The sequence below is a fragment of the Crocuta crocuta genome, unplaced genomic scaffold (genome assembly GCF_008692635.1).
Source record: "Crocuta crocuta isolate KB4526 unplaced genomic scaffold, BGI_CrCroc_1.0 scaffold6, whole genome shotgun sequence".
NCBI classification, from domain to species: Eukaryota; Metazoa; Chordata; class Mammalia; order Carnivora; family Hyaenidae; genus Crocuta; species Crocuta crocuta.
In genome coordinates, this window is record NW_027531917.1 from 9,645,455 (window position 1) to 9,789,633 (window position 144,179).

Here is a 144,179-nt window from a genome sequence, read left to right on the forward strand (position 1 = left end):
TCATGAATGTATTATTTTTTTTATTTCTTTGCATATATGTATTATATTTCTTTCAAAATCTCCTTTTTGTGTTATGGTAGCTGTATGTTTAAGATTCTAATTCTTGGGGTTTTTTTGTATCTCTCATTCATTGTGTTGGTTTTCCTCAAATGTTTGAAATGATATAATAAAAAAAGGGAACCCAAATAAACAAAATCATTACTAAAAGAGGAAAAATGACAATGCCACATAAATATAAACAATTATAACAGAATAATATTAAAAGCCCATATGTGTACAAATTGCACAATTTAGAAGAAATGGATAAATTTGCTACAAACATCTAACCTACCAAAACTAAAGCAGAAAGAAATGGAAATTTTGAGCAGAAAAATCACCAGGAATGAAGTTGAATCAGTAATTTTAAAAACTCCCAAAAACCAAAAGTTCAGGACCAGACAGCTTCACAGACAAATTATACAAGGCATTTAAAAATAGTTTGTTTGGAGTATTTTTTTTCAAACTATTTCAAAAAACACAAAAGGGAGGAAAACTCAAATTCATTCTATGAGGCCAATATCACCCTGATACCAAAGATAAAGGTACCACCAAAACAAAACAAAACAAAACAAAACCCACAAAAAAAAAACAACAAACAAAAAAGCAAACACACACACACACACAAAAGAAAACAAAACAAAAAAGAACTACAGGTTAATATCTCTTATGACTATAGATGTAAAAAACCTTAACAAAACAATCAACATGATACATCATATGAAGAAGAGAAAGGATAAAAACCATGTGATCAGGTAAGTGCAGAAAAAGCATTTGACAAAGTACAACATCCATTCATGATAAAAACCCTCTGCAAAGAAGGTTTAGAGGGAACATCCTTAAACATAATAAAGGCCTTATATGAAAAATCCACAGCTAACATCATAGTCAATGGCAAAAAACTGAGAGCTTTCCCTCCTAAGGTCAAGAACAAGGTAAGGATGTCCACTCTCATTACTTTTATTTAACATAGTACTGGAAGTCCTAGCCACAGTAATTAGATGACATAAAGAAATGAAAGGCATCCAAATAAGGAAGAAGTAAAACTCTCACTATTTGCCAATGACATGATACTATATAGAGAACCCTCCCCCAAAAAAACCTACTAGAACTGATAAAATGAATTCAGTAAAGTCACATTGATTTAATAATCAATGTACAGAAATATGTTGCATTCATATACAATAAAAATGAAGCATCAGAATGTGAAATTAAGAAAACAATCCCATTTACAATTGTACCAAAAAACAATAAAATACCTCAGAATAAACTTAACCAAAGAGTTGAAAGGTCTGTATTCTGAAAACCATTTCACTGATGAAAGAAATTTAAAATGACACAAAGAAATGGAAAGTCATCCCATGCTCATCAGTTGGAAGAACAAATACTGTTTAAATGTCTATACTAACCAAAGCAATCTACATATTTAATGCAATCCCTGTCAAAATACCAATAGCATTTTTCACAGAACTAGAACAAGTAATCCTAAAATTTATATGGAACAACCAAAGACCCTGAAGAGCAAAAACAATCTAAGAGAAAAACAAAACTCTAGGTATCATAATTCCAGATCTCAAGTTATATTACAAAATAGTAAGAAATAAAACACTATGGTACTGACATAAAAATAGACACATGGCTCAATAGAATAGAAGAAGAAGAACAACAACAATAAAACAGAAATAAACCCACAATTATATGGTCAATTAATATTTGACAAAGGAGGAGTGAATATATGAGAAAAAAGCTATGCTTTAACAAATGATGTTAGGAAAACTGGACAGTGATATGCAAAAGAATGAAACTAGACAACTTCTTCCACCATAGACAAAAATATATCCAAATGGGGTGCTTGAGTGTCTCAGTCAGTTAAGTGGCCAACTCTGGGCTTCAGCTCAGGTCATGATCTCATGGTTCATGAGTTCAAACCCCACATCAGGTTCTTCACACTGATGGTGCAGAGCTTGCTTGAGATTCTTTCTCTTTCCTTCTCTCTCTGTCCCACTCATGTTGTCTCTGTCTCCCCAAAAAATTAATTAATTGAAACTACATCCAAAATGGATTAAAGACCTAAATGTGAGCCCTGACCATAAAAATCCTTGGGGAGTGCACAGGCAGTCATTCTCTCTGACATCAGCCAAGCAACATTTTTCTAGACATTTCTCCTGAGGCAAGGGAAATAAAAAAAAAATTTACTATTGGGACTAAATCAAAATAAAAAGTTCTGCACAGCAAAAGAAACAATCAACAAAACTAAAAGGCCAGCTATAGAATAGGAGAGGATATTTGCTTTTGAGATATCCAATAAAGGGTTAGTATCCAAAATATATAAAGAAACGATGCAGCTCAATACCCAAAAAACATATAATCCAATTAAAAAATGAGCAGAGGAGATGAACAGACATTTCCGCAAAGACATCCAGATAGACAACAGATACATGAAAAGATGCTCAACATCATTCATCATCAGAGAAACACAAGTCAAAACTACAATGAGATATCACCTCACACCTGTCAGAATGGCTAATGTCAAAAACACAAGAAACAAGTGTTGGCAAGGATGTGGAGAAAAAAGAACCCTCTTGCATTGCTGGTGGAAATGAAAACTGGTGCAGCCACAATGGAAAACAGTATGAGGTTCCCCAAAAAACTAAAAATAGAACTATCTTATGATCCAGTAATCACACTACAAGATATTTATCCAAAAAATACAAACATACTAATTCGAAGAGATATATGCACCCCTATATTTAAAATACAAACATACTAATTCGAAGAGATATATGCACCCCTATATTTATTGGAGCATTGTTTATAATAGCCAAACTATGGGAGTAGCTCAAGTTTTGTCAAAAGATGAATGGATAGGGGCGCCTGGGTGGCTTAGTCGGTTAAGCGTCCGACTTTCGCTTAGGTCATGATCTCGTGGTTCGTGGGTTCGAGCCCCGCGTCGGGCCCTGTGCTGACTGCCAGCTCGGAGCCTGGAGCCTGTTTCAGTCTGTGACTCCCTCTCTCTCTGACCCTCCCCTGCTCACGCTGTCTCTCTCTCTCTCTCTCCTAGAAATAAATAAAACATTAAAAAAAAAAAAGATGAATGGATAAAGAAGATGTAGTATATAAATTTTTATATATATATATACATACACACATATATATAATGTTATATTCTCTCTCTCCCTCTGCCCCTTCCCCACTCACATTTCTCTCCCTCTCTCTCTAATAAACTTTAAATAAAGAGTACACTTATGAATAAAACAAAATAATAAAAAAGAAAATTTTGATTAAAAAATAATAACAAGAATAAGTTTTGCTGTAATGACAAATGAAAAGAGCTGGTAAAAAAAATTGCGTGTACACTATAACCTTGACCCTGGAAAACAAGCTATGTTCATTTCAATCTCTTTGTTAATTCAACTTTTAATTTGTAGGAATAAGTGAGAAATTGATTATGTATTACCTAGTGAGACTAAAAAATAATAATAATGTTTGAGATGATTTGGGCTTATCATTCATTCCTTCTGTAATCTGGGGAAGTAAGATGGACCTGAGAGAAGTTTGCCAGTACATTATGTTCCAGATACTGGAAATGTTCATTTCTCCCATCAGTCACCACCATGAAGGAGGGCACTTTCTTTCCTTCCCCATTCAAAGTCCTAATCAAAGCCTCAGACTGAAAACAATGCCTAGTGCTGGGCGCAAATGGATTTAAGGGAGGGAAATAAATGAAACAGATTTCTCAGGATGACTATTCTGAGTTTAGTTTCTGAAACAATTCCTCTGTGTCATTGTCCCTGACTAGTAAGCACTCACAAAATTACTCCCACCTTCATAAAAGTTTTCCTTACTACGTATTTTAGATGATCTTTTCCTACTTCAGTTCAATCAGATCTACTTTCAGTTTGTTTAGTCATGTCTCAAAATTTCTGGTTTATTAATTGATGTCTTTCTGATTTTCCATTATTTTTAAGCATTAATTTTTTTCCTATAGTACAATAAATAAGAAAATACTTTTAGAAAAGACAGACAACTGTGTATGTTCTTATTTCATCCCATCTTACTTAGCTGCTTACTTGTATAAAAATAGATAATTTACATGTGGTTGTTCAATGCCCCTACTTAGAAAGCTGGAAAATTGTAGAGGCAAGAAGCCAAAGAGCTTGTGTGTGTGTGTGTGTGTGTGTGTGTGTGTGCATGCTCGTGCACATGCCTCACAAGGGCTGACTGTGCTTGGCTCTCACTCCACTAATGTGTGGACTAGAAGGCCTGTTTAATTACTCTTTGCATCTAAACATCTGTCACTATAAGCAATGCTAAGCATTCTACTGCTCTTTCTGAGGCTATACATCTCTATAGAGGAATGCACCAGGTTTTTGCTAACACTGAGAATTGAATGTTAGGTCTAGAAGGAAAACTTCCTAATTATATAGTTAAATATTTAATTTTCTAGTAAGGAAGATTACTTTCAGCTATGAATTGTGGTTTACTTACGGCCAAATGAGTGAGGCAGAACCAAGTTCCATCAGATGGTTTCTTTTTCTATTACACCATGCCTGTCCCTGGTAATTGGCACTTCTTTTTATGAATAAAGGAATGCAAGACTTAGTTGAGTGGTATGATCTATGGATTTATCAGCTACCTGTTTCTCAAACTACAATTCTTAGGTTAGGCTTCTTTCTTTTTCCTTATTTCTCCTCCATCTCTTCCTCTTTCTTTCTTTTCTTCCTTCCTTCCATTCTTCCTTTCTTTCTTTTTTTTCCTTCCTTCCTTCCTTCCCTTGTTTCTTTCTCTCTCTCTCTCTCTTTCTTTCTCCATAGAATTTTTAAGTTGATTGGTTGGTTTGTTCTACATTTACTTATTCATTTACCAGATATTTTTGACTTCTTGTTATATGCTGAGTTTCTTGATAGGAATTTAGGAATGAAATGTGTAGAGAGGCATATAAAGATGATTATGACCTAGTCATTTATTAGATGTGCTTATACTTCTATTTTTATGTAGACTTATATATCCCCTATAAGAACTACAAACAAATATAACATGCAGTATATTATTCTGTAGTATAAATGATGAAATCTTTCTCTCCTGCTGAAGAGGCTTCTCTCTTTATTCTTGATTTCTCTTCATAATCAGTGAAAGAACTAGTAAAGAGCTCTACTTCAAATTTGAAGTATAAGAGCTCTACTTCAAATTTGAATCAATCTTGAATCAATTTGAAATACTTTTTGCTCTATTGCTTATGTTTTCAATTAAGGATGACAAGAATATATATAAATTAGTTTTATAGATATTATGGATTTTCTTTTAAAAAAAAAATAAGGAAACCTGAAAAAGGAAGTTGGCTAAATCTCCTTTTCTGGAAAAAAAGAAAGAGGAAACTCAGGTAAGAAAAGTGAGAGGAAGGTTAATAAACATAATGAATGACAATAGGGTAAAAGTCATTCTGAACCAAAGCAAAATTAGGTAATTTTTATTTTTGTCCCATATATGTTTAACATTTATTTTTTCAACTTTCCTATAAACCCTCAAAGGCAGTGATACTTAAAAATTTACTGAAAAAAATTGTAACAAAAATGTATATATAAAATGCTGTCTGAAAATTCTTCTCTCATTTGTTCTGCTCCAGTCCCTTTCATTCCCTTGACTCTCTTACCCTGTTCTACTCAACACCGTGGATCTTTATTTAAAGCACTGGGGACACTAGAACAATAAAGTACGGTCTTGGAAATGATATGCATGAAAATTATTCCTAATGAAACCCTGCAATAGAACAGAACACATAGGTATAAATGAATGAAATATGCTCAGAGCTGCAGTTCTGCCTATCCTTAGAGGACATAGTATTGTCATGCCATTATCTGAAAAGAGTTTAATTATATTCACATTATATCCATCCCCCTTAAAACCCTTATCATGCCAGAACATGCTGAGAAATCTACTTTCTAAACACTCACCCTGCAGAATCCCTTGTGTAAATCTGCACCTTTCAACGGCTTTATGAAACCCAACAGTGCCTCTAGAGGCTTTCCTTTGATTTTTCTGGGCCCTGCCTACACTGAGTAAACAGAGAGGCCATTAACTCTCAGTTATCTGGAAACCCATTTTACACTTTATGATTTTCTGCAGAAAGGTTTTTAAATCCCTAGTGACACTCCATCTGCCTCTGGGCTATTGCTTCTCACTTAGATATGTTAACAGTGGTACAATCTAAACACTTTTTTAAGGAAAAACCAGCTTCTTTCCAAATCATGATAAGAAATCCAAAACACAGAATATTTTAAAATAAAGCAGCATTGGTTTTAGATGATATGTCTTTTCAGAGAGTGTGTGGCTGATAACGGCAGAATTTATTTAACTAAAATAAAATGGTCCAGGGCATATTTTTAACAGGGAAGATGATGAACATTGATGCCACATGTACAACATGACTATTTTTTTTTAACTTCAAGTGGGCATTGTGAATGGAATGAAAAGTGCACTCCACATTACAAAATTCTTAAGATACACATTTTAAACATATGAATTAATATATTGTAAATCTTTTTTTTTAAAAAAAGCTTTCTCTTAGTATCAAGAGGGTTTTCTTCTTTTTCTCAAACACATGTCATATTACATATGAAATGGTTTTGGAGATTAACAAAAAAAATGATACACATTAAACATTTCAAGAATATCTATTAAGTTAGACATACATATGTAGGTCCTACATTTCCAAATTTCCAAATAGAAAAATGTTTTCAATCAATTTTCTTAGTTTGTTCTCTATATTCTCACTTTTTTTTATATACTACATATAATATACAACATTTGACTTTTAAATAGGTTCTCAAGTATCAAGTAGTAAGAAATGCTAAAAAAAAAAAATCAAGTTTTCCTCATTTTCCTCTATCTTTATTCTATACTATTCTGTTTCTTGATTCTTATCTGGCCGTACGAGTGGTTTAAAGTTTTATTTTGTTAAAAAGTTTTCTGGATATTTCTTTTTCCTTAAAATCCATTCCTAATCATTCTCCACCCCGTTCTTCATCCTAGGAGGTTAACTTTGTTAGAGTACATCAATGAGCTCCCTTAAACCTTCCTGGCTTCCTATTGCTTTAGGTCAATAGGATATGATACAGTTGATCAAAGCGAGCAAGAAGGATGAGGGCCTGGAGTTTACTCCTCCAGTTGCATCTCTGCAGGGTTGCACGCTGTCCAGGGGCTGACCCTCAACCTTCTCTAAGGAAGCCCTTTCTACAGTATTCTCTTTCTAGGTTCCTGTAACAGGTAGCTCCCCACACCCTACTCTCCTGGTTTAGAAGTAGTGCTAATCTGATAATAGCCCCCAGGTATGGCCTTACCCTTTGTGGTTTCTTTGCATTCTGCCCATATCTTTGTAAGCCCTCCTTAAAAAGAATACACAATTTTGTGTGTGTCATTTATTTTCTGCTTGGAACCTGACTTACACAAGGTTTTTTTGTTTTGTTTTGTTTCGTTTTGTTTCGTTTTGTTTTGTTTTGAATCTTGGCTTTATGGGTTAGAGTATCTGCTCCCACTCCCAACCCCAATTTTTGCTAATAAATTTAAGTTACTCACGTGCGTTTCCTTTTTGTTTGAGATATGCTTCAGCAATTCCTACTATCTATAACTTTTATCTTTTTCCACAAATTTCCTATTTTACTATCCAAATATAAATTTATGCAACAGTAAAATAAAGTGTACTTGAAGTGTTGTTTTGAAATTTATTAAGAAAAGATCTGTGAATGAAACCTTCATGAAGTGAGCAGTTTGCAGTTGAAAAGCAATTCCAATTACCAGGAGCCAAGTTCGAAGTCTTCTTTGAGGCGGTATTTGTAGCCAATTATATGTATGTAATTATAGGGATAATTACGTGTATAAGCATGCAACATGAAAATTAAAAGAAATATATTACCTCTTTGGGGAAAAAAACAGTTTATTCCTGAAATAGCATTCTGAATATTACATTCTCCTCCAAATAAATAAAATCACAGTTAGCATTTTGTGTTTAGAATAAATGAATTCCTATTAGGTTTATATAAAACAATATGTGGAAAATTAATTGTAATATAATAGGGTAATTCCGTTTAGCCATCCCTAAGAAAACTAGAATAAAATATCTGAATTTCTTAACATCATCCACTTCCCTTATTTTTATTCAATTTGGCTAAAAAAATAAAACCCATTTTTAAAAGAACATTTTCCTAAGGTAGAATGTTAGACATAGATATTTTGAAGGCATTTCAAAAAAAATTAGAAAATCTTTCTTATTAGGCTCATATTAGATAATAATCTAGTCGAGGCAAATGAAGAAAATGTAGATGATGTCTATGCAATTGTTTTTTTTAATAGACTTTATTTTTAGAGCATTTTTAGATTCACAGCAATATCATACAAAAGGTATAGAGATTTCCCAAATACCTCACATATATAGCCTACCTCATTATCAACATTTGTTAGACACATTTGTTAGAAGTATTGAACACATTATTATCATCCAGTATGTGTAGTTCACATTATGATTCACTCTTGGTATTGTACATTCTATATAGTTTGGACAGATGTATAATGACATGTATGCATTAAAATAGTATCATACAGAGTAATGTCACTACAAATCTTTTTCACTCTACCTATTCTGTCCTCCCTCTTGCCTAGCCTCTGGCCACCACTGATCTTTGTACTGCCTCTGTAGTTTTTGATTTTTCCAGAATGTCACATAATTGGAATCATATAGTATGTAGGCTTTTCAGATTGGCTTATTTTGCTCAGTAACTGTCACTTAAATTTACTGTATGTCTTCTCGTGACTCAATTCCTCCTTTTGGTATTCCATTTTCTGGATGTACCAGTTTATCCATTCGCCTACTGAAGGATAGATATCTTGGCTGTTTTCAAGTTTTGACAGTTATAAATAAGGCTGCTGTAACCATGGGAGTGCTGGTTTTTGTGTAGACATAAATTTCAGTTCCTTTGTGAAAATTCCAAGGAGCATGATTGCTGAAATGTATAGTAAGAAAACATTTTATTAAAAATAACCACAACTATCTAACAAAGTGGCTGTATAATTCTATACTCTCTCCAGCAACGAATGGGAGTTCTCGTTATCCCACATCTTTACCAGTGTTTAGTATTATCCGTGTTCTGGATTTTGGCCATTCTTGTTGTGTATAGTGGTATCTCACTGCTGTTTTCTATGTAATTTTATCATCAAAGTTGCACACCGTGCCCTGGTCTGTCAACAGTGTAGATGGTTATATAACTACACACTTAAAACACATCACCTTGCCAGACAATCTAATACTGTATCTGAAAGAAACTTTCATTTCTTAGAATTTACTACAACTTACTTTAATGACCATTCCATAATAATTATAGCTAGTATTTACTGAAAATTTCATCTATTGTTTTATTTAAACCTCCCAATAACCCCTCAGAGGGGGATATTTTTGTTATCCCACTATATTGGTCAGAATCCAGTCAGAAAACCGAAAGCTTATATTAGTAACTAAAGCAGGAAAGTTGAATATAAAGAAGTATCAATTAGAAAAACCGGGTTCATTACAATGAGAGGCAACATAAAACTTAAAAAAACAGAGGAGTAGCAAAAGCAGAGAGCAGCTGCTACTTTTGAAAGGGCAAATATGGAAAGTGCCAAGGCTAAGATTCAGACTTTATTGAAGAGGCTGTCACTTCAGGCTCTGGGACAGCAGAGAACCTCCCTGGCTGGAAAACATCAGAGGTGGCCTACAGCTGCCAGGCCTGGATTGGTGACCAGGAAGCTGACCACTAGATTTCCAGAAGCAGGAGCGGGTAAACAGAAAGCTACTTTCTGTGATGCTGGCAACCTCATAAGAACATGAGTGCCATTGGGTTTCCACATAGCATAGGCACCCATGACCTAGGTGTAAGAAAGCATACCAGAACCAGGAAGAGAAGCCCCAGGAAGAGTGTCTTGCCATGTCCTTCCAATGCCTTCTCCTGGCACCGCCCACTAGTTCTCCAACTAGACAAGAGAAATGTATACAGGGTCAGCTCCAGAATCAGGAAACTGAGCAATGTTGGGCAGATTTAGAGCTGAGAGACAATAAATTGATAACTGTCACCTCCTCTTATGAATGACAGAAATGAAGCTTAGTGGATCCTTATGAATAGTACATACAAAGGCAAGAGTCAAATCTGTTCTGAATAAAAAACCCCTCTTAGGCCTAACCACTGTGTTACTTGAGTCACAAGACACCCAGCCAAGGGATCTCTACTCCTTGTGAAATCATGAATATTTCCAGTTTTTGCAAATTTGAGAAAATTTTCTTCAATTCTAATTGTAGCTGTGTTTCTTAGCTTTTACAAGATTTCAACCTTGAAGTAGTTTGCAGAAGGAATTCAAAATGCACAAATGAAAGCAGAAGTTACCATAGACAACAGAAAAGATACCCATTCTATGAAAATCTATGGGCTACCTTAAAACCATTAGAAGGTATCCCTCTCTGGTCTCTTGGGCTGTTTTCTGCCACTGGACATAAATGTCCCATGGATGAAATTCTACTGTTGGTAACTAGAACTTCCAAATGCCAATTATTCAGATTTTCCCTAATTAACTCTACTGGGACCTGTATTAAGTCTATGCCTTACTTCTGTTTGGCTTGACATTGAATTTACAATCCATTCTTTCCTAGATCATTAGGTTTTTTTGATATATTTTAATTTAATACTTTAAAAAATTTTCCTGTTGTTTAAAATAATATTTGTTCAATGTGGTCATTTTAAATATGCAGGAAAATCTAAATTAAAAATAATGGACTCCTTCTACTTTTATTTACAAGATGTAAAATGCCTATGATGTAAATACTAGGGTTGCTACATCTGGCTTATAATGCAGTCAGTATAGATCATGGTACATCAAAGAGAGGGTGTTTGGTGGTTAATTTTATGTGTTATCCTGACTGATTTAAGGGATGCCCAGATGGCCAGTAAAGTGTTATTTCTGGGTGTACCTGTGAGGGTGTTTCCAAAAGAGATTAGTATTTGAATCACTAGACTGAGCAAATGAGATCACCCTAACCAACTCGAGTAGGCACTGTTAAATCTGTTGAGACCCAAACACAATATATATAGAACAATATATATCTAGATGGATAGATATAGATATAGATATAGATATAGACATAGTTAGATATATTCAAATGTGCAGCCTCACAAAGCTAGAAGTAACCACAGACAACTAAGGAGATCACACACACACACACACACACACACACACACACACTCCTATTGACATTTATATCTGGATCAGGCTGTACCTAAGACCCTCCACATTTGAGATTCATAGTTTCTCTTTAGAATTTATCCACCTTGAAATTAAGTGTCCTGTCCTTTGCTGTTAAATAAATCCTAAGTAAGTAAAAAGTTGGATCTTTGGTATATTCTTCTCATTTCTTCCTCATGATATGCATCATTCAGGAGTTTTTCTTGTGTTTAAAATAAAGATTAATACATGTATAAAGGCTTTCTATATTTTTATTTCTGTTGGGAAAAATAGATCAAATTCTTCATGCGATCTGTATTTTACTTTTTCTCACTTAATATTTCTTGGGAAGACTTCCACATATTATTAAATGGTTGGATCATATTCTCTAGTATTTATGCACAAAAATTTAGTGCCCATATTTTTCTGAATGTTTTTTTCTTTTGTTATTTTTTATTTGTTTCCTTATTTGTTTTTGTATTTTTAGTAAAATTGTAATAAATGCCTTTGTTCTTCCATTTTTAATTATTGATATCTAAGCACTGACAAATAGTCTGAATGTCTAGTTGTACATACAAATAAAGGGTATGGAGATGTATCTTTTTCAGAAAATTATCATTTATCCATTTGATAACCATATCTCAGTTTCTTTCTGAGGAACCTTTTCTTGCAGACTTTATATGATTCTAGGGGAGTTGATTCTACTCAGATTTAAATATACCATATATTCAAAAATCTTTGATCAAATGTTATTCTCATCCTAATCACAGAAGACAGTTTAAATATGAATGTGGAAACATTAAAGTAATGAGATCTTATGAGACTTACTTAGACCTCTGGGACCAGATACTGGAAGTCCTTCTTCTACATTATGAAGCTTCCAGCTTATAATTTCCAGAGATGCTACACCATCTGACAATTGAATTAGCATGAAAGACAGAGATAAAAGTAAAAGAAAGAGGAAGAGAGAGATCACTATTAGGTCCTGGATCAAGCTGCATCTGAAATCCTTGACTTTTCATCTCAGGCACCAATAAATTTCCTTTAGGAGTTCATCCAATTTGAATTGATTTTTCTTACTCACTGGCAAAGGAACCCTATGTGCTAAAGTGAGCGCAACTATTTTTTAGAATAAAAAGTAACAGATTAACTTACCAACAAGTTTAGTAATTTACTTGCCAAAAAGTTTAGTAATTTATAGATGCATAAATTAAGTAGTATTCATTTCTTCACATATTTGCTAGCCCAAAATGCTATTAATCATTTCAATTTTTGTCAATACTCTGGGCAGAAAATGATATTTAATTCTTTTTTTTCAATTTATATTTTCTCTTTTGTTAATGACTTTGAGCAGTTTTCCCTATACTGATCATTATGATTTCATATTCTTACTTAAACTGTCTGTTCATACACATCTCTCTCCTGTTGCTTCTACATCACCCTGATTGATACACTCAGGACCTTAAATATAATTCAATCTATTCAGCAAGCCAGTCAGATACCTTTCCCAAGAATTTTTCTCAGGAATATCTTCACATTCACTGTCTAAGACCTATAGTTTCTACTTTCATCTTTCTGCTTCTTTTTCCTATGAAATAATTTATAAAATGTTTGCCTAACTGGGCTCTGTCCAACATCCTATGAAAAAACATATAAATGATATATATTACATGCAAATTTATATATAATATGTAAATGAGAGAAACATACAACCTCTTTTCACATTTTTATAATCTGGAGATCTCAAATGCTGCTCTAAATGAGAAATGAAAAGCAAATGACTAAAAGCCATGTTTTGTAGGACTAAAGAAATTGTATATTTATTTAACAACATCTATTATATCATTTTCCAAAAAGTCATTTGGAAACTTTTAAAGATTATGAGTGTGCCAAAGGAAATGTACTCTTACAAAATCTATTTTACTTTTTAACTTCAAATCAGTAAGCAGAAAAATATTGGTCATTTTCTATGAAATAGAAATACCAGTCTGAGTCTCATTATATATTATACATCTTTCAACAGAAATATAATATCATATAATAGGTTCACAGCATATTATACTATGTCAACAATGTTAGTATAGCGTGATAAGCATTCTTCAGAATAAATCACTCAGCGTATTTGTCCCCCAGCTGAACATCAGTAATCACTGTTCAATTTCACCATTTCACATGTTTAACATTTCTCTGTTACATTTAGTCACATGCTATTTAGTTCCATATTTCCATCATATGAGTCACTTCCATACTGCTTTTGTGGCTCTTGCCTGAAGCTGAGGAGAAAGCCAGGGTGAACATAAGGAGACAGAGCTGGAAACATTGGGTTGGGTACGAGCCCTGAGGCTAGATCGGGAAACCATAGGACCCCAGGGTGGACTGGAGAAGATGACAAGAGATACATGTCCGCTCTGCACACAGCTGCACAGTTGGTCTTCCTGAGACTCCATGGTAAGCAGTTATTCTTACTAATAACTAAAACATTAAGTGTCATCAGAGCCCATATGTGTTCTAAATATACCAGATTTGTCCCATCACTTATTTTATGTGAAGAATACTTTTTATATTTATAGTTACCTTATGAAAGGATGTAAAAGTACCAATATTCTATTCTCTATTGTATTTCTTTCCCCCTAAAAAGATTTATTGTTTGGTCCTTTATAAAAAGTTTGTTAACCACTGGAGTGAAGCATGGATGCTACAAAACATTTCTATAATTTTACTCAAGGTCCAATGAAAATGGTTTCTCTATGCTATGGTGTTGTAGTCACACATTCAAGATAATCCAGGCCGACCTAAACACTATAAATATGCCATTTACTTTGCAAAAAATCATGTGATTTCAAATAGCAGGGAGTAATTAATGGACATGAGCAATAGTACTGAAAATATTCACACAAATGGGGCTTTTGTGACCTATGTTCTCTGAAGCACAGTGCTTTATCTTAAGTTTTGTGTTCAATGCACACACAAAAATGCTTTTATTGATTCCTTTACTTGGAGCGTAAGAGTAGGGAAGGGCATTTTATTGTAATGACAATATCAAGCTGAAAAAGAGAAGGTCAGGTTTAAGGAATATAGCAAATGCTTATGAAAGCAGGTTATAAGTCAGTTAATAAATTAGAGGTGGCAGACGACATCTATAGGTGCTGTCCTCTGGAGACTCCTGGAAGAATAAGTTCCTACCATGACTGTCGAAGATTATGCATCACTGGAAGAAGTTCATGCTAATCAGTCTATGACTGACATTCTCCTTGGACCTCTTTAAGTCCTTCAAGTGGGGCTAAGTCACCACTGAAGAAACATAAATGGAAATAAATTAAATTGATTCTTTCAGCAAATTACTTTGCAAAGAGCACTTTAGCAAAGCATCCTTTAGAAAAGTGAACAAAAAAGGGAAACGTTTTGAGCATATTTGAATTAATTCACCAAAATACAAAAATAGAAACATTAGAGAAGTAAACAAAAATGCAAAGAAATTTCTCTCAAACTATATTTTATTGTTAGTGGTGAGTGGACCACAACTTCACCAACCATTGTCTCAACAAAATACACATGCTCTGAATTTTATGGTAAAATATTTCAGACACTCAAAGAGTGATCTAAGAATAATAAAGCAAACACTCATACACCCATAAATTAGCTTAATAAAAACGATTACAAAAAATGTGTAGATCTCCAGTAATGATTACCTTAACCACTCTCAGTTGAAACTACAGTCTTGAAGGTTTGTTTTTGGTCCATTTTCAAGCATGTCTTCATATTAAATTTATCTATGTTCCAAATAATATATATTTATGTTATTAGAGTAATGTAATATATGGTATAGTTTAACTTACTTTAGATTTTAAATTAATGATATCATAAGGATATTTTCTTCTGCAACTTATTTTCATTTACTATTATATTTGGGAAATATTAACACAAATAGCTGTAGTTCATTAACTTTTACTGCTAAATAATATATATATAATGGCATAAATAAAAAGTTGTTTCTATTAACATCTGGGTACGTATATTCCTATGCACATGTATGAGACATTCTCTGAGGTTTTTATAGGGATTTAAATTTCAGACTCTATGATTATGAAAATCTCATTTAAAATATTTCCTGTTAAATTCCCTTCAATATAGTTGTTCTAATTAACTTTTCCCCACTGCTCTTCAAAAAAAGAGTTTTCATTTTTCCATATCACAGTTAACATGTGATATTATTGCACTTTTTAATATTCACCAGCATATCTGTGATTAGAATTCTCTATGTGTATACATGTGTGTGCATGTGTGTGTTTGTGGTGTTTATCAGACATTGATAAATGTCAGTTGTGCTTTTGGATTAATTACCTTTTTCTTACCAATATGTTCAGTAACTTATTTGTACTAAGTACTAAATTTTGAGTTCTATGACTAACCATATCTCTTCCCAGACTTTCCGTGTTATTTCTCCATTTATTCATGTCATTTTAGAACTAGAAAGTTGTAATTTTAGTGTACTCAAATTTATCTTAATTTTCCTTCCCATCCATATTTTTTGGAGTTAAGAAATTTTTTCCTACCCTGAGTACAAAAATATCCTTCAATATGTTCTTGTAAAAGTTTTAAAGTTGTGCTTTTCACATTTAGATCTATATTCCACTTAGATTTTCTATATATAGGAAGGGCTATAAATTTTATTTCATTTTTTTCCCACTGAGATATCCATGTTATTTACGGATGCACAAAAGATGACATTTTCAAAACATTTTATCTAGCATGTTTAGTTGATTTAGTGATTACATTAGTCCAGGTATACAGTATACCTTACAACCAGAAATGATAGCTAGCCAAAAATTATTTGTCAAATCCTAAAACAGTAGTACTCTTATACTTTCAACTATTTATTCTATGTAAACTGTTTCTTTTTCTAGTGTCTGAGTGGTTTCTTAAAAATGATTGCCAATACTTTGTAATTTTCTATCACTATTAGATCTCAAAATGTCTATGACATTTATACAAGTAAAACCTTGGATTGTGAGTAACTTGTTCAGCAAGTGTTCTGCAAAACAAGCAAACATTTCTAATAGATTTTAACTTGATAAACGAGCAATGTATTGCAATATGAGTAGTATGTGATACGGAACATCAGATGATCACAACTGAGCCAATGGTTCTTGATATTCACTTTGGTATACAAGTGCCTTGGATTACAAGCATGTTTCTGGAATGAATTGTGCTCACAAACCAAGGTTTTACGTATCTTGATGAGGGTTATAATTATGGATAAGATGGTTGATTAAGTAGAACTTATAAAGTTAAGAAATTTTGGCACCAAGGTAACACCTGATGTGGGTTTTGAAACATGAGTGCACAGAGTGAAGGACCATCACAGACAGAAGCAACAACAGCAGAGGAAGCGCTGTGGCATATAGCAGCTCTAAGTGAAGAGGGGAGGAGGCAGAAAGTAAGGCTGGGTCAGATCCATCTTGCTGAGAAACCTGGATGTTAGGTAATGACAACACAGAGAACTATAGATGTGGTTTAAGAAGAAACTTCTACGTTAAGTTTTATATATTAAAAAGAAAAGTCTGGTAGGTGTGTGTGTGTGTGCGCGCGCGCGCACGTGCACACGCGTGCGTGCGTGCCCGCTGCCTGGGGTGTGGGAAGGTTGGGGAAAGCTGAAGGATGACAGCCTAGAGATAGGAAAAGCATTTGTTTTACTATACAGCAATTCCAGGTAAGGTTTTCCAAGGCCAACATTAAGGTAGTGCTACAGTCAAGAACTATTTGGAGGAGAGAAACACCTGCATTCGGTGAAAATTAAATGGAATGAGTGAAGAAAAAAGAATATTCAAGGAAATCACTTTTATTCTTCGGGATAGATGGTTGATAGTTGATAGTTATTGACAGAGTGGCAAACACCAGGCCTTGTAGCATTAGTAAAAGGTAAGATCTGATAAATGAGTTCAGTAATTAATTACTGAGTGCCTGTTATTCCTCTAATAATTGATAGAATTCACCTCAGAAAATATAAAGCGAAAATATACGTAAACAATGTTGCTCACCTGCATGGAAATATATTGCCCTAAGGTTGTTGGATAACTCTTATTTTTTGCTACCAAAGTTCAGAAAAGTGAAAGTGGACTTTCATTATACCTTACATATAGTATTAAATTCAGGGTATAGTGCTGTGAATGTTTTGAATTATTTTCATTTATAAAGTTATGGATTCCCATAAAAATCAGTATAGATTAATTGATGTTAAAAAATTAAATCTGAAGGGAATTTACAAAGGGTGGTCACATGTGAGTGATTTGATCAGGGTGATAATTAATTTTCCAGTATACTTTACTCATCTTTCCAAATGTTCTAATTGTTAATATATACAAATTTTATATTCACATAAGAGTTAATAAATTTCTTTAAAAATATGACTGTCCCTAGGGGACTAGTCCCTCTTAAATTTTCATTCCAGGCCTTTGTGTTTGAATTAAAAATAGTTTAACTGTGTAATACATGTCTGACTTTTCTGTAAAGATACACTTATTTTTCTTTAGGTTAAATTCAAAGCCCAATACTTCTCTTTAATTTGCCTCTGTGTTTCTTGACCTGGGCTTTTTATTGTAAACTTTCTATTGTTATTTTTAGCAGCTATTGTTGTAAGAAATACCTACCGAAGAGACATTCTTTGGGTCAACAATTGGCTTGCCAATTCACCTATTTCTTTATGAAGATCTATTGAACAGTTCTCTTTGAATTTTTTTTTTACAAATCCTCATTCATAAAATGCTGCAGACTTGAATATCTTGAAACAACCTGTTAATCTCCATTTATGAAAAATGCTAGTTCTATCCTGGGAGCCTGCCATCTGTCAACACCTGAACTCAGATTGGTCCCACTGAGAAATAGATGATACTGCATTTTTGTCCAGTAGTGTTCATACCTTCTCCACCTTGCTAGTGCCCGAAATCGACAGACATGACTGGACTTTGCTCATGCTAACATCCCATTAGCCATTCACTACCCTCTTTAATTTGCTCTGCTTGATGGAGAAGTGGCCACTTAAAAGCCCCTCAACACAAGCTTTGTAGCCACAGGCACAGAGCCAAAAATAACCCTCGTTCCTACCTACTGTGCAAGTAATATTGAAGGTATACTGTCTCATGACTTTATTGAAGACAGTCCTGCTGGAGCTGGGAGCAGCATACTCTCCTTAATCAAGGGCCCACTGTGAGCTGGGCTATAAAGTCATTGGGCAGCCCCTGCCAGCAATTAACACACGGCATGCTGACCATTGTTGGCAAACCTGAAGTAAGAGCCTGGAGCCAAAAAAGCAAGATCAATCTTGAAAAAAGTGTGGCCATCTGTTGGCACTGCCCATTCTTCTTCCCACAGGGCTCAGAGGTGGCACTAACACCCATGGTGCCTGCTTGAATGGACAGTTATACTTCAATTCTTGACCATAAAGAAAAGTTTTCTCTATCTTGAGGTTTTGCTCCTCTCTAATTCTGTAAGATGAAACGTTTGGAATTAATGAATTAGCCTGCACAAAAGGAAAGCCTTCTTACTTAATATTAGCAGGAAATTTTTTATTTGGCTTGTAAGAAATCAGTCCATCAGGGTTTACCTGGCAATGACAGTGGAAGTCAAAGCAATGCACAGCCAGTGTAGTATTTCTTGACCCGAGGCTTCATCTCAGGTCAAAGCTGCCAGACTTAGCAAATGAAAATATAGGATTCCCAGTTAAATTTGAATTTCAGATAAACAACAATGGTAAGGTGAGGAATTGCTCATGCTAAATTTTTTTCTTACCAGAACTTTGAAGTTAATTAAGAATCTTGTATCTAAAACTCTATTCTATGCTGACCTCCTAAGTGCTATTTAATGGTCCTTAGTACCCTATTATTGTCCTGTCTCACTGTACTCGAAAACTCTTCAGGGGACTCCTGAGTGACTCAGTTGGTTAAGTATCCAACTCTTGGTTTCAGCTCAGTTCATGATCTCGCAGATGGTGAGTTCAAGTCCTGTGTCAGGCTCTAGGCTGACAAGTGCCTGGAGCCTGCTTCGGATTCTGTGTCTCCCACTCTCTCTCTGCCCCTCCCCCACTCATGCTCTGTCTCTCTCTTTCTCTCTGGCAAAAATAAATAAACATTCATTAAAAAAAAATTTAAAATAACTATTCAAGAAAATTCTTCAAAATTATATGCAAACACACACACATCATATAGTAAAGTGCATAAAGAGCATGAATTTTACATATATAGCCTGATGATTTTTTATGTTTGCACCTATATGACCACCATGCAGATTAATATAAAGAAGAGCTCTATCATTTCTTGAGGTTCCCCAGTTTTCCTTCCTAGTCCATAACCACTGTATTTTTCCACTGAGGTCATCACTATTCTTTATTCCCAAAGATTAGTCTTCCATTCTTTTCATGAACTTCATATAGATGGAACCCATCTACTATGGACTCTCTTGTGTTTGTATAACAAAATAGTTCTGAAATTCTGCCATGCTATTGTGTGTAATGATATTTTGTTCTTTTAAAAATTATTTAATTTTCTGAATATTCTACAATTTACTTGTTGATGAGCATTTGCATTGTTTCTAGTTTGGGACTAGACTCTAATGCATGTCTTTTTGAACATGTATGTATATAAATGTAGGTATATATACATATGTGTGTACATATTTTTAAATATACTTAATGTATAGAATATCATAGTTTTTTTAATGTTAAAATCTCTATAGCTGGCTACTTTATATATTCATTTTATAAGAAATAATAAATTATGTTTCATCTTAGAAATATCAAGAGATAGTCTTAGTCCTCTGTTTAGTATTTCTTCCAAATATTTTATTTCAGAAGGTGAACTTTTTAAAAAAATTTTTTTATGTTTTATTATTTTTGGAAGAGAGAGAGAGCACGAGATGGGAAGAGGCAGAGAGGGGGGAGTCACAGAATCTGAAGCAGGCTCTAGGCTCAGCACTGTTAGCATAGAACCCCTAGTGAGGCTTGAACTCACAAACCTTGAGATCATGACCTGAGCTGAAGTCAGATGCTTAACTGACTGAACCACTCAGGCGCCCCCAGAAGGTGAACTGTTTTAAAGGAAAACCTCAACTATTTTACTTTAATCATTCTAAAATTGTATTAATGACAGTAGAGATCAAAAACATTAGAGGTTCAGAAATTGTGCATTACTACCGCCTTGGCCCCAAGGACCCAACATTTGAAAGTATCGTTCTTGGGTTTTGAGTCACTTGAGAAAGAAAAATTCAAGTCACCGACCAAGGGTGGTCAAGAAACGGCCACATGCTCTGCCCTGGGAGCACTGCCAGGATTCCAAGCTTGACCTAACCAACCTCACTGCTGCCAGCGCCACTGCCCCTCCACAGCCACTCTCTAGTTCCTTCCTTCACAATCTCCCTCGTGGATTTTCAGTCATCTATACTAAAGAACATCCTCTTTCTCACAGCCCAAAGTTCAAAAGTAGTTTCCTCTGGTGTTAACAATGAAATAACTTACTGTAAAATAGAAACAAATTTTTCATCCCCCTTTCACACAAATGAATTCTTATATTTCATATTTCTCTGTTTATGCTTTGGCATTTCCTATATATTTCATTGCAATGACAATTTTAAAAAGAAAGTTTTTTTTAATTCTCAAATAATTATAATGGAATAAAAAACACTGCTGTAACTATTATGCTATTCCAGAAGCTAATTCTAATGTGTTGAATCATGTTATGAGGATTACAAACCAAAAATAGGAGGTTGCTATTGTTATTGTTATTAGTATTATTATTATTCACACTTGTCTGATTAGGAAACTAATCAGAAAAGTTACCTAGTTAAGTTACTCTGGCCAAGGTCATTTAACGAGTCAGTGGCAGATTCGAGTTTATGAACCCATAACTATTTAATACTATATTTCCTGCTTTTATGGTGATTTTATTCTGGGTGGCATTAGAAAATATATAAAGAAGAAAGACTTTCATCACAAAGGCAAATTTTGTAGGTATAACCTAGACATTACAAATAAGGGTGTTTCCTTCAGTCACTGCAGGTATAATATAAGAGCAAATCAATTTCTCTTAAGTTTTAAATCTCATTCCCTAGATATTAACTAAATTGACAATTATAATAATGTATATGGAATCACAAGTATCTTTTCCTACTGATTTGACTGAAATGGCCAATTATTTCTCGCTCATCAACCTAATATTAATTGTACTGACAGAGCCTTTCCCGTCCTTGAGTTTTAATATACATTTTAATGTATTTTTTAAGATAATAGGTTTTCCAAGAAAGTCTATGATTCATGCACTTTTCTAGAGAGCAGAATGAAACCCTATAACAATGTACTAATGTGCCCAGATAAACATAGTCAGCATGCCCTCCAATCTTGAGTACTTTTTCAGAACACTGTAAACTAAAAATTTACACACACACACACACACACACACAGTCACAAATAAATTCAAAAGAAGACTGGCAGATGTCATTCATTTTACTATTTATCTGATTGATATTATTGATAAAACACCATTTTAATGTCCTTCCTCTGATGTATTTACATTTCCTAGCTTATCATCCATCTGAGTCCCAAATAGTGCCACTGTATCTCCAGCAAAGATTTACACATTCACCCCATCCAATGGACCAATGGTCAACAGGACTGTAATTTGGCTCTATCTTTCCATTACTCAGGGATAAGAATTATTCTGAGAATACAAAAAATACTTCAAAATACTTTGCTTTTCCACAGTGAGAATATTTGACGTTTACACTGTGCAAATGTAGGTTTTGTAATGTTATGACATAATGCCTAGCAACCATATGTCATTTGGTTCTTGTTTACATAGTTTTTGTGTTTTTTTTCTTATGTGGGTTGGGCAGCAGTGGTCTAAGGAAGGTGACTCCCTCCCTGAACTCCAAGAAATAAATCATGATGGGTTTCTAAACAAGTAGTGTTGATCCCATCCCCCTTTGCCACTGATGGTTTCTGGGTTAGTGAACACTATTCTGCCCAGGGAGACATCAGGAAAAGTCAGTGACTTCTGGAAAAGATTCTCTTTCCTGATAAAAGGCAAAAAATGCCCAAGGAGAAATATATCTTTCTTCATGCTTTTAGAGACAGTTATTTGAGGATATGTGGTTTGGATCTGCATCAGACATTTTGCAACCATGAAGGGCAGCCAAGGGATTTACAATGAAGCCAACCAGAACCTTCATGTCGCCCAGCTGCCAAAATTAACCAGTCCTCTACTACTCATAGTACAAGATAGTAACATTATAATTTTATTCAGTAAATCTGTTCCTTGAAGTTGGAAGCACCCAAACTGTTAAAATATCACTTCCCACTAATGTTTTATCATTATAAACTTATGACTTTTCTATATTATGAGAGATAAAAATAGGAATTTTCAGTGATTTTAAAGCAATATGCCTTTGTTTCAGTTACTCATTGTGATGAGGCAAGTAGAAGGAGAAACACTTAGAATAGGTAGATTTTCTTTCACCATAGCAATAAAGTTAGTGCTAGTAGCATTTATTGAAAGAGAAATGTGTTAAACTACAAAAACAAATCATGATCCGCCCAGCATCCAAATCTGGATTTTGAAATATCATTTTCTAGTAAAAGCTATCAGGGCTTCTTAAGGAAATAGCTAATTCTAGGGTGGAGTCAGGGAAAATACAAATACTGAAGCATTTGGCAGTGCTAGAAAGCAAAGGAAGTACTCAAAAATCAAAAGGATAAGGTCATGCCAGACACTATAAAGTCAATCTGAAAGAACCCCCGATGGCCAAAGTGGGAACAATTTGATCAACAAAATAAATAATATGGTGTTGGATTACAATACGTATGAATCTATGCTGATATCTATAAATGATTGAATAAATAAATAAGTAAATAGTAGAGAAAGGATTTCCAAATAATAAAGATACCTATTTAAGATATTTTTTTCTTCTCAAGGTAAATTTAAACTTCACTCACTTGGGTAGAATGGGCTAGGCTTCGTGAATTGCATCCAAAGAACAAAAAAGTAACTTTACAGAAGAGAAAGCTGACACACACTACCTTCACTAAATGACCAAGTTAACATCAACAGTGCTCAGTCATATTCATACCATGAGCCACCTGATATGATGTGGTAAAAAGAACCCTGCTTCTGTGGTATTCATCCCCAAATGCATGACCCTGTCATGAGAAAGCTCCAGCCACTGCCAGACTGAGAAGCATTCTCTGCAATCATCCTTAAGACTAAAAATCAAGAAAAGACACAAATTGTCATGGACTCAAAGAGACAAAAGAGACATGAAAAATATCCTGGATTAGATACAGGAACATGAAAAGTAGAATAACTGGTGAACTCCAAATAAAATCTGGAGTCAATAGTAACAACCAAAGTTTCCTCAGTTTTGACAAATATGTGTAATACTATAATGTAAGATGAAAACATTAAGGGAAACTGAAACTAAGTAAGAGATATATAGAAATTACCTGTCTTCAGTTTGGAAGTTTTGCATAAATTTGAAATTACCCCAAAATATTTTTTATTAGAAAATAAAAGGAATAAAAAGCAGACCATGACCTATTTACTGTAAGAGAGAAACTGGGGAAGGCGATCCTGACAGATTTTCATTTAAGATAATTAGAATACAATATACTAACGCTGCTGAGGGAGAGTTAACCTGGGAAGCCAAATATCTGCTGCTCTTCCAAAGAAGATAACCCGAGTTACCAATTCTTCAAAAGTGAAGACTGTATCCACAAAACCAGATCATCTATGATCTTATCTGTGGGTCTGACAGAATCCCCATTGATTTTGAATATATTAAACAATTTTAACTTTAATTTTAATAATGTTCACCCAAGCAAAATAATTGCAAAGACATCACCAAAAATTAAGATGTTTGTGAAATGGAGACAACTTCTTTAATGTACTTTAATAGCATTTTTACTATTTTCACATTCTAGACATAGAAGGCATACAGTAATAACTATTTCTGTGACTTAAGTTGGTTGCTATGGTTACTCTGCAGCTGTGATGTAACAAAGGAAATTATTAAGATTTTTTTATGAGGAGGCAAATAAAGCTTAGCTTTGCAAAAGTGTCATTAATAATTCCAGGGGGGGAAGAGGAGCAAGTATTTATACTGGAAATTCAAAAACATATATGAAGGGGCAAAACTGCGCCCTTAATAAATAGGATTTCCTTTCTGAAATGAACACTTTCAGAATCATTATGGTAATCCTTTTGCATTCAGTGGGTGAATATATTTGCATAGGATGCCACTTATTAATATACATACAAAAAGAATAGGGCAGAAGCAGCAGATGTGTTAAATGTGATGAACAAAGAAAAAAGATTACCCAAACATTTCCTCCAAGGTTAATGAACAAACCAAATCCTTCTACATACTTGCCAGTATATATTCAGAAACTTCATCCCAGGACCAAAAAATGTGATGTTTTGAGCCACCATTCTTGCTACCCTCAGAGTTCTTAGGTAAATTCCCTTTGGAAGGGCAGGTAACAACATCTGAAAAGCTTGAGTCATAATAAGCCTTTCCTTTTGCCCTCTTCGAACTTGAATGAAGAGCCCTTTGACATGTGATATGCTGGTATACTAATCGCAATAAGCTACTGCACACTAGATACCAAATGTCAGGACCTGAGTATGCAAAATATATTCTTCCTGCTTAAATGGGAACTTGACTCTGTTTGTCTTTAAGTTCCTCTTTGTCTCAAGTTCCTTGAGAGGGCTGATGTCATAATTTGGCTCTAAAGAAAAATAGTGCAAATGCAGCTATTTATTTAATTAGTAACAAGGGTAAAATCCTCCTAATACAACTTGATCTGAGGTCAATTTGGGGTCCCTCTCATAGATCAGGCAGATTTTAGAGAACGGCTTAATACTGATCTCAGGACTTGAATTTTCCACTAATAAAGGTTAATATAATGTAGTGCAAGACTCTGTATTTGTTCGGATCCTTTAACTCCTGAAGAACTAATATGCAACAACTGAATAAATAAATTCACATTCTGTGTTAGCTGCACAAATGACCTCTGATGGAGAAAAGGATCAATCATGTCCAGAATGAAAGGTAGAAATGGGCCATTAGCATCCAGAGAAGCAAAAGTAGATGCTGTTTTCCACTTGATTATTGGTTAATTTACATATGTGTCAAACACATAAGCATCATGTGTGACGAATTTTTCATCTTCACCTTGAAGGAATATATTCTGTGCAAAACTAAGTAAATAAATGAAGAAAATGAATAGTGCATGAAAGGAAGCCAAGTATTTGAAAGTTCTATCTCTCAAAAATAATTTATGTTACCAATTCTATTTTTTGAAGTGAGTGTACATTCTGCCATATTTCCACAATTTTCTTTTGGCATTAGTACAGGTCAGCTTTTATTTTCAGTTTCCCTCGTGCCCTTATAGATAGACTGAAAACCCTTGCAATCCGAATCAGTCTTGTTCCCCCCCATGCTGAGCAAATTATCAGGTGTTAAGAGAACACTTGAGTTTATGACTTATAAAGTGGAGCCAGGTTGAGCTCATATAAATCCTTTTGGCGTCTATGTAACGGTCAGTGATTTGGAGAGCTAACTCTTTTAGCATTAGTGTTGTTTTCTTCATTCCAAGGAGCCCAGGAGGTGTTACTACACCTGATATGTGCTGGCCTTTAGAACTTTTTCAGCTCCTTTCTCAAATGTTCATATCCTGGAAAGTTTGGCCTCTGACTTCTTATTTCCCTGAATAAACATCATAATGACAACTTCCTTTTTCAAATTTAAACCCTCTCTGACAGAATTTTAAGCCAGTTAGTCCTTTCCTAACTGTGTGTAATCAATACTCAGGGCTTATTCTGTCTTTTTTGAAGAGTTTTCATTATAAAAGTTAGTGGCTTTGTTGTCTCCCTCCAAGCTCTACAGCCAGGACAACAGATGAAAAAACTTCTTTGATTATTGCCCAATCAATTGGCATTTCCTCCTAGGCTTTGATTGATTTCAGGTGATGATTAAATATTTAGCCAATTAGCTTGAAGCAATACAAAATGTGCCAGAGTTAGAAATTAGGTAAAAGAATCTAACTTTTAATTTTTGGAGGAGGAATTGAATTGTGCAAATATACAGTTAAAGGGGGGAAATATCATCATACGCTGGAGAAGTATTTGAATGAAATTTAGGATGCAACTTATACCAAGATAGTTTTGGCATATGTATCTATTGGTATGATGTATCTGTTACTCCCATATGCAAGACTTTTCCTGCACAATCAGTCAGTCTTTTTTTAGGACTTTTCAACTCTACGTTATCAAAGTAAAAACCTCATTTGTAATGGGTGAAACTTGAAGATTCTTGTGTGACATTGACTCAATGGACTAGAGATGCATGGTGTTATTGACTGGTGACTTCACTTTCTCACACTTCACCTACAAGTTCTGATATCCTTTTGCTGTCATAAATGGATACCGACCTTATGATGCATAGATGTCAGCATTCAGCAGGACAACAGATCACCTTTTGTGGAGTGCCCATTTCTGGGTCATGAACAATTTTTGGTCATGTTTGCGCTTCAGTTAAAATGCCCTCTTAATGCCATGTACCTTCTCCAGTATGATCATTTAGGAGGAAAAAAAAATGAATCAAAAGTATTGACTAGACATTCCTGTCCCATGGGAAATCTGAGACTTCTCTTTAAGGTCTTACACAGGGGAATCACCTTTTATTTACTGACCTCTTAGTACTTAAATAGGCAATTGATTTACTTAATTAGTATTTTATAATTTCTCGTGGCAAACAGGTATTTATAAAACTATCATGTACCTGGTTCAATATTTACTGTTAAGATTTATACACAGAAAGCTTTGTCTAGCTGAGCATACTTATATAAAAAAGTTTGATGTAAGAAAAACTAATGAAGAAAACAGGATTTCATTGAAAACGTGGATTGTTGTTGTAGAACAAACATTTTAATTAACTTTACCTTCCCATGGTTAACAAAACCTACATTCAACTTGAAGAAAAAATAGGTCAGAAAGAGAAGGTAAAGGTAGTTTATACAGAAGCCTGGTCTCTTCAACTCATTTGTTAAGAAAAAAAAAATCTCTTTGAACATAAAAGTCTACCGAGTAATCCATTCAAAATTTTTAATAAGAACAAATTTTTAAATTTATAACAGGAAATAGAATTGCTTGAGGAAGTCAAGGAATTCAAGACTGTGCCCCTTCACACCAACAGAAGAAGCACCGTCAGCAGCCCGATATTTAAAAATTAAAATCTGCGCCGGAGCCAGGGGCTATGCTCCCCAAATAACCAATAAAAGGCGGTTGTAGCTGCTGAGAAAATAAATTGCTTAGGGAAGCATGTGATAAAGGCAATTAAAAACATTTCTTTTTCCAACCATGAAATGTCCTGCCCCAGAAAAATGTGGACACTGATTTCCTTAGCTTTTAGAGAACGCCGTAGAAAAAGATTGTGCTAGAAAAGAGCGTGTCTTCCCCTGACATCAGCCATAAAATGTTTTCTCTTTTTCCTACGTATGCACTTGTGTGATGTTTTCTTGTGCTCTAAAGCTTGACTCAGATGTAGCTGCTAACAAGCCTATCTTTGCCTCTCGAAGCTCTCATGGACTCTATCCTCTTCTAATTGCCCAGTAAAGTGCAGCATCAAGATCCTTGGACAACAGCTAATCGCTCATAAGTGCTGGAAGCAAGAGAGCTCTCACAGAATAAATAGCAATCAGATATGGTGAGCAGATGGCCGTTACACATTGTAAGGGCTACTACCAAAGACATCCTTCATTTAAGATGTGCCAAAAAGCCAAGGATGGCTCTATTAACACAGTGTGGGATTTTTTTTTGTTTTTTGGGTTTTTTTTAAATGACTTGATATTTAACTGAAATTTTAGAGAACTTGCACGGGGGGCGCCTGGGTGGCTTAGTCGGTTAAGCGTCCGACTTTCGCTTAGGTCATGATCTCGCGGTTTGTGGGTTCGAGCCCCGCGTCGGGCTCTGTGCTGACTGCCAGCTCAGAGCCTGGAGCCTGTTTCAGTCTGTGACTCCCTCTCTCTCTGACCCTCCCCTGCTCATGCTGTCTCTCTCTCTCCTAGAAATAAATAAAAAAACATTAAAAAAAAAAATTAGAGAGCTTGCACGGGCATATTTGGTCCTGTTAGCAATCAATCTTCTCAATATAAGATCCTTGATCCTGACTGCATCTCAAATTCCTTTTGTATCTTCAGCAATTCACTGTATGACTTTTTGAGTTTTAGCTGATTATTAGAAGTAAATGAGTACGCGTCATCAGGGAGAGCCTCGCTCAGTGAGGTTATTGCTGTTTTGAAAGTATTTCTTATGGGGGCACCTGAGTGGCTCAATTGGTTAAGCACTAGACTTCCGCTCAGGACATGGTCTCACAGTTCTTGAGTTAAAGCCCCACTCAGGGGCTCTGTGCTGACAGTTGAGAGCCTGGACCCTACTTCAGATTCTGCCTCTCTCTGCCCCTCCCCTGCTTGCTCTCTTTCACTCTCTCAAAAATAAATAAATGTTATAAAGAAAGTATTTCATATTGTAAAAATTTGAATTGCCCTATAAAGTCAAAAAGCCACATAGGTATGCTGCACAAGTGGTGGGGGAGCATCATTTAATTGTCTTAGTTTTAATAAAGTAAGCTTTTTAAATTTCAGTGCTATTTATTTAAATCATAAGGCTTTAATTTTTTTCTACTTCTTTTCATAGCAATTTACATATCCATTGTAATTGAAAGTGATTCGTTGGTAGGTAGCTTGAAACCTGAAGCAAAGTGCACCTTTGGATATTTTTGACTGAGGGGGTAAGAAGTAGAACCTTTGAGTAAGACTAAAACAAGGGAGTACTCTATTGTAGTCTGATGGGTTATCATGAAGAGTGGAGGCAGGAACTTGGATAAGATTAGCCTGGGGTAAGTCACTCTTTGGGCCCAGGATTTATCTTTATAAAAATATATTTGTTATTTCTGGTAAAAGCCTTTTGGATTATTAGATTCACAGTGCCATTTGTTTTGCTTTTACTATAATTCATAAGAAGAAATCGTCTGGCTATGTGACTGACTCTTTGCAAGACTCTTAAAGAAAAATAGAGACCTCATGAGTTGAATGTATGCTTTTGTTGCTAGAGCTTCCAGCATCCTACCAGTTCAAGGAAATAGATTGTTAAAAAATAAAGCGTAGTATGATCAGTAGGCATTCTTTTGCATTTCTCTTTTTTCTCTCAAGAAGAAATTCAATAATTTCCAGAATAGAGAGAAATCTGTTTCATTCAGCCTTCCTCTTATGAATCCCAGAGTTTGAACATAAATCTTCAAGAACACAAGCCTATTCTTTTCAGGTAGACATCTGCATAACACCTTTCTTTGAACTTCCCAATCCCAGTCTTCAAACAGGTCATCCGTTTGTTAATTGCTCACCACAACCTAGGTTTTAATCACCTGATCCTTCAACAGGCCTCTTCACACTTTATTTATCTTGGCAGTAAGTGACATTCTTGGTAATGAAAACAACACATCTATTGATAGTGTCCCTCAATGGAGTGGAAGGCATCCTACATTAGCTCTGTCTTGGAAAGCAGTCTATTCTATTACAATTGACCTTCTCTTGCTGATTACCACACAAATCATAGTCCTTTACCCACCTCCCCATCTATTAGAGTATTTCTCCTGCAGCCTTTCAATTGCCTGACTGCAGCTGGTAATTGGATTCATGTTTGAAGCACAGCACTATAAGGAAAAGCCTGGAATAATTCAAATGGAACACCCTGGCCTAAGGCTGAGACCATATGTTATGCTCAGATTTGTATCAGTGAAGCTTATTGCTTTAGTAACAAGGAAACCCATTCAAATGTCATAAAATTGTTTTATTTTAGAAGTTAATTTATCTAGAGCTGTCAATATTGTGCCCGCAAAATTGTAATGTTAAAGGGATGGGGAAATTACTTGACTTTGTAAAATATTTAAAGAAAAAAAATATACTTGGTAAATTGTCCTGTCTCTCCTCCTGAATCTCATATTCTGCACAAGTAGCTTTGAATTATGTAATATAAAAATTAGAGACCACCAAAAAGCCAATGATTTGGCAGCTCTCCTTTCTTCAGCACTTACGTGCTCAATGTATGCCTGCAAGCATTCCAATTTTGTATTAATCTCAAACCGATGAGTTATCTCCGTTTTATTATTAAAAGAGACAGATACTTCCTTAATAAATTTATAGTTTGTGACAGAATAGGACATATATATATTTAGAAACATGTATAAAACTGATTAAACACTTCTTTAAACAGTGTGTCATTGATAAGTTTGTAGTGTCTTGTCAACCCTCATGGCCTGTCCCCTGCCTTTATGTTCCTTATTGTGGATCTTAAAAAAGATTTTATAAATTCTGAACTGCTAGAGAAAGTTTTATGTCCAGAGAGAGTAAAACTGTTCTTTGGAGAAAACTCAGTTTCGTCAGATCACTAAATTATCATTTCACATAATTAATCTTTATTATTAACAAAAATCCTAGTGGTGTACATAAAATCATAAGAATTCCTCCAATAGTTGACATGGTGACAGATTATCCAAATATCCACCTTGTAACATCTGGGGATGAAATATATATGAAAAGTCTTATGCGTCCCACTTTGCAGATAAACAAGCTGAAGCATAGGCTTAAAAAATTCGCCAAAAAAGTTACAGAATCCTACCTCTTCTTACACAATTATAAATTAGAAGTACAGCTCATGGGAACAGCTATCACCTACCTTGCAGATGGGGATGATTAATGTGCCATTTCTATTTAAATGTGACTTTGAAACAATTTTTGTATTTATATTTGAATATGTATATAATTGATTCTTAATAATTCAAAATACTTCAAACAAATGATGATGCAAATATGTACAGCTTCACAAAATTTCTAGTGCATATGTTTAGGTGCTAAGAAATATGTATAATTTTATAAATATACTCAAGAATTAAGCTACTACCTATTATCCATTTCATTCTAGGAATTGGGAAACATCAGTTTCAAAGTGAAAAAGAGTTCACTGTTTTTTTTTTCTTCCTAAGAATTGTTTTTCTGGCTTATAAGAATAACTTTTCATTCACAGCTTCTGAATGTCAGAGCTTAAAAGTCTTCTGTTTCTGGGTATGATACTCAGAGAGGAAAGCAAGTCTAAATTAATGAAATTAATACTAATGAAAGACTAAGTTAACTAGCCTTGGTTATCTCCAGAAGAATTTTTAAAGTAAGAATTGTCAGATATTTATAACTAAAAACTCCCTCCGAAAACAGAGATGCTAATGTGTTGCAATATATGTTCTAAACTGATTATCAAGAGGATGCTGGCTTAAAAAAGAGATAAGAAAAGTGGGAAGAGGATGGCTATACATACCTACTTTGAAATTAATAACATTTTTTTCTGGTTAATTTTTGTCCTGAGACCAAAATATTTAGAAAAATGATTTATATCAGTAAAGCTTTGTCACTACTTAGACTTATTAGATGATTGATAGATGATAGATAGATAGATAGATAGATAATTTTTCTTTCAAAATAACTAACATAACACAATCAAGATGCGAAGTTACCCTGCACTGGTCTCAGTAAGAGCTATGTGCTCTCCAGTCTTACATATAACATTATGAGATAATCAGATCACCAGAAAACGATTAGTTTCTAAGTCCATTCCATAGCCAATATCCCCACTTACTACTCCATTATGATGTTGAGTATTACAAATTTGCATTGAATATAAAAAGCTCAATTCCTTATAAATATATTCAGTTCAATGGTACCTTAAATGTATATTTAATGAGCACACTTATCCTCTATTTTGTACCTCTAGGTATTTTAAACTACTGAAATTTTATACTTAATTTCACATACCTAGTCCAGACTTGAGGTTTTGTAGAATACAGGAAAAAGTAACATTCTTTTCTTTTCTCTGTTTTAAAATTAAGTGGGACTCGCTCAAAAAATGTAAAACAATATGTAAGTTTCAAATATGTGCTTGTCAGGACTTAAAACTCATAAATAAAGTTAGAATAATAAATCTTTAAGTTTCCAAATATACATCTCTTACCAATGGCTGAATTTTTAACAAGTTAAAAACAATATAGGAAAAAAAAAACAAACTTTGTAACTGAAATTTGAGTTTTTCTCAGTAAGCTTTGAGGAGTATTTAAACCGTTTGCTTCAAATGTCCAATAGTTCTAAACCACTCTAAATAATGTTGAAGAAACGTTAGATATTCAGTGTCAGTACTTTCTACTAATCTATACAACTTAAAATTTACCACTGATTCTTTTCTGGGCATCATTCTTTACAAATGGAACTAATTCCTTTTCTAGAGTCTTCTATTTATCCAAGTTGGGATTATTGTTTTCATTTTCTCCTTTGTCTGCAAATTCTTTTGTTCAAAAATTTATTAAAACATAAGGTCATTTCTGAGAGATGAAATTTACAACAATTTTCAATAATTTAAAAATAATGACAGAGGAAAGGTGAGTTATAAGTTTAATGAAGTCACTACAAGATTTAATTAAAAATAGACCCCGCTTGAGAATTTGGAGATTTGATGTCCTAACACTGATCAAATGTGCCCTCTCTGGACATGTCATTTGACATACTTCTGTTCTTCAAAATCCTCATCTGTGAAAAGGCCAAGAGAGGGAGAGGTATCATTTCACCAGAACACTGTAATAAGATATGTGTAACATAGGGATTTTTATCTATCTTAAATAGTGTGTAGTTATGCTTCCTGAAAGCAGGAAAACAAAAATACTACTGTTAGAGTGGTGGAAAAATAGGAAGTGGCACTCACATATTATACAAATTGATGCTTTCAAACTTTATTTGGAGACAGAATTAATTAGGACATGCTTTGGAGATTTAATGAAGTGAGAAACTACTAGAGAAAATACAGATAAAAACTTACTCCTTACTTACAGGAAGCGAAGAATGCAAAGGCAAGCTATGATTGGCTTTGCACAATAAGTGATTGCATTAAGAAAAATGAGGAAAGCATAAAGGCAATCAAATATTGCCTACAAATACAAATTTGGTTTGAACTCTTCATTATAATTGACTGAATATACATAAAATGTGATCATTATAGCTCAGAAGTCTAAGTGTATACCACTGCTCAATTATTGGCAGATTACTTAAATAGGAAAGAAAATACTCAGAATGTAGTAGACTATGTCTGGAAATCTAGTCCTAAAAGTGACAACCTACAGGGGTGTCTGGCTGACTCAGTTGGCTAAGTGTCCAACACTTAATTTCATCTGAGATGCTGATCTGGTTCATGGGATCAAGCCCCACATCAGGCTCCATGCCTAGGGATCCTCTCTCCCTCTGCCCCTTTTCCTTATTGTGAGCATGCTCTGTCTCTCTCTCTCTCTCGTTCTCTCTCTCTCAGAATAAATAAATAAACTTTAAAAAAAAGTGACAACTTATGAAATGATGGTAGATGTCACACTTGTATTATGTTACTTGGCCACAGATTAATTCCTCAAACAGCATCAAGTCTACCCCAATCATGGTAAATATATTCATTTATTCAATACATTAATTTACATAATATATATTTGCCTTCAAGCAGCAAAGTCGTGTGTAATATAAACCACTTAAGGACAATATTTTGGCGGCAATCTTAGTATTATAAAACTTCAAGAAATGACTTCTTATACAAAAACACTAATTCAAAGAGATAATGCATCCCTACATTTATAGCAACATTATTTAGAATAGTCAAATATGGAAGCAGCCAAAGTGTCCACTGATAGAAGAATGGATAAAGAAGATGTGATATATATATATACACACACAATATGAAGTATTACTTGCCCATTAGAAAAAGAATGAAATCAAGCCTTTTGCAACTACATGGATGGATCTAGAGAGTATTACGCTAAATGAAATGTGTCAGAGGAGGACAAACACCATATGATTTCACTCATATGTGGAATTTAAGAAACAAAACAAACAAGCAAATAAAAAGAGAGAGAAAGATAAGCCAAGGAATGGACTGTTAACTATTGAGAATAAACTGTTAGTTACCAGAAGGGAGGCAGATGGAGAGATAGGTGAAATAGGTGATGGGGATTAAGGAGTGCACTTGTCATGATGAGCACTGGGTAATGTATTGAAGTGTTAAATCACTATATTGTATACTCGAAACTAATATAACACTATGTTAACTATATTGGAATTGAAATAAAATTAAAAAAAAAAGGAAATGCCTTCTTATTCTGCGAAATGTGCCAGTTATTGAACTCAATAAAAGAGTATTTTGCAATGAATTAACACTTCAATTAAAGAAAATTACTCCATTTTCAAAACTCTATAATATTTTAAGGTGAATTTTTTAAGGTTATAAAGCCAGAGGTAATAATTATATCAACTTGAATTGAATATTTGTAATTAAGAATCTAACTGTCCAAACCAGGAGAAACTATTTAAGTGTACATAACTGAAAACAGACAGAACCAGTTAGAAATGTAGAATAGAGTTACTAACAGAATCCCAGAAACCTGAGACATTATTTTTGGTTCCTAATTGGTGATACTTTCAGATTTTAATGCAGACATATTTTCATAGACATTTGAATGAGCAATGTAAAATAGTTTTAGAATAAAATCACAAAACATAGTGATTTGTAAATCTTCAGTGTATTACCTTGACTAGTCCAATGTCTACTTCAGACACACACACACAGACACACACACTCCTGGGATGATGCCATAACCTCACTTAATAGGACATTCCAGTGTATATATTCCCTGCAATAAGTAAATAAATGAATCAATATGACAAAGAGGTCAAACAGTATTATTAAATTATCTGCCAGTTTGATTGTATCTCTCCAAAGACCCACTTGAGTAACTCATACTCTTTATCTTCTGGCAAAAATCCAAAAATGAAGGAAAAGCAAAGAGGGTTCTTTGAAGAAACAGAAGACTTACCCGTGCATTTGGGAGGTTGTCTAAAGACAATGTTTCTTTCTAACATTTGTGATGACACTAATGTTTATTAAAATATGCCTGTGGCTCTTCCAGCTCCTATGATGGTGTCTAGCCCCTAGTTCTATGTTCATGACATATAAAAGATGGTAAAGAATATATATTTTTTATTTCTGTAGAAATATAAACTTCTACCAATTATACTAATTTAGACACGCATGGTCCCTGTGTAGCCTGAATGAGCATGAGAATTTATGTTAAAGTTGAAACTGACAAAATTTAAAAACCAAGCTTTTTAAAATTAATTTATTTATTTTTGAGAGAGACAGAGACAGCATGAGTGGGGGATGGGGAAGAGAGATAGACAGAGAATCCCAAGCAGGCTCTACACCATCAGCACAGAGGCCGATGTGGGACTCAAACTCATGTAACTATGAGATGATGACCTGAGCCAAAACCAAAAGTCAGTGCTTAACTGGCCGTTAAATTAAAAACCAGGCTGTTTTTAATCATTAGCTGTGAAACTTTTAAGGCGATAACACAGTGTATCAATATCAAGTACAGTGTTGAAGTTGTAAATAGTCTATGAATGTATGTTACAAATAAATGGAGCCATGAGAATAATATATGTATAGATATAGATAGATAGAGATGGGGGATGGGTAAGGATAGAGATAGTTATCAATAGAGAAACTAAAGAATTGATTTTAAGTATGATCTTGGCAAAGTCAGCTAGATGCTGGCATTGGCCTCCTCATGCTTTTAGGCACAAAGCTGGACTACATTTCTTGGCTTCCCTTGTAGTTAAATAAAATCACAAAATCATAGTGGCCAAAAGAGTGGTAGCTAACATAAGGTTATTCTCCCATTTCAGGTGACTGCAGTGAAAATGCCTCCTAAGATATGCGAAGGATCAGTGATGTCAGCAAGATGGCAAAATAGGTCATCCTTGACTTCACTCCCTCTCTCAAGAACAACTAACAACTATTCAAGGACAAGCCACCACTGAGAGAATCCTAGAACACAAGAGTAAGGCTAAAGCACCTTCCTGCACTGCAAAGGCCAAGACAGACTGCATTTAAAGGAGAAAAGAAGTGGCTACACATTAATCACATTGCCCATCCTCCAAGCTACTGCAGCACTCTGTGGCACTAATCTTATCTGTCATCATGGGGTTACAGGGGAATCTTCAGGCTCAACCACTTAAAATCTGATTGTGATGGGGAAAAAGGAAGGCTTGCAACTACCAGCATATGGATCTTGGTGGACTGATTACATACCTGCAGGACCCAAATGGTAATCCCAACTAGCAACTTTGCTCATCTACAGAACAAAGTCAGAGATATACCCTGAGCGGAGAATTCAGCGGGGTGCAGAAGTGTCTGATTTAGATTCTCGAGTAAGAGTCTCTGACCCAGGAGCCTGCTTTGCCCATGCCCAAGCAAAGAGCAGAGTCATAGCTCTACCCACTGTGGAGAGTATCTTCTGGTCCCATCTAACCAGAAGTGCTGGTAACAAATCCCGAAAGGGTAGAGAAGAGTAGTTAATCGTTTGTAAAGCATAAGTGGCCTAGTTGAGCCAGGGAACTTGGGGTGCAGGTCAGCAAAGCAGGGAATCTAATGATAAATTACCTCCACTCATCACTGAAGTCAGCCCTCTGCTTGTCCCACCAAGAAACTTAACCAAAGCACACAGTAAGCTTCATAGCCCATTCAACCACCCTTTGTACAGTGTCACTTGAACAAAGAATGCAGTCTGTGGCTTCCCTATCCATGGAGCAAAGCTAGTAACTTTGCCTGACCTAGAAATGCAGTGCACACTCTGGCCTAATTTGGGTCCCCAAACAGTGAGCTGTACAAGCTCTGAGTCCCATCCTGCTGCCCTGGATAATTCGTCGCCCCATCTATAGTAAATATAGTACCCAGTCCAACAATTTAGTAAGCCTGACCAGAAAATACAGGCAACCATGGAATCCATCCTATAGTCTTATTCAGAAAGGGAGCCAAGCCAGCAATCCTATCCAATTGTTCTTAGCCAGAGGCACACCACTCCCCATCCCCATTCTTAGTGTGCAAACAGTTGACTCATCCAGTACTAGTAGGTTCCACTTGCCCAAGGACATTACCAGCAGACACACCCAGAAACCCAACCTGAGCTGAGTGATGAAGAGCAGTCTCTGCCACAGCAAGCCTGTAAAGTCTGGAAAAGGAGCCCAGTTACTCAAATGTGCAGATACCAATGTAAGGAATCAGACATCACAAAAATCAGGTAATGTGATGCCACCAAGAGAAACAAATAAAACTCCAATCACTGAGCCTAAAGAAATAGAAATCTATGAAACACCAGACAAAGAATTCAGAATAATCCTCTTAAAGGAGTTTAGTGAACTACAAGAAAACATAAGCAGAGAAGTAAACAAAATTAAGAATATGATAAATATGTGAACAAAATGAGAAGTCTGACAAAGAAATAGCAACCATAAAAAAATTAAAAATAAAAATAAGCTCAAAAAACCCAGAAATCCTAGAATTCAAAAACAAAATAACTGAAGAATTCAATCAAGAGTTTCAAAAGCAGGCTTAACCATGCAGAAGGAAGAATCAGTAACCTGGAGTTTAAGATATTAGAAATTACCTGGTCTGTTGAAACAAAAAATAAAAAAAAATAAAAAAAAAAAAAAAAAGGATGAAAAANAGGATGAAAAAGAGTACAAAAGCCTACCTGGATTATGGGACACAATAAAAAGAAACAATATTTGCATTGTAGGAATTCTAGCAGGATAATAGAGAATGGGACAGAAAATATATTTAAAGCAATAAGACTTAAAAATTCCTGAACCTGGGGACAGAAATGGACACTCATATCAATGAGGCCCAAAGAATCCCAAATAGATTAAACCCTAAACTGGACTACATTGGAACACATCAGAATTAAATTTTAAAAGTTAATGGGAAAAAAAAATTTAAAAACAGTAAGAGAAGAAAGAGAAGTTACATACAAGGGAATGATTCCCTGTCAGACTGTTGTTAGATTTCTCAGCAAAAGCTATGCAGACCAGGAGAGAATGGAATGATATATTCAAAATACTGAAAGAAAATAACTGTCAGCTAAGAATCCCATACATGGCAAAGCTGTCCTTCAGGAACAAAGAAGGAATAGACTTTCTTGAACAAACAAAAACTGAGGAGATTCATCACCACCAAACGTGCCTTATAAGAAATACTAAAGGAAGTTCTTTGAGTGGAAATAAAACTACACTAATTCACATCATAAAAATATTAAAAAGTAGTTGGAGTGCCTCAGTGGCTCAATCAGCTAAACGTCCGACTCTTGATTTTGGCTCAGGTCATGATCTCACAGTAATGATACCAAGTCCACATCTTGCTCCACACTGGGCATGGAGCCTAGTTAGCACACACCGTCTCCCTCTCAAAAAAAAAAAAATAAAATTAAAAGGTAGTATAAATCTCACTGGTAATGGTAAATACATAGTCATAGTTAGATTCTGCAATATGATAATAGTGGTATACAACTCACTTAAAACTCTAGTTTAAAAATTAAAGAAATGAATATAGTAAAAATAATCATAATTACATGAATTTGTTATTAATTACACAATATAAAAAAGCATATTCATCATAACAACAATAACCTAAAATATCAGGAAGGGGAGGTAAAAATTTAAATTTTACAAATTCTACTGGAGTTAAGTTGTTATCATTTTAAAATAGGGTATTACAAGCTTATGCTATTTTATATAAGCCTCCTGGTAATAACCACAAAGGAAAAATTTTGGTAATTACACAAAAGAACACAATAAAGTCAAGCATACTGATATCAAAAGGCATCAACACACACACACAACTCAGCAGGTTGGAAACAATGGATCTACAAAACAACCAGAAAATGAGTAATAAAATGGCATTAATAAGTCCTTACCTATCAATAATCACCTTAAACATAAATGGATTAAGTTCTTCAATTTAAAGACTCTTAAAGAAATGCTGAGAAAGAAAAACAAAGCAAGAGGCATAATACTTCTTGATTTTAACCTGTATTGTTAGGCTATAGTCATCAAAACAGCATGGTACCAGCATAAAAACAGACAGGTAGACCAATAAAACAGAATTGATGGCCCAGATATATGCCCAGGCATATACACTCAACCAATATTTGAGAAGGTTGCTAAGACTGCCTTTTCTATAAACAATGCTGGGATAATTGGATATTTACATGTAAAGAATGAAACTGAACCTTTATCTTATGCCACACACAAATACTAACTTGAAATTGATTAAAGACTTAAATGTAAGAGATGAAACTTTGAAAGTTCCAGGAGAAAATGTAAAAACAAAATTCCCTGACATGGGTCAAGATAGTTTATCCAAAATATCTAAAGCACAAGCAACAAAATAAAAAATAAACAAGTAGGATTACATGAAACTAAAAAGATTCTGCACAGCAAAAGAAACCATCAACAAAGTGAAAGGACAGTTTATGGAATGAGAAAACACATTTGAAATCTGTATATCTAACAAAGGGTTAATATCCAAAATACATAAAGAATTCATGCAACCCAATAGCAAAAAGTCGACACAATTTAAAAATTGGACAAAGGACCTCAATAGACATTTCTCCAAACAAGATACATGAAATGCCAACAGGTAAGTGGAAAGATGCTAAACATCAGCAGTCATTCAGGAAATGCAAATTAAAACCACAATGGTATACTACCTGACGCTTGCTAAAATGGCCCTCCTTAAAGACAAGACAATGGAGCACTTGGGTGGCTCAGTTGGTTAAGCGTCTGCCCTCGACTCAGGTCATGATCTCTCAGCTTGTGAGTTCAAGCCTCCCATCGTGCTGACAGCTCAGAGCCTGGAGCCTGCTTCACTTCTGTGTCTCCCTCTCTTTCTGCCTTTCCCCTGCTCATACTCTGTCTCTCTCTCTCTCGACAATAAACAAACAAATAAACAAAGACAAGACAGATGCTGGCATGGATGTGGATAAAAAGGAATCCTTATACACTGTTCGTGAGAAAGCAAACTGGTATAGCCACTATAGAAAACTGCACAAAGGCTCCTCAAAAAAATAAATAAAACTACCAGCAATTCCACTTCTACAAATCTATCCAAAAGAAGTGAAAACATGAACTTGAAAAGATATCTGCACTCCTACGTTCATAGTAGCATTATTTACAATAGCTGAGACATGAAAACAGTGTAAGTGTCCATTGATGAATGAATGGATAAAGAACTTATGGCATATGTATATAATAGAATATTATTCAGCCATAAAAAATGAGGAATTCATATCATTTGTGACAACATGAATGGACCTTGAAGGTATAATGCTAAGTGAAATAAGTGAGGCCAAGAAAGACAAATACTATATGATCTCACTTGTATGTGGAATCTAAAGCAAGCAAACAAAATCATAGAAAAAAAGATCATATTTATGGCCACCAGAGGTGGAAGTTGAGGGTGAAGGAATTAGAGAAAAGTGGCCAAAAGGTACAAACTACCAATTATAAGAAAAATAAGTACTAGGGATGTGATGTACAACATGGTGACTATAGCTAACAGTGCTGTATAGTATATAGGAAAATTGAACCTCTATATTATACAAAAGAACCCTAAGAGTTATCATCATCAGGAGAAATAAATAAATTTCTTTATTTCTTTTCTTTTTATGGTATCTACATGAGAAAATGGATGTTAGCAGAACCTATTATGATAATCATTTCACAAAATATGTAAATCAAATAATCATGTCTATGCCTGAAACTTATGCCATTAGTCAATTATTTCTCAATAAAACTGGGGAAAAATGGAAAGATATGTGGCCCCATGTGGGAAATGTGGAAAGGCACAAAACGGTTGACTGTATCTACAAAGGACAGTCTCTCACAGAGCCAAACTAGTTTTTCACTCTTACCTAAGCAGAAATTAATTCTTATTATCTTAGGCTATTAAGATCAGGGGGGTGTCTGCTACAGCACCAAGTGTTACTTTACTCCTGAGTTACAGGGGTTCTCAAACTTTAGCTATATCAAAATCACGTGGGGGGCTTATTAAAACACATCCAAGGGCCCTGCCCCAGAGTTTGTGATTCAGGGAATCAGGAGTGAGATCCAAACATCTGTATTTCTAACCAGTTCTCATATGCTGCCCTTGGTACCACACTTTAAGAATTGCTTCTTTAGCGAGTACAATATGCTTAAGGTAAATATAAATTATTTTTTATTGGCTACTGGAACTTTCAAGTGTAAAAAAGCTTTCACTCTATTTTTCTGACTCTTCTACAATTATTTTGGTGAGAATTTGAACCAGTATCTAAAATGGGAAAATCTAGAATCAATCTTAGTTTTTTAAATTTCTACTTTCTTCCACAAACAATTCGTTCTTAACTAAATGACAGACTTTCAGAGCGTATTAATAAGGAATTATCATTTTAAAATGCATTGTGAATTCCTAATTAGACTGAGTTTATAAATATTTTTGTCCTGTTTTCTTTAATAAGCTACATCCTAGTTATGTGATGGTTCCTGCAAGTCACCTTAAACTTAAGTGAGCTTTTTATCAACACCCATTTCCCCTCTTCCTCTTATTGCCGTCTCTTGTAACTCCAAGGCCCGTTAAATCCTGCTAGGCTCTCCTGGGCACTTGTAAATGACAGGAAACCTAGTTACTGCCTTCAGAACCTTCAAATCTCTCAGAAACTGAAATATCCAATTATTGCTTGAGTTCTTGCTTTTTGCTTTCTTAGAACTTTCTCGGCCATTCCATAAATATTTGAACACAATCCAGTCATTTAAAATTCACAGCATTTGGTTTGCCAGTTTCTTTAGAAGTTTTCAAAAGGACATATGTTTTTAAATTAGACTATAGAAACAGCAAGAAAAGTATATTTTTTCTCAAAAATGTTCTGCTACAGGTGATGAAACCAAATTCTAAGGACATACACAAACCCTTTAGTTAAAAATGTCTAACTATGAGTCTATCCATCTACCTATACACATGTATTTATAGAGAGAGGAGGGATGTAAATATAGATGTAATATAAAGCACCAAATTTCCCTAAAGAAAATGATTCAAAATCAGCCTATCTCCTCTGTGAAACATATAATACTATATAATAATCTGAGTATATAATACTCATAGTATTTTGTAATAATTAAATGATAAAGGCATATAAAATATTATTGACATATAGCAGTCAGGAGTGTTAGCTACTACTCTCACTACTGCTGTTATCACTTGGATTCCTAAGTGGGCATTTTAAGGACCAGTGACCTCTATAGATGACTAGCAATGCCTCTAGATTCTAGAAATGAACTCAGTGTTTTGGGATTATTGTTACTCTAAGATTGGGTGTAGGAGGCTACCTCTTTCATATAGGGAACTGAGGCTCTACAAATTTAGTGGATAATGAATTTAGAGGTTGCCAGACCAAAATAAATAAATAAATAAAATACACAAATAAAATCATTTCAGAGATACCAGAAAAAGGCTTTTGTATGAAAACAATAAAGCCCATTGGTACCTAGAATTATTTAGGTAAATGTTTTGTTTTGTGTTTTTCGCAGGAAGAGAGAAAGAGAGGGCACAAGTGAGCAAGGGGAATAAAGAAGGAGAGAGAGGGGAGCAGGCCTACCCAAAGTGGGGCTCGTGTTTTTCCTAAAGTGGGGCTCCTGCTCAACCAAAGCGAAGTGGGACTTCTGCTCCTCAGAAGTAGGGCTTGAGCTCATCTAATGTGGGACTCAAACTCACAAACTGTGAGATACGACCTAAGCCAGTCAGATGCTTAATGACTAAGCCACCCAGGTGCCCTATGTAAATAAATTTTAAGAAGTGTCTTTAGTCTGGGGCACCTGGGTGGCTCAGTCTGTTAAGCATCTGACTCTTGACTGTGGTCATACTCTCATAGTTCGTGATTGTGAGTCCCACATCAGGCTCTGTGCTGACAATGTGGAGCCTATTTGGGATTCTCTCTCTCCCCCTCTCCCTCTCCCTCTCTCCCCCTCCCCCTTCTTTCAAAATAAGTAAATGAACTTTTAAAAAAGTGTCACAATTCCTATCAAAATAACACGGCCATTCTTCATGGAGCTAGAACAAACAATCCGCAAATTTGTATGGAACCAGAAAAAAACCCAAATAGCCAAACCAGTCCTGAAAAACAAAGCCAAAGCTGGAGGCAAAACAATTCCAGACATCTATTTGTATTACAAAGCTGTATTCATCAAGACAGTATGGTATTGGCACAAGAACAGACACATAAATCAATGGGACTGAATGGAGAATCCAGAAATGGTCCCAACTAATCTTTGACAAAGCAGGAAAGAATATCCAATGAACAAAGACAGTCTCTTCAGCAAATGGTGTTGGGAAAACTGGGCAGCAACATGCAGAAGAATGAACCTGGACCACTTTCTTACAACATACACAAAAATAAACTCAAAGTGGATGAAAGACCTAAATCCTAGGACAGGAAGTCATCAAAATTCTAGAAGACAAAACAGGAAAAAACCTCTTTGACCTCAGCAGCAGCAACTTTTTAGCTGACACGTCTCCAGAGGCAAGGGAAACAAAAGCAAAAATTAACTATTAGGACTTCATTAAAATAAAAAGCTTCTACACAGCAAAGCAAAAAATAAGCCAAGCTAAAAGACTACCAACAGAATGGGAGAAGATATTTGCAAATGACATATCACATAAAGGATTAGTATCCAAAATCTATAAAGGACTTATCAAACTCAACACCCAAAACCAAATTGAAGAAATGGGCAAACAAGTGAAGAAATGGGCAAAAGACATGAATAGACACTTTTCCAGAGAAGATATCCAGATGGCTAACAGACACATGAAAGATGGTCAACATTACTTGTCAAATCAAAACCACAATGAGAGAGCACCTCACACCTGTCAGAGTGGTTAAAATTAACAACTCAGGCAACAACAGATGTTGGCAAGGATGTGGAGAAAGAGGAACACTTTTGCACTGCTGGTGGAAATGCAAACTGGTGCAGCCACTCTGGAAAACAGAATGGAAGTTCCTCAAAAAGTTAAAAATAAGGCTACCCTAAAACTCAGGAATTGCACTGCTAGGTATTTATCCAAAGGATACAAAAATGCTGATTTCCAAGGGGCACATGCACCCCAATGTTTATAGCAGCAATATCAAAAATAACCAAAGTATGGAAAAAGCCCAAATGTCCATCAATTAATAAATGGATAAAGAAGAGGTGGTGTGTGTGTGTGTGTGTGTGTGTGTACAATAGAATATTACCCAGTGATTAAAAAGAATAAAATCTTGCCATTTGCAACAATATGGACAGAACTAGAGTGTATTATGCTGAGCAAAATAAGTCAGTCAGAGGAAGACAGATATCATATGATTTCACCCATATCTGGAATTTAAGGTAAGAAACAGATGATTCATAAGAGAAGGGAAGCAAAAACAATATAAAAGCAGAGAGGGAGACAAACCATAAAAGACTCAAATACAGAGAACAAACTAAGGGTTACTGGCAGGGTGGTGGGGGGAGGAAGGGCTAAAGGGGTGAGGGGCATTAAGGAGGACACTAGTTGGGATGAACACTGGGTGTTATATGTAAGTGATGAATCACTAAATTCTATTCCTGAAATTGTTTTAAAAAATAATAAAAATAAAAGTGTCTTTATTCCAAGACATACAGATGGCTAACAGATACATGAAAAGATGTTCAACATCACTCCTCAAGGAAATACAAGTGAAAACTACAATCAGATATCACCTCACACCAGTTAGAATGGCTAAAATTAACAACACAGAAACAACAAGTGCTGGGCATGTGGAGAAAGGGGACACTCTTACACTGTTGGTGGGAATACAGATGGGTGTACCCTCTCTAGAAAGCAGTATTGATTATCCTCAAAAAGTTAAAAATAGAACTACTCTACAATCCAGCAATCACACTACTAGGTATTTACCCCCACGAAACAAAAATACTAATTTGAAAGGATGCATGCACACTGATGTTTATAGCAGCATTATCAACAATAGTCAAATCATGTAAAGATTTCATTGTTTATTGACTGATGAACAGATAAAGGAGAGGTATATTACTCAGCCATAAGACAGATTGAAGTCTTGCCATTTACAATGATGTGGATAGAGCTAGAGTATTATGGTAAGTGAAATAAGTCAGTCAGAGAAAGACAAATACCATATGATTTCACAAATATGTGGAATTTAAGAAAAAAATAAGCAAAGGGGAGAGAGAGAGATAATCCAAGAAACAGACTCTTGACCATAGAGAACAAACTGAGGATTACTGGAGGTGATGTGGGTAATGAATGGGTTAAATAGGGAATAGATATTAAGGTCACTCATTGTGATGAGCACTGGATGTTGTATGTAAATGATCAATCACTAAATTCTTCACCTGAAACTAGTATAACACTGTATGTTAAATAACTGGAATTTAAATAAAAACTATTTTTTAAAAAGCATCCTCATTCCTATTTTTCTTAGAGCTTAACAAATGATATTTGAATGGTGGCACAGCCTTTGTTCAGATTTGGCCCTAGGAAGAGAACAGACAGAGGAGGAGGGAGGGAGTTACCCATGGGAGTGTGGAAACTTGGAACCCCTAAACAGAAAAAGTGAGCCCAAACGAGACTGGAAATCGGGTTTTGTTGTGGTGATGGTTGCCATTATGTTTAGATTGGCTTTTCCTGCGTGGCCATGAATTCAGAGCTCTGTAGTGGTAAAAGCCTATGAGACATTGACTTCTTAAAAACCCACTGACATTATTATTAAAAGTTTCCTTCAGCCATCGCCACTCTCTAAAGTAGCTTTAAAGTATACATTAATGTGTGCATAGGATGATGAAGATAACCACAGGGAACAAAGAGCTGTGGTAGAACTTAGTGGGAAACACTGGTTGTCTAATATGAGGCCTTATTCCTATTACCATAAGGGAAAGTAGACTGAATCACATCAAAGCTCAGTGGGTTTTGTTGTTGTTGTTGTTGTTGTTTTTACTAAAATGACATTATTGGTTTTACTTCAATTTTTTAAGTATATGAAACTCACCTTGTTCAGGAAAATATTAAGAACCTTTTAAGAATACACAATTGAGAGGGGGCAAGATGGTGGAGAAGTAAGGAGCTCCGTACTTGCACTCGCGCCCATACATCATACAGAAANAGTCAGTTAAGCATTGACTCTTGATTTTGGCTCAGGACGTGATCTTACAAATTTATGGGATGGAGCCCTACATCAGGCTCTGTGCTGACAGCATGGAGCCTGCTTGGGATTCTCTTTCCCTTTCTCCCTGCCCCTCCCCTGCTTGTGCTTGCTCTCTCTTTCAAAGTAAACATTAAAAAAGAATACATAATTAGGGCAGATATATTTTTTTACAAGGAGAAAAGAAAGAAATATAAACTAGTATATAAAAGGAGGCCAGGAATGAGGTCAAATAACATACATCAAAAATAGGTTTATGTACTAGTTTTACCCAGGGTATAAGTTTGGGGAGAATCAATGTGGATTTCCATGAGAATTTAAATGCAATAATGTGTATAAAAGTGCTTTACATTCTGTATGGCACTATGAAAGTGCTCCTTAGTTTTTGATAAAAGAATACTTCAATAAATCCATTATTTCATTCTCTTCCCTTACCCCTCTATGATCAGTATTCACATACCATGGGACTTTCTTGGTGCCTATTCCTCAAAACAGATAAGAAATAATTTCTGGGGGCACCTGGGTGGCTTAATTGGTTAAGCATTGACTTCAGCTAAGGTCAAGATTTTGCAGTTGGTGAATTCGAGCCCCAAGTCAGGCTCTGTGCTGACAGCTCAGAGCCTGGAGCCTGCTTCGGACTCTGTGTCTCCCTCTCTCTCTGCCACTCCCTCTCTCACACTCTGTCTCTCAAAAATAAACCTTAAAAAATTTTTTTAAGAAATAATTTCTGAAAATTTGGATGCTATTCTTGCAATGAGAACTTGTGCTTGCATGAATTTGAATTAGAAAAAGGAGCCTTAAGCTCCTTACTTTTTATTTACTTCACTTTCTTAAACAAGTTCCAAAATCTTTTCATCTCCTAAACAGCTCTAATTATACCTATGCATTTATATAATATATAAGTTATAGTAATATAAATCTAATTATTTGCCGTAAAATACCCACATGGGCATAAAAATGCAAAAGTATTTTTTAAAATCATATTTTACATTCTTCTTAATACAAAACATTTGAAGACATAATCAAGGCAATAATTCAAAAACTATTTCCATTCTAATATATGCCTGGGTTCACTGACCCCGTATATGTGTGCACGGGCTTGCAAGAGAAACACCTGGGCCATGCCAGAATTGAAATAAAACTCTACCACCTGGAAAAAAAATAATGCACATATCTCTAATACCTCAACATACCAGGGAACCTAACAGAATTCATATGTGTAACAAAAATAGTCTCACAAGCATTGGCTCCTTCCTTTCAGCAGTCTAGAACATAGAAAACGTTCCGGGTGCCACCGGGCAGAGGCTGTCCTTTTTTGTGTCAGGCACAAGGGCAAAACGCAAATCTACATCCTTGTCACAAGTCGGTGTGATGCTATTATCAACGTGGCTCAGTCAAATTCCTTATCATTCTTTTGCTATTAAGTCTTCCTGAATATATGGCTTGAAACTTTTTCAGTAGTGCCAGGGAACTATATCTATGCCCTACATAATTCACATTTAAATTAGAACCCATTTTCTAGAGAAAACGAAAAGCTTAAAAGCAACACCCATATTCAATATTATCTGCCATGCTGTCACTCAAAATAATTGTGAAATTATACAGTGATTTGAAATCATTTCATTATAATGCATGTTTTCTCCTATCTTCAAGGGTCAGGAGAGTCAGTGCATTTGATTGAAGTTCTAAGACTATTTAAATTTCATTAAGCCTTATTGTTCTCAATTGATGTATTCACCCCAGAATGTTTATCCACCTCTGAACTTCCCCTATTGATTCAACTAAGGGTATTTGGGGCTATCTCATCACTAACTAGATAAAACCTAAACTGCTTTTTCTCTTACTGCTTCTCATAAAGTTCTCATTCCAGTGACCCATTACTTCTCAGCAAATAACATTGATGGGGTTTTTAACCCTGCTCTGGCTGTGAAGACAGACACAAACTGTTAGATTTTCTATGTAGCTCCTAACCTCTTTCTAATCTGCTCTCTACTCATTCCCCTACAGTGACCACTGGGCTGCTGCAGTCTCCTCAGGATCAGTGCTCTGCTTCAGCATGATTTCCTTTCTCTGAAGCCACTTGTTCCCTTTATGGGCATCTTTCCTATCCTTGTCCACTGACATTGTGTTTCTACAACGTGGACCATAGTTCACTCTGTACACAGCCAGCTTGATTCATCTCTGCTGTATCCTTAGTTTTCCAGGATTCACTATCCTTTCTTTGCCGAAAAATGTATTTCCCTGAGCCTATTTAACACTACTTTGTTCAAGCAACTGCTTTAATCTTGCTCTATTCCTGAATTTTCTAAGAGGAAGACAGAAAGTTATTTCACTTTGGTCTGACCTCTTGCATGGCAGAATCCATTCTGTTCTTCAAATTAATTTAAAATTTTCAATTTCATTTATATACTGACACATTTACACACATCATTTTTTACATGCATTTTTTATAGCTTGGGTGATATTATCAAAAACACTAATATGAGAAAGATTATGTCTGTATAAATCTTCATAGGACATGCAAAATCTCATGTTCAGACAGGCATTGGGTATTGATTTAATAACTGCAAAGTTGTTTGTAAGTAATACTGGAACAAAAATGTATGTAAAGTTCAAGGATCAAGCTGACGCTTCTCAAGTTACACAATGATAAACTACCTTGTATAAATATCCCGCATAATTACAGTTCACATAATACTACATAAGTAATCTTAATAAACTACTGAACATTGGAATTTTAAAAACATGTTCAACATTAACTATAATCAAAATATTAATGTACAGAAATATAGGATGTCCAAAGAAATATGCAGTAAAGTAATGGTAAAAAATCGAACTAAATATTTACAGAAAAAAGTATATGGAAAATTTGATTTCTACTTTTCCTTAATGTTAATAGCTATCCAAAATCCATAATCTGAATCATACACACATAAATGGTTTGGAATTGGATCAGTAAAAATTATATTAATTCTTGAGCTCGGTAAACTCAATAACAGTGACTTAAACAAGAAATAAGTTTGTATCTTTTATATAACGCAAACCGGTTTAAGTCTAATATAAAAGTTTCATAATCATTATGTTTTCAGATTCTTTTGATAACATTGTCCTGTGATCCTCCACACATGATTACACTTCATAGTCAAAAGAGGTTACTTAAACTCAGCCCTCACATATGCATTGCAGCATATATGTTTCAGCCTAAAAAAAGGAAACAAGGATACTCATTCCTGTTAAGAATACTTTTCAGAAGTCATAACCTCCCATTGGCTAGAATCAATCATTTGTATTTATCTAGCTACAAGTGTCTCTGAGAAATACATTTATTGTGTCTAGTAAAAATCAGTCCCATTACTAAGAAAGAAACTGAGAGTAGATATTGGGGGTCAACCAATCTCTACACAAAGCCATAATTCAAACACAAAATTAGTCTTGCACTTTTCTCCACAAGGGGTGTAGGGATCTAATCTAAGCCAACATCAGAGAATGACTCCCAGGACTTCTATGGGATCTACCAGCTGAGGACTGTCAAGTGCTGGACTCCAGCATCATACTCTGACCTGAAGCCAGTGGGCTATTGATAAGAAAATGAGAACAGGATCAACCAAGAGCCAAGATGTGGAGCTGGTCATATCATTTGAACTTTGAATCAAACTATGTCTAGAACCCACCTATATGCATCAGTAAAGTAGTTTCCATGATGACAAGTTAATTTTTGTCGAGATTTTCAAATTTCTGCTATGTCCAATACACATAAGATTGACCATATTCAGAAAGCCAGTGTGTGTCTGTTGATTTTAAATTCTTATCAGGGTTTATATATTAAGGTGACTCAACATTTGCAAAATGACAATCAAAACATTTATATAAAAAATGCCCTATGTATTAGGTTATAAGATTTTCCTTTTTTGTGTACTCGAAACAAATGCTCTCCAGTGTAAATGTAATGCAAGCCACAGATGTGAGCTATATATGTGCTTTTAAATGTTCTCAGTAGTTATATTTAAAAGTTAATAATAAACACATAAAATTAATTTATTTTATTTAACTCAAAATGTCAAAATATTAACATTTCAATATATGATCAATAAAACAATTATTTTTAAATGTTACATTCCTTTTTTCCTATGTCTGAGAAATCTAGTTGTGTATTTTATACTTAAGAGTCTATCACAATTCAACCTACCCTTATTTCAAATTGCTCAGTAACCACATGTGGCCAGTGGCTACCACATTGTGGCATCTCTCTAGTGCAAGGAACTCATAGGAATGATCGATCCATATCCTAAACAGTGAAAAAAAATTATTATAAGCCAATTGAGTTTCATAAGTCTGAGGGGAAGGCATGAGTACTTGTGGGAAGTGTGATTATTTTTTTTCTTTGTTAGGTTTCTTTGGTCATTTTTCCCCCTGTATAAAGAGTTAAAAATGTATTGGCATAAACTTGCCAATAGGCTAAAAGATCAACAGAGTTGCTTTGGTTGAAGATGACTGAAAACTCAGTTTCAACTGTTCTGAACAGGAAAAAAAATGCATTGAGTTATATAATTATAAAGACCAAGAGTAGTATTAGATGCATAAAACTTAAGATTCAGGGGCTCAACTACATTCTCATTTGTGTTGGTTTCATATTCAGTAAGGTGGACAAGTCTAGATTTATGTCTACTTGAGTCAAATTCAACAAAAAAGAGCACTATTTCCTAACTGTCCATAAAAACCCCAGCCTGATTCCCATTGGCCTAAATTGATTCACATGCCGGATTCCTTAAGTAATTTTGGAGGCTGGGTGGAAATTCAGGTAGATTGAAAAATTTTATTGCCAAAAGCTGGAGCTGGTGCTAGAAGTGGTCTCTCCTTGAATGAAATGTGGGCAATTGGTATTTCGTCAAAGAAAACTTGGAAGAATAGATACAAAAGTCGAAAAAGCAGATTTCTACTCCATCTCATTTAATTGTTTTTGATGTCTTTTATATCTGTGGTTACATTAATTTTCTCAATCACAGATTGTGCATTTGCAACTCTCTCAATTTTTTCTTACCTAAACTTACTAAACTAGAAGTATTTTTGTAAGTATTTTAAAAGTGTCACAGTTTTTAAAGAATTAATTGAATCTACCAGTTTAATTTGTCTTCCTTCATATTTAGTATTTTTAACTTGTGTTTTATTAACCCCTTTCTTATTGTGTTTGTTTTCTAGTTACTTCTGTAGTTGCCTGAATTTCTAGAAGCAATTAGGAAAAAAATTAGACAGCTTTTACACCTGTGCTGAGTCACAATTATTTTCCACATGTTTATTATGTCATCCCAAAGTTTCGTCTGTCCCTTCTGCCTCACTGCCTCTATTCTGAATAATTCACAATATCAGTAGTAGGAGACTGCCAGGACAAAATCCTAGTGTTAGTTGTAAATTAGTTATCTTCATGCAGAACTAAATGATCACAGGTGGCTTTTATTTCCTTTGTTCTCTTCGTTTTACTAACTTTTACAATAACTGTATATGATGCTGTAACCAAATAACAATAAGTGCAATTTTTTTTAACAGTTTATTGTCAACTGGTTTCCATATAACACCCAGCGTCATCCCAACATGTGCCCTCCTCCATGCCCATCACCCCCTTCCCCTTTCCCCACCCCCAGCAGCCCTCAGTTTGTTCTCAGCATTCAAGAGTTTCTCATGATTTGCCTCCCTCCCTCTCCACAAATATTTTTCCCCTTCTCCCTCATGGTCCTCCATTAAGTTCCTACTAATCCACCTATATGTACAAACATATGGTATCTGTCCTTTTCTGCCTGACTTGTTTCACTCAGCATAACACCTTCAAGTTCCATCCAGGTTGCTACAAATGGCCAGATTTCATTCTTTCTCATTGCCATGTAGTATTCCATTGTATAGATGGACCACAGCTTCTTCATCCATTCGTCAGGTGATGGACACTTAGGCTCTTTCCATGTTTTGGCTTTTGTTGAGAGTGCTGCTATGAACATTGGAGTAAATGTGCCCCTATGCATCAACATTCCTGTATCCCTTGGGTAAATTCCTAGCAGTGCTATTGCTGGCCCATAGAGGAGTTCTATCGTTCATTTTTTGAGGAACCTCCACACTGTTTTTCAGAGAGGCTGCACCGGTTTACATTCCCACTAACAGTGTAGGAGGGTGCCCATTTCTCTACATCCTTGACAGCATCTGGAGTCTCTGATTTGTTTATTTTAACCACTCTGACTGACGTGAGGTGGGTATCTCAGTGTGGTTTTGATTTGCATTTCCCTGAGGATGAGGGACACTGAGCATCATTTCATGTGTCTATTGACCATCTGGATGTCCTCTTTGGAAGTGTCTGTTCATGTCTTCTGCCCATTTCTTTGCTGGATTATTTGTTTNATTACTTAGGCTCCTCGGGGTCTTTTGTAGTTCCATACAAATTTTAGGATAGTTTGTTCTAGTTTTGAGAAGAATGCTGGTGCAATTGTGATTGAGATTGCACTGAATGTGTAGATTGCTTTGGGTACTAATGACATTTTAAAAATATTTATTCTCCTGATCCATGAGCATGGAATGTTTTTTGTGTCTTCCTCAACTCAAATTCCTTCAGAAGTTTTCTATAGTTTTCATCATACAATTCAAACTCTATGGGATGCAGCGAAGGCAGTTCTAAGAGGAAAGTACATTGCACTCCAGGCCTATTTCAAGAAATTTTAAAAAGCGCAAGTACAAAATCTAACATGGCACCTAAAGGTGCAGAGCAACTAGAGGCAGAGCAACAAGAGCACCCCAAACCCAGTAAGAGAAGAGAAATAATAAAAATCAGAGCAGAAATAAACAATATAGAATTCAGAAAAACCAGTTGAACAGATCAATGAAACCAAGAGTTGTTTTTTTGAAAAAATAAACAAAATTGACAAACCTTTAGCCAGGCCTCTCAAAAAGAAAAGAGAGAGCACCCAAATAGACAAAATCATGAACAAAAATGGGCTTATTACAACCAGCCCCTCAGAAATATAAGCTATTATCAAGAACTACTATGAAAAATTACATGCCAACAAACTGGCCAACTTAGAAGAAATGGACAAATTCCTAAACACACACTCACTACCAAAATTCACACGGGAAGAGGTACAAAATCTGAACAGACCCATAACTAGTGCATAAATTGAATCAGTTATCAAAAATCTCCCAACAAATAAGAGCCCTGGGCCAGATGGCTTCCCTGGGGAATTCTACCAGACATTTAAAACAGAGTTAATACCCATTCTTCTCAGGCTATTCCAAAAAATAGAAATCAAAGGAAAACTTTGGGACTCATTCTACAAAGCCAGCATCATTTTGATTACCAAGCCAGACAGAGACCAAGCAATAAATGGGAACTAGAGGTCAATATCCTTGATGAATACGGATGCAAAAATCCTCAACAAGATACTTGCAAATCAAATTCAACAGCACTTAAAAAGAATTATCCACCATAATCAAGTGGGATTCTTTTCTGGGTTACAAAGATGGTTCAATATTCACAAATCAATCAATGTGATACATCACATTAACAAAAGAAAAGATAAAAACCATATGATCCTGTCAATAGATGCAGAAAAAGCATTTGACAAAATACAGCATCCCTTCTTAATAAAGACCCTCGAGAAAGTCGGGATAGAAGGAACTTACTTAAACATCATAAAAGCCATCTATGAGAAGCCTTCAGCTAACATCATCCTCAACGGGGAAAAACTGAGAGCTTTCCCCCTGAGATCAGGAACACGACAGGGATGTCCACTCTCACCACTGTTGTTTAACATAGTGCTGGAAGTCCTAGCATCAGCCATCAGACAACACAAGGAAATAAAAGGCATCAGAATTGGTAAAGAAGAAGTCAAACTTTCACTTTTCTCAGATGACAGGATACTCTACAAAGAAAATCTGACAGATTCCATCAGAAGCCTACTAGAACTGATCCATGAATTCAGCAAAGTCTCAGGGTAAAAAAAATCAACATACAGAAATCGGTTGCATTTTTATACACCAATAATGAAGCAATAGAAAGAGAAATCCAGGAACTGACCCCATTCATAATTGCACAAAAACCATAATACCTAGGAATAAACCTAATGAAAAATAAGTGCTATTTTAAAAAAGAAAACATTTAAGTACGTCCTAAACAATATTTTTATCATTCAATAATACAGCCTTCTTATTTTGTACCTAGGTTCCTCTACTAAGTCTAGAGTAAGTGGTTATATATTTTTTTAAAAAAGGCCTTTTCTCTGAGGATTCCTTCTGAAAAAATTTAAAACTAAACAATATAATAAACTTTATTTTTTTTCTTTGTCCTTTGGTGTCTTGGTAGGTGCTTGGCAAGGGAATTTTTTATGGATTCTTTTCATTTTTTTCTATTGTCTCTTGCCCAAAGTTGAGTATCAGCGCATTCAATCAATTGAGGTCTCATCTAGCTTTTATTTTCTTGAATTCTCATGTTTATTTATTTTTGCTCTGTAACTGCAGTTTTCACATTTTGCTTGTCTTGCTGATTTGGGGGGAAAAATCAGCCCTAACTGTTGAAACTAGGTCTCTAACATACAAGTCTCCCGCCGTGTTTTCTCCGTTAGTAAGCCAAAGTATCCATTTCCCAACTGATTTTTTTTCCCTAAAGCTTTTTAACTAGAAGAAAAATAGCCATACACTTCATCAATTAATGGGCTTTATTAAAATAATTCTGACTTATATAAGCATAACATTCTATAGATTCTTTTTACATGGCTTCTTCTCAAATTTAGATATGGGAACTGAGTCCGTAATTGATTTATCAAGGAGAAGCTTTCTAAGACATATTTAATTTCACTTTAAACAATAGTTTTGCTACTGCTGAGAACTAGATGTCAGGCACAGCTCCTTTGGAATATTCTAGCAAGTGGACGTCAACCCTCCACCCCTTGGGAAGTACTACTGTTTCTACACAGTTTGAGTGAAATCCTGTAGGTTTAAGGTTATATTGATACATGTTGCTTCTATTATATAATATGCAGACACAAACTTTAGTTTCATAGAGAATTTATTTCTTTCTATACAATAAGAATAGTAATTCTGGTGCCTTTACTGTCATCAAATAGTAAAATGACTTAATTTGAGGGAGGAAACATTATTTAATGTGAAATAATATTTCATTTCTTAACATCTTTTTAGTTAATAAAATTTTTTGTATAGCAATAAACAATTTTTAATAGATTTACACGAGGTTGTCAAACTGGTGAATTTTCATTATGATACAATTAAATAAGCTTGCCATTTTTGGGTTGATTCATTCAATCACCATCAGAGTGCCTACTTTGTGCAAGGTGCTTGCTTTCTTAGATTCTAGAAATTTTATAGTGGGAAAAGACTTTCATACTTCCTGACCTTGTGAGGCTTAGAGAGGAGTGGATGAGGATAGTGAATGTATGATTAAGGTAAATAATGATTTAATTAAATGTTCTATAAAGAAAAAGTACATGGTACTATGAGAAAAAGTAATAGAGTTACTAATGTGAAAGTGATCCTTTTAGCTGAGACAATGACTAGGAGCTGTCCAAGATAATGAGAAGAGTGTTCCTATTGAAAGGAATAACATGTGCAAAGGGCCTGCAGCAAGAAGGAACATGACTTGATTGAGAAATTGCAAGATGGACCATGTTATTGAAATAGTAAGTATCAAGTAATAAAAGTGGTGTGAGATAAAGTAAAATCGAAGCTTCTGAAGCGAAATGTCTTGGTCCAAAATCATCTTCCACATTTCTGTTTCCCAGTGTCTCCTAATATCACAGACTCTAAGAAATCACTAATCAGTATACATATATGTAAAACCCATCTTCTCAAAACACCTACTATTGTTTGCCTGAGCATTTCCTCCCCCTCTCCTCTAGCCTCGAGTGCTATCCATCTCCCAGGGGACAAAATCCTCCACAAAATTCCAGCCAGACCCAGAGCCAAACACAGAAGTCTTCTGATGCCTTATCCCTCTCCCCATTTCTTCAATTGTCGTATCACTCTCAACATATTTTATCCTACATAGAATGTTTAAGTCCAAGTGGCTGACCCTCTCTTTACCGACAGAAAAAAATGATGCAATTCTTAGCAGGAAACACATTTATCGGAAATAATTGATCCCTAGAAGCCAGGAATCAACCCAGAAGTACCTTCTTCATCCAGAGATTAGGATGTCACGGACAAATATGAGCAACTCTGTAATTAATGTAAGTTTATGTCTCCAAATCCTCTTCCCACAAAATCCCTGGATGCCACAAGGCCTCATTCTTTGGCAACATTGTATACTGCTTAATCTCCATGCTTCCTATCTCTAGACCCCCTTTTTCACCCCTCAGAATTAAGCTTACCTCGTAACCTGTTCTCTAGGGCTCATTCTCCTTTCCTCTGTTTTTATTCTCTGCTGTTTCTTTCAAACTGACTATACCATCTGATTTTACTCTACCACTTCTTAAAGTTCCCATACTCGATTAACAAATGATCTACTTCCTCACCCTCTTCTCACAACATTCTATCTACTGGCCTTAAGTAAAACCTGGCTCTCACTGCAATATTCTTCATATTCTCAAGTCCAAACTGTTTGTTCTCTAGATGCCTCTGCCCTCAGAGTGAGAATGATGTCAATCTACTCTTCTATTTGTACTAAGATGGAGAGATCTCTATTTCTCCACCGTCCTATATATAAGCCTCTGTATCCTCTTAGCTGACTGAACCTCTACTGCTCCACCATTATCAACTTCTCTGTACTTTGCTCAAAGAATTCCTCACCTGCATCATCATGGCTTATTGCTGGAGGCCGGCTCCGGCATGTCCAGGGGTCCCTGAAGGATGGACAGTGTCGGTGAGAGATAGTGAGAGAGCCCCGGAGATCCTTTCTAATCACCAGAAAGGAATCTCTGCTCTGACTGGGGCTCAACTTTATTTTATAAGTATTTGGGGGATGGAACAGAAGTGGTATTTGCCCTAGACAATGATTTCTGATGACAAACTTTTTTGATATGTAAGAATTTCCCGAAAATCTAGAAGACTCCTGCATAACCTTTATTAATAGTGATTGAGATGCTTATCCTATGGGGACGAAGGTATCTTTAGACAAAGTTTAGCATAAAAAGGGTGAAGTTACTTCTTTAAAGGTGGGAGTGTCAAGAAAAACAGGTCTTCCAGGACACACCTTTGCTCCCATAATGACAAAAGTAGTTCCTCAATAGGTTCCTTCACAGGGAGTAATCAGCATATACAAGGCCAGAAAATGCTCCAAGCAGAAACAAATGGGTGAGGGTGGCTATCTGCCCTTAACTCTAAATTAGGCTCTTTGTCTCAGGGTCAGACTCAAGCCCCTGTTATTATGTTAAATCTTGGATCTGCGAGGCCCACAATGTTTTCATCGGAAATCTCCTTGGAAAAGGCAGGGACACGCCTTTCCATATGAGCAATCTGTGTGGGGAATATCGATCTGATCCGGAATATTGTGAGGCCTGGTCAATACCAGCAGCCTCATTTCCAACATGAGCCAGTAGTAGCAGGAGATACCAGTTTTCATTTCTCATGGCAGGAGCTGTGCAAATGCTAACATATCCTTGCTGTGACTTCCATCCAGAGAGGCTGGTGTGGCTCCCAGCAGATTATTTACTGTCCAGAAGGGTGCTGGATTTGACATTCTAACCTCTAACTCTTCTACTTGCTCAAACCCACTGGCTTGAACTCCTTCCCTTATGTATCAGTCTCTTTGTGAGACACTTCTTTTTCTAATGTTTTTTAAAAAATATTTAGTTTTGAGAGAGAGCAAGAGCACATAAGCATGAGTGGGAGAGGGGCAGAGAGAGAGAGGGACAGAGGATCCAAAGCAGATTCTGTGCAGACATCAGGAAGCCTGATGCAGGACCCACACTCACAAACCATGGGATCATGACCTGAGTAGAAGTTAGACATTCAATCGACCTAGCCACCCAGGTGCCCCTGAGCCACTTCTTTTTTTCATTCAACTTGGGTCCCATGACCCACAGCTTCAACTATTCTGTTTTTGATGTCCACAGCTTCCCTCACTGTCTTTCTGTAGACCCTGCCTAGAAAACCCCAACTCTTGATATATTCAACCTCATTCATTTTGCTGGATAGAGATGGAGAACTTTACAGCTGTTCAGGTGAGGGTTGTTACAGCCTCATGGTTTCCAAAGTCAACAATGCCTGGCTCTTCTATGATCTTTCTGTGATCTGCTTACATCTTCATTTTCCAGTGTGATTATTCCAAGTTCCTCTGTTTTCTCAAAACTCCAACTCCATCAACTACTCTTTTTCTGCTTCAGCACAAATTTTAAGCCATCAGAAAAGACCTGACAAATCTACAGCTTTACCTGTGCCTGCTATTTCCCCTTTGATTCAGTTGCAATAGAATTTCTAGGGCTTGTTCTCCTTTCCTTTCCCACACACTCCGGTCTTTTTCCTGAATCTTAAGACCTCATTGCTCACACACAAAAAAGCTGCCTTTTATTCATATTTCCCACTAGCCTTCTCCTCTATTCCTCCCTTCCCCTTTACACAAAAGTATAGAATACTCTTATCTTTGCTGTCTTCAATTCTTAACCTATTATTTATTCCTAAATCATGGCATCCTTATTCTCACTGCACCACTCCCAACTTTTTAAAACTTCAGTCTCAATATTCACCTGAATCTCTTGTTCCACAATCGCTTGGAAACTTCTTAGGCCTCAATTTACTTCTCTTTGGGAGACACTTGACTATCTTCTCTTACCACTCTCATTTTCTTTGATTTCTGTGACATGATATTACCTTGTGTTCTCTATTTTTTTAATAGCTAATTAATCCTGCAAAAGATTTTCCTCATTTACTAGGCCTTGTAAATCAAATAAATATCAATATTCAGTATATCAACATTTGATGAATATCTATCTAATTGTTTATATTCTTTAATATCAATTTCATTCTTAACTCTTATTTTTTCTTTAAATTTAATTTGGCATACTTACTTCAAGCCTCATTTATCTAATACTTAGGATATGTATTTTCAGTCATCCCTTTTGCTCTTTAAAGTTATGTTTACCTTCGGACTCAACCTACAGGCTGTGATAACCAGCACATTCATTGACATTTGTAGTAAATATTCATTATTTTCAATCACATTTTCTCTTTGGCTCAGGGTTTATTATAAAGATACTTTTCATGTTTCCCAGATGATAAAAGGAGTAACTATTTTTATTTTTGTGCCTGAATTCTAATTTAATCCCAGATGTGTTCTCTTGTTTCCTTCCCATTTCATTAATCACTTCTTTTCAAGTTGGCTTGTAGCTCCTTCTTCACCTCTTAATTTTCATGTGTTCCTTCTTTGCAAACTTAAGTACTTTACAACTTTAGTCATGCTTTAATCTATCTGTAGACTTCCACTGAGCAATATACTCATTTCTGTAGCTCCAATAAATGTTTTCAAATGCTAAGTCCTTATGATGTTTGAGATTGGGATGACTTAAAAATAATTCCTGTCCACTCTCACCACTGTTATTCAACGTAGTGTTGGAAGGACTAGCCTAAGAAATCATACAACAAAGAAATAAAAGACATCCAAATCAGCCAGGAGCAAGTCAAACCATCACTTTTTGCAGATGACATGATACTTTATGTGCAAAACCCAAATGACGCCACTGAAAAACTGCTAGAAGTGATACATGCATTCAGCAAAGTAACAGGATATAAAATCAATGTACAGAAATTGGTTGCATTTCTATACACCTATACATCAATGATGAAGAAGCAGAAAGAGAAATCAAGGAATCAATCCCATTTATGATTGCACCAAAAACCATAAAATATCTAAGAATAAACCTAACCAAAGAGATAAAATATCTGTACTCTGAAAACCATAGAAAGCTTATGAAAGAAATTGAAGAAGACACAAAGAAATGGAAAAACATTCATGCTCATGGATTAGAATAACAATATTGTTAAAATGTCAATACTATCCAAATCAATCTACATATTCAATGTAATCTCTTTCAAAATAACACCAGCATTCTTCATAGAACTAGAAAAAACAATTCTAAAATTTGTGTGGAACCAGGAAAGACCCTGAAAAGCCAAAGTAGTGTTGAGAAAGAAAACTAAAGCTGGAGGCATCACAATTCTGGACTTTAAGCTGTATTTCAAAGCTATACTCATTAATACAGTATGATACCAGCACAAAAACAGACATATAGATCAATGGGACAAGATAGAGAACACAGAAATGGACCCACAAACACATGGCCAACTAACCTTTGACAAGCAGGAAAGAATATCCAATGCAAAAAGTTTCTTTAGCAAATGGTGTTGGGAAAACTGGACAGAGACATGTAAAAGGATGAACCTGGACCACTTTCTTACACCATACACACAAATAAACTCAAAACGGATGAAAGCCCTAAATGTAAGAGGGGACACCGTCAAAATCCTAGAGGAGAAAATAAGCCACAATGTCTTTAACCTCAGCTGCTGAAACTTCTTACTGGACATATCTGGAGACATGGGAAGCAAAAGCAAAAATGAATTACTGAGACCTCATCAAGATAAAAGAGCTTCTGCATAGCAAAGGAAACTATCAACAAAACTAAAAGACAAACAACAGAATGGGAGAAGATATTTTCAAATGACATATCAGATATGGGGTTAGTATTCAAAATCTGTAAAGAAGTTATCAAGCTCAACACCCAAAAAACAAATAACCCAGTGAAGAAATGGGCAAAAGACATGAACAGACACTTTTCCCAAAACTCCCAGATTTCTAGTAGATGTGTGAAAGATGGTCATCATCACTCATCATCAGGGAAATACAAATCAAACCCACAATGTGATACCACCTCACACCCATCAGAATGGTTAAAAACAACAGATGTTGGTGAAAATGCAGAGAAGGGTAACACTTTTGCACTACTGATGGGAATTCAGACTGGTGTAGCCACTCTGGAAAAAGTACAGAAATTCTTAAAAAATTAATAATAGAGCTACCCTAAGACCAAACAATTACACTATTAGATATTTATCCATAGGATACAAAAATTCTGATTCCAAGAGGCACATGCACCCCAATGTTTATAGCAGTGCTATCAACAATAGTCAAATTAGGGAAAGAGCCCAAATGTCCACCAACTGACAAATGGATAAAAAAGATACTTATGTATACATACATATATGTGTATATATAAATAATGTAATATGTATATACATATTACATACATATGTAACTGTAATATGTATATTACAAGTGTATAATATAATTGTATACAATTGTATATTTGTAATATACAAATTTGTATACAAATGTATAATTGTAATATATATATGTATGTACACACACAGACACACACACACATAATGGCATATTACTTGGTGATGAAAAAGAATGAAATCTTACCTTTTGCAACAATGTAGATGTATCTAGAGTGTATTATGCTAAGCAACGTCAGTCAGTCAGAGAAAGACAAACATACGACTTCACTCATATTTTGAATTTAAGAAACAAAACAGATTATCATAGAAGGGAAGGAAAAATAAGATAAAAACAGAGATGGAGGCAAACCATAAGAGATTCTTAAATACAGAGAACAAAATGAGGGTCCCTGGAGGGGTGTTTGGTGAGAGGAGGGGCTAGATGGGTAATGGGTATTAAGGAGGGCACATTTGTGTTGAGCATCGAGTGTTATACCTAAGTGATAAATCACTAAATTCTACTCCTGAAATTATTATTACACTATATGTTAACTAACTTGAATTTAAATAAATTTTTAAAAAGTCCTGGACAAAGACAGTTGACAACATAGCATTTTAGTTGTTGAACTGTTATTTATTCGAAAGTTCAAATATTGAAATATAATATTAATTTTAATCCTTACTTTGACAGCACACATTTGTAGAATGCCTAATAATTTCCTCAAACATTCAAAATATGCCACCCTAAGTAACATGGCAAAGTTAATATCTACTTTTAACACTATGCTATTGTTGATAAGAACAGTTTGGTTATAACTTTTGAAATAGTATTGTACCATTACTCCTAGTCACATAAATGGAGACTTTAATATATTAATCGGTAGGAAATTCAAAATTCTCAAGACCCAATCACATTTTTTCTATTTTTCCACTTTTTTTGGTCTGATCTACGAAATGCACAATCTTTGTAACCTTGAACGACGCCACTGAGATCAGGAATGAAAAGAACAAACTTGGCATAAAGGTAGGTATTAAATAGTTTTTCTCAAAATGTTGTGCAGGCAAACCTCACATCACCAAGGGTAATTTAAAAGATACATATTCCTGGATGCCAATATGGACAAATACAACAGAAATATCTCAAGATGGAGCTCACAATTCTATATTTTATAAACACTACAGTTATTCTTATGCGTCTCTTATGAGAAACACTATGATAAATAAATTATTATCTGGCGGGACAGCTGTACTTGTTTACAGTGTTCAGAACATGCACAGTTAAAGTCCTCAATTGCTTTGTAGGAGCTCTTTTTATGTTGTAAGGATAAAATGCACACATTTATCATTAAAAGTAGATTTCCAAGGCTTCAGAAGCAGTGACAGCTTTCTACATAAGATGGAATATTAGAGGAAAGTCCCAGCATTAATGTGGCTTAATTCTGAGTCTTCAGAATTTGTTAGGATGTTATACAGCAGTGCTTCTCAAATTCTGTGTGCATAAAAATTAGCTGTGGAACAGGGCAATCTGCAGTTAGAAGGAGCAAAACAGGGATGAGATTCTGCATTTCCAACAAGCTCCCAGGGACCTCACATTTGAATAACAAGGTTCTAAAGAAAAACCAGCTTATGGTAAAAAAAAATAAATAAATAAAAAAATAAAAACCCACCTCTTCTTGTACTATTGGCCTTTCTTTTAAAAATGTTCAAAAAATTTTTCCATTCCATAAGATAAAAAAATGGGATCTTTGATTAAGGAAGAAAATACAAATTAGGTGCTTTTAAAGTTCTTGTTGATTTTGAAAATCTTTATTACAATGTCTTCTTATTCTAGCAAAAGACGTCTTTTCTCTATTTATGATATCAAATACTTTAAGCACCAAGTAATGACTACTAATAAGTATTATCACTAAGATCAAATATTTCAGGAATGACAACATACAACACAGAATTGTTTTAAATAATTCTGCCTGGAAAGAATACTACTATCTGATAGTGTAATTAGAAAAAAAATGCATAGAAGTAAGTTAATAAATTTCTTAGGACTCAAATAAAGATTAATACTTTTTTAAGCAATCCCAAAATGCTATCTCAATACCTAATGAGTGTTACCCCTTCAATATCAAAATGTAATGTAAAAATATAAATATTGAGCAGTTTCAGAATTTGAATTTTATCCCAAAGGAACAAAAGTAGATACCATATGGGAACATTCAGATTTGAGGAGTGCAGGCTATTTGTGAGAGATGAAATCCCATAGTTTCAACTACAGTAGCCGGGGCTTGGTTTGGAGTAACCAGAGAGACTGGCTATTATTCAGACTAATGACACTTTTAAAGGGTAAAGACCCAGAAAACCCAGTAATGCTGACTCATAAGCATACATTTATTCTGGGCTTCTCAGGGAATTAGGCATGCAACTCCCATTCACATTAACAGAAGACAGAAGTTCTATATCTAATTTCCCTCTCAGCAGGCTGGAAACAAACCCCATAATTTGGAGGATTTGCAGCTTTAAGCAAGATACATTGTGATCAAGAATTACATATGATGAAATGGAAATGATGGAAAAAAAATACCTTATCCTTAATTTTAAATGACCTTATGTTTCACAAAGAATCTCGGGCACAAATTAAAATAAAGAACAGTTGTACTGCTGAGGAGCCTTTATTCTTAAACATGAGAGTTATAGCCCCAGTGCCCTGATCTATTAAAAGTGGTGAGTTCAGCTTCTTGAAATGCCACTTTGAAAATCCGTTTTGTCTGAATTGTATAATTTTGTCAGTAAAACAGCTCAATCTGGATTTACAGTGTAGAGTGGAATATAATGATTAAAAGAATTGCAAAGCTTCTCCTTGAAAAGGAAAAGCACATGTATATAAAACTACTAATGATTTACTTCCAGCGTTGTTATTTTAAACTTCTGTGGGCCTATTTTTGTAGAGTTGCATCATGATAAAGAAGAAATTTTTTCTTTTTGACATAAATAACAATCATTACAGATGCAATGAAAAACAGTGATGAAAAACTGTTGATGAAAAATAGTGCTAAGGCAAAAGGCAATATTATTCTATACAAGTACAAGATTCAGGAAACAAACAAAAATGCCACTGCAAAAAACCCCAAAAAACTAAGATACTGGTTTCCTTAACACCCCCCCCTTTTAAAAACAAACAAACAGAAAATAACTCACTAGTTTGAAGAACAGTTTGGAAATTGGAGTTCAGTGCCAACTACTTAAGGTTGAGGGACAACGTGGCATCACTTTCTGCAATTTATTAATTTTTTTTAATTCTTTTAAATTTATTTCTAGGAGAGAGAGAGAGAGACAGCATGAGCAGGGGAGGGTCAGAGAGAGAGGGAGTCACAGACTCTGAAACAGGCTCCAGGCTCTGAACTGGCAGTCAGCACAGAGCCTGATGCGGGGCTCGAACCGCGAGATCATCACTTAAGCGAAAGTCGGACGCTCAACCGACTAAGCCACCCAGGCGCCCCTTAAAATTTTTTCTGAGCACAAAAGAAGTTTCAACATCAAACATTAAAATACAAAAAAAAGGGATGTTTTGGGGTGCCTGGGTGGCTCAGTCGTTTAAGTGTCCGACTTCAGCTCAGGTCATGATCTCACAGTTCATGGGTTCGAACCGGCTTTGGGCTCTGTGCTGACAGCTCACAGCCTGGAGCCTGTTTTATATTCTGTTTCTCCTCTCTCTGACCCTCCCCTGCTCACACTATCTCTCTCTGTCTCTCAGAAATAAATAAAACATTAAAAAAATTTTTTTTAAATAAGTCTAAATATTTAAAAGTCATTATTAGAAAGTTAATGTAAAAATCTAAATGATTCATTTGGAAAATCATCACTGCACCCAGTGTCTAGAAGAATGCTAGACACACAGTAGACATACAGTTAAAATGTATCGAATGAATGAACATATGATTAAATCCACTTAGTTCCCATTTTTTTAATCTCACAACTTGTACATTTTGTTTCTAAATATGTAATTCTGAGCAGTCTGATTGAAAATCTAAGCACCTTTTTTCCAGATAGACAGAAATGAAAATAATATGGAAAAACAAAAGATGAGAAAATTTAGATGAAAAATATTTTCATTACTATATGGATGATTTGTTCCTATTATTCATAATATTGATGATGATTTTGATAACTACAGATTGCCATTCCTAAATTTAATTGTAATTTAATAGATCAAATAGATTGATCAGTGTGCTCGGTAAAGAATGTCAATTTTAAAGAACATGTGAAGAGGTGTTTTTTAATCTTCTTAGATGCAGTCAGAACCCCAAGTTGTAAGATATATAACTTTTTAGGGGAAAAGAGCCTATTGTGTGAAGTGTTTTATGTAATACATCTGGAGATAGATGCCTATGGGGTGGGGTGAAGTTCCCCACAGCTCCTAGCAGTAAAGGCAAGCAGCACTTGCCACTGAAACGCTGCAGATATTCTTAAGAAGACCATGGCTAGAAGCAGTCAAGGCAGAAATTTTGTATCACCCCTTTCATGCTTTGAAATGCAGCAGATGTATCAAAACCCTTAGATAGAGCCACAAAAGCACTTCATGTTATTTTACTAGAGTCACAGAAAAAGAATCTAAAAATAAAATTTCCTTGCTATTCCTGGGGTGTGAACACTTCATGTAGCTTTGTGATTTGACATCACAAGAAATTCCAGAGAAGGCTGTGCAAGCAGGGAGGAAGCCGAGGTCAAGGAGCAGTGGGTTCCGGACCTGCGCTTGACTATCTTTGATATCTTATTTGTTATATCAAATGGAGCAGAAAAAAGGCTCTCCAAATGAGCATAAGAAGCCACTCTTGGTTTTAATTCACTCCCTTTGATTTCCCTCAGCCGCACAGATTAAAGATGGGGCTTTCTTTTCGCCTGGTGTGTCCCACTGCGTACTCACTAGGAGAAAGAAGGAGCCAGCTTTAAAGGATTCTTTGTCCAACGTGGTCCCTTTAACTACTGAAACATCTTCCAGGATGAAGTGCCAAGGTGTTTGATGGTGGCTGAACTAGAAATCGCTTTCTGTCAATCAAATGCAAGCCCGGTGACTGGCAGCACATTATGAAAACCAGGAAAAATGATATAGAAGGGAAAAAAAAAGTTCCACATTAAAAATTCAGTTTTGAACTACCTCACTCCATTCATTTACATAAATATGAAATGAAGTGCCAAATGGAAGAAGTCATTAAACAGCTCAACTGAACGGAGTTGAGGGATCAGGGTTGTTATGAGAGGATGGGCTCCAGCTCCCTGGACACACATCTTCCGTAAAGGCTCACAGTGGTGAAGTCATGGCCCATCCACCTATCAGTTGATAATGGCAAGACTCATCTTTCCAAATCAACGGCCTTTGTCAGCCCACGAGAGCAAACGCGTTCTAAACATGTTTTACATGGTACAATCACTCTCTGTACAACTGGTGCACCTAACACCGTGTATATGGCAGTAATACATCCCAAGAGCCGTGCTACAGACAGATAACACATTTCCCAGATCATTGGAGGCTCTAATTCTCCTCTTATGCCTCACAGCGCTTTCCAAGAAGTGTGTTATCTTGAAGGAACACACCCTTGGCTTGTGTCTTATTGCTTAATTATAATCCCAAAAACGTCAGATCAGAATAATTGCCATCCCAATTTGGCATTACCCATTGTAGGCTCTCTGATTTAACCTAAGTGAGCATTTAAAAAATATCTTCAAAGTTTTATTGACCTTGGAGGGAGAGATTCCTTTACTCTTTCCTATAATTACATTATGAGTAGAAAACGCCTAGGGAGAGAAGCAGAGAATCAAGGAGTTGGATATTTCTATGCTTTGTTTTTAACATAGTTCAGCCTGATAACTTTACCTGCGTTCCAGGGTGCATGCTTTCCACTCTATCAACGTGAAACCATCAATGCATACTGTTAGCACTGACTTAGCAAAGCAGACTTTGCTTGTCTTTCACTGGCAAATCACAAAACTCTGCATTAACTCAACAGACTATATCTCTAAGACGTGCTTTTATTTTCATCCATACATACCATTTATTTGTACTAATATGGGTTGAGTACACCCTACAGTAAGTATAAGAGTCTTCCCCACCAACCACCAAAATGACTAAAACGTCTTTCAATGCCTCGGCTTAGTAGTATTGCCCAATAGAAGAGTTTGCCAACTAGATTCCCTACCACAGAAACTCTTCTCTGCAACCCTTCCTATCCATCATTATCAAAATAATTTTGAGAAACAGCTCTGTGTCATTTATATTCAGGGGAGTTGGGGGGAGGGTCATCTTCTTAGGCTGCCTATTCCTTATAGAATAAATCTCTAAATTCCGAATCTAAAATTAAAAGTTCTAACCTATAGGACCTCAATCTATTTCCTCAAATGGACTTCCAGCTTATCCCCCTCACTCATCTCATGATTAAACTAAAATCAAAAACTTATTGCACTCACCTTGTGCTTTCCAACATCCATACTTTCCTTTTGTGTTGTTTTCACACTGAATCCATATTCCTCTCCTTTTTCATTTTTTAATCCAGTTTCACCTATTCTTAAGATTCCTGTCTGATTCAGTCTCTATTTCCACTTTGTCAGGCACTGTATTGGATGTTCAAATGAGAAAACAAGCTTAAAAATATCTAACCTTTGCCATATAGTGGGAGAAGTGCTGTGATAGAGGCAGCCCAAGGGGCACTAGGTGGCCAGATGAGGGTTACCTAACTCAGTCTGTGTGCTCAAGGAAGGCTTCCTGCAGGAGGTGGCCTTTGAGCAACAATGGGAAGAAGAGTATAAGCTTGGTCAGGGGAAGGTGAGAGAAGGGATTTTCGGGTAGAGGGAATAATAGTGAGCACTGCTGGACCCAGGTTCTCTCCATACCCAGTGACTTAGGTCCTGCTCAGGAACTGTCTGGCTCCTATTATGCTCCTTACACAGTCTCCAGCTTTCACTCCAGTGGTTACATGACTACGAGAGAGCTGTTCATAGAGACACAGTTTAATTACTTCCTGCTTTGGTCTCATGATCTTTTCAATCTTCCCTTGCTCCATTGGGCACTATTCCCATGTTGCTCCATATGAATGGCATGCCTTTGCCATCATTTCTTTGTTGAGTTAACTCTATGTCTTTCCTTCCTTGCACTTCGTGAAGCAAAGTTAGTTGATCCCTCCTCTGTGATCTTATGCAAGTTGTATATCCTTTTATCATTACTCTTCTTATTTTTTGTAGCCAAATGGAAACATTCCCTTCAAGTACTTCCAATGTACATCAGGTTGTCCTTTCATATGCTGCCTGGCTCACAAACACTGACAGTCACATTTCAAACTCTGCTAAGAAAAGTCATTTCAATGACTTTTATTTTATTTATTTAGTTGTATTGTGATATAGTAGCTAAAAAGATACAGGTATCACTTAAAATCTTCATTAATTTAGGGGGGGAAATTACCTGACTTGTACGCTACTATATTCCCAACAGTGTGTCAACACATGACCATGATATCCAATTCTCAGTCTCTCTCTCTCTCTCCCTCTCCCTCTCTCTCTCTCTCTCTCACACACACACAACCATCACCACCACTCCAACAACAACAAAGACAAAAGGTAAGCAAGATTTTTTTTACAAGAAGTTGTAGAGATTAAGAACCTCTTCTACAGATGCACAGCTTGTAAGAGGTAAAGTCATGTGCAAACTCAGGCCTGTCAGTCCCCAAAGACTTTGCCTTTGCCTTAAAGTGCATAGCATTTTAAAGTTTGTGGGGGTTTTGTGCTCTATTTTATCATGACTTTGTGGTTCTTGTTCTGTCTTCTTTTTCTAACAAAAGTTATCCAGGGGAGCCTGGGTGGCTCAGTTGGTTGAGCATCTGACTCTTGATTTCATCTCAGGTCATGATCTCACGGTTCATGAGCTCAAGTCCAGCATCAGGCTCTGCACTGGCAGTGCAGAGTGTGCTTGGGATTTTCTCCTACTCGCTCTACCCTCCCCCAGCTTGTGCTCATACACTCCTTCTCTCTCTACCTCTCAAAATAAATAAATAAACTTTAAAAGAATTATCCAATCTCCTAACCATAGACAGCAATTCTCCCACACCATCCATATTATAAAAAGGAGAATGAAGTCCATTCTTTGAGTTCTTCAGTTGTATCATGAAATCCATCATCTTGTCATTAAGAAAGTCTTATTTCTTGTGAAATTTCTGAATAGTTGAGGTATTCTGTTTTATATTATAAAGGAAGGTAGATTTTAATCCTAATTTAACTTTGAATGGCAATTTTGGCCCCAACTCATACAATCATGGACTCTATTAGACTGAGTTACACTAGCTCCTACAGGAAATAAACTTTAAATTTCAAAAGCTTAAAAAAACAGAAATTCATCTCTTGCTCATATAGCAGTCTAAGATGAATATTCCTACTGTGAGGTAAGGGGTGAATCTCTGCACCATAGAATCATTTAGGTTGAAAGATAATTACTTTATAGTGACCTAAATAATTTCCCATAAGATATTCAATATTTTATGCATATATATACACACACATTTATGCATATAAGTAGTTTATTTTCCTAATGTTTCACATTTATTTTTATTATAAACCAATTACTTATTAACCAAAAAATGTTATAGATTATATTAATCAGGACACCTTTATATAACATTTACTTATATAAATGCATATTATATTCAAAGCTCTATTTTTATTTTTATGTTTCCTGATTGTGTCATTTATTAGATTTGAACTTTGAGGCACATCCATGAATCTATCTGAAGGTCCATTTCCTCGTCTGCAAAATTGTGAGGACAATACATCCTTTTCTGCATAGTGATGAACATCCCTTGACATAACACTCTCTGCTTAGGGGCTAGAAGAGTCAATGTTCTATGACCACCATTTTTTATTTTCATAATTATCAATATCATTATCATTTTAAAACCTTCTGTTGAGACAAGTATTGCAGGAATTTCAAGATGTAGTTGCAAGCGACATTAAACTGGCTGAGTTGTTTTCTGTGCTCTACAATAACAAGTATCAATCCTGAGGTCATAATCCTCATCAGGAGCTCTGCTCAGCACTTTCCTACCTTAGTTCATTTAATCTTGTGGAGAGCATTGTGAGGGGTTATTATGCTCATCATATAGCTATGGAAAACAAACCCTGGACAAATTTGTAGTAATCAGTAATGATCCTTATTAATAGAATAATCAAATTATTTATAATAATTATATACACTTATCAAATGGTAAGTCATGAATCTATAACAATTTGCACCTGATTTTAATGTTCTCCATACGTTCTCCTATTTGGCTATCCTGTAATTCCTATTTCTTATATCCTTTCATGTATAAGACTATATTTATAAATGCCAATTCACAAATATTTCTATAAAGGAAATTTTTATATCTACAACATATATAAATTACAAAATCTTGGGGGTTGGGTTCTATTTCATATATTTTCATATACTACAAACAACACATGTATTACAAAATGACTCACAAATATATTTACAAAAGGGATATTTAAATGAAGATTGAATGAATGAGAATATCCTAAATTAGTTATGGGACAAGAGGTAGAAATAAAATGTTGCATCTTTGACCATCATGTCTAATTATTTTCCTAATAATTATAAGTAGTAGGGACAAATCCTTGGTAGCCTGATTTAAATAGAGACCACACACATGATTAAGCCTTGCTAAAATGTAAATATATTAAGGGTAAATCTATATACAATAAAATCCTGGATTGTGAGTAACTTGTTCTGTGAGTGTTCCACAAGACGAGCAAGCATTTGTAATAAATTTTAACTTGATAAATGAATGACATCTTGCAATACACGTAGTACGTGATGCCGAATGATACATGATCACAAGTGAGTCAATGGTGCTTGAAATTTGCTGATATACAAGTGCTTTGGATTGCAAGCATGTTTCTGGAATGAATTATGTTCACAAACCAAGGTTTTACTGTATATATTTACCCTCTTCAAGAGCCAGAGAAATGATTGTGGGTCCACACAGTCCAAATCTCTATGATGTTACTTAAAAAAGGACTTTTACTAAGGATGCTATCAAATTTCCTAAATAAGAAACATAAGAAAAAAGAAACAACAAACACTATAGTTACAGTACACAAAATAGTTTCCGATGTCAACTTCTCGTTTCTCCTAAAGATATAGTAACTACACTAGGTTTACTAAGACCCAGTCAGGCATTTTCCTCTACGCTAGGCTGATTTTCCATTCAGTCCCAGGCTGTTGTGGCCCTTCACTTCTGCTAAAATTGAGCAATTTCTTAATCAGAGACCTGCTTAGTCCTTATACACTAGATTTGCCTAATCTGGTCACTCAAGATTTGTTTCAAGTACCAAATGTTGAGCAATATTTTCTTTTGAGGTTTGCTTCTGCTGCTAAATTACAAAATACCTGCTACTGTTAACCACAGTACTCAGAGTTGAATCCACGTGCTTTCTCTCTGTATGTTTGCATGTGATGGAGATACTCTACTTCTGTGGGTGGAAATATCACTCTAATTTAGAGCAGAACAGTAAATGAATTTCCATTTACTGGGCAGAAACATGAGTCTTCATCAACATACTCCTTCCTTTTTACTGGAGAGAGGTTTGGAGTCCATGTTTATTTGGTGCCCAAGCTTATACCGGCTCTCCTAGGAACATTAAATCGCATGAATTTTCCTTGACTGGAACATCCCAGACTTTATGAGGGTCCAGGTTTTGCTTTGCTATTTAGCTCTGCTGATATTCTGCTGAGTATTAGACTTCTACCAGGAAACTTACAGGAACAACTTATCAAGACATGATAGTGAACTTCGTGGAAAGATTCTAGACTATACTCAAACTGAAAACAACTCCTTAAATACTCGTGATAACCCATAAAAATGAGCTATTAGGTTGGCAAAACAAGACTTCAAAGACATAGGAAGCTAATCATTTCAAACTTTTACTGTAGTATACTTATCTGTAACATACTATAGGGAATATGTAAAAAAAAATTATCAGCTTATTATTTTGTAAAAGATAAATGTCCATTTATGTGACTTTATTTGTGGATATGTTAAAATTTCTCCTAGCTAGCTAAAACATAAACTCTCTTTAACTTGGCTATGTTGGGAATCTTAACTGAGCACTGATCACTCATTTTCTCATGTTTTGTTCATAAGCAAGGTGCTAAGGCTTTTGTGATGCCATTATTCCACAATACACATACTTTGGATTTGGCCTCCTTTGACAAACATTCAAAATGATGGCATGCTTATAAAACCTTCTTACTTTCCTTTTTGCCAATTATGGGGATGTAGTCATTAATGTTTTTCTATTTGAAAGCATTTTTAGGAGCACCCGGGTGGCTCAGTCCATTGAGTGTGGGACTTTGACTCAGGTCATGATCTCATGGTTCTTGAGTTTGAGCCCCTTACGGGTCTCGCTGCTGTCAGCACAGAGCCTGTTTTGGTTCCTCATTTCTGCCTCTGGCTGCTCCTCCCCCACGAATGCTCTCTATCAAAAATGAATAAATATTTTTTTAAAAAAGAAAACATTTCTATCATTTTGTTTCTTTTCATATAAACTTTTAATGTAACACCAGGTAGAGAGTTAACTGAAATAGAACTGAAATTATGAGTGTATGAAATTACATGACTATGGGCAATATAGCCCTAAATAGTTTATGATCAGATATAGGAGAAAAAATCATTTAATTAATATATCTCTGTGTTCTAATACAAGTTCATTCTTGTTTTCAGTACTGTTATAAAGCTATTATTCTATGGAAAAAAAAGTTTCCCTTTTCCTTAAAACTTAGATAATTTTATTGTTCTAACTACACCATGCTGCTTCTTAAATAAAAACCTATAGAAGGGCACCTGGGTGGCTCAGTCAGTTGAGCGTCCGACTTCGGCTCAGGTCATGATCTCACCTTTGCCGAGTTCGAGCCTTGCATCAGGCTCTGTGCTGACAGCTCAGAGCCTACGGCCTGTTTCAGATTCTGTGTCTCCCTCTTTCTCTCTGCCCCTTCTCTGCTTGTGCTCTGTCTCCCTCTCTCTTTCAAAAATAAATAAACTTTAAAAAAAAAACTTTAGAAAGTGAACACTATTCTATAGACTCTAGAGATTATGTAACAGTACATCCTCATTTGATGAGAAAACTGAAAAGGATGATTGATGTCTCCTGTCTCTGAGCTTTGGCACTTACTGTTTTCTCTGTCTGGAATATTCTCTTTACTTGTGTGTAGATCTTGACCTCGTCACTTTTGGATCTTAGCTAAAACATCATCATTAGAAACATCTGCTATGACCACAGGATAAAATAGTATCATTCTCTATTCATGTCCTCAATCTCTCTATCCTGTGATCTTGCCTTTTTGTCTTCTTTGCAGGTGACACGTATGTACCTTTTTATACATTCATTTTCTGACTCCCTCTGCTTAAATGGTTAACTCCATGAAAACAAAGATTTTTTTTTCACTGCTGCATCCTCATTGCCTACCACACAACCTGGCCAACGAATGTTTGTTAAAAAGAATGACTAGATAAATAAATTTGTAAGTTCAAAAGTAATAATTGTATATATCATGTTTAATAAGAATCTTTCAGAGTATAAATTATTGGTTCTATTTTATTTACTAACTCTTATATGCATGGTCATTTCCCTCCTTACTCCATATACACATATAGCCATGAACTACTTCTAATTTTTCTAACTTACCAAGTATATAACCTTAGTGTCTTAATATGGTATGCTTTATCTACCATCCTCCATCCCAACTTCAGACACTGTGATCATCTTTCAAAGCTCAGATTAAGAGAGATTTCCTTGGGGTGTCTGGGTGGCTCAGTCAGTTAGGCATCCAACTTCAGCTCAAGTGATGATCACATAGTTCATGGGATCCAATCCCATGTCAGGCCCTGTGCTGACAGCTCAGAGCCTACAGCCTTCTTAAAATTCTGAGTCTCCCTCTCTTTTGCCCCTCCCCTGCTCTTGCTCTTTCTCTCTCTCTCTCTCTCTCACACTCACTCACTCAAAAATAAGTGAACATTAAAAGAAATTTTAAAAAGATATTTCCTTCACAAAGCTATTGTCCCATTCAGAATCAATCAATTGTTTGCTCTCCATTGTTATTGCTATATTCATGTTAAAATTCTTAAGTTTTTGTGACCCTCTGTCCCCAGGTAGATAATAGAATTTAACCTCTTGGTTACCAAAGAAGTTAATTTATTTCTTGGTACTACGAGGTACTCAGCACAATGCATTGTGTTTTTAAGATATTTAAAATATTTGTGGTTGAAAAGTATAATAAATAACTCTAATTTTTAAATATTTATTTATTTTTGAGAGAAAGACAGAGCAAGGGAAGGGCAGAGAGAGAGGGAAACACGGAATCTGAAGCAGACTCCAGGCTCCAGGCTGTCAGCATAGAGCCCGACTCAGGGCTCGAACTCACAAACAGCAACACCAGAACCTGAGCCAAAGTCAGACATCTGACTGACTGAGCCACCCAGGCACCCCACAAATAAATCTAATTTTTAATGTTTTCAGTCAATCTTCATAATAATATTTAGGCTCAGAGAGGCTTTTGCTAAAATCATCACAATTTCTATTTTATTAATTTTATCAACCTTCTGAAAATAGGAGGCCAATTGAAATTGGCCAACTTATGTATAATAAAACATAAACCTGCAAAATTCTATCTTTCCTCCAAAAAAAAATCTATCTATACATGAATTTGGGAGAAGCATGTTTATAGACAGAATGGTGCCTACTTTAAACAAGAAATATATATCATCTGCAGAAACTGACACCCTGATGATTTTGTCTCTGTAATAGTGAATGTGTGTTTTAAAATGTTGAAGCTATTATACGTAGCCCTTGGTTTGCCATCATGTGTGTTCAGTAATATAGACACTCAATATCTAGGCCAATAAATATATTGTAAGTGTATATATATATATAACCAGGATATATTATGTATATCTCCTGGCAATAATGAGAAAACTTTCAAGAAATTAGCTGAAATGGTTTCCTTTTCATCCAAGCCTTCTCAGTTTCTAAAGATGCTTCCTGATGGGTGGAGAGCCAATAAGTATCAGCACAGCCGACGTCCTGACACAGCATCAGATCCTGCTCTTTGTGACCATTTCTTAACGTTAGTGGGAAACAGCACATATTGACACTGAAATCTATTTAAAAGTGAGGTTCCTGACAACTAAACTTAAAGAAGGCAGAGCCTTTAAAAATGCACACAGGCACATTTTGTTGACAGCAGGCACTATTGACTTTTTCCGCTGAACAATCCCATGCCAAGGGCTCAGTAAAGGCATGAAGAGCCTGGGGGGAAGAAAAGTCACTGATTTTTCTTCAAACCACCTGCTGTCAGTCAGTTTGGCATTATTTGGGGCAGCAGGTGCTCCACAAGATAAAAAGAAAGATCATTAGAGAAGTTTTTTACTTTTTTTGACAATTCATTGATGGTGGCACCTAGTTGTGATGAAAGTTCAGTTTACCTCCACAAGGTAGCTTTTTCTCCAGGCTATTAACCCAATCATTGGCCTGCGATAGGTTAGGGAAAGGGAAAACATAGAAATTTGACTTTCTCTATCTTGACTCTCTTTTTCTTTTTAATGCCAGCAAGCTATAGCTGGGTAGATAAAACCACTACTGCATTTCAATACAATTTTCCCAAACCAATTACTATGCAAGTGTTTTATTTCTGTGGTGTTGTAAGAATCTGTCCATTTTGACATCTCTGATCTACAGGAAGATTATACTTTGTATGATGCTACTATACTGTATTGCCTGAGGTGAATGATCTAATTGTATGAAAGATCAGTAGATTAAATGCATGTAACTCCGTGTTATGGCATAGGTCTGGACGTATTTTATCAAGAGGAAAAAAGTGCAAATGTGTAATGTCACAATTTCACAACTGGAATCCCCATTCTGTGGTGATAATACAAGGCTGCTTTGTGTCTGGATTGGTAACAAAAATGTGTGCCTGTCTGCCGAGAGGTCAAAGAAAAATTCATGAAAGATGCTAAAAGAGATAGAAGGTCAAATATTACTACTACAGGAAACAATGGTGAACCATGGGGGCATTTGATAAATGCACATGAATATTATATATTAAAAATAAAACAGGTTATGGGGGCATTTGGGTTAAGCAATGAATTAATTTTAATTCAAGGTTGTCACTATCGCAACTGAAGAAAAGAGAGAAAGAACATCAAATGTTCTTGTTAAAAGTGGATTAACAAGGGAGGAAAAGGCAAAGAGCCATATGTAACAAGCAAAATCAAGACAGATTACATTTGAATCCAAACATGTATTCATTTAATTATAATAATATGTTTATAATTGTGAATATGTAATTAGAATAAAATAATTCACTACAAATGGCTAAATTTAAGATGTTGATAAATACTACGAACAACACAAATTCCAACATAGCATGATATTCTGAATAACTAATTTCCTAATACTTTTTTTTCTGCATTTTGGGCTTCATAGCCCTTGGTTATCTCTTCATATGACAGTAATTTTGTACTGCCTGTTTCTATAGAGAGAATAGAAAAATAGCGGAGTGTTTCCTCTTGCAGAATTGATCAAAATTTGTTCTTTAGACTTGATAATTTGGAAGAGACTCCTCAGGCTTCACAGCCCATTGGTAATGACCTGCCCAGACTTGATCTGGCCTGGTAGGATACATAAAACATAGAGCTTCCCATGAAGTCCTTACTGTTTGTCACACTGCTGCAAGGTTGTGCTTACAGCACAGGGACCCTGAATAATTCCCATCCTAAAAGGAAACAATGCATGGTGTGTTTTTAATTATTTATACTGCATTGTCAGGGATATTCTTCACAGGAAGTACCTTTGACTGGGCAGCCAGGGATACAAGGTTCTCCACCAATTGCCTGATGGATTAGATGAATGTTTAACAGATTGGTTTTGGTTTTTGTATCTGTGCTGAGAGTTTCAAAGAAGGGGCAGGGTGTCTGATTTCCTGGGACTCTGGACTAGGAGACCCAAATGTCATCTTGAAAATTAGGCTTGTTACGGTGACAGTAGACTGGTCAGGAATTTGTTTTGTTTTCTTAAACAGCTTTATTGAAATAGAATTCACAGAGCACACCCATTTAAAGTGTACAGGTTGCTGTTTTTTTAGTATATTCAGCATTGTGAATCATCATCAGAGCTTAATTTTAAAACATTTCTATCACCCCAGAAAGAAAACTCCTACCATTTAGCACTCACTCTCATCTTCCCTATCTCCAGCCCAGGACAATCATTAATCTACTTTCTGTGTTTGGGGATTTTCTTATTTTATATTAATGGAATTAAATAATCCTGTTCTGTTGTATCTGGTTTCTTTCAATTAGCATAATGTTTTCAAGGTTCATCCAGGTTGTAACACGTATTAATGCTCTGTTCCTTTCTAATACCAAATAATATTTCATTGTATGGATATACTGTTCATTTATCCATTCATAGTTGTGGCCATTTGGGTGGTATCTAGGAAAAATTCTGCTTTTTTCCTTTACTCTGTTCTCAATACTCAGAATATCTCATCTCTGGTCACCAAGTGTGTGGAGGTTCTTCCCACAGCAAGCAATTCTCTGTGACACCGGCTGGGTATTATGCACTTCAACACAATTCTGACACTAACCAGAATTAGGGTAAATCCCATAGGTTAAGTATTCCACCCCACCACCACTTCAGATGACAATTGCAAGTTCAGATTGTCACTTGTGCTTCTGACCGTTTAGCTATAAACTGAGAGTTCCCAAGATCCCTCCTTAGGTTCAATAAAGTTGCTAGAGCATGTCACAAAACTCAGGAAAACTTACTATGTTCACTGATATGTCCTATGATAAAAGATATGATAAAGGACACAGATGAACTGTCAGATGAAGAGATACATAAGGAGAGGACTAAAGTGTCCCAAACACAGGAGCTTATGTCAATGAAAGTGAAGGTGAACTTATACCGCCCACCCCAGCACTTCCATGCATTCACTAACCCGGAATCTCTCCAAATCCCATACTTTGGGGACTTTTAGGAAAGTTTCATCATGTAGATGTGATCAATCATTAGCTTAATCTCCATCTCCTTTCCCCTTCTCAGAGAATGGAGGTTAGAGTTGAAATTTCCAAGTTTTTAATCATGGCTTGGTCTTTCTGGGGACTGGTCCCCTTCTAGGAGCTAACCAGGAACCCATCTGGAGTCACTTATTAGAACAAAAGACATTCCTTTTTAAAAAAATTTTAACGTTTATTTATTTTTTGAGAGACAGAGAGAGACACAGCATGAGTGAGGAAGGGGCAAAGAGAAAGAGACACAGAATCTGAATCAGCCTCCACACTGAGCTGTCAGCACAGAGCCCAATGCAGGACTCGAACTCGTGAACTAAGAGATCATGCCCTGAGCTGAATGAAGTTGGACCCTCAATTGACTGAGCTACCCAGGTGCCCCAAGAGCAAAAGACATTCCTATCACTCAGGAAATACCAAGGGACCTGTATCAAGAACCAGTGTCAAAAACCAAACACTAGAGCAAAAGATGCTCCTACTGCTCTTATCACATAGAAAATTTTAAGAGTTTGAGAAACTCTATGCCAGGAACCACAGGTAGGGACCAATATATATATTTTCTATTTCACAGATGGTTTCTGCCTTTTGGCTATGATGACTTTATGTGAGTGTGTGTTTTCATTTCTATTATGTATGTATTGAGGAATAGAATTGTTATTTCACATGGAAACTCTGTACTTAACATTTTGGGGCACCACCAGACCCTTTTCCAAAGTGGCCTCACCATTTTACATTCCTGTCAGCCATGTATGAGGATTTTGATTTTCCCACGTTCTCACTAACGTTTATTATCATCTGTCATTTTTTAATAGTCATCCAAGTGGGTGATTTTATATATAATATATGTAATTTTTTCCCAATCTGTCACTCACCTATTAATTTTCCCAATGGCGTCTTTTGATGAGCATAAATTGCCATTTTGATAAAGCCAGTTTATCAATTTTTTCTTCAATGATTATTACTTTTGGTGACTAATAAATTACTGCAATTGTAAATGGCACTTTTAGAACATTTTTATTTTATTTACCAGTAAAATTTTTTGCAACTTTTCTAAATTCATTAGGAGTTATATTTTTGTAGCTTCCAAAGTTTTGCTAAGAATCATACTGACTACCAAAATAGTTGATTTTACATTTTTGCTCAATTTTATGCTTCATGATATATTTTCTCCTATATATATTTATAGTTCCCACAATGTTTTTATTATTATTTTAGATAATAAATTTTTACATAAAATATATAATACATGTATACACATGCATATATGCATATTATACATTATATAAGTTGTACATGTGATATATACATATTAAATATTACATATATGAATACATTTTGTATTTATCATTTTTGGTGTGCTGCATTCATCTCTAGGGATGTGGGCATTCATCTAGTATCATTCCCTGTCGCCCTTAAGAAGAACTTTACTTACAATTTATTTTAGTGAAGAGCCTAAATGATTTACTATCTAGTCCTTTACAGAAGACATTTGTCAACCCCTGCTCTGAAGCTCAGTCTCCAGCTTTGCCAAGGCCACTCTGTTTTCTACTGTGCTTCTTAGGTGGCTGAAACTTCTTTAGACTTTTCATCTTCTATTTAACCCAGCCTTCAGTGGGCTAGTGCATTGCATATGGTAATAGCCCTATGTAATTCAGCATGTGAAATGAATTTCTCTTGATTCCCCAGTACTGCCCCAACCTCTGTGCACTAGAGATGCCCCATGAGAAAGTTTAGAGTTGGAGGCTAAATTGCTTTAGGGTTGGAGGCCCTTGGGATTCTAATCTAATCTTTTAACACCTCATATCAATGTTGAGTTTTTAAATGTTCTGCTAGATTCACTTTTCCTTCTGACATTCTGCCAGAGATGACAATAGCCATAATTTCCTTCTCCCATTGGAAAGATTCATCTTTTTCAAGAATTTAGTGCATTTTGGTCCCTTTGTACACTCAGATATTTTAAGGTTTTAAAAATACTATAATTATAATTTTATGGCTCATCTAGTCTGTTCTTATTGTCAATGTGTGAGCAATAGTCTCTTGTGACTTGCTATATCCTAATCTAAAGCAGAAGTCCCCAAAGTTTTATTTTTGGAAGTGTTGAATTACCATTCATTTAAAACGGATATCATTGAGTTTTACTATCCTTTAAATTCTTCTTAAGACTAGAAATCTAGTTTTCCCTTCTGCTCAATTGTTTTAGTCAAATTCTTATGCTAAAAACTATACATTACTGTTCTAATTATATAAGGGTCATTTTTTTTTCCTTCGGTGCTTATTTTTCCTGTTCTGAAACACAAGGGCCCATTTATAGTTCTCAACCATTTATTTTATTCACATGTACATAAGCATACACATGCACATACACATTTTTGTTTGTGTGAGGGATGTGTGTTCAACTTTATTAAGGAGAAGAGGAATTCTTATTTTGTAGTAATGTTGACCCTTAACTAGTTAAATATTAGATATTTATAAATGAACACTTGACACTAACATTCACCACTGCAATTAACAAGTCACTAGTTCTGGCCAAAAAAAAAATTTACTTTGGCTACCTGGTAAGCTGATTAACAAAGCATCAGGAGATTATGAATTCCTGATGGATGCTCCCTGACTCAGAGCTTTCTTGTTTGGAGCCTGGATGTTGACTTCAACATGAATACATAATTATCTTACTGTATATGAAAGAATAATGACTCCCCAACGATGTTCAATTCTTAATCCTAGCATCTATGAATACGTTATATTCCGTGGCAAAAGGGACTTTGCAGAAAAGTATCTGGATCATCCAAGTGGATCTAATCTAATTACATGGGTCCTTAAAATTGGAAAACCTATCATAGGTGGTCAGAGAGAGGGAGAAGTAAAACTACAGAAAGGTGGTCAAAAGATTGGAGAGAGATGACTGATTATAAAGAATGGTCAGAGAGGCAATGTTCCTGGCTTTGAGTTAGACAAAGGATGCCATAAACCAAGGAAGGCGGATGACCTCTAGAAGCTGAAAAACAAATCAAGGAAATGGATTCTCTCCAAGAGACCCTGGAAGAAAACACAGTCCTGCCAACACCTAGATTATAGCTCATTGAGACTTGTCGAACTTCTAACCTACAGAACTGAAACGTAATACCTTTGTTTGAAGTCATTAAAGTCATGATAATTTGTTACATCAGCAATAGGAGACTAATACAATAAAGAGGTGTTTTAGAATAAATTACAAGCATTGTAAAAATACGGGGTGCTCATAGTAGGATTACTTCTCAAGTTGAAAAATCAGACAACATAAATGACCAATGATAGGGGATTACTTAAATATAATGCAATAGCCAAATTATTGAATAATAAACAATCATAAAAATGGTTATACAATTATATATTTTAAAAGACTAGAAGAATAGTTATATTGTGAAGTAAAAAAAGTGAGTTCAGTAGATTATGCTTAGTTTAACCATTTTGGGTTTTTTTCCCCCTTCCAACACACTTTGTATATTTTTATGATTGTACTGTTACCCTGATGATTACAGAGGTAAAACTGAAATTAAAGTGAAAAATGAGAAATTTGTATAGTTGATGTTCATTCAAGAGAGATTAACAAATAGAATCCAGATGTTTGCACATTTTAATCTATTTATCACATGCTAAATAAAATAATCAATTAAGTTATTCTAATGGTGGTATTTTCATGGAAAGATGTGTTAGATTATTTCCTAATTCAATTCTGTACTAATGGAATCAACTAGCTTGAAAGGATAGAATTTACTATTGGTTTATTGGATGGTCAGGATTTAGATATATTGAATGATTGGTCTCAGGATTTTGTTTCATTTTTTCTGCTCTCATAACCCTTTGCTATAATACTAAATCTAAATTCACACATCTTGTGAATTTAGTGTATTTGTTAGAGACAAATGTAGAATTTGCAATATATTTATTCAACAAAATATGAAAAGATGAAATTTATCTTGCCTGCTCTTGAAAGGCTAAATAGCAGAATGTCTACAGCTTTCTCTACCATGATGCTTCAGTTGTCAGAGCGATAAAAGTATGCCAAATAATGAGAAAAAGCTCTTTTGTAGAGCTTTTTAAGCACATAACTTAAAACACATCTCAAAAACAAATATTTCAGAGAGTAAAAATTATGGAGTTTTAGCACTTATCTCCATACTAACTCAGTTTTGAAATTCTAGCTTCAAACTAGACTGCAGTCCACTTGTGGAGAAAGAAAAATGCTTCATGTTTCCTTTTAACACTGGAATTGCAAAACAGCATAATGAGAGAAAAATTAAATAAGTGCTTAATTGACAATACTTTAATGTTTGACTTGCCTAATCTACCTTGGTCTCTGTAATAAATCAGCCCCCAAAGAGCTATAACTAGTCTGATTATCTTAGACAAAATTCTGATAATTATTTTCTTATTACATTGTAGATTTTAACATATCATATACCTACAATTTAATACTAATGGAAATCTAAGTATTCTTAAAAACTTTTTTAAACTGTCATTGTTATTTAAGAACCCGACAAAAGCCTAGATCAGGGGTTGGCAAAATATGACCTGCATTACATATCTAGACATAAATATGGAAAACAGCTATCCTCAATCATTTAGTTATTGTTTATGGCTGGTTTTGCACTATGATGATGAGTTAAGTGTTATGACAGAGAATCTATGAACTGCGAAGACTTTAAAATATTTATTATTTCACCTTTTATAGGAAAAAGTTTACTAATCTCTGGTTTAGGTGCAAAATAAACATAAATGTTGTAAAAGTCCCTTCCCAGTAGACTTTCATCACTTTAAACAAACAAAGAGAGCTAAGTGAATAATAAGTGGAAAGTTTTCGTTAGGAAAAGTCATTAAGCAGCTCTATAGCATATTGTACTTTAAGAAATCATTGGATGATTGACTATTAATGGATTTTGCTGGAGTAAAATTTTCTAAATACTTCAATGATATATTTGAAAATAAGACTCCAATAGTATAATAGTTCATCAAAATCATGCTACAATGAGAATTAAAATCTGTCACTTGATAAATATTTAGTATCATGGTGATTATTTTCTCTGTTAAGACAGTTGTTTTCAAAAGCATATACTACCATTTTCTACCCTAACTAAATAAGTATGTGGTTAGTTTAATGCATATTGACTTATTTAAGAAGAAATCAAATATCCAAAGTCATTTGCCTACATAAATGGATTATTTTAGTTACTTCTCTTTGGACCATATCCTTCTTTTCATCCCCTATTAGAATAGGGTATGTTTTCAGGTTTAGTCTCAAAATAATAAAACATAATGAACTTGTCAAAATTAATAGATGTCTACTTATACAAAGATTATGGATATGACAAACACATTAGTTCCAGTTTTCGTGCATTACAAACACATATTTATATTGCTTTACATTTAAAATGTTGTATATGCTAGTCCACTAAATATTTGTCTGGCCTTAATCTCATTTTATTTTCCAGACACACTAATGCATATTTGGTTATAAGCAGAATTTAATTTTACTGCTTTCCTACAGTAAATCCCTATCTATCTATATTTCTTTAGAACTTGACTAGATTTAGTACCATCTGACAGCTGATAAATATGTACTGATTATATTCATTTTTTCACTTATAAAAATATTAAGAAAGATCACATTTAACTTTGATTCCAATGAAAATATGCTTGACAAGTATGAATACACATTCATCTATTATTACAATTCAACTAATTTATCATTCATTCAGCAGCCTCTGTGCAAATAATTTGAAATACTAGTGACACGATATGAAACACTGTTATATAATGGTTTACACCTTGGGGCCTGGGTGGCTTCGACGGTTAAGTGTCCGACTTCAGCTCAGGTCATGAACTCACAGTTCGTGGTTTCGAGCCCCATGTCAGGCTCTGTACTGACAGCTAGCTCAGAGCCTGAAGCCTGCTTCAGATTCTGTGTCTCCCTCTCTCTCTGACCCTCCCCTGCTCATGCTGTCTCTCTCTCTCAAAAATAAATGTTAAAAAAACAGTAAAAAAATTTTTTTAAATAATGTTTTACACCTGAAAGTTCTTTTAGAAACAAAATTTGTTTTAGAAACATAATTTTAAAATAAAAATCAGATGAATTTGTATTTCTAATAATAAGTGTGATGCTTTTTACTTTCTCTTGTTTGGAAAGTACATAAATACCTATATTTTTTGCTGTGTGATGATTAATATACTAAATACATTTTTCTTTAAATGGCTTTCCATATCTTTTTCTTTTCACTCTATAATTCTGAGTCTCATCTATAAAATGTAGAATGTAATACTCAACCCAAAGTTGTTGAAAATGTTAAAACAGGGGCGTCTGGGTGGCTTAGTCGGTTAAGCGTCCGACTTTCGCTTAGGTCATGATCTCGCAGTTCGTGGGTTCGAGCCCCGCGTCGGGCTCTGTGCTGACTGCCAGCTCAGAGCCTGGAGCCTATTTCAGAGTCTGTATCTCCCTCTCTCTCTGACCCTCCCCTGCTCACGCTGTCTCTCTCTCTCTCTCTCCTAGAAATAAAAAAAAAAAGTTAAAACAGACGATGTATATAAAAAGCAATTTGTTGGGGTACCTGGATGTCTCAGTCAGTTAAACACCCAACTCTTGGTTTGGGCTCAGGTCATGATCTCATGGTTTTGTGAGTTCAAGTCCTCAGTCAGGCTCTGCACAAGTAGCATGGAACCAACTTAGGATTCTCTCTCTCCCTCTCTCTCTGTCCCTTCCCCACTTGAGCTGTGTCTGTCTCTCTCAAAATAAATAACTTTTTAAAAAGCAATTTATTAACTGTAAACCAAGAGAAAAATTGTTAGTTGGCATTTTTGTGACCATCATAGTCACATTTTGTCCAGCATTGAAACTAGAATGTACAGCACAGCAGTTGTTCAATTCTAATACTAGAATTTATTATGATTAAGTTTATTATATGTAGTATAATTGCTTTAATTGAAGACGGTTTTGCTCTTAATTATATTATAAAGATAAAATACCGGGGCACCTGGGTGGCTCAGTCAGTTAAGAGTCCAACTTAGGCTCACGTCATGATCTCACGGTTCGTGGATATGAGCCCCACATCAGGCTCTGTGCCTACAGCTAGCTCAGAGCCTGGAGGCTGCTTCAGATTCTGTATCTCCCTCCCTCTATCTGTGACTCTTCTTCCCTGCTCATGCTGTCTCTCTCTCTCTCAGAAATAAAAACATAAAATTTTTTTTAAAAGATAAAATACCAACATGAAGAAGGACAAACAAGCTTACTAAATATCTACCATGGTAGGCATTAAGTTCAGTGCATTATTCAAGAAATATAAGTATCCTCATTTCTTACTAGCTTATGGCCATACAATTAATGCCATAGTAACCATTAAACCTAATGCCAGAAATTCCTTATCATGCAGGAACTCAAGCCCGATGAAAAATGCTCCTTTGAGTTTCCAATAAATATTTTGGAATTATCCAAAGAGTGTCTTTGGTATGTTTATAAATTAGCCTTGGTCCTAACATGGGAAACATGTAGATATGATCTCTACTGAGCTAAGATTCTGCTGAGCAAAGGTGCTGCACTCCTGGAAATCTACAATCATAACTGTAATTTAAGTTACAGATTTGCCAATGCCAATGGGGTGGCATTGTCGTTAGTCTTCTCTTACCGTTAATGCACTTGACCATTATAGCACACAAGATAAAAAAAATAAAATTAAAAATAAAAAGGTATCTTATACAAAAATTCTTGAACGTGGAAAATTTTCTGGTTTACTCATAGGCCATGGCAAACCAGATGACATAGAGTGACACCAAGGTGGGTCAGACCAGATTCATCCTTTTAATGGCAACTGGAACCTTCTACATCCTTCTGACCTATTGACCTTCTAGCTTAGTCTAGTTCATTATAAGAGAATTATTTCTTGTGACCGTGTGGGTTTGGGGCACTCCAGATCATCTAAAAGCTTACTTCTTTACCAACATCTTAGTCCCCCAAGTCCACCGACCATGTGTTTGTATATTTTAATCAATCCTATGAATGAACATTCTTTTTGTTCCTTTACAAGTATAAAGATATTCTGGGCCACCATATGAATCATAAGAAAGAAAGAATTGATCTGTGCTTAAGAGGTTTAGGGAGAGCTTTAGTGAAGAACATCACCTAAGCAAACTTTCCAAATGTATCTGTGTCTCAAATCTGACTTAAGTGTGTCTTTTCCAATTTCATGATCATAATAGACTTATTGATAAGTCTAATATAATTAATATTTTAGAGAAAATGAAATTGAAGCTCAGAAAGCTGTAAAGCGTGCATCATAAAGTTACATCATATGAGAGTTAAGATTCTAACTCAGGCCTATGTAAGTGCAATGCCTGTTTATTACATTAGAAAATTAGAATATTGTTTGTACCATTTATACATGTTACAGGTGTACATGTAACATTAGGCATATATCATTATTATTACTAAATAATTTAGGGAGCTCTGAGATTGTTTGCTCCCATTCCCCTGATTTTCTTGAGTGTTTGGAGAGAAAGAGAGAGCGAGCATGTGTGTATCTCCTTGGCTGTGTGTGCTCATTTGCAGCAAGGTGAGATGAGAGAGGGAGACAGTGCCAAGGAATAGATGCTAACTCTTCAGGTAAGAGGAGAGAGCATACAGAACAACACAGAGTGGGTCACTGCTATTCTGTGTGTCTCTGACCCTCTCCCCCCACAGCTTAACTGCATTAGGCAGGAGTTCAAGTTAATGCTTGAAATCTTCTTCTCTGAAAGCTTTCACCTGAAAGTATATTACCATTGGATTTTTAAAAGGTGCCTGGCCTGTTTTTAAATACACAATGAATACTATAATAATATTTCCTCTGGAATATAAATTTTCACTCAAATAAAATTATTTAAAGAGTAAATAAGAAAGAATAAAGCATTGAGACATCTTCAAATTCAAGGGAGCTGTCAGATTATCCACAAGACCTGCACAAATGTCTTCTCTGAAGCTTCAGCAACACAACGCAAAATCACACAGGGCTTACATCATAATATGATGTGCAGGACCCACATCATAATAACTGCTAAGGAGGTTTGTTACATGTGGGCAGGGGCAGTATTTGTCATAATGTTATGCCACATGTTTTTAAATAGTCAAGTGCTATACTGACTCCACTTATCTAGGCTTTGACAGGGTCAGAATCCAAGCATTCCAGTGGATAATGGGATTCCCATGGACAAATAACATAAACCCTTCTTCCTTTCAAATCTTAAGCAAGTAGACTCCATCACTCAGAGAACCAGTGACCTCTTGTTCAAAATTGGCAAGAGTGCTGTCAAACCTATTAACATATTACCGTATTTTTTTCCTTTCAAGAGGCTCTGTTGTAAAGAGCACTCATTCACTTTTGGACAGCTCTTTCTCCCAGTGGTCTTCAATCTTACAATTCCTGCAATTACACATGACCTCAGAAATATGAAAATAAATTTATCTGCCACAAAGATATTTTCTCTATGTATGCTCCTTCATTAAAAATAAAATATAACACACACAAAAAATTTTAAACCCTAAAAGTCGCTCCCAATAATTATAAACAATATCGATTTTGTTATATAGTTATAGATATATAGTTATATAAACTAATCAGGAAACAAGTGAACAAAATTATGTCTATAGTCAAAAGAAATTAATTTGTATATGCTTTGTTGTTTAAACAGAAATGTCCTTCCAAAGAAAAATAAATGCCACTCTCTTATGGGTTTTTCTAATCTTATATTTATTTTTTACAAAAGTAGGATATTGGTGACATAGATACTTTATACTAGCAAATTCAAATCACCTGGGAACCTGTTGAAATGCTGGCCTAGTGTGAGACCTGATAATTTACATGATGTCATGCTCTTAGCCCAAGGATCTACTTTAAGTAGCGAAGCTCTAATGAAGAATATAGAAATTGCACCTGCTCTAGACAAACAGCATCTGTCAGATCATAAATCTATGTAATTGAGATGTCTGGTTAACAGTTATTGTTCATCAAAAAATACAAAACATAAAACCTTAGATTGAGGAGCAATTTCATTATATCATAGATTTATGAAAAAAGTAGTGAAAACTCTACCCTACCTATTCACTCATTCACTTAATAAATCCTTGTTTAGGGGCGCCTGGGTGGCTTAGTCGGTTAAGCATCTGACTTTCGCTTACGTCATGATCTCGCGGTTCATGGGTTCGAGCCCCGCGTTGGGCTCTGTGCTGACTGCCAGCTCAGAGCCTGGAGCCTGTTTCAGTCTGTGACTCCCTCTCTCTCTGACCCTCCCCTGCTCACGCTGTCTCTCTCTCTCTCTCTCTCCTAGAAATAAAGCATTAAAAAAATTAAAAAAAAATAAATCCTTGTTTAATATGTATATAATTACATAATGCTTATATGTAATATTGTCTTTATATCAACTTACATAATTATGCATATGTCAGGTCTTATTCCATATACTTTATGGTTATTAACCTCTTTTCTTCCTTATAATAACCCTGTAAGATAGACACTATTTTTATCCTCACCTTACCAGTGAGGAAACTAAGATATAGAGTGGTCAGGTGACTTATTTAATGTCACAGACTATTAACTGTATCATCTCAGTGGCTAAAATATTTTTAGATTTTCTTTATATCAGTGAAGATTCCACTATGCTGAAGTTTTTTTACATCATTTGATAAAAAATAGTCATATTCAATTATTTTTTATTTAGTACCATGTGCCTAGTACTATGCTAGATTTTTTTTCACTCTTAATTTTCTTAATAACCCTATGAGATATACACTGTTGTCACCAGTTTGTAGGTAAAGCCAAACGACCAAAATGAGTAAAGTAACAACAGTAGTTCATTACTGGCACCGCATTCACATTTATAGAATTCAAGCAGGCTTCTCTTTTAATGTATGTTATATTGCCCCTTAAAAATTCTAGCATTATAATGTAAAAAATAATAGAATTTCTCCTAGGAGACTGAAAATTAATTTAAATATATGTAATGTATGATTTAACATTTTTTATCTTACAGGATATAAGTTGATATTTTAACTTATGCTAGTTAAATACTACATACTTCAAAGCCCAATAATTAATCCACTGATGCTTTTTTAAAAGATAAAAATTATTTTCTTAATTATACAAGATTTTAAAATAATTTGAAGATAAAGATATTTAAAATTATTAATACAGTGATTTGTAATACCTAAGCTGATTTTAAGTTTAACAAAATTAGGCCATGGGGCGTTAAATGGATATTTTCATTTTTAAGGCCCTATTCTGAATGCTTTTGGTATTTAGTTACTAAATCCAGTAATATATAGCTGTATTCCTTACTAGTGACTTAATTTATCAAAGCTTTCTGAGAACTTTGAGGGACAAGAGACACCAGGGAAAACCAACTAAAGAAACATGACTAGTTTGCTGTAAAAATGTAGTAGAAATAAAATCGTATTCATAAACACACAAGGTAAGAGGGGACAATTCCTGGGGAGGCCGGTGACATTAATGGATCAGCCAGAATGAGGAGGTACAGCTGCTAGATGTCTTTTACTCTGGGATAGTATTACTGGAGACAAACCAATCTGCAACTGTCAGTCAAAGACATAACCTTCACAATCACCTTTCGCAAGTTATCAGGACCACATCCTCCTAATAAGGGGCATGCGTGCCCATGGATAGTTACAGGGAGTGACGCCTGACTTAACAGGTTAACTCACATTCTAAAATAAATGTCTCATACTGACATTATAAACAATTAATTGTTCTGGCTGCTACTTTTCCCTTTTTTTATACTTTTCCCCAATATAGATATTGGAATTTGATCTCATTCCTTCATTTCTTTCCTCTTCTCTCCTCCTTGTCTTTGCCACTTCTTTTTCTTTACCCTTTTCTTTTCTTTTCCCTTCCCCCAGGGTCCCAGGGCAGGGGGCAGGATCACACCAAGACAGGAGGACACCCAAGCAAACTCATAACATTAGAGCTTCTGTGAACAGATGAACTGTGTATATTTTCCCAAGATTTCTGGGTGGGACTTAGGAACAATTGATTTTTTCTATATATAAATTAAAAACCTTTTCGTTTGGTGTAGTCCATATACAGCTTACCTCCTTATGTCCTATATCTCCCCCAAACAAAGTTTAAATTCTTAAGAAGAGTCACAATTGATAGAAATTTGCTTATTCTATTAGAGAACTCAAAAAGGGAGTTTACTAACAAAACACACAAATTTTGTTTTTTAAAAAATTCCATTAGTATTTATTCTTAGCTCCAGACAGCAAGACTCTGCTTTCACTTTCTCCTCCAGCATCAGCCTCTGGGATTCCCATCCCCCTTTTTGTATCTCACCTGCTCTGGGGCTTCTCAATCCTTTCATCTTTTTGTCCCCACCTTAATCTCCTGGGTGTGTACAGGAGTGTCTGGGTGGCTCAGTTGATTAAGCATCCGACTTCAACTCCGGTTATGATCTCATGGTTTATGGGTTCAAGACCCACTTCTGGCTCTGTACTAACAGCTCAGAGCCTGCAGCCTGCTTTGGATTCTGTGTCTCCTTCTCTTCCTGCTTATGTTATGTCTCTCTCTCTCTCTCAAAAATAAATAAACATTAAAAATTTTTTAATTGGGTATGTACATCCACTGCTTAATGTTGTTTTTAAGTATATATGAAAGTCAGTAGAGAAGAATGAAGCTAAACACTGACATAAATTCTATCAAACCATTGGAGTATATGCTTAGGAGGGGAGAGTGAGGAAGATGGAGACATACTGGCTCCCCAAGTCTTCAAATTTTAGGAGGAGTGATGGAAAATTCTAGATCAGATTGATTTCTTTTGCAATACTCCTGCTCCTGAGTACTGCATATAAGACTGTTTCTATAATTACTGCACCTATTGGACTAAACATATATGTGTGTATATAAATGTAGATAGCAATCCAAGTAAACGGCAAGGCTAATCTCGTACTGAGTAGTAAATATTGCATTTCTTTAACTGTTTCAAAGTTAGCAAGATGCACTCCCTTTTAGTGGCATCAGTGAGTCCTATTCTTATGTCAAATATTTTTGGATTTCTACTATATTTTTGAGGGAGGACTGCTAGAAAAAAGAAAAGCACTCAATCACCTTTCAGTTTTTGCTTTTTTTTTTTTTTTTAATAACCAGGAAGGACTCTGGTTTGCAAATCTTAGTAAGGACTTTAAGCAATTTTTGTTGGTTATAGTCTCCAGTTTATTGATGTGTGGGAGAGGTAGGGTGCAATGAGGGAACAGAGTGACCAATTAGTCTAATTATATAGGCAAAATATGTCTCTTATTATTGTTTAAATTAATATTTTTTAACGTTTATTTAAAAAAAGAGAGTGTGTGTGTGCACAAGTGTGAGTGGGGGGTGGGGCAGAGCAAAAAGGAGAGAGAGAATCCCAAGCAGACTGTGTTGGCAGTGAAAAGCCTGACTTGGGGCTGGAACCCATGAACTGCAAGATCATGACCTAAGCCAAAATCAAGAATAGGACGCTTAACTGACCACATCACCCAGGCACCCTTAATGTTTTCAACCATAGATTATTACCAATTTTATTTTCAGTTCTGAATTTTCTGGTCATGAAGTTTGCTCACTTACATATTAGGGCATTAATAATTTTTTTATCTAAGTGAATAAAATATTATATTCAACGCATAAATGTAACCTCTCTTTGGTAGTGCTTGCTACTGATCTATGTTTCCCTGCATTGATTGTCTTTGTTTTGGTTCTTTTTTCAATATATAGGCTTTTACAATTTTATAGAATCAACTGATGTCTTTACTTTGTGAATAATTCTATCATTTGTAAGTTAACATAGAAAGGCAATTTAGGCTTGAAAAATTATATTGCCAGATATTCACTTGTATTATGAGGCATAAGTGAGATTGTGTACAAGTGGCAGGTATCAGTGTATTGCTTCTCACTCTACATACACACTTCATTGTTCTGCTTTGAGAAACTTGAATGGGACTCTGCAAACATTTCTTCTTTGCAAGCTGACACAGTGCTAAGTGTCATCAGTGGAAAGGAGTAGAGGGGACCTACGGAAGAGTCTTCTCTTTCTGTTTCTGATGTGCTGTCTCTTTTCTTGATCCTATGTCACAGATGCTGACAATAAGCACACCAGAAACCCAGAGATTATAACCTTCCAGCAAGTTTCTTTCTTTTTCTTTTCTTTTCTTTTCTTTTTTCTTTTCTTTTCTTTTCTTTTCTTTTCTTTTCTTTTCTTTTCTTTTCTTTTCTTTTCTTTTTTTTTACCAGTTCTTTTCCCTGGTTCCTGGTCCCAACAGGTGTTTTATTGACAAAATTTTGTTGTCCATTTTGTCTGTAGTTAGAGATGGTCAGAAATAGAGTTTTACACTGAGTCATTGGCAGTTATTAACTGGCTGGTTGGATGATCTGAGACTTAGAAGAAACAGAAGTAGAATATTTGGTAACAAGAAAATTAAGAAAACATATATGGATAAGAAATCTCTGAATGGATATAATCTAGGAAGATATGTGTGGCCATGCTGTAAATGTCTACCAAAGGAACTCCACTTCAGAGGGAGCTCATAGTAATCAGGTAGACAAGTGAGAAGCCCCATGGATGTCCATCAGCCTCTTTCTCCAGTCATCTCAGCGCTTGCCCAGTGAACACATGAAGAAAAGTGGCTTTGGGTCCATGGGTTCAACAACATGGATTTACCATTACCAAAACTGACCTGGCTAACACTAGTGCTCAGTGTCTAATCTCTACAGGAGAGACCAACTAGACCCCAATAGGCAATGGGATACTCTTTTTTAATTACCAAATTGTTAAAGATTCAAAGCTATGAAAGTAATCACGTTGGCAAATCTAGAGAAATAGGTTCTCATACTCTCTGCCAGTGGTTGTGTAGGTTGGTATAATCTTCTGGTGGTCAGTTAGAAAAAGGGTCTCCTTTTCTAATGATCTAAGGTTTCTTTCTAACAACATGCAGATTTACTGTGAAGCTAATGATACTAAAACTTCACAGCCTCATACTGTCCTGAACCCCTTCCAAGATAGGGAGGGTCCTAGCAAGGTAATAACATGGTTAAATGGTTTTGGAAATTTGAGAAAGAGATATTTTATTTTCTTACCCATTAAAAATGTCCACCACACAAACTGTACCACCTGAGGCCTCAAAAACTGGATTTGACCCAAAAATATACACTTATTAAAAGAAGAAGAATTGGAAAGGAAAGGGAAAGGGAAAAGAAAGAGAAAGAGAAAAAAAGGAAAGAAGGAAGAAAGGAAGGAAGGAAGAAAAGAAACAGAAGAAAAGAAAGGGAGAAAGGGAGAAAAAGAGACAAAAGAGAAAAGAAAGATAAAGATTCATTCAGAAATTCCTCAATGCAATTATGTTTAGGAGAACATTTTAATGTACATTTGAAAAGGTTCGTAGGACTATTTGGAAATATTAAATGTAGTTTTCTTTTATTTTAATTATCTTTTGTGTATTTCTTTTACTATATGAGCATTTGTTCTGTGATTCATGTGATTCCTTTCTTAAAATTCACTGAGACTGATCTTACATGGGCTAAGTTTAAAAAAATCAATATGTAAAGGATAATCAGATATCCTGACTATAAATGAAGATTCATCCTTATATATGAAGAAATAGATATAATATTTCTCTAAAAATCCAGAATTTTAACAGCATCAGCATTCATAGAGGGACATATGATGAGAGCATAAGGATGTTTTGACTTCTGTTGAAGAATGACATTAACTGCATCCATAAAAACAGAATTAATTTACCACAAATGAGTTCATGAATAGCATGGAAAATCAATCTTGCTGTTCCAAATGCCTACAGAATCTGAAAATCTCATGGAATATTGGGCACTACAATAATATTGTAAAATAATTTTTAAACCTAGCATACAATTTTATAAAATATTTGATCACACTGTCTTGTAAATATTCATAAAAGTCTCTCTTGAGCTTGCCAAAATACTAGTGGTTTCTTGTTTTTTTACAGAGGTAACACGCAGCTACGTTGGGAGTGCCAATGCAGTTGGAACTACCTTTTGAGGAGAGCAGGTGAAGAAGGTTTCCTGTGGAGGAGGGCTCATCAATGTCGTGAGGTCTAGAACACAGAAGAGTACTCTTCCCCTATTTCATGCAGACTTCTCAGGCTGCAGGCTGGCTTTGTGAACTTTTCTTTTTTTCCTTTTTCCTTCAAGATGGCACTGGATATTTCTAAACTGATTTTACTGCTATAATAATGAGTGTATATATCTTTTCTAGTTGGTGTTTTTATTTTCTTTGGGTAAATATTCAGAAGTAGAATATGGTATTTCTATTTTTAGTTTTCTGAGGAACTGCCATGGAGAGGGGATGGGAAAATGAGTAAATGGGGGTAAGAGATAGAGACCTTCAGTTGTGAAATGAGTAAGTCATGTAATAAAAAGCACAGCATAGGGAATGTAGTCAATGGTATTATAATGGTGTTGTATGGTACCTGATGGTGAGTAGTGAGCATAGCATAACATATAGACTTGTAGAATCACTATGTTGTACACCTGAAACTAATGTTAACATTGGGTGTCAACTATACTCAAAATAGTAGTAGTAGTAGTAATAGTAGTAGTAGTAAGGGTCAGAGGAAAATAATGTGATTTACACTAGAATCTATAGCTTTTCATAAAAATGAAAATGGATTTCATAAATGGATTTAATTACAACTATAATCTCATACAAATAGCAGACAATGATTCCATTTTTTAGGAATCCAGGTAGGTAGAAAAATATTAAAAACTTGAGAGACACATCCATGAAAGTTAATATTTTTAAATCATTAATCATTAAATATTCCTATATTGAATGTATTTTTTCTATATACAATCCAGTTGTGTCCAGCATTTTTTTAAGTTTATTGATTTTGAGAGAGAGAAAAAGAGAGCATAAATGGGGGAGGGGCAAAGAGAGAGTGAGAGAGAATACCAATCAGGCTCTGCATTGTCAGTGCAGAGGCCAGTTCAGCACTCGAACTCATGAACCATGAGATTGTGACCTGAGCTAAAGTCAGACACTTAACCAACTGAGCCACTCTGTCACCCCAGTTGTGTCCAGTATTACTTTGGTTCCTATTATTTGCAATATTCAGGTAGATTATGTCTATTACCTCAAAATTATCATTTTTATATATTAAATCTATAAATAAATGATGTGAAGAGATTAAACAATCCATAGATGAAAAAAATCCTTATATTTTCTTGTATATGTCTTTAACACATGTAACAAATTATGAAAGACATATTTTGAAAAATATTATGCATTATATTATTACATATTATGCAAAATATATTACTCAATATTTGTAAAAGTTCAGAGAAGCATTTTGTTCTTACAATTCCTGTTTGGTCAAATATTGTAGCTTTTGAATAGAAAAACTTAAGAGCATAAAAAAAAGAAAGAGTGAGTATATATCAAGCCAGTGCCTTTGCTAGATATGAAATCTGAAGTTTTGGGAATCTCCCCAGACTAAAACCTAGTAACAACTTATATTAAATTACCACAAAATAAATAATAGGAAAGCACAGCATATTATAGGATAAGAGCAGTTATATTGAAAAGGATCAGATGAAAATATAATTATCTCCCAGTGAACACACACATACACAAAAGAAATATAAGTCCATATCACCTGCCAGATCATTTTTCCTTTTTATGAAACAGGAAATTTAAAACACACAATTTATTCTACCTGTGGAAGTAATGTAAATGAGGGTGGGTTTAGCCCTATGATAACGGCATTCCTCTTTAGACTTACCAAGTGGAAGGTAGGCCACTACTGGGTATATACTATCACATAAAGTTGATGTTCAATCAAAATCTTGTAAAATATCATGTGTCATAGGAAGAAAAACATAATGCAACAACTGTAACAGCAAAATAATGAATTATGAGAGTTGGAGTGTTTTAGCTTTCCTGAAGTAGGAAGGAAATATATACATAGTTTTAGTATTTGTGGCAAGCTATGTGACTTAATCACTCTAAGAGCTAGTTTCTATATCTATAAAATGGATTTATTAATATCAGCTATGTCATAGGATTATTGTAAAGAAACACAAAATAAAACTTATAAAGAACTTACCTTAGTAACCAGAACTTAATACACACTTGCAAACGTTAATGCTATTGCTTGATAAATTAGTTTGCTCGGAAACAAAGCCAGTTCTTTCTGCCCCCACATCCATGATCTTTTTGTGGCTGCTATTGGTCAGAATAAAAATATATTAAAGATATATCTGATTTTGTTTTCTTTAAAATCAGCTAATAAAAAAATAAGCTTGAGTCTAAGTTAGGGTATTTCCTTTATCAGATCCATCTGGAATTGAAATAATCTGTCTTCTTCATTAATCCACACATTTTTTTGGTTATATTCACTCCCTATGTAGTCTTCACTCATTGAAATGTATAGAAGAGATTTAGAGTTAATAATCCAGTAGAACACAGTCCTGTCTGAAGCAAATTTTAATACGTATATTTGTCAGTTTAGTCCAAAAAGCACTATTGAGAGCATCTACTATCTACAAGTACTCTGTGGGGCATCACATGCCAACATTCCAAAGATCTGATACCACACTCTGTTGGTGAATGTGTGGGAAATAGGCCACCCTTATTCATTACTAAGAATAAATCTATATAGGCTCGTGGAGGCCAATTTGACCATGTTCATGGAAAATTTAAATGAAAATACCCTTTGAAAGAAAGATCAGGATTTGTTTATGCTATAGATGCTGCAAGATTATGACATTATTTGTGATAGCAGACATGGGACATACTAAATATACATCAGTAAGGAAGATGATATCTAAATTATATTACAAACATGTAATTGAATATAAGGCCACTATAAAAAAAAAAGAAAGAAAGAAAGGAGCATTGTATTTAGTAATAGGAAAATCTCTCTAAGGAACAGATACATCACTAACTATTGTGAAAATAAATAAATAAAAACATACAAAAAGTCCACATTTACATTTGCCAATAAATTCAAAAACTGAATTTTGAATAATACACACGATGTAAGAAGAACGATATCAAATGAGACGGGGAGTAGGAACTACGTCAATGAAAGATAGGCCTTTCACTGAAACTGGAATAGGGTAAATATTTTACCTTTACAAAATAAATCTAAGAAAGCAACTGCTCAGGCGGCTTCTGGCTGTTGCTGGAGAATAAACTGTAAGAGAATAAAGTAGGAAGCATAGAGTCCAGTTAGGACACTATTGCAATGGTCCAGATAACAGATGGTAGAATTGATTCTGAATATATTTCAAAGAAAAAGCAGAAAGGGTTTGGTGATTACTGGATGTGGGTTTAAAAAAAGGAAAGAGGTAAGTGAGACATAATGGATGAGGGGCACACAGGTGGCTCAGTCGGTTAAGCATCTGACACTTGATTTCACCTCGGGTCATGATCTCACAGTCTGTGAGTTTGAGCCCCGCATCAGAGTATGTGCTGACAGTGCAGAACCTGTTTGGGTTTCTATTCCCCTGCTTCCCTTTCTCTCTACCCCTCCCCTACTTGCTCTCTCTCTCTCAAAATAAATAAATAAAACTTTTTAAAAAAGCCATAATGGATGATATCACCGAAGACCACTGGAGAAACAAAACTGTAAGAAAAACTCCAAGATATTTGTGTTTTGTGCATGTGATGCTAAGAATTAAAAACAAAATGAAATGAAGATGACACCAGTGTATAGAAAGAATTATTTTAGAGACTAAACATAGAACAATTGAAGATTATTTTATTCAATTATTTATAATTACTATACCCTTAACTAGCGTGGCAGAAGTTGCAATGAAAGGAAATAATTAAATGAAAGAAAAATACATTTCAAGATATTATAGAATTAACTGTTTGCTTTACTATCCATATATATATTTATTTATTGTAGTTTTTTTGCTCACTTGTTGTCACATACTTTGAGGAAAGTATTTTATACTTGAACAGTTTGAATTTGTCTCAGGGATGTTATTTGTTGGCTGATTTGGTGTTTTAATATAGTATACTATTTTGAAATAATTTTGACCCCCTTTGGGTAGGAAAGTACCCTTGAGTCCCTGGGGTCTTTCTCTTTTTCATTTTCTTAGACAGCTAGTGTTTGTCCATAGATGTCCCCTCCATCTGTGAGCAATTTGTACTCTGCCTTTTCCCAAGGAAAAGGAGAGAGAGGAGAGAGACCATGAGTGGAAGAGAGGGGCAGAGGAAGAAACAGAGAGAAAAAGAAAGAGAATCCCAAGCAGGCTCAGTGCAGAGCTAGCCACGGAGCTCAATCCACAACCCTGGGATCATGACCCAAGTGGAAAACAATACTCTGAAGCTCAACTGACTGAACAACCCAGGCACCCCAAGGATTAGGACATCTGAAAAAGATTATAAATAGACAGATAGATAGATAGATAGATAGATAGATAGATAGATAGATATTCTGTAATTTTAGAAAGATTAAGGAAGATTAAAAGAGAAGAGTGGAAATTTCTATGAGGTTTCATTCTGAGAATATATTCCATATGGCAGAATATGAATTTGGTTTTGAGCTTGCCAGTTACCAGTGTAGGAAAGAAATACATGATTCACAATGCCCAGAGGATAAAGTAAGTAAATTGCTATAGAAAAACTAATTAAGAAAAACAACCCAAGAAATAAGGAAAGAAGAAGAAAAAAGCCCAAGTTTTTCCAAAACTAAGATATTTAGGTTATTCTCCAATGGGTCTTTATAAATAACAATAATATGTCTTCCATGAATGCAATAACACACTTGGATAAGCATAGTTCTTAAGATATCTTTTAATATAGATATGCTAAAATTCAACTTTCCAAATTAAATTATGTAAAGGCTCAGAATAATAGGTCATAATAAGCAGGTTTTTTAAAAAATAAGACCGTGGACTAGAAAGTCTTCAGATATTCATCAATAGAAATTATTTATTAAAATCACACTTTTATAAAGTTTTGGTATGCCAAACCTTTGAAAAGTTTCTGAAAATATTTATTTGTAGATTAAGGGCAGATTTAAGTTGATTGATGCCATGATAAATGAAAATTAAATGCTGGCGATAAAAGAGAAACCTGTTCATAAAAGTACCGAAGTCCATGTGTCCTCTGCAGGGAATGGCTGGGGAAAACAGTCTGAGTTTGCTTCAATTTACTGAAAAGTCTAACGGGCGATGAAGATTCCCAAAGTCCAACTAATATAGCTGCATTACTCAAAATGTTGGCATGATACGATGCATTACTATTAATTTAAGGTATAATGTAAGTAATTTGTTAAAATATAAAGTGCAAAAGCTTGTGAATACTTGATGAAGAGAGTGAATTTTTACATAATTTATGGATAAATTTAAGCTAACACTTCAGTAGAGTTTCCTAGCTCAAGTTTTTAAATGGCATATTTCCAATTCCTCGTTGTACCCACAAACCCTATTGTGTCAGTTGAGGCCAAATCAGTTGTCTTTTGTTATAGTATTTTCATTATTGTTTCTCTTAAAATAGGGAACTCTTGGGGTGTCTGGATGGTTCAGTCGATTAAGCGCCCAACTCTTTTTTTTTCATTGTTTTAAATTTAATATTTATTTATTTTTGAGAGAGAGAGACAGAGTGTGAGTGGGGGAAGGGCAAAGAGACAGGGAGAGACAGAATCCAAAGCAGACTCCGGGCTCTGAGCTGTCAGCACAGAGCCTGACGGCAGACTGAACTCATAAGCCATGAGCTCATGACTGGAGCCAAAGTCAGACACTTAACCAAGTGAGCTGTCCAGGCGCCCCAAGCCTCTGGCTCTCGATTTCTACTCAGAATATCATCTCATGGTTTGGTTCATGAGTTCGAGCCCCATGTCTGGCTCTGTGCAATGCAGTGACTCCTTGGGATTCTTTCTGTCTCCCTCTCTCTCTGTTCATTTCCTGGTCACATGCACATATGCATGCTCTCTCTTGCAAAATAAATAAATAAACATTAAAAAAATAGGGAACTCTGATCAATAGTTAGGTTTCTATCATGAGAGGGTAAACAAGATGGAAGTAGAAATTCAAGACAAATGAACTCAGCATATTGTTTTTTAGTTTCATATATAAGTACTGAAGGATCTTCACTCATTTGTATTGCCTGCTTGGTCCCCACAGGCATTTGAAATTGTCTACACCCCTTCCAGACAAGTGATGGAACCATTCTAAAAAGAATGCCATGTAGCTAGACATTAAAGGATAAGGGTGAGAGGTATCAAGAAGGCAAAAGGAAATGTAGATCTTTGGCTTTTGAACCATAGTATTTGTTAAAATATGCAAAACAAATTAACTGTGATTTAAGATTACACAGGACTTCCAAGGAAGACTACAGAAACAAGGGTACTCTGAATTCTCCTTATGGAGGCTAAAGATTTTGGTGCATCCAGAATCAAAATGGCCTCCACATGCTAATGACTGAAGTAGCCAGTTAGCAGATTGTAATAGTCATGGTCTTCTGGAGAAACAGAACAAATGGGATGCATAGTTATACACAGAAAGAGGTGTGTTTTAAGGAATTGGCTCATAGGGTTATGGAGGCTGGCAAGTCCAAAATCTGTAGGATGGGCCAGCAAGCTGGAAACCTCAGAGGAGCTGAAATTGCAGTTGAAATCTGCTGAGAAAATATCCTATTGCTTAGGGCAGGTCAGACTTTGTTCTAGTTAGAATTTCAGCTGATTGGATGACACCTACCCACATTACAAAGAGCAATCTGCTTTAATTGTCCAAAGTCCACTGATTTAAGTGTTAATCTCATTCAAAAACATCTTCACAAAAAAATCCAGAATAATGTTTGACTACGTATCTGGACGCCATAGTCCTGCCAAGTTGACACATACATTTAGGCATCACACATCTAATTTTAGCGAATTCTCTATCAGCCAACAGATATACTCTAGTAAAAATTCACACATTTTCTTCATGTAGAATTCATTTAATTCATTTTTTATTTCATTCTGGTTTTTTTTTCCCCCTCAGGAAACATGAAGAAAAACATTCAGCATAGAAAATTGTCAACCATTCAGAAAGAGTTAATTCGGACTTCCCCTGAAAACATGAGGAAATATAGACATTTGTTCATTATTTAGCTGATTCTGATTTGCAGAGTTAAGAGCTTAGTGAGCTTCAAAATAATAGCAACTTGTGAATTTATTATTGCCGGTAATATTTACCTTTGTGAGAATGTCCAAGAGAATTAGTTATAAATTTTTTCTGCATATCTAATTATAACAATATAGTATGTTTTCCTGGTCCAGTTACTAACATAAAAGATTTTCCAGTGATTTGAAATGAGGATCTATATAAATCAAATCAACTTTAATGTGTGTTTTTGTTTTGGAGTTGTTAGCATTTCCATCAATGGCTACTGTGTTTTAAAGCTTAATCATGCTTACAAATATCTACCTTATAAAGTTATGCTGTGTGGCAATCATTAGTTGTGATAACTTTGGAATATGTCACTTGAGCAAAACGGTTACTCTTTTAAGTAGATAAAATGTTATTTGGATCTAGTGGACTACTTGCTTCCAATTTTCAGAAGTTTGAGATTTGCTAGCAAGATTGAGTGTGTCTAGTTACTTTGGAATATAGTATGAAATGCTTTAAAACAACAATATTATTTAGAATGGCAATATTACTGAAAAGAATGCTATCATTCTTTTCATTTTTAGCAATGACTAAGATTTCTTAAAAATTATTATATATTAGATCTTATGGCAAATTCAGTTAATTTTGTAGATGGAAAAACCACATTTTAAAAATTATTCAGCAAAGAAAGGATATTAAATGAGTAAATTTTACGACAGACTAGTGTAAAGAGTATCTCCAAACGTACTTTCAAGAGTTGTTTAATATGCCCACCGGGATGTATAATTATTAGTAGTAGTTTCTACAAAAGAAAGAGAAAAGGAAACTGCTATTGCCAATTGCTATTTTTGTATAGAGGTATTCACATAAAAGGATTTTAAGAAAATAAATCACTTAACTATTTTCTAATATATTTTTCCATATGTTTGCCTCCTTTTAAGTTTGCCCTGCTATGAGCAATTTAATAGGATATTATGGATTTATGAGCATCATATAAAAATCTTTGAGAGCATGCTAATACAAGGCTTGAGTCCCCTGTGTATAATCTTTTTAAAGAGTTGATGTCTTTAATATAATAATAAACTTTCCCCTCTAGATTTTTACTTTAAAAATTAGATTTCTAATTAAATAAAAACAGTCCTTCTTTTATCTATTTAACCCCCCCATGCTGGGATATTTATGGAAATATTTTTATTAGTCAAGTTATCAATTCAGATTTTCATTATTATATAAATATTACGTGGTCTGAGCAAATACAGGAAGAAGTTAGAAATATGTACTTATCCAATTTAGGTGGCTCGGTTATATGCAAAAGGAATAAAAATGATATCTCACTTGAGAAACCTTACTTCTCTTGCTGATCTGTGACTGATGTTTCATCCTTTTATTCTTTTCATTCAATCAGTCATTCATATTTCAAACAATCACCATCTAAAGGCTGAATATCCAAAAATAAGACAAGAGATTGGCTAGGTAAAAATGTGCTAAGTCATTTCAAAGCTGAAGAAAAAATAACTGCTGTCTGTGAAAGTAATATTAAAACTCAGTATACTGCTAAACAGTAATACTAACCAAATACTTCCAATAACCAAGTGGACTTCAAATAAAAGTCATTTTCATATTTTATTGCTCAATCCAGTGGGTATTTTAAACTGATTTTCAAAGTGCATATGTATTTGCCTATTTATCCCTTAGTATTAAGATTTCTTTTCAGGTAAATTTTTGTTTGAATTAATTATTAAGCCCATAATTATATTTTTGCATGTAACTATTTAAAGCAGTGATTTGAGGGGCACCTGGGTGGCTCAGTAGGTTAAACGTCCGACTGAGGTCATGATCTCACGGTTAGTGGGTTTGATTCCCACATTGGGCTCTATGCTGACAGTTAGCTCAGAGCCTGGAGCCTGTTTCAGATTCTGTGTCTCCCTCTATCTCTGACCCTTCCCTGTTCACACTGTCTCTCTCTCTCTCTCTCTCTCTCTCTCTCAGAAAGTGTGTGTAAAAAAAATAAAGCAGTGATTTGATTAACGTATTTGGATAGCTTTAATACCTGTCATCTTTTGTATCAATGAGCAGCCCAATTTGTTCAGATTAATTAGCATGTAACTTTTCTCTTAAAAACTGTGTTTAATCTTTGGTTTTTTAAGTTTACTAAGAATTTATTAGAAGCTTGCATTGCAAAGACTCGCCAAATGTCTTTAAACACTGACACTCCTGATGTCAAAACGCTCATTGCTTGTAGTGCCTCAGCTCTAATTAAAGATTCCCCATGTGAATAATTCATGTTGACCCGATGAAGCCAAAGAGAACTAAATAATGACCATGGAGATTAACAGTCTAGTGTATTTTGTTATATGCATATTTTAATTGAATGTTCAAGGTCATATGAATTACCAATTTCACTAATTTCTTTTACATAATTATGGGGAAAATTAAATATGCATCAAATGTATACGGATGAAGGAAAAATGCCCATTGTAAAGCATGTTAAAATTATTAAGTCATGAATTTTTCCATGAAAATGTACCTCCAAACATGAAGAAACCATTAGAAAATAAGAATCAATATCGCAAATAGTTTAAAGTATCTTATATATGAAATATCTTTATATGAAGCATAACATCTATTTTAAGTAAAGTAAAAATGTATTTATAGTGAAAAATATCATTTCACTTGATAATTCAAATTATATTTGATGTTTTAAAAATAAGAAATATACCAATTAAAGTAAATAATAAAAAGTGTGTGTGTGTGTGTGTGTGTGTGTGTGTATGAGTGAATGGATGAGCAAGTAAATAAGTAGAAAGATACATGGTACAATATAAGTTTTAGAAATACAATAAAAATACTCTAAAAATTGAAGGTTGAGATAAAGATGAATATTTCTGTAGACCGACAAAACTAAAATTTCTGTATATCGACATTAACTTAAATTTAAAGAAATTGAAATGATAAAGAATACTATATCATACCCACCTCTTGACAAATAAAATAAGAATAGCACAATTTTATCAGAAAGTTTTACCAAACCTTAAATAAACATAATTTTTACTTATATAATATTTTCACAGATAATAGTATTCATTGATGACAGGATGCTAGGGACTTGGTACTGAAGTTTGATAAGGAATTTAAATAAATGAAAAATAATTTAATTTATAAACAAAGTTGCAAAAATTTTAAGTATAGTCAACCAAGTCTTTTAATGTATTAAAATATTATTAATCATGTCAAATAGAATTTATGTCAAAAATGCAAAAATGGTTTAAGATCATTGAAATAAATTAAAAGTATTTATCTTATTTTGGGAAAAAAATTGTGTATAGAAATTAAATATAGAGACCACATTAGCATTTTTGACTGTCTACACCTATGTATGATAAAATATTTTAAAATATCAAGATGATATAGGAACTCTCTTAGCCTGTAAATTTAATTTCACAAAACTGTATAGCAAATATACACAATATAATTCTTAATTTTAAAAGCATTTCTTTAAGATCAGGACTATAACAAAAATATCTACCGTATGTGTTAGTATTTAACTTAGAACTAAAGGTCCTGCCAAAGTCATAACACATGAAGAAACAGATAACAAAAATACTGGAAGAGAAAAGCAAAATCTTCATTAACATCTCATATACAATAAGAACACACAAAGAAGTGATATATTAAATTAATATAAATTTCAGAAATGTAGCCAGATATAAGATAAAGAAAAGCAATAATATCCCTCTTTAATAAAAATAGTCAATTAGAAAATAAAATAGACAAGAAGATATCACTGGGAACAATTCATAATTACCACAGAAAATAAAATATACATAGGATCGACATAACCACACAGCCTGAAACTTATGTAGAACATTTTAACATACCTTTATAGGCACAAAAAATATTTGCATAAGTGACATATAACATTATTAATTGATTGAAAACTGGAAGATTATAAATATATGAGAGGATCAATCAATAAGCTGTATTTATTCTAGTAAAAAGTCCTACACTATTTTTGGGTATTTGAATGGCGTAGCTATAAAATACATATGAAAATCCTTAATAGCTAAGATAAATTTTGAAATATTAAAAAGTGCTGATTTGTGTGTCACTTTATCAGTTTGAAAAAATATCAATTATAATAGCAGTAGATACAGGCAGAAGAACAGATAAAGTCTTGGAAAAGGCAATAGAACCTGTGATAATAAGATATGTGTTGATGGTATATAACAGAAATAGTATCCAAAATCAGAATGAAATATACTAAATGGGAGAAGATATATGCAAATGATATAACCAAAATATATAAAGACCTTATGCAAATCAACACCCCCAAAATGAATATCTAATTAAAAATGGGCAGAAAACATGAACAGATATTTCTCCAAATGAAGCCATCCAGATGACTCAACACGCACATGAAAAGAGGCTCATCATCACTCATCATCAGAAAAATGCATATAAAAGCTACAATGAGATTTCACGTTACACCTGTCAGAATGGCTAAATCCAAAATACAACAATAAGTATTGGCTAGGATGTGGAGAAAAAGATATCCTCATGCACTGTTGGTGGGAATGCAACTGTACAGCCACTGTAGAAAACAGTATGGAATGTTTGATCCAGTAATCACACTACTGGGTATTTACCCTCAAAACACAAAAACAGTAATTCAAAGGGTTACATGCACTCCTACATTTATTGTAGCATTATTTACAAAATACTGTAATATACATTATTTACAATAATAAAATTATTTTTATTTACAAAATATTGTAAAATACACTATTTACAATAGCCAGTGTCCATCAATAGATGAATGGGTAAAGAAGATGTGGGGGGTGTGTGTGTGTGTATATGTGTGTGTGTGTGTGTGTGTGTGTGTGTGTGTATAATCAACCATTATTCATCCATAAAGAAGAATGAAATCTTGTCATTTGCAACAACATGGATAGAACTACAGAATATAATGCTAAGCAAAATAAGTTAGTCATAGGAAGACAAACACCAAATAAATTCATTCATATGTGCAATTTAAGAAACAAAACAAATGAACAAAGGAGAAAAAAGAGAAGCAGATAAAGAAACAGACTCTTAGCTATAGAGAATGAATCAATGGTTACCAAAAGGGCGGTGGGTGTCTAAATTGGTTAAATAGGTGACACAGATTAAAGAGTACACTTACCATAATGAGCACTGAGTAATGTACAGAATTTTTGAGTCACTATATTGTATACTTGAAATTAATATAATTGCATACTAACTATACTAGAATTAAAATATAAACTTAAAAAATCAAAATAGAAAAGATAAATCATCTAATAAAAAGTTGTAGAAAACTGGCCTGTTTTATGGGGAAAAATAAAACTATATCTAATATACAAAAATAAAAAATAAATAAACTGTAGCTGGGTTAATGACCTAATTGTAAAAGGCTATTTTTAAAAATTATGAGATCCACATTATTCTCATACCAAAGCAGACAAGGAAACTACAAGAAAAGAAAATCACAGGCCAATATCCTTGATAACAGAGATGCAAAAGTATTTAACAAAACAGCAAATTAAATTCAAATGCACATTTAAAAAAAGGTATGCCATCATTAAGTAGAATTTGTCACTGGAATGCAAGGATAGTTCAACATATGCAAGTCAGTAAACATGATACATCACATTAACAAAATGAAGGATTAAAATAATTTCATATTGTACCAATAAATGCAGAAAAATCATTTGACAAAATTTACAATCCTTTCATGATAAAAATGCAATAAATTGGGTATAGAGTAAAGATTACTCTAAAAGGCCATATAAGACAAACCCACAGCTGACAGCATATTCAATGATGAAAAGCTGAAAGCTTTTCCTCTAAGATCAAAAACGAAACAAGGATGGCCACTCATCTTTTTTATCCAACATAATATTGGAAGTCCTAACCAGAAAGCAGATAGGCAAGAAACTAAACTAAACTAAACTAAACTAAAAAGCATTCAAACCAAAAAGGAAGAAGTAAAATCACGTCTGTCTTCTGATGACGTGATCTTGTATATAGAAAATCCTAAAGACTCCACCAAAACTATCAGACCTAACAAACAAATTAATGAAAGTTTCAAGACACAAAACTAACATGCAAATGTTGGTTGCATTTCTATACTCTAACAATGAATTATTGGAAGGAGAAATTAAAAAAACAATCCCATTTACAGTAACACCAAAATGAATAAATTTAACCATGGAAGAAAAATGTATGAACACTGAAAAATATAAGATATTGATTAAAGAAATTGAAAAAAACACAGAAATGAATGAAAAAATATTGTGTTCACAGATTGAAAAGAATTACTATTATTAAAATGTTCATACTACCCAAAGTAATCTAGATTCAGTGCAATCTCTCTTAAAATTCTGAGAGATAAGAGAGGAATATTTTATATATTAAAATATTATTTATGAAAACATGGATGAATTTGAAGAACATTATGCTAGGTCAAATACATCAGAGAAAGACAAGTACTGCATGGTATTGATATGTGTTAAACTTATAGAAACAGAGTAGAGTAATGGTTACCAGGGGCTGGGAGGTGGGAAAAATGGGGAGATTTTGGTCGTGTACAACTTTCTGTTATAAGATGAATGTGTTCTGAAGATCTAGTGTCAGGATGGTGACTATCATTAATAATAAAAAAGACAAGAAAAACAAAAGAATTTCAAAGTCACAAATGAAAAATATTAGTAGATTTCACTACTACAATATAAAAGGTTTTTGTCCAACAAAAGACAATATAGAAAAGTTAAACATAAGTATATTTAATATTCATAAATATTCATATAATGGCAAACACTTTAAAAATCAACAGGAAAAATATGGAAATCTAACAACAACAACAACAACAAAAATAACTAAAGAATTCACACCCCAAAAGGGAAACCTAAAAAGATAATAGATTCTTGAAAAGATTGTCAACATCATATCTAAACAAAAAAAAGGAAAAATCTTAAATGTTTATTTATTTCATCAGATGGGCAAAATTTTAAGGTGAATTATTCCCAGGGGCTGGTGGGGATACCCCCTTGCACACTGCAGTGGTAATGGAAACTGGTTAGGTGCTCTGGAGTAGTTTGGGAGCACGAATTGGATATCAATAAACACTTCAGCCCACTAATTCTGCTCCCACATTATACTTTAACAATTTTTTCTCTGCCTTGTTAAGTAGACATAGAGAGAATGAACTCTGCTGCATTATTTGAGTAGCGAAGATCTGGAATTACCATGGAGGAGTGTTTACATAAATGTGGAACTTGCATATATAAAAACATGTAAGACAATAAAATAAGAATAAACGATGTCTATTCAACAATCTGGAGGAATTTGAAAAACCTAATAATGAAGGAAGAAGACAGAATATTTAGCATTTATGTAAATTTTATTAGGGAGAAAGAAATATGAGTCCAAAAGTAAAACAAAATAAAAACACAAAAGGAGTAATGTATAGTTAACAGTGTTTCATAAGCTAAACTTTTTCTCATTAATCCCCCAAGAAATATATTGCTCATGTTCTAGTACCTTATATGTGGAATTATATTTCATATAGAGTTCTGTGACCTTTTTTGAAAACATCTTATGAAGAGCTTTCTCTAACTGAACATAGAGTACGATGGCATTTTGTGGGGGAGGGGAGGTATATTGTAATCAATTATATAGATGAATCAAAACCTATTTAATAAATCCCCCTAATGGTAAACATTTAAATTATTTTAAATTTTTCCCATTTAAAACAATTGTACTATGAGTATTTCATAATACTTCTGCAAAATTATAAAAGATAGCTATACTTTCCCTACTTACATGATTTTAACTGTAAAATAAGTGTCTAAACATTGAATTGCTGAGTTGAGGATTATGTGAATTTTAATTTTGGAAGACATTACCAAATTCTTCCTTTGGATTTACATTAAACTCAAAAAGACATTTCCATTTAAAAATTTTAAACAAAATACTCTATTTTTTAACACATCTATAGTTGCTTTTTTATATTTAAATCCCTGAACCATCTGGAATTTATCCTAGCATAAAAAGAAAAGTGAGGATATAGTTTTACTGGGTTAACCAATGGCCCCAATTCTAGGTACTAAAAAAAAAAAAATCAACATTTTCCCACAATTTCTATTAGCCATACTTTTTTTAAAAATTTTATTTATTCATTTTGAGAGGGAAAGGGAGTGGGACATGAGTTGGGGAAAGGCAGAGAAACAAGGAGAGAGAGAGAGAGAGAGAGAGAATCCCAAGCAGCAGGCTCTGCACTGAGCCCCACACAGGGCTCAATCCCATGACTGTGAGATCATGACCTGAGTCGAAATCTAGAGTTGGATGCTAAACTGACTGAGCCACCTAGGTGCATCCCACATGTTGCTCTGGATTTCAGTCTCTCATTGAATATCCTTTCCCTTGACAACACAAAACTTACTACAGCTTTACACTATGTTTTTAAATGTAGTTGTTCTAATTTCCTCTCATAAATATTATTTTGAGTAGTTTCCCTTGATATTTTCTCATAGTTGTTTTTCCAGATGAATATAATGTAATTTTATCACGTTTGAAAAAATATTGTGTTAGTATTTTTATGTAGATCACATTCCACTAATTCATTATTATATGAAAAATTGAAACTCTAAAAATGTTCAGTATTTTTTGTATAAGAACAATACATACACTAAATATATTTAGTCTTATTTTATATCCAGAAACAGTTATAAAATGTCTTCCTTTAGATGTTTTTAATTTTTCATCAACTTTATTGCTATATCTTTTATCTACAAGCTAGTATATGACATTGTTCTAAAATATTGCTGAAATTTTTTTAAATCACAAAGCATAATCTCTTTGACATCAACTGTAGCAAATTTTTACTAGATATGTCTCCTGAAGCGAGGGAAACAAAAGCAAAAATAAACTATTAGGACTTCATCAAAATAAAAAGCTTCTGCATGGCAAAGAAAGCTTTCAACAAAACTAATAGGCAACCAATGGAATGGGAATGAGATATTTGCAAATGACATATCCAAAAAGGGGCTAGTATACAAAATATATAAGGAACTTATAACACTCAACACCCAAAACACAAATAATCCAAGTTAAGAAATGAGCAGAACACATGGATAGACATTTTTCCAAAAAAGACATCCAGATGGCTAACAGACACATGAAAAGATGCTCAACATCACTCATCATCAGGGAAATGCAAATCAAAAATCCAGTGAGATATTACCTCACACCAGTAAGAATAGCTAAAATCAACAGGACAGGAAACAACAGGTGTTGTTGAGGATGCAGAGAAAGAGGAACTCTATTACACTGCTGGTGGAAATGCGAACTGGTGAAGCCACTCTGGAAAACAGTATGGAGGTTCCTCAAAAAGTTAAAAATAGAACTACCCTATGATCCAGTAACTGCACTGCTAGGTATTTACCCAAAGGATACAAAAATACTAATTTGAAGGGATACATGCACCCCAATGTTTATGGCAGCATTATCAATAATAGCCAAATTATGGAAAGATCCCAAATGCCCATTGACTGACAAATGGATAAAGAAGTGGTACACACACACACACACACACACACACACACACACACACACACACACACTGGAATATTACTCAGCCTTAAAAAATGAAATCTTTTCATGTTGCAATGATGTAGATCTAGAGAGTCTTATGCTAAATAAGTCAGAGAAAGATAAATACCATATGATTTCACTCATATGCGGAATTTAAGAAACAAAAAAATAAACATTAGAGGGGGAAAAAAGAAAGACAAACCAAGAAACAGACTCTTAACCAAAGAGAACAAACTTTGGTTACTGGAGGGGAGATAGGAGAGGGAGGTGGGTTCAATGCGTGATGGGTATTAAGGAGAGCACTTGTGATAGTACCAGGTGTTGTATGTAATTGATGAATCACTAGATTCTACACCTGAAACTAATATCACACTGTATATTAAGTATCTACAATTTAAATAAAAACTTGGAGAAGAAAAATGAAATAAATTCACAAAGCTAAGGGGCGCCTGAGTGACGCAGTTGGTTACCCATCCAACCTCGGCTCAGGTCATGATCTTACAGTTTGTGACTTCAAGCCCATGTCTGGCTCTGTGCCAACAGCTCAGAGCCTGGAGCCTGCTTCAAACTCTCTCTCTCTCTCTCTCTCTCTCTCTCTGTCCTTCCCCTGCTCGTGCTCTGTCTCTGCCTCTCAAAAATAAACATTAAAAAAAATTTACAAAGCTAACAAATTTTGTATATTAATTTTGAGAACGAGTAGCTTAGCAAATACTTAACATTTCTCTTGAATTTTCCAATCGTGAATTATATCATATTTAATAAGAATAATAATTTTGCATTCTCCTTCTCATTCTAATATGTATTCTTTCTTCGGACAATTTTTATTGGCAAGAATTTTTAAAACAATGTAAAGTAATAATGGCGATGGTGTTCCAGTTATTTGTTGCTATGTAACAGACCACCCCACACTTTAGTGACTTAAAACAACCACCTCTTCTTTTCTCTCACAGTTCTTCAGGTTTTCTGGACTTCCCTGGGAAGTTCTTCTGCTGGTCTTATTTGAGGTTGCTCATGCAGTAGCCCTCAGATAGCAGCTGGAGCAAGAGTCACCTGTAAACCTGATTGGGACACTGTGATGATGTGGCTTCTCTTGTTTTCATGTATTCTCGGGGATTTTCTACTGATCATGGTCTTTCAACATATTCTCTTCTGCACTTTAATTAGGCTTCTTGAATGAAAGTTCAGAGCTCTCCAAAAGTGCAGAAGTGAAAGAAATCAAGATGTTAAGTCTTAAACCTGGACCTAACTCAGAATTACTTCTGCCACCTTCTATTGATTAAGCTGTCACAGAGACGACTCAAATTCAAGGGATAATGAAAATACTTCACCTCTCAATGGAGAAGTGAAGAATATGCAGTCCTCTTTAATTTCTCACAGTCTTCCTTTGGCCCTCAAACTATTTATACTCCTCTTCCATTTAAAGTACCCTAACACCCTTCCAGGATTCAAACAAATTCCATCCTAAATTCTAAATTCAAGAAATCATCTAAATCAGGTCCAAATGTGTTTCAATTTCCTTATGAGCAATACTTTTTAATTAAAAATCTTAGAATTAAGAAACAAGTTTTACCCACACATACTCAGCATACAATGAGAAGGTAAGGTAACCTAAACTTATGCCTTCATGCATAAGACTGAGCAAAACAAAAGGCACATAATAGTCACTGATCCATGGTAATTTGGAAATGTAAGTATGTACATGTAACCAATCCCTTGATTACAGCCTAATTTTAGCCCTTAGGTAGGAGTGGTTCTCTGTTACTAATAGTTGTAATGTCAGGACTCTTGGCTTTATTCTATGAGTTATCCTTTCTTTTAACAAGAAATGGTCCAGGGGGGTCTGGTGGCTCAGTTGGTTAAGCATCTGACTTTGGCTCAGATCATGATCTCACAGTTCATGAGTTTGAATCTCACATCAGGGCTGTGCCTCTAACTGGACAGAGGGATTCTCCTCAGGATTCTCTCCATCTCTCTCCTCTGTGCTCTCTCTCTCTCTTTCAAAATAAATAAATAATCATTTAAAAAATGGCCCATGTAAACACCTGGGTAGCTTAGTTTTTCAGCCTGCTTCCTGCTTGTAAGAAATTTTTGGTCCAAATGCCTCTTTTGTTTTTGTCTCCTTCAGAGCATACAATTAAAATTCCCTTAAAAACTATGCAGGTTTCCTGTCTATCAGTTAAAATCTACTCCAATAGATTAAAGTGACACCCACATATCTTTTCAATTAGGGCCCCTCTCTACCTTGGACTGACAATAAAAGGACTTGGAAACAATACCTTTAAGAACCTTAGAATCCTATAGTCAAGCAAAGAGGGTCTAGGAGGCAACTAAGTCCATCCGAAATCTTAACAGAGAATCTTATAGCTATAAGTTTCAATATCTTGATCCTGAAGTCATATATACATATTATGCTGTGTCATGGATTCGATCTTTATCCTGAGACTATTTCTTAATTCAAGAATCTTTTTGTGCCTAGAGAATCTGGAAATAAGAAACGGTTTTATTTTCCAAAAAGCAAACCCTAGGTTTAAAATATTTCTTTTAGGTCTGCTTAAGAACTGTTTTTATCATACGTAGATAAATGAAATAGTCACTACCTACATTCTATCTGGAAATCTCCTTATTCCGGCCCACAGATAGTTATGTACATATAAATCAGTTTTCATTGTTTGCAGTAGTTATGTTCAATAAAGTGTCCATGAATACTGAATTAGTAAATACTGAATCATTGCCTTTAAAGGAAATTCAGGAAAAGGTTCCTGTGAGACTCTGGTCACATTTCCATCAGCAGATCAGCCCATAATTTTGATGTATGTATGTTTCTATTTAAGTACACTTTACTATATGTTATAATGCATTAACATTGAACTTGCAGCCAACAGTCCTATAACTCATGTCTGAACTAAGTTTATCTATTATATATTTTCCCCATGGGCATACTGCATAATTCTTACACTTAAGGACACTAGGCAGCATGGGAATATTGTGCTTCTGACCATTTTAAAATAGTAAAATCAACAACAAAAAAGCAAAAAAAAATATAGAAAATCGCTGTACTAAATAGATGGCAAAAGGGAACAAAAAGGCAGAATGTTGCTCTGTTCAGCTTCAGCTGGGACCATGCCTGTCCTAGGTGACTCAGAATTTGCACTCCTCCGGGCAGGTTCACAAATGACTGCAAAACTGTCATGCTCTTTTATGTGTAATCTATTAAAATACACGACTAATTTTTCACATTACATTGGGAGATCCTGATGCCAAACTTTCCAGAACTCATATTACAGGTTGCCTTTTCCCAGTTTTCAATGACAATTGTTTCTTTGTCCCTCACAGCCTTTACTAACAGCCTCCTTGAGACCCTTCTGATTTCCGCTCACGACCAGGGCCCAAAGCCAATGCAACATGTGTTTTTTGTTACAAGAGCAACTTCTAAGTACCGATTGTTTGTCAGCTGTTTTTTGTTTTTTTTTTTATTTATTTCTAGGAGAGAGAGACAGCGTGAACAGGGGAGGGTCAGAGAGAGAGGGAGTCACAGACTGAAACAGGCTCCAGGCTCTGAGCTGGCAGTCAGCACAGAGCCCGACGCGGGACTCGAACCCACGAACCACGAGATCATGACCTAAGCGAAAGTCGGACGCTTAACCGACTAAGCCACCCAGGTGCCCCTGTCAGCTGTTTTTTGCTGAGAATAGTAGAAGCAGATTTTAACAATCCACTTCAAATCATAAAGGCTTAAGACAAAGACCATATTCTATATCTTACATATCTGTCAGTTGCCTTGGATCAACTGGGCAGTTCATCTGCTGGTCTTGCCTTGGGTCTGTCCTGTGATTGTAGTAAGATGGCAACAGTGAGGACTGGAGTCATTTGGGGGCTTGCCTGAGATGCTGGGATGGTTGCTCTATGCAGTCTCAAAGCCTTTCCCTTTCCCTCAAGTGTTTCCACTTAATCTCTTTATGTGATTTCTTCAGTAGGTTAGTCATATTTTCACAGGATTGCACTTTGCAGCCCAAAAAGTGCAAAACAGAAATTGTCATAACTTTTTGAAGCCTTAAAGTGGGACTAGCATACTGTCACCTCACAGTCTTTCTTCTACTAAGTAAACAGTCACAGAGCTGGTCCAGAAAAAAAGAAATAAGCTTTACCTCTTAATGGTGGAGTGAAAAAAAAAAATGTGATGACCTTTAAGCCAACAAAGTGCATATCCCTGCTTTATTTCTCACTTCAGTAGAAATCTTTGTATTTCAGCATTAAGCAGAATGCTTTCTTTGTTTTGAGTTAAAGAGGTTTTTATTCTTTTATTCATGTTAAGAGTTATCCATAAGGAATTATCACATTTTAAAAATAATATATATTAAGATAATAGCTTTTCTCTTTTGACATATTAGAATGGTAAATTTATAAGTGGATGCCCTTAATCTGAACCATCCTTGCATTTCTGTATTATGATTAATAAATAAAATTATTTGGTGTGTTATGGATTTTAAAATTGCTTACTTAAGATTTCTCATCAATAATTGAACATGAGGTCACACTGGAGTTGTGCTGGGGACATGCATGATCTTTCTCAAGTTTTGGTAGCACTATTATTCTAGCTTTGTGCAAAGTATTTTGGACAACTTCCTTTTTTCCCTCTTATCTCACGAATTTAAATTACATTCTGATTATTCCTTGGAATTGTGAAAGAGATCATCTGTGAACCCATCTGGGCCCGCCTAGTATTTTTTACATACTTAACTGTCAAAAATTTCTTGTTTCATCCTGTAGTTATCTCTGATTATTTTTTCTTTGATTTTCACTGGATCAATTTGCTAATTTTTATGAAAATATAAATATAAACATCAAAAAGCTTATTAAAATGTTTATAGGATTAAGCAAAATTCTTCTAATCTTTCTGTCTTAATAAATCTACATATTCTAAACTATAATTTTATATATTTTGGCATTCTCCCAAATCTTATTTGACTAGGAAACAGTTATAGGAGAATCTCGTCATTTGTGATTTTATAAGGTGAAAATCTGGAATAGGAAATTTTGCCCTGGAAAAATCTTTTGGGAATGTTTCACTGGAAGTCCAATAGGTCATTTCTCAATAAATACAAGAGATCAAATTTTCCACAAACATTGGAAGAAATTTCTTTTTCTTTGAGTACAAGATGAAATATTGGCTTATATTTGTAGATCATGAAGTATGAAAAGTGCTTATGTTTAAATCCTCGAATCATAATTACATGCAGTGGACCAAGATACTCATATTATGAAAGGAAGAGAGAGGTGTAATTAAGTTAACAAAAATTCTTCTAACCTATCCCATGCTTACATCCAGACATATTCATAGACCAGAGTGGAGAAATGGAAACTGGAAACCTTCAAGGTTTTGGACTTACAAAAAAGTTTTAGCCTAAGATCCAAAGAGAAGACTGTTCTAGATATTTCTTTCTCATTTTGGCTCAAATGTCATGTATTTGGCACATGCCCTTCATCGTTTAGGATCGGAGGTTATAGATATTTCTTTGTTTCTTTGAAGACTACATTTTTTTTCTCTGTTACTTTTGTTTGTTTTCTACTGTTTTTTAATGAGTTTTAGAAGACAAAAAAAATTAAAATGCTTTATTCCTTCACATTTAAATTCAAGTTTACCATTCAATTTTATTTTTATTTTAATATTATCTAACATCTTATTTTATCAGAAAGTATATTATATTAGTAAATTCTATCTGTTGAGTTATAATTATAGCTCCTTACTGTTCTAATCATTAATTTTCTAATTGTTCCTTTTCATTTGATTCTTAAGGTTTAACTTATATCAACTTTAGAATATCTGCAATTTAATGAAACTTTGGCTTTTAAAATGTTGGCATATCAACATAATGAACAAAGTAAATTTCAACTTCACTGTTTTATTTCAAAAATATTAACATTATTTAAAGCATTTAATGCAATACTTGCTAAAACAAGCATGATGATTTAACTACATTAATTAAATAAGAAAAATATGAGAAACCCAGAGTTCAAATACATACATCTGTTCTCAAGTCTATAATCATGCCAAAATCTATTGCTGGTTTTATTTAAATTACTATGGTACAAACTCTTCCTTCTGTCATATGTAGTCACCCTAACTTAGTTTTCCAATTAATTTCTATATTTACTCATGTTTATAATGAGGACAAGGATTTGAATATAAAAGAGGAGAATTTTTAAAAATATTTCCTAAAGGTATGTTTATTTTTCATTTAACATTTTCCCTTACTTTCTTAGAATACTTTGCATTTCTTAATTCATTCAGCTCTTTATGTGTAAATGAGAGCTTAGCCTGGGCCAAAATCTGTGCTCATTTGCTGTAAATACAACGTAGAGCAAGATGAATACAGTCTGTCCCCGGAAGGAAATTAAAATATAGTAAGAAAGTTATAAAAACTAAACTTAAAATTATAATATAGTTTGATAAAGGTATGATAGAGGAAGTACATTTCTTAAGATATATAGAAAGAGCTTTTACCAAGAGTTGGGGAATCTGAGACAATAAAAAATAAGAAATAGCTTATGAACAAATTACTTTTTCAAGGAGTTATTTTAGTTTTTTCCATATAGTTCTAAGAACTTTAGTACAATTCCTGGCCTCCCTGGGCAAAGCTTATGCTTTAATTGTGAACTCTGATGAACTGCAAATTTTCTACATTGTAAACTCTCTAGTTCTTTTATTCCTTCTATCTTTTACTTTAAAACCATTGTTTCCTCACAAAACAAAGTTAATGTAAGAGATAAAGCATTAGAATCAGCCAAAGTTGAATGAAGAAACCACAACATCATTAAATATGAAATCACTGTTTCCCCAAATGGGATCCCAGTTAGAAGGTGCATTTCTGTACTCATGGGACTCCACTAGGTTTTTTTGTTTATTTGGTTTTCTTAATATTGAAAAAAAACTATTTCTCTCTATGGAGAGGTAGTTTCAGAATATAAGGTTGTATGGTAAAATAATAAATGGAATAATAAATAATGAAATAGTAACTCTTAAATCATATTGTATTCAGTTTAAACATCAGATTAAGATTCTTATAATTGCCTTAAATTTGGAAAACAATAATCTCTATAGACACAGATATTAGAAATAAATCTAACACATTAGTTTCTTTAAATCATACATTCTTTGTAAAAACAACTGTTTTCTAGTTCTCCATGAGAATGAACAGTTTTTTTTTTGAGAGAGAGAGAGAGAGAGCAAACAGGGGAGAAGAGCTGAGGGAGAGAGAGAGAATCTTAAGCAGGCTCCATGCTCAGTATGGAGCCCAATGCAGGACAAGATTCCACGACCCTAGGATCATGACCTAAGCCAAAATCAAGAGGTAGGCACTCAACCAACTGAGCTACCTAGGCACCCTGAGGACGAACAATTTAAAGTCAAGTTGCTTATAGCATCTATCTGCAATAAGCTAATTCCATTATTTGTGTCTTTTACATTTTCTAGATAACGTTTCTAGGTAAATAGTTTGTGCTACTAACATAAAATTGCTACTAGGTAAACAATTATGATTCCAAATTTCAGAAATTAAGTAGAATAGTATATATTCACCAACATGCTTACCATATCTCAAATATATCTCAAAAGGCTACGATACCAATCTATGATAAAAACATGTTTTCTCGGGGCGCCTGGATGGCTTAGTAGGTTAAGCATCCGACTTTCGCTTAGGTCATGATCTCGTGGTTCGTGGGTTCGGGCCCTGCGTCGGGCTCTGTGCTGACTGCCAGCTCGGAGCCTGGAGCCTGTTTCAGAGTCTGTGTCTCCCTCTCTCTCTGACCCTCCCCTGCTCACGCTGTCTCTCTCTCTCTCTCTCACTCTCTCCTAGAAATAAATAAAAATATTTTTAAAAATATTTTTTAAAAAAACATGTTTTCTCGTGAAGAATTTGACATTTCACTATGGCTTCACCAGCACAAAACTCTACTTAGTGTGGATAACTGTCCTAAAGACATCAAAACTAACCTTATTTTTTATGTTTATGTACCAACCTACTTTACTAGATTGTTTTAAAGATTAAATGAGAAGATACATATAACAGTATTTTTCAAAGTCAAAAGTACATGGCAATATAACTGGTTTATTAAAAATTTTAAATTCAGAATAATATATTAAATATTTTTTCCAATTATTGATTTTCCTTTTTAACAGAGAAATTCTTTTTTTTTTTAATTTGTCTGGTTTTTTTTTGTTTTGTTCCAGATGTAGAATTTAGTGATTCATCACTTACGTATAACAGCCAGAGCTGATCACAACAAGTGCCCTTCTTAGTACCCATCACCCATATAGCCCATCTCCTAGCCACCTCCCCTCCAGCAACCCTCAGTTTGTTCTCTGTAGTTAGGAGTCTTTTATGGTTTGCCTCCCTCTCTGTTTTTATTTTGTTTTTCCTTCCGTTTCCCTCTGTTCATCTGTTTCGTTTCTTAAATTCCACATATGAGTGAAATCATATGGTATTTATCTTTCTCTGACTTATTTTGCTTAGCATAATACACTCTAGTTCCACCTACGTCATTACAAATGGCAAGATTTCATTCTTTTTGATGGCCGAGTACTATCACATTCTATATATTTATACCACCACCTCTTTATCCATTCATTAGTCGATGGGCATTTGGGCTCTTTCCATAATTTAGCTATTGTTGATAATATTATCAACAAACATTGGGATGCATGTGCCCTTTCAAATCAGTATTTGTATATCCTTTGAATATATACCCACTGGTGAAATGCCTGGGTTGTAGGATATTTCTATTTTTAACTTTCTGAGGAAACTCCACACTGTTTACTAGAGTGGCTTCACCAGTTAGCATTCCCACCAACAGTGTAGAGGGTTCACCTTTTTTCTGCATCCTTACCAACATTTGTTGTTTCCTGCATTGTTAATTTAAGCCCTTCTGACAAGTATGAGATGATATCTTGTTGTGGTTTTGAACATGTCTGTTCATGTCTCCCACCCATTTCATAGCTGATTTATTTTTTGGTTATTGATTTTCACAAGTTCTTTACAGAATTTGAATACTAGCCCTGTATCCAATATATCATTTTCAAGTAAAAATCTTCTCCAGTTCCATAAGTTGCCTTTAGATGTTGTTGATTATTTCCTTCATTGTGCAGAGGCTGTTTATCTTGATGAAGTTCCAATCGTTCATTTTTGCTTTTGTTTACCTTATCTCTGGAAATGTCTAGTGAGAAGTTGCTACAGCAGAGATCAAAGAGGTTGCTGACTGTGTTCTCCTCTAGGATTTTAATGGTTTCCTCCCTCACATTTAGGTCTTTCATTCATTTTGAATTTATTTCTTGTATGGTGTAAGAAAAAGGCTCAGTTTCTATCTTCTGCATGTCACTGTCCAGTTTTTCTAATACATTTTGCTGAGGAGACTGTCTTTTTTCCATTGGATATTCTTTCTTGCTTTGTCAAAGATTAGTTGACCATAAAGTTGTGAGTCCATTTATCCATTCTATCCTATTCTATTGACCTATGTGTCTGTTTTTATGCCAGTACCATACTGTCTTGATGATTACAACATTGTAATACAACTTGAAGTCTAGAATTGTGAAGCCCCCAGATTTGGTTTTCTTTTTCAAGATTACTTTGGCTATTTGAAGCCTTTTCTAGTTCCATATATATTTTAGAATCATTTGTTCTACCTGTGAAAAACGTTGGTGTTATTTTGATAGGGATTTCAATGAATATGTAGATTGCTATGGGTAGTGTACTCTTCCAATCCATGAGCACGGAATGTTTTCCCAATTCTTTGTAGCTTCTTCAATTTCTTTCATAAATGTTTTACAGTTTTCAGAGTATAGATCTTTTACCTCTATGGCTAGGTTTAGTCCTAGTAATCTCATCATTTTTGGTGTAATTGTAAATGGGATTGATTCTTTGATTTCTCTTTTCGCTGCTTCATTATTGGTGTATAGAAATGCCATAGATTTCCTTACATTCATTTTATATCTTGTGACTTTGCTGAATTTATGGAACAGTTCTAGCAGTTTTTTGTTGGACTCTTTTAGGTTTTCCACATAGTGTATCTTATCGTCTGTGAAGAGTGAAAGTTTGATCTCTTCCTTGCCAATTTGTATGCTTTTATTTCTTTCTGATTGCTGAGGCTAGGACTTTCAGTATTATATTGAACAGTGGTGAGAGTGGATATCCTTGTCTTGTTCCTGACCTTAGGGGAAAAGCTCTCAGGCTTTTCCCATTGAGGGTGATTTTTGCTGTGGGTCTTTCATTTATGGCCTTTTTGATGTTGAGTTATGTTCCTTCTATCCCTACTTTCTTGAGGGTTTTTTTCTTTATAAAGAAAGGATGATGTATTTTTGTCAAATGCTATCTCTGCATCTAATGAGAGGATCATATGTCTTACCCTATTATTAATGCAGTGTATCACATTGGTTGATTTGCAGATATTGAGTCACCCTAGCATCCCAAGAATAAATTCCACTTGATTGTGGTGAATAATTCTTTTAATGTACTGTTGGATTCAATTTGCTAATATCTTGTTGAGAATTTTTGCATCCATGTTCATCAGAGATGTTAGTCTGTAATTCTTTTTATTTTATTTTTTAAATATTTTTATTTATTTCTAGGAGAGAGAGAGAGAGAGACAGTGTGAGCAGGGGAGGGTCAGAGAGAGAGGGAGATACAGACTCTGAAAGAGGCCCCAGGCTCTAAGCTGGCAGTCAGCACAGAGCCCGATGCGGGGCTCGAACCCACGAACCACGAGATCATGACCTAAGCGAAAGTCGGACGCTTAACCGGCTAAGCCACCCAGGCGCCCCAGTCTGTAGTTCTTTTTAGTGGGATCTTTGTCTGGTTTTGGAATCAAGGTGGTGCTGGCCTCATAAAATGAGTTTGGAAGTTTTCTTTCCATTTCCATTTCCTCTGGTCCATGGCTGGGATTCAAAACTCCAAATCTTAAAGGATCCAGCTAGGCATGGATCCATTCCATTCCTCCAGAGGAGAGCCTTTCAACATTGAGCCTGTTGCCATTCTGTCCCAGAAAAGGGATGGTCATGCTGGTGCCTAGAGTTTATCGTGAAACATAGCAAAAAGCTCCACCCAAGTCATCTGCCCTCTGCACACACCTCTGTCCCCTGCTGTTGAGCAGCTGCTCAAAGGCTCCAGCCAGGTTTTTTGTCCTTGGATAGGCAATATACCCTCTTCCAAATGCAGTCCAGGAAGGGGAATGTTCTCTCTCAGTGCAACTCAGGGGATCCCCAAATCACATGCTCCATGATGTGCTCCCAGGGTCTCAGCCTCCTTCTCCTCAGGAGCATCACTGACTGTCTGGATCGATGCCTGCAAATGGCACTAACTTGCAAAACTTCAGAATTTGAACTTCACTGTTTGTAAAACCTTGCAATAGTCTATTCCTCCTGATTCCCCAGTGAGTGGTTTTGAGGGAATGCTTTTTTTCTGCAAACCTGACACAATGCTCTCTCTCCTCCCCTCTCCTCCTCTCTCCTCCTCTCCTCCTCTCTCGTCCTCTACATGAAAGGGCTCTCTATCCTCAGCAGCACTGCAGCTTTTGTCTGCCCCAATTCTCATCTCTGCATCTCATATATGCCAGGTTCTCTCTCTCAAATTATGCAGGTTGCTCTCTTAATCCTCAGATTGATTTCTTAGGTGTTCAAAATGCTTTGATGTTGATCTAGCTGTGTTCAAGGGATGAGACAAGCCCAGGGTCTCCCTACTACTCTGCGATCGTAACTCCTCCTTCCAATTATTGATTTTCAACTGTGATTGATAAATTTATTTTTTCTCATTTTTGTCATCTGAAAATTGCCTACAATACTGTGAGTTCTTACAGTTCTTACACTACAATAATTTGAGTTCTCATTTTAGTCCAGTTTAAAATTTCAACTTCAAATTCAATTTAAGGCTTGCAGTGACTCATAACCGCTTTTATATGGATACAGTGATCATGATATCACTTGATCCACTTCTCCTTTCTCCCTTTAAGACTATACTTCGCATAGTCACAGGATTATTTTTTACCTTCTGTGCTGGTCCTTGCTGCTTCTTGAATTCTGACCTGTCCACTAATATCCTTTGTGAATGTCAGACAACCAAAATCAGGTGGTTGTCTCATTTGTGAGTTATCTGGACCCTTAGGCAACCCAAATAGGACTCAACCTCTTTGACTCCACTCAGTTGTATATTATCTGCTGGGTTCCCTTTACCCAAGAGGTAGTACTATGTTGTGGGGTATAGTTATGGGGAACCAAGTTGGGTATCTTGGTTGTTGTTCCTTGATCCTGAGGAAAGTCTCACATGCTGGCCTCAACAAATGGTGAGGATGTGGGCTGCTCATATGTCTGTCTCTCAGCACTGCCACCCCTCTCTAATTCTTTTCTATCCTATTCGCATAGCACAATATGATCTTCAGGCCTTTGCCTAAGCAGACATCCAACTGGAGCATGGATGCAAGTCTCTAGTTTTGAAAGACATCTGCACCCCTTCTAGTAATTTTCTTGGAGTTTTCCTTTCATTTGGCAAGAGGAAGATTCTAAGTAGATGGGAATGAATATGGATCTAATTATTGAAACTACAGACATGGATTGTATTTCTCAAAGATAACTAATTGATTTTTCATTTACCAAGTAACTCATCAGGGGTCAACTATGGGTCAATAAAAATACCAGGATCTAAGGGTAAAGTAAGTAAAATTAGACATGGTTGTTATCATAAAATCAATAGTATATGGGTGAGTGGATGGCAGATATTGACCAAATCATACAATAAAAACAAAATTACACCTAGGTTATTTTATTTCTTCTAATAGTGAATTAAATGGCATCATTAAATAAGATAATTTTATTATATCAACAAAAAGGATAAATGCAATGAACACAATTTTGAGAAAAAAATAAAGCCAGATAGAAAAAATATGAACATATGGAAAACTAACTAAAGCATGAGAAGTAAGATGATAATTTCTTTTGGGAGGATAGTAGATGGATTGAGACGAAGCTAAGGGGGTATCTGAGATGCAGGTAATATTCCAATTTTTGGCAAGTTGTTGGTTTTTTGGATATATTTCTTTTATCATAGTATGTCACTTGTCCTCTACTTCATGTGTTATTTAATACGTATGTTTACATATGGAGAAGTGCTATGGACTAAATTCTGTCGCCTCACCCCACCCCACCCCAAATTTACAAATTAAAATCTCTAATTCCTATGGGACTATATTTGGAGGTAGGGCCTATAAGGAGGTAATTAAGGTTAGGTGAGGTCATAAGGGTAGGGTCCTAACCTAATAAGATTAGTGGTATTATAAAAAGAGGAGAGAAAGATTTCTCTCTCTTCTTATGCGCACACAGTGAGATGGCGGCCACCTTTAAGAAAAAAAAGAAATGACCTCAGAATGAAATTTACCTTGATGGCATCTTCATCTTGGGCTTTCCAGCCTATAAAACTGTGAAAAATAAATTTCTGTTGTTTAAGCCACCCAATCCCTAGTATTTCAGTAAAGCAAATGAAGTTGACTAAGATAGAAGGTGATCATGAGCTGGTTTTCCACATATTAAATTTAGGCTGGCTTTAAACTAAGAAAAATTGTCTAGTAGAAAGTTGAAGGTAGAACTCAGAGATGTTGATGTCTACAAATCTATTTAAAAAATATATGTTTTTGAGTTAACTTTGACAATGTGGTAATTGAAGAGATGCATTTAAATAAGATTACAAGGGAAGTAATATAAAGTGAGAAATTTACTAAGAAATAAGCCTTCTCAAGAAATGCTAACATTTAAAGTTTGATAGAGGCTGAGACTAGAAAAGAGATGAAGAAGCACCTGCCAGAAAGTTAAATAGACTAAAAAGTGCCAGTTATGTCAAGAAAGAGAAGATACATATGACCTAATCAAAAGCTAATTTGGTGCAGAGCAATAGCAAGGTGTCAGATTAGAATGGGCCAAGAAGTGGCTTGGAAGCAAGGAAATGAAGACACCACGTAGAGACAAATATTTCTAGAAAAAACATTTAATACTTAGGAGACTGGCAAGAAAGAGCAGAAGGGCAGAGTCTAATGTATAGAATGCATTATAAAGAATATAAAGGAAAAAGTATAATCTTTTGTTTGAATTTCCTGCATCAAAGTTAAGATGCCAAACACCAGTGGAAGCATCACTCTTAGGTAAAAGGGGGATGTTGCCTTGTCAGTAGCAGGAGGAAGCACAGGATATGGATAGATAAAAGTCATTTTTTTAATGTTTATTGTTATGAGGTTGAAGGAGGTCCCCTTTTAACAAATTCTCTTTTCTTGATGAATCATAGGGGAATCATAACCACTGAGCATGGAAGATGAAAGATTGAAAAGGGCATTGCTTAAATAGAAGAATGTATGTTTTACAAAGACATACAGCAAGATTTCTGAGCAGTGTTGAAGGACCCACTAAAGGGCAGTGACCATGAATTTATAGTGAAACCCAGAAGACCCATTAAGATAATTTCTTGCCATAGTGCATGACTAGCTTGGTTTAGGTGCAGAGATATTGGGTGTTTGGTTTCTTCCAGAGCTGGGATTTTGCCAAATGAATGCAAGTAAACCAGAGTCAAGAAAGTTGCTGATGCTGGAAAAATTATTCTTTGAATAATAACTAATCAATTTAACCTAAATCACAGGAAAATGAAAAAAAGAGAAGGCCGATGTATTAGGATCAAGAAGTAGAGTCAATGGACTGGCGTTTGACTGCAATAAAAGTTAATTTGTTAAATAAATATTTAGATAAACTAAGTATGAGAGAAATTTGTGACCAGAGTGAAATGCTGAAGAGACTTGGAGAGGTAGGTAGAGTAAAAGGTTGTGGAATAAATGTGGATGACTCTGGAGATAAGAATGTGAAGAACTACATGTGAAGATGGATAAATCACTTGAGTGCTGAAGTGACCTAGGAAGATGACAACTTCTGTTCTTTAGGAGGTCTGTTAAATATATGTCAAATTCTTTGTAAGATTAGAAAGAATTGTCTGGAACCCATCAAATGACAACAACAGGAAGGGATTAAATGATACATGTGAAAGACTTAACCAAGTTTATATTTTTAGTATTGCAAAAAAGTTAATGATAATAGTCTGAGTGAATGGAACAACAAGGAGTAGGAATAACCCCAATCTTACCTAATGTAGTTGACATTCAAAAAAGTTGTCACTTCTTGAAAATATTCTTCCAGGCGAATGTTTTCATGAGACAAGGAGTTTCACTTAAAACAAGTAAATTAAGAAAATACTCATAGAAGAATTTGCAAATTGAAGGGAGTTTACTAATTGTGAAGCTTGATTCTAGTGGGTGCAATAAAAGGATTTGTACCGAGGGCAGTAGGTTGGGTGTGGAGCTGTGTCAGATGCGATAAAGATTTTAGGTTATGGTTTTTGAAGACTCTGTGATGGGAGGATTAAATGTTTTGCTGACTGATGAAAACAGAGATAGAGAAAAATGTATGAATTCGGTCTGGAAAGTTGCTTGAAGGAGCGTGGACACTAAACCTGGTGGTGGACATGTCATCTGAAATGATTAGGAACACAGGAGCCACATTCCTTCTGCCATCCTGAGACCCAGGATGCAGAGTCACATTCTAAGTGGACTAGATTGTTAATGGTGAATTCAGGGGCGCCTGGGTGGCTTAGTCGGTTAAGCGTCCGACTTTCGCTTGGGTCATGATCTCGCAGTTCGTGGGTTCGAGCCCCGCGTAGGGCTCTGTGCTGACTGCCAGCTCGGAGCCTGGAGCCTGTTTCAGTCTGTGACTCCCTCTCTCTCTGACCCTCCCCTGCTCACGCTGTCTCTCTCTCTCACTCTCTCCTAGAAATAAAAAAACAAAACAAAACAAAACAAAAAAACCATAAAAAAAATGGTGAATTCAAACACTATCAATGGCATCAGTTGATCCATAAGATAGCAAACATAAAAAAGGACTAGATCTTGCTATTAGCAACAGCATGGACCTAGAGAGTATTATGCTAAGTGAAATAAATCCGATTGAGAAAGACAAACACCGTATCATTTGACACATATGTGGAAAATAAAAAAACATGGGGTGCCTGGATGGCTCAGTCAGTTAAGCGTCCGAATTTGCCTAAGGTCATGGTCTCACTGTCCGTGGGTTCAACCCCCATGTATTCAGGCTCTGTGCTGACAGCTCAGAGTCTGGAGGCTTGTTAGATTCTGTGTTCCCCGGGGCGCCTGGGAGGCTTAGTGGGTTAAGCATCCGACTTTCGCTTAGGTCATGATCTCGCGGTTCGCGTCAGGCTCTGTGCTGACTGCCAGCTCAGAGCCTGGAGCCTATTTCAGAGTCTGTATCTCCCTCTCTCTGACCCTCCCCTGCTCACACTGTCTCTCTCTCTCCTAGAAATAAATAAAAATATATATAAAAAAAGATTCTGTGTTCCCCTCTCTGCTCCTCCTCTACTCACGCTATGTCTCTGTCTCTTGATAATGAATAAACATTAAATTAAAAAAAAATTAAACAAAGCAAATTAATGAACAACAACAAAAAGTGAAATCAGAAATATAAATACAGAGGGGGGAGGGGGGATGGGCATGGAGGAGGACACTTGTGGGGATGAGCACTGAATGTTATGTGGAAACTAATTTGACAATAAACTATTTGCAAAAAAAAAAAAAAATCTAAAAAAAAAAAGAAAAAAGATATAAAACATTTCAGCCAACCAGAAAACAAACAAACAAACAAACAAACAAACAAACATTCCCACTCCGGAATCAACACAAACTCTAATCATAACCTCTAATCATATTAATCAATTTGCCTGTTCTGAATATCATATAAATGTCTGATTTCTTCCATTCAGTACGTTTTTGAGATTCATCCACGTTACTGCATATGTTAATAGGATGGTCCTTTTTGTTGATGATTACTGTCCTGTTTTAGTGGATATACAACAATTTGTACAGGATCTGTTGATGGACAATTGGTTAATTTTTAGACCTTTAACAAATCTGAATATGGATATTTTGGATAATCATGTAAAATATTTTGGTTGGACATATTTTATCTCTTCAAGTAAATCCCTAAGAATGGAGTCTCTAGTGGTTTGAAGATAAGTAAATGTTTAACTTTACAAGTAACTTCCAAAATATTTACCAAAGTGGCCATACCAGTTTGCAATTGTAATGAAATATGAGTTCTAGTTGTTTATATTGCTGCAAACACTTATTATTAATCTTTTAATGTTAGCCATTCTAATGAGGTAAACACTTATTATTAATCTTTTAATGTTAGCCATTCTAATGAGTTCACATTGGAAAAGACATCTCATCAGGGTTTTATTTTTTAATATTTTTCATATTAATTACTAGCTTTGAAAATCTTTTCATGGCCCATTTTTAAAATTCATTATTTGTCTTATTATTGAGTTGTAAAATTCCTTTATGTAATCTGAATAAAGTTTTTTGTTACATGTAAAAAAAAAAGAAATATAAATACAGAAAACAAACTGATGGTTGCTGGAGTGGCAGAAGGAGGTGGAATGGGAAAAAATGGATGCAGGGGAGTCGGAGGTACCGACTTCCAGTAATGGGATGATTAATTAATGGGAATAACAGGCACAACATAGGGAATATAGTCAATAATACTGTAATAGTGTTGTATGGTGACAGGTGGTAGCTACATTGTGGTGAGCATAGCATAATGTATGGAGTTGTTGAATTACTATCATACAACCAAAACTAATGTAACATTGTGTGTCAAGTATACCCACACTGAAACATTTTTAAATATAAATAAATGAATAATACAGCACACACTATGTACCATGGTGATGTTCTGTTTTATAAATATTAATTTAACTTTCTCAACAATCAAGAAGTCAGTCCCTATTACCATTACTGTTTTGGGGATAAAACTAAGGAATGAAGAAATGAAGTTACTTTCCTGGGATTCCAGAGCTAATAGGAGTCAGGCTGGAATTTAAAGGCTGGAAATATGGTTATACCTTTTCTAAGATAGAAGGGAATTTAATACATTTAAATGTGGTTATAAGAAATTAGTACAAAAGATGAGGTTGTAGAGGTGGAAGAGAGGACATATATAATGCCACAAGGATGGATAGTTCCAACCAGTACCTCCTTTCCCCTTCTTTTTAAAAAGAACTTCAATTATATTCCAGTAGATGGTTTGATTTCCCAGACTTCCTTTTCTTAGCCATGACCATATGATTATGTTTTCTCAAGGAGCAGAATGTGGAGTAAGAAGTTGACTTAAAATAGGAAATTGACTCAGTTGGACAGAAGAGCATTTTTGTCCTCCTATCTGGCTCTTGCTTCCAGCTTTTAATGTAGACATAATAGCTAGAACTCTAGTGACCACATTAGATCAGAAGGTGGTCTTGAGGAATGACATGGAAAAATAAGATTCTAGATCATCAGTAGTATCCTGGAGCTGCCAGACTGCTCTGAACTTCCTAACTTGAGAACTATTTTAAATGAGAACAAAAATGTTCTTCTTGTTTTAGCCATTATTTTAGTATTTTCTGTTAAATGCTGTTGATCATAATTTAAAGCTAAGAAAGCATGCTGTCCAGAAGCCAGTGAAAGAAACTATTTTAAAGGTGAGGGAAATGGTTAGTACTTTCTCAGAGATAAAGTCAGTTGATAACTGAAATGTGCTTATTGATTAAGCAGAGCAGGCCATTTATGAACTTAACAAAAAAAGTTTCATGACCAATGGCGTCTAAGGTAAAGATAATAGCAAATTGAGAAGAAATCGAAAATGAGAAAATGCAGACCATCTGAGTATATAATGTAGTAGAAGCTTGTCTCTGAAAAGGAGTATAATGTTAGGGAAGCAAATGGAGGGAGCATAACACTCATATGGGTCTATGATTTTGGGTTTGTTTTGTAGTAAGAGGGAAATAAATTAGAAATGCTTGACTTACTTTCATCATTAAAATTTTGTGTGCTTTCCAGAGAACAAACTGAGGGCTGCTGGAGGGGTGTTGGATGGGGGGGATAGGCTAAATGGGTGATGGGTATTAGGAATGGCACTTGTTGAGATAAGCACTGAGTGTTATGTGTAAGTGATCAATCATTGAATTCTACTCCTGAAACCATTATTACACTATATGTTAACTACCTAGGATTTAGATAAAATGAAAAAAAAAAATAGATGAAAAACAAGTCTTAGTATTTTCTTTTGGCATAGGGGAATTTTATCTCTCTGTCTCTCTCTTTATCAATCTATCATCTCTTTCTCTCTCTCTCTCTGTCTATCTATCATCTATCCATCCAGAGATAGAAGCATTTTTTAAACAGTGCAATGCCATTAGTGAAATTTCTAAAGAAAGTAAATCAATTTAAGGCAGTTATAAAATAAATAAGTCATGGGGATTTAATGTACAGCATAGGGAATATAATTAATAATATTGTAATAACATTGGATGGTGACAGCTGGTAACCAGACTTACCATGGGGATCATTTTGTAATGTATAAAAATATCAAATCACTACGATGTACACCTGAAACTAATAGGAAATTTTATGTCATTATACTTCAATAAAAATTTAATTTAAGGATCTCTCAAATGAAATAAATAAACATCACAATTAAACAGAGACAAGTGCCACACCTTGTGGCACAGAATATAAAATAAATTTACACCTGCATAGCCTTACTATATAAACTCTTGATAGTTATTGCTAATTGTATCAGAATAGTTTTAATAATAAATACAGTTAGCCTTATGATCAGACTCACTTTAAAGTTTCACTTGCATTCCAACTTTGAAATGAGAGTTATCCTAAGAGAATATTTTAGTAGTGAAATATCTGAAATTGAAACTGAGACCTTTATGGTGAATTTGAGAAGGAAGATTTCAGGAAGATTTCTATGGCAAATTGTTTATGTGCCAATAAATTCTATAATAGACATTTTCACCAGTCTGCTAAAATTTCATCCAAGAAAAATAGTATAAGGAATGAATTTATCTCATGTTCAGTTCCCTCTCAAAACAATAATTATATATATATTTTAGAAACCTACAATTTATACCATATGCTTCCCAGAACATCTTTATACCCAAGACCCTGGAAAAATATAAAACCCTCATTGAGGGGAGATGAGCAATCTACCCATTTAGGTCTCTGTAGAATTAAATGTATGCATTTGTATTTTGAACTAATGTGAAAAATACATTAACCATTATATAGTTAGGCCCTAATGGGTGCATCCAGAGGGTGATAATAGCCAGAAATATGATTTTCTATACTTGAAGATTATGACTGAAATGCTTTAAAGTATGAAATAGCTTGGGAGGAAAGAAATCACTCTTCCCCATAACTGACTCTATATACTTTCAAACAACAAACACTTCGGTAAAGTTGCCGGAGGTGCCTCTAACACTGTAGTATCACTCATGCGCGTGAAGAGAGGATGGGAGACATCAGGCCTCTTCCCTGTCATGGCCTTGTTAGTGCTCATTTATCGATCTCATTAAATGCACTAAATAAAGTTAAAATGGACAAAGAATACACCAGAAATAGTGATTTCCAAATTTAGATATAATTTCAATTTTTCTGATATCAATATACATTTCTGCTTTCAAATAAGATCACTCCAAAAATAATATTTCAGTATGAAAAAATATTTTATATGAAATTTTGTGTCATGGATTTTTCCAAAAGGCATTTTCACCCAAGTCTAAAAATATTACAGTAGAGACTTCTCTTTTTGTACCTTATTAAAATTTTTAGTATCTTGAAACTACACCCAATTACCACCAACATGTAAGATCTGAAGTCATGTTAGATTTCTAAATAGATATATATTTATTCAATAGATAATAGATGTAATGTGATTTCAAGATAATACAAACGTTGCAAATGATACCGTAAGAAAAAGTCTTATTTCCCATGCCCCAGTCCTTCATTTTCTCAGAGACAACCACTGTTAGTGGTTGATTATCTTTCTATAGATAATTTGTGAAAATATATATTAATCAATATAGATATAGAAACTGTTTTTTAATAAATGCAAGTAGCATATTTCTATGCAAGTTTCTAAGGATATAAGTCTAAGACATATATTCTAGAACATACTCTAGAATATTTAGACTTAAATATTAAATCAAATATTCTAGAATACTTAGAATATATAGTCATCTTACTGTACTTAATCAAAATGTTATTCCAAAACTTTAGATAAAACATTTATACTCACCCCACCTCCCCATGGTACCCTCCCACCCCCTGGCCCTATCAAAGCAGCACCCATACCCACTTCTGGTCACTTTTTACTGCATTCTTCTATTTTATGTTTTCTAGAGAAATTCTCATTATTTGAGATTATCTTCTTAAATTAATTGACTTATTTACATTTTTGTTGCTAATCTTCCACAATTAGAAAGAAAGCTACTTGAGGGCAGACACTCTTGCTTTTCAATATTTAAAATCCTTCGTACCTAGAACAGTGCCCACCAGACTCTAAGGCCTGATGCTTTTCTACCCTGCTCTCCCCTCACTAAACAATGTCTCAAACATCATTCAGTCCAATAGAAAATACTTTTACTTTTACCGCGCGGCATTTCATTGCATGAATATAACAATTTATTTGACTAGCTACCTAATAATGGACACCTAGGTTGTTCACATTATTTTGATAAGACAAACAATGCTGCAGTAAATATACTGACCATATACGTGTGTATATAGTCTATTTTTGTTCACATGTGCAAGTATAACTGTTGGATAAATTTCTAGAGTAGACTTGCTGAATTGAAGGGCACACATATTTTTACATTGATGCATTTTGCCAAATTACTCTCTCAAGAGATTGTTCCAATTTAAATTCTCTGCAACAATGTATGAGAATGAGTGGTTTCAAAAATTCTCATCAATACGGTGTGGTGTTACTTTAATTTTTTTCCTATTATGACTGAGTTGGAGCATATTTTTGAGTATACTTTTACATATATAAAAATCAATGTATTTTCTATTGCTAAATTGTCCCTTACACATAATTTTTTCAGGAGTTTATTGATTTAGGTATATTCATTATTATAAAAGTGAATAAAATAGCTCATGTGTTTTATTTTGACTAGATTTTAGTCTTTTTCTATACATCCATAATTTTAATTTTTGTACACTCCTATCAGTCACTTCTTTCTTTTATTACTGTTCAGTTTACTTCTGTGTTTAGGGAGGCTATTCCACTTTAAGACCACAAAAAGTATCATATGTTTTCCATTATTTATTTTCTGGCTTCATGTTTTTTTTTTACCATAATTGTGGCTAATCTGAATTTATCTCCCTGTAAGAGATGATGTCAGAATTCAAGTTTTTTTTCCCACATACAGGTAGCCCATTATCCCAGTTCTATTTATTGAATATGTCTTTTCCAATCAATTTGGAATTCCATCTTAATTCTGAACTAAACAGGTTCAATACCTAAATTTTCTATTTTGTCCTATTTTTTATGTCTCTGTATGATAAGATGATTGTGATTATATTTTTCAGTTTCTCATAAAGTTGGTCCTCTTTTCATACTTTTTAAATGTTTTCCTAATGATATGTGTGATTTTGAATGTAAGAAGCAAGTTGTCTTAAGTTATCTTATTGCTATTTAATTTGGATATATTTAAATGTACAGAATAATTTAGATATAATTAACATCATTATAACTTTAAAACATTACGCAAGAATAAAATATGACTTTCTGTAAAATTACTTTTACCCCTTCATATTATTTTAACTTTTTAAATGCTGTCCTTTTCTTAAGTTATTTTTAATATTTTTTATATTTTTTTGTTATTAAATGAAATCATTTGTTCTATTATAGTTTTTAATGGTTTCTCATTGGTAGATGAGGTTATTGATTTCTACATATTAATTTTTTTTCAATAAACTCAAACTTTGAGAATTGATTACAAACTTATTTCATTACACTCTTAATATATGTAATTCTCTTAAATGCTTTAAACATGTACATCATGATCATGTACTATTAGAATGATTACACACTAATGATTACAAAATTGCTAATAAATGAGATTACATTAATGTCTTCATTTTATGTTTTTTACTTTTATTCTTGTTTTTTCTTGCAAATACAATTTTACTTATCTAACCTAGAGAGTTAGAGTCACCACTCAGAGTTGAGGTAGCACATTAAAAAATGATGGATGGGGGTGCCTGGGTGGCTTAGTCGGTTAAGCGTCCGACTTTTGCTTAGGTCATGATCTCGTGGTTTGTGGGTTCGAGGCCCGCGTCGGGCTCTGTGCTGACTGCCAGCTCAGAGCCTGGAGCCCGTTTCAGTCTGTGACTCCCTCTCTCTCTGACCCTCCCCTGCTCACGCTGTCTCTCTCTCTCCTAGAAATAAATAAAATATTTAAAAAAAAAGATGGATGACATACCTCACAGATTTTGCAATTTTAGTTCCAGACCACCACAATAAAGCAAATATTAGAATAAAGCAAATGTCACAATAAAGCGAGTTAAATGAATTTCTTGGTTTCCCAGTGCATATAAATGTTTTGTATATACTATACTGCAGTATATTAAGTGTGCAATGTTATGTTAAAAAAAAACCCCAATGTACATAATTTAATGTAATAATAATTTATTGCTAAAAATGCTAACCATCATCTGAGCTTTCAGTAAGTCATAATCTTTGTGCTGGTGGAGGGGTCTTATGTCTATGTTGATGGCTATTAACTGATCAAGGTGGTGGTTGCTGAAGGCTTCAGTGGCTGGGGCAATTTCTTGAAATAAGACAACAGTGAAGTTTGCTGCATGGATTGATTTCCTTTCACCAACGATTTCTCCGTAGCATGCTATGCAGTTTGACAGCACTTTACTTACAGTAGAAGTTCTTTCATAATTGGAGTCAATCTTCTCAAACTCTGCCACTGCTTGATCAACTAAATTTACAGAATATTTTAAGTTCTCTGCTGTCATTTGAACAATCTTCACAGCATCTTCACCAGGAGTAGATTCCATCTCCAGAAACTGCTTTCTTTGCTCATCCACAAGAAGCAACTCCTCATCTGTTCCAGGTTATTGCAGAAATCCAGTCAGATCTTCAGGCTCCTCTTCTAATTCTCAGTCTCTGGTTGTTTCCACCACATCTGCAGTTACTTCTTCCACTGAAACTGAAGACCTTGAAGTCATCCATGAGGATTAGAATCAACTGTTTCCAACTCCTGTTAAATTCGATGTTTTTACATCTTCCCATGAATTATGAATGTTCTTACTGGCATCTAGTATGATAAGCCCTTTCAGGAAGGTGTTCAATTGACTTTGCACAGATCCATGGGAGGAATCACTATCTATGGCAGCCTTACAAAATGTATTTCTTTTTTATTTTATTTTATTTTATTTTTTTATTTTTTATTTATTTCTAGGAGAGAGAGAGAGAGACAGCGTGAGCAGGGGAGGGTCAGAGAGAGAGGGAGTCACAGACTGAAACAGGTTCCAGGCTCTGAGCTGGCAGTCAGCACAGAGCCCGATGCGGGGCTCGAACCCACGAACCGCGAGATCATGACCTAAGCGAAAGTCGGACGCTTAACCGACTAAGCCACCCAGGCGCCCCATAAAATGTATTTCTTACCACAATAAAACTTGAAAGTCAAAATTACCCCTTGATCTATGGGCTGCAGAATGGATGTTGTGTTAATAAGCATGAAAACAACATTAATCTTGTACATTTCCATCAGAGCTCTTGGGTAACTGGGTGCATTGTCAATAAGCAGTGACATTTTGAACGGAATCTTTATTTCTGAGCAGAAGGTCTCAAGAATGGGCTTAAAATATTAAGTAAACCATGTTGTAAACAGATGAACTCTCATCTAGGATTGTAGAGCACAGAGTAGATTTAGCATAATTCTTAAGGACCCAAGTATTTTTAAAATGTTAAAAGAACATTGGCTTCAAATGAAAGTCACCAGCTGCATTAGCCCTAAGAAGAAAGTGAGCCTGTCCTTTGGAGCTTTGAAGCTAACCATTGACTTCTCCCCTCTAGCTATGAAATCTTAGATGGTACCTTCTTCCAATATAAGGGTGTTTTGTGTACATTTAAAATCTGTTGTTTAGTGTAGCTGCCTTCATTAATGGTCTTAACTACATCTTCTGGACAACTTGCTGCAGCTTCTACATAAGCATGTGCTGTTTCACTTTGCATTTTTATGTTATAGAGATGGCTTCCTTCCTTAAACTTTAAGAGTCAACCTCTCCTTAGCTTCAAATTTTTCTTCTGCAGCTTTCTCACTTCTCTCAGGCTTCTTAGACTTAAAGAGAGTTAGGGCCTCGCTCTAAATTAGGCTTTAGTTTCAGAGAATGTTGTGGTTGGTCTGATCTTCTATCTAAAGTTTTTCTCCATCTCAGCAATAAGACTGTTTCACTTTCTTATCTTTTATGTGTTCACTGGAGTAGCACTTTAAATTTCCTTCAAGAACTTTTCCTTTGTATTCATAAGTTAGCTAACTGTTTGACACAAAAAGCATAGCCTTCAGCCTATCTCAGCTTTCAACATGCCTTCCTCCTTTAGCTTACTCATTTCTAGCCTTGATTTAAAGTGAGAGACATGAAACATTTCAAGTTTCACTTGAACACTTAGATGCCATTGTAGTATTATCAACTGGCCTAATTTCAATATTATTAAGTTCACTGTCTTATTTGAATGCAGTTCGTGGTGTCCCAAAACAATTACAATAGAAACATCAAAAAGCACTGATCACAGATCACCATAACAAATATAGAAATGATGAAAAAGTTTCAGACATTGTGAGAATTACCAAAATGTGACAGAGACGTGAAATGAGTAAATGTGGTTGGAAAAAATGGCACCAATTGACTTACTTGATGCTATTGCCTAAACTTGTAAAAAAACAATATCTGCAAAGTACAATAAAAAGAGGTATGCTTGGGAGAGTCTGGGTGGCTCAGTTGGTTGAGCATTCGACTTCAGCTCAGGTCATGATCTCACGGATCTTGGGTTCGACCCCCCCTCCCCACCCCCGCTCCCCGACAGCCTCTGTGCTGACTGCCAGCTCAGAGCCTGGAGCCTGTTTCGGAGTCTGTGTCTCCCTCTCCCTCTGACCCTCCCCTGTTCATGCTGTCTCTCTCTCTCTCTCTCTCTCTCTCTCTCTCCTAGAAATAAATAAATAAATAAATAATAAAAAAAAAGAATTCAGCTTAGGGACGCCTGGGTGGTGTAGTTAGTTAAGCATCTGACCTCTGATTTCAGCTAAGGTCATGATCTCATAGTTCATGAGATCTAGTACCACACTGGGATCCATGCTGACAGCATGGAGTCTGCTTGGAATTCAGTGTCTCAAATAAGTAAATATATTTTTTTAAATCTTTTATTTATTTTCTCTGCTTCTTTATTTTGCTAACTGGATTCATTGCCTTACTCATATGAAGCATTTTTCTTCCCCATGACCCTGTTTTAGCCACCCAGACCTATTTCTAGACCCAGAGCTCAGTAGGCCTGTGGTTCAGCTCTCTTAACCACTTCTCTCTTCTAGTTTTGATCCAGAAGGAGATTTTTATATTTTGGGAAGTTGATGTTACAATTTGTATAATTTTTATATTTTATCTCTCATTTAAATGGGCTTAGAGTGATGAGAAGGGTTGTTGAATGCTCTTATTGTACTAGCTTGACTAGAAGCACACTTTCTTTCTTTGAGATAATTTAGTCTTATATAATACATCCAAAAACAGTATGCCTTTTATCCAGCTTTCCCTTATGTTAATATCATACAGAATCATAGAGTAATTATCATCAAGAAGAAAGTATCTTTGAAGAAATACCATTAAACTGCAGAATTTCTTCGCATTTCAACTTTTCCTCCCCAATGTCTCTTTTCTCTTCCAAGATTCAAGATCTCACATTGCCTTCTTGTAACTCTTCAGCCTCCTTAAACTTTTAACAGTTCTTCAGTCTTTCCCTGTCTTTGACAAGAATACTTGTCAGTTATTTTGTAAAATGGTTCTCAAATTGGACTTGTCTGGTGTTGTCTTATTTTTAGACTGAAGTCATGCATTATCAGGTAAAATACCACAGACCTGATGTGCTGTCTTCAGTGCACCATTTCTAGACATACAATGTCCATGAGCATTAGAGGTATTAGTGGTCATGTTGACCTTAATCACATGGTTAAAGTGGTATCTGCCAGAATTATTCCCTGTAAAGTTACTATTTTCCCCTTGGTAATTACTGAATATTTAGGGAGAGATACTTCTAGACTATACAAATATCCTTTTTTCTGTTTTACCCCTGACCCCTAATTTTAACATCGATCATGTCTGCAGCTGTTATGGTGTCCTAGTGGTGATTTTCTATTTCTTTTATTCTATCAACATTTATTAATTGAAATTCTCTATCAGGAAGAGCTATCTCTACTCCCCATTTGTTTATTCAGTTATTTATATCTGTATTGATTCTTCTTTGTTTTTTTAATTTGAGGTTTAATTCAGGACAGTAGTTTTTCTGTTGCTCAAGTTGTTTCAGTTTTGGACATTGAGAGCTCTTCCATATGGGGTCTTGAACCCTCTTCTCTCTCTCTCTCTCTCTCACACACACACACACACACAATCTCTCCCCACCCACTAGCATTTCTTTACTTTCTGGAGCCACAAAAAGCTCCAGTTTCATCTTGCACTTTTCCTGCCTCAGTCCTGGGGTCCTTCTAGATCTCCAAGAAGCCTTGTGTACTTTCACTGGAGAAAGGTATTCAGAAACCAGGTTCTAGGTACTAGAAATACTAATAATTACTTGTGTGTCACTGCTTCTACTTCCTGTTAGTGGATAGAGCTAGAAAATATATTTGTTTAATCCATCCACATGCACACTCACACACATGCACACACTTTCAGTTATCTCTGTATCTATTTTTATATATAATTTTTTAAAACAGTCTGTATTAATAGCTCTGACTCTAATCCAGCACCATAGAGTTTTTTAAAATATTTTTCCCTTATATTTTTCTCAGACCATGAAAAACCTAGCTCTCATCATCTATCTGTTGGTTTAACCTTAGTATACAGTCAAAGTAGTTTCAGATTTGCCAACACATATCCCTATGAGAAACAAATCTACCAATTAGAGTATATTATTTGTGTACAATGTCCAGTAGCTTTAGAGTATTCACTCAAAACAATTCCAAAGTTACTGAAGTCAGTTTCTTTCTTTCCCTTTCCCTTCAGTGTGATTATATAATTCATTTCTAATACAGCTAGATTCATTGGTGGCAGTTAGTATTTTACCACTCCTGTATCATCGTAGTTTGTCTCTTTTGAAATTTAGTCAGCACAATCCACTCTTTATGATGTGAAGTTCTATAGAGTTTTGACAAATGCATAGAATTAAGTACCTAAAACCACAGTTTCATATAGAATATTTCAAATACTCCCCAGACTCCTTCCCTTCATAGGAAATCACTGCCCCAACCTTCATCCCCTGGCAACTTTTGTCTGTTTTCCAAGTCTACAGTTCTGCCTCTTCCAGAGTGTCGGCTAAATGAAATCATAAAATATGTAGCCTGTGGGTTTGGCAAAATGCATTTAAGATTTATTCACATTGTCATATAAATCAATGCTTTATTTCTTTTTATTCTGAATAGTATTTCATTCTATAGATGGAGCACAATTTCTTTACCCATACATCGATTGAATGACACCTGGGTTATACCCAATTTGGGGAGTACATAAATAAAGGTATTATATTCATACATAGAGGTCTGTGTGAACATAGCTTTCTGTGTTTCTTATGTATATACCCAGAAGTGGGATGGCTGGATATGTGATAGAAGGTAGGTTTAAATATATAAGAAACTGCCAAGCTGTTTTTTCAAAATAGCTATACCATTAGTTTCCCCTCCACTATAACAGAGAGGTTCTAGTTTCTCCATATCTTAGCCAGTAATGAGCATTAAAAAGATCAATTAATTTATTTTTATTTAAATTAATTTAGTTTTCATTTCTGTTGTTGTTTTTAGTGTTAGTAATATCAACAAATGAGTAATGATATATATACCATGAGTTTGGACTTTGGTCTACTACTCACTGGCTTTATGACCTTGAGCAGGTTATGTAGTCTATTTCAGTCTCCTGATCTGTCAGGATGGATTAATAATAGTGCCTACCTCATAGCTTTATGCAAATTAAATGAGATAACAAACATACAGTCCTTAATATTGTCTGATGCCTATGCCACAAAAAATTAATTCTTCACCTTCCTTCCTCTTCTCATGTCTTTACATTTACTTTCAAAGTCATCAAGTTTGCCAAACATTTAACATTGGACAAAAACAGCATTTTCAAGTAAATGAAATTATTTGTGCCTGTACTTACAGGCGTTGTACACTTTGCTGCATTTGAAATTGTTGGCTCCTTCTTGCGTAACATTACTATATTTGATATCACTAGGTATGATAGCATCTCTCTTTCTAAAATATCTTTTTTTTTTTTGCCTTTCACTCCAATTATAAATCCAACACTACCTCTTCTATTTTGATATATTTCAAGCATAGATTGTGCCTTTCTCTAAAATATTCTTATTTATCCTCAAAATTAATGGAGATCCTTTCAGAATTATCTTGAGAACTTTTTCAAAATAGATATGCTTCCTCCTGATTTCTACTGTAGCCTCTGGTGATCAGTGTAGAGACTTTTTTTTAATTTTTAAAAATTTTTAATGTTTATGTATCTATTTTTGAAAGAGAGAGCAGAGAGAGAGAAAGACAGAGAATTCCAAGCAGGCTCCACACACTTTGAGCTCAGAGCCCGACACAGGACTTGAACTCCCAAATCATAAGATTATGACCTAAGCCAAAAACAGAGTCAGCTGCTTAACCAACTGAGCCACCCAGGTGCCCCAAGATTTTTTTTATTTTTTGTTTTTTGTTTTTGAGAGAGAGAGAGAGAGAGTGAGACAAAGGGAGGGGTAAAGAGAGTGTGAGAGAATCCCAAGCAGGCTTGGTGCTGTCAGCATAGAACCCAATGCAAGACTCGATTTCACGAACCACAGGATCATGACCTGAGAAACCAAGAGTCAGATACTTAACCAACTGAGCCACCCAGACACCCCTAGAGATTTGTTTCTAAAATAACCAATTGACACACCATCTCTTCCCTCACTTCCCTTTCAACCAGTTCGCAGACCATGATTTAGGATGTGAATGTCTCAACAAACACTTTTGCATTTTAGTTCTTTTCATATCTAAACATAAAATGCAGTGACCTTTTTTCCTCAAGACAATTTTATGCTAGCTTTAGCAATTCTGGAAGATACATTTTCAAGCTGCTTTTTGAAATTCCCAAATGGCCTGGAAATTATGTTATGACTTTCCATTTCAGTTTGAAATGTATTACTTGAGGTCCCTTAGTATTTTCTGGTGGCCTCTAATTAATCTGATCCTGAGAAAGGAAATGTTTATCATTCTATGTAATCTCTTTGAGCAACCCACAAAGCAACAGGGTAATTTAAGTATTTGACTCCTTTTTTAAAAAAGAATGATATATTTAAGGACAAACAAGAGAGTAGGTCCCTTGATTGGATAGTTTTTCTAAGAAACTTGAGTCACTTAATTTACTCAACAGAAGTGCTTCTAATTTGTCTGCAAGCAAAATTAGTCTTGACTAAAATTGTTTAAGTAATCTTAAGAATAATCTTATACCTCATGATTTAAATATAAAATTGGAAAGTTGCTAGTACTCCACAAATAATATGGAAAAAGAGAGTTGCTCTATTGAGATGGAGAAGATTTCTGAAGGAACAAGTTTGGGATTACAGCAGAGATGTAAGAACATAGATAAGGAGTTTGGTTTGCAATCCATTAAGTTTTAAGTGACTATTACCATGGAATGAGTAGTTTGGAGTTATAATATCTGGACTGGAGTTTCAAGGTCAGAATTATCACCTAGTATGTAGTAATGAAAGCCCTCTGTTAAAATGAGTGGAGAAAGAAAAGAGGTCCAAGGACTGAATTTGGGGGCACTATAATATTCAGACCTAGAGTACTGATGTGGAAAGCAACAACTGTACTGTGAAGGAAAGGAAGAAAACCAGGAGCATGTGGTACTATGAATTCAAGGAAGAACATGTTTCATGAGAGGCACCTGGGTAGCTCAGTCAATTAAGTGTCCAACTCAATCTCAGCTTAGATCTTGCTTTCAGGGTTATGAGTTCAAGCCCCATGTTGGATGTGAAGCCTACTTAAAAAAAAATGAGTTTGAGGGAAGATAGATTAATAAATTTATTAATGAAGTGCTATGGAAAACTCCACTTAGATGAAGATCATGAATTGTATTTAGCAATATAAAGGGCCATAATTACCTAGACAGTAATTCTCATACATCAGAGTAGGTGAAATCATGATTAGATTTGGTAAATAAAAAAAAAAACTTAAAAGAAGTATTTAGAGCAATCATAGCTTTTTAAAATGGGTAAGTGGGTAAGTAAAATGGGAAGTAGCTGGAAATGGAGAAAAAATAGTTTCCTTTACAGGATAATAGAAAATACATTATTTTGTTTGCTAATAAGACAAAAATTGAGAAAGGGAAGAATTGGTCACAGAAGGAACAATTGGTAGATAATTATCCCTTTGCAGCTAAAAGAAGGTAGAATTAAGTGTATAAAGGGAAGAGGCCTTAGATCATGTCACAGAAAGCTCAGACAGAAAGCAGTACATTTGTTGAGAGTGAGAAGAACTAAGGAGAGGAAAAGGTATCAAACAGTTATCTAAGAGAAGAGAAAAGATGATGGACTTTGGGCAGCATTAAAGGCACGTGTGAAGTTTAAAGTGTGGCATATCAGCACAGTAGTTTTTCTGTAGCCATATTCACCTGCGCAGACGCAAGTTTGGAGTAGGTAGAGAATTGAATTTAACAGAGATTGGAGTTTTGTCAGATAATTACAAGAAAATGAAGATGTGGTGAGAGATGACGGTATATGTAATGATTTTTAATGATAGATTATAAAATTTAAACCAGTTTGGGAAGGCATCAAAGGACAAAAAGACAATGAAATGTTTTTAGTAACAGCTGATTGTGGTCCCCAAATACTGTTGAAGTGAGAGCACTAAATAATTAGTGGGGTGTTGGAAACTGAGGTTTCACAGAGCTTAATAACAGAAAGATCTAGATTCTGGACATGCTTTTGAGAGGGAAAGAGGGAGGCAGAATGAAGAAATCACAGAAATGAGAACTTCAGGATATTGCAAGAGTTGTAACAGGAGTACTGAAGATAAAAGTAAGCCAGAATCCATAGGACACTGATACCACATTCAGAAAATGACTAGAAAAAACCCTGAGATGGTTGAGGATACAGCCATATGACATGTCATTTATACCTGGGACGAGGGGATGGGAATTAAAGAGAGAAAATGGTTGGAAACACCAATGGGCATAAAAAGTGAAATCCCCCTATTTCAAAAAGGGTAATATAAAGCGTATTAAAGAAGTTACTTGAGGGATGCAGTGTCCTCAGAGGAAACCTAGATTTCAACCATGTAGATTGTTTGTAAGGGACTGATCAGAGAAGAGCTAAGCATGGTCTAGGAAATTGTTCTGAAGACTGACCAGACTGTGGAGCTCAGAGGAAGGGTTTTGATATTTGGGTATGGGTGAGAAAGAGGGCTATAAAAGGCAGTGGCACACAGGAGGAGAGTGTTGGCCAAGGGTGATTATGACTAGAGTT